The sequence below is a fragment of the Cyprinus carpio genome, unplaced genomic scaffold (assembly GCF_018340385.1).
Source record: "Cyprinus carpio isolate SPL01 unplaced genomic scaffold, ASM1834038v1 S000006585, whole genome shotgun sequence".
Taxonomy (NCBI): Eukaryota; Metazoa; Chordata; class Actinopteri; order Cypriniformes; family Cyprinidae; genus Cyprinus; species Cyprinus carpio.
In genome coordinates, this window is record NW_024879238.1 from 209383 (window position 1) to 347674 (window position 138292).

General features: G+C 37.4%; 2 protein-coding genes and 1 pseudogene across 2 annotated transcripts; all 3 read right to left on the reverse strand.

The window, feature by feature from the left end:
- Positions 1-20737: 20737 nt before the first annotated feature.
- LOC109104485 (NACHT, LRR and PYD domains-containing protein 3-like) lies at positions 20738-89794 on the reverse strand. The gene is made up of 8 exons (XM_042754728.1): positions 89675-89794; positions 66459-66584; positions 64317-66170; positions 63157-63327; positions 62794-62967; positions 35360-35521; positions 24974-25020; positions 20738-21514 (listed from the first exon to the last, which is right to left on the reverse strand). Exons 2-8 carry the CDS (start codon positions 66569-66571, stop codon positions 20952-20954), a joined length of 3084 nt encoding a protein of 1027 aa, XP_042610662.1. The 5' UTR covers positions 66572-66584; positions 89675-89794; the 3' UTR covers positions 20738-20951.
- Positions 89795-90403: 609 nt separating this feature from the next.
- Positions 90404-90841, reverse strand: LOC122144049 (arabinogalactan protein 1-like). Its single transcript, XM_042754699.1, has one exon. The coding sequence runs from the start codon at positions 90839-90841 to the stop codon at positions 90404-90406; it is 438 nt and encodes a 145-aa protein (XP_042610633.1).
- An 18591-nt stretch (positions 90842-109432) lies between these two features.
- LOC109107851 lies at positions 109433-121453 on the reverse strand (annotated as a pseudogene).
- Between the last annotated feature and the right edge of the window lie 16839 nt (positions 121454-138292).

Genomic DNA, 138292 nt, shown 5'->3' on the forward strand with positions numbered 1-138292 from the left:
ACTTTTTGATCTAACAAGTAATGCATTACAAGTGTCATACATTATGCGATCACATGACTTTTTTCAATGTCAATGAAAATTACATTCTAATAATACAAATACATTTATTTACAGTAAAAAAGTCACTGCAGATTAAGTTTTTAAGTTTTAAGTTTCAAAAACAATATTCACATTATAATTATGAATTGTAGCTGAAATATAGCAATTGATGCATGACGTCCACTACAGTGGACATGTGATTAATCAGAGTTTTCTCTCAATCTAAAATCAAAACTTTTCAAAACTTATCAAAAATTTTACTGTGATATGACTCATTAGATATTGCTTGATGCTGCAATATTTTTTTTTACCTACAAGAGTCTCCTAGGATAGAAGGAATGGGAGGATATTCCGGAGCAACTTGGCATGTCTGACTGACCCTTGGCCATCTTGGTTTGGAGTGGAAAAAAATCGAAACACAACAGCTTGCCACTTGGTTGCAATTTATAGGATGATGCACCAGGGTCCAATGGAGAGGCTGACGTGCAACTTTGCCATTAAAACCATGCAAATTCAAAGGAAATGCTTTTTTTTAATAGCTTTCCACTGTAGTGACCACTATGTGTGAAAGGGTTAAAATATGTTCATGACTTAGCAGTTCAATTTCATATTCATTGCGATAAAATTTCCACTAAGGGCACCCATCTATCTCAGTTCAATTTAGGGATTGTTCTTACGTGTGACAAAATAAGGAAAAGGCAGTGGAAAAAAAAACTATTTTATTGGTAACCCATTAACAATGACAAAATCAATGAGAGAGGAAACATGCAACATGGATGCAGAAAAACTCATGAAGACAGTCATTTAAAAATGCTGTTACCATACTTAATACTAAGAGAGAGTCAATGTGAGTGAAATGAATGCTTGAGTCAGTAAGAGTGATTGATCTTTTCTTTGGGCACTATGATGCATTGCACTTGCAAAAGATCATATTGGCCAAAAGTCTGTCAGACATTTGTGCACAATGGGGCCATAGTATGATGCCTCCATGCGGTTTATAGCCCAGAACAAGAGGGCGTTCTGTCCTTCAGATATGTCAATGTAGTGACTTAGCTGATGTGCTGGAGTGGTCCCAGTGTTTTTCCTCTGTCTCTTATGATATGCTGCAAACAGCCCCACCTCATGTTCAGGCTGTTGACCTTCTTGCTCTTCAGCTTCAAAACAAGCAGCCGGCACATTCTCAGCAGCATCTTGCAAGATCAATTCTGGTAAAGGATATGCACAGCAAAAACAAACAGGCAAATATTAATGTTGCTAATTATGCAGTTAGTTAAAGTGAAAATCTATTACCTAAAAAAAAAATTAGCTTGATAATATTTACCCTTTACTTTTTGTGCAACCACTTCCTTGACTTCAGGGCTGACCAGCACATGGTGCTCCACCCACTGCAGTGAAAAAGCTGGATCCAAGATGGCTGCCTTTAGGTAGACTGGGTCTGAAAATGGTGCAGTAGTATCTTTTGCGCTTGCCATTTTCACATTGATGAAGATTCCAAGGAATCTTTTGATCAGGGAAGCTTGCAAACTTCTGACCAGGCTGCTTAAGAAACAGACCTGAGATTTCAGCTTCTCCAAGTGGTGATTCAAAGAAAGAACAGATGGAACAACAGAGCTGATGGTGACAATCTTCTCGCCCTGTGTCAAAACTGTTGCCTCTGCAAACGGCTTCAAGATGTCCACCATCTCCTTATGATGAATCCACTCCCTTGATGTGAACAACAGCTCCTTATGTCCAGACTTTTCCAGAACACAACAGAATCTTGGATGATCGCATTCAATTACTGCTCGTACCTGTCTCAGTGTTGAGTTCCATCTTGTGTTAACAGCAGCTGGAATGCTTTTTCCTCCAAATTCAGACTGAAAGACTTCTTTGAATGTTGTGCTTGTGTGAAGCAATGAGCTGATTTTGGACAATTTTGAGAGAGCACATGAGATCATATTTGTTTCTTTCAAACCATCCCCCACCACAAGCTGAAGCGTATGGGCGAAACACTGAACATGCTGTTTTCTTCCCATAGCAGGATCCAGGGATTGCTGCTCCTCTTGGCTTAGGTCATTCCAGAGCTGTGGATCATCAAGTTGGTCCTCATCATGCATGTCTTGTTCGTGTTCAGTGGGGAAGCACACAGTGAAGGCTCGCTTCATGTTGGCTGCATTATCACTTATAATGTAGTCTAATTTTTCTTTAATGTTAAAATCATCACAAATAGCCTCAAATTAACATTGTTGGACCACAGTGCATCTTTAATCTACGGAGACTGTTTTTTTTTTATTCATCCCATCCCAAGGTCTTTTATATCCATTCACTGATTTTGTATTATTTTTGTTTAAACTGAACTGAACTTAGCTGGATGATGACATCACAGAACTGTGGTTTATAGATGAAATTAACTAATTTAATAATTGATGATCTTTACAATGGAACTGAATCAACAATGAATTGACTTCTGCTGAACAAAAACATGATTTACTTTTAGAGCTGCTGTCCAGCCTAAATTAACTCTGTTTGCATCATTTAATAATTTTCCTGTTATCACTGTAAAGCTGCTTTGACACGTAGTCAACCTAACATGTAAAACTGACGCTTCATTTATCAGCACTAATTATAGCCTACTATAAAGAAGTCAAAGCTTTCTTGACACGATTATTGGGAATTTACAGTATATTTTCAAAATATTTATGTAACTTTAATGTTACTTTAATATTTATGGTACTTTAATGATAATGTTAATTGGGAAAATAGTTACATTAAATAAAAAATAATAATACAGGCTACACACAAAAAAAATAATAATATAGGCTATACAAATGTTAAATAAAAATAAGAAACCACAAGTGAATGGATTTAAAAGTGTCACGAAACGCACACACAGACAGAGAGATCCAATAGCAGTGTTTAATTGGGAGAATCCAAAACTCGTAGTCCAAACAGGCAAGAGATCAATAATAACAAAAGCAGGGCGACATAAACCAAGGACTCCATAAAACAGATAGAACCAGACCGGGTATATATGGACAGGTGAAAATGATGAAAGTGGAAACAGCTTCGTGCAATTAACAGGTGTGCAATTAACAGTGATGAATCGGACAAAGGCTTGTGGGAAATGTAGTGCCTGCAGTGGGATGACTATGGGGAAGTGAGACCACTAGTGGACACCCAGGGAACACAGACCAGACACTGTGACAAAAAGACTGTGGGATGGAATTAATAAAAGTGATCATTTCGTTGTAGGCCTAACGTAATATTATTTTATGTTCTTATTATTCTAAATTATCATTATATTGATAAATTATTCAAACTTCATTCAAATGCTTTCACGAGACGATGTGTCTCAATGCCGCACTGTCGTTCTTAATTCAAAATAAAATGTTAATAATCTAATAATACCAGGCCATTTCTGATCATCCAAGGGTTCGAGTCATAAAATGCGAGCCATGGCCGCAACAAAAAGTAAAATCAAACATGTTTGGCACTGGTTCCACAATGGTCAATGTAGCTGGATGCATCAAGGAGGCATGCTCAATTATTAACAAAGCTGTAGTTCATGTCCATTGTCTACTGAGTCTGTGTAACTGTAGCTAGCTAACGTTAGCTAACATGATAAGTTAAATACTGAACCATCTACGACGTGTAACAGGTATGTTAAAAATGTCAACTTACCGCTGTTTGTGGGTTTTCAGGTGCCTCACAAAATTGGACGTTGTTGACACAGCATCTGTAATTTTTGAACCACAGGTTCTACATAGAGTTCTGCATAGAACGTTTATGTGTATGGCATTATAGTCCCCATCTCATATTTCCTTAATGTCTCGGTGTTAAACATTCATCATGTGAATGGGAATATGCATGGAAATGATATGCAGAAGAGGTTATGCGTAGTAAAACAAGGCGTTGTAAGCTCCATGTATGGTGATTTCGGGGAGGAGTCAGGGTGGAGATGCATGTACACACAATCTTCCCCTGACTGGGATTTACAAAGAAATTTTTGCTTAGGTTCTGGCATACGCATGGTTTAATAAATCTGAAAACTTTTGTGCATACGCAAAATCTAGCTTTTGTGCCTACGTACACTTTTAGGATGAAATCTACGGAGAGTTAATGAGACCCCAGGTCAGTTCCCAGCATAAGTTGCCACAGTGACTAAGCTTGATCTAGGCCTATGTTAATATCATTTGACAATGAGTCAGACTAACTGAAATAAGGCTTATGAAACAGGCCTTGAGGCATTAGAAGTGATTATATTTTTTCCATTGCATCGAATCGCACTGATTCGTAAAGGGTGAATCGTATCGCTTTGCATCGGTAGCTGATACATATGTATCTCTAAAGCTGCAGTCTGTAACTTTTTTATGTTCAAAATTTACAAAATGTATATATTAAGAGATTACACCATGAATCCATTTTCCAAACCATGTTTTTGGCTTGTGATGAATCACTACAGTACACCTATAATAAGTGTTTATATTCTAACTATTTAGACTGGTTCAGGTAGGTACCGCTGCGGAGGAGCCCACACTGAAAAAAAGGAAAAGCAGTTTTACTGAATTTACTAAAACAATACACTTATAGTCTACTTAATAAATTTATGTTTGAGATGCAAACATAATTTTATTGTTTAAAGTCTAAATGAAATTCAACACAGTCATCAAAACATGATATAATCACTTTGCAAGAAAATGTTCAAATTGATTCAGATTTCCAACAAATGGTGTTGATGTAAAATGATTTTTTCTGCTGTTTGATTTACTTAATTAAAATAAGCTCATGTCACACAAGTACTTTGTATTCTCGATTTAATTCCATTGTGTACAAATAATCTAATTCAGTTAAATGAAACATGATGTTACCGACTGACCAACATTCAAAACATCGTCTGCGCATGCGCTTTGAAATCCAGGACCGTTGGTATGGGAAAGGACACATGAGGGGACTGACTGACTTGTTTTCAAAGCTCGTTAAAAGGTAAGAATTTCAGTAAAAAATCGTATGATATATTATAAAAATCCATTCATTGTCAGATTAAATCCAACAATAATGTTTTAAGATAACTCCACACGCTTTTAAATCATGTCAACGGTATATTTCGTCGAGCGTCGTCGCAGAATTTTGTTTTTTTTTTAGTTAACGTTAAATATTACTGGTAGTTTATCAAACTTATACAATGCAATTAAATAATTCACAAATGGAAACCAAATTTTCATCAGGCGAATTATAATGCCTTTCAATACATAAACCAAAAAAATCAAATAAAAAAGCCAACGATATAACTCTTTGTATCCAGAAAAAATCAGTGATCATAAATATTTCACTTTTTGCGCTGAGGGTTGATAGGAAAGTATGCGTACGTATTAACAAAAAAGAAGGAACCTAACTGAAGCATAAATTAATGCTTCACAAGATCGAGGTTTAATAATACCTTATGGCAAAAAAATGAATAATTATCCAAGTCTAACTATCTAGATGGAGATTAACGTTAAACGTTTTTGCACTTTACGTGGACCGTAAAGCATTGAAATCAGTTAAAAATGTCAACATTATTGTGCTTTGTATCCAGAAAACCCGCTGTTTCCAAGTTCACTGCTATGTGTTTTAGGACCGGTGTTTCGACAATCTGTACTACATCAGAATGAGCTACCCTCCACTGACTTTAGGATTTGGGTGGGGGAGGGGTTCGTAGCTGTTGTCATATCACGGCAAAGGGCGAAAGCGCTCAGTGTTCCGTCAGTGCATGTCTTTGACTGATTTACCGATAAATAAACATCAAGTTAAACATACAGTATGATTTTAGTACAACGCAAAAATTTATCAAATAAATCAATACACGATATCACAGCCCTCACCCCAATACCAAAAACAAAACAAAATAACGCAGGTTTTAAGATTACAATATTAGGATTTCACATCTAAGTTACTGTTAATGAAATTTTGGTAACATTAGGCTACATGGTTTTCACTTTGAGATGGATAGCATAATTAATAGAAATGACTGTTACAATAAAGGTTATTTTATGGTATGCTATAAAGTGTTTTTAAAAGTCAATGTTGGTTCATTTTACTAGTATTTACCATAAATTTTGGAAAAAATTAAAAAGCCTTTTTCCAAAGAGGTACATCTTAAAAGGTCGTAATCTTATAATTAGCATTGTCTTTAATTTGGAAGAGTACAGTAAATTGTTACTTATAATAGTTAAATCATTAATTGTTGTTGTTATGACAAATTTCTGCTCTTTCTCTCTTTTCAGTGACATTTGCTGTACATGTGGAATTGCAAAGCCTGATCAGTTGTTGTACCAAGTAGGTTAAAACTTCTGCAGCATTATAGGTTAAAACACAGACATTTTGGACATAGTAGTCGTTTTCCATTGCATATAATCAGACTCCACAATTACTGCTTATCAATGTAGGCAGTATTATAAGACTAACTTTAATGTAGTTGAAAGTAGGCAGAAACAGTTTCAAAATATAATATTTAGTTGCCATATATGTAATTGTGGAGGACTTAAATTGGAGAAAGATTACTGGGCTCATATTAATGCACATCTTAAGAAAAATTAGTTGATAACTTGTATGTTTTGAGGTTGTAACTTTAAAACAAATATCTGTGGTACTTTTAAATCTCATAAGAACAGAAAGCATCATTCTTTTTCACTAAATGATTTTAAACCTGGGATAGTAACAACTACAACAGTAGCTCCACAAGAGTCAGATTTTGCAGATGATGTTGAGGTAGAGGCATATTATGAAATTGAATCGTATGTCCATTCGTTAAATGACCTTCCAAATGAAATCAAACACAATTTTGCAGCAGCATTGTTAAAGCTTGAACATCTGTACCAAGTACCAAGTGCAGCCATTGGTGAATTTTTACAAGAGCTTTACATCCTAAATAGCACTTTGTCAATTCCTCTTACTACAGATGTTTTACTGGATGCTTTTCAGAAGCACAATTTTGAAGTTGACAAATCTGTCCTGAAAGAAATAGCAACTACACTGTCCACAGATAACCCTCCGTCAGACTGCTCAACAGCTTCTTCCCCCAAGCTGTGAGAACCCTGAACTCAAATCACCCTGCCCTCCTCTGAAACCCCACACAAACCCCCCTACCTCCTGAAACATGGACTATCTCACCTCCTCCACCCCCACCCCAAACCATACCACATCACAGAAAAACTGTATGAAAAACCAAAGTTTTTTTTGTTGTTGTTTTGTGAAATTTTCCTCTATGTGCACTAGACACTTTTCACACACACTGCTGTGTACATAATGTTTACATGCTCGTGCACTACTAATCATCTTGCACTGTTCCCCAGCCAGCTGCTTGACTTACAGTGTTTCTCTTTGCACATGTACAGTATTATGTGAAGCATTCATCAGTCTATATATAATTTTTTTTCCACGTTCAGTCTATGTATAGGTAAACATTTATATATACTATATTCATATTAAAAATCTGTCAGTAGGATAGTTGTGAATAGGTACAGTGTTTATGTGTAGCATTTGTATAGTTTGTATTTAGTTTCTTTTAGTTTATGTATAGGTAGACATTTATATATAGTATTTAAAGTCAAAAAAACATTTATATATAGTATATTATAGGTATAGTATTATGTGAAGCATTCGTATAGTCTGTATTTTTTAGCTTATGTATAGGTAAACATTTATATATAGTATATTTATAGTCAAAATCTGTCAGTAGGTTAGTTGTGTATAGGTTTTACTGTTTTACCTCATTGTTGTATGTCTGTATCTATGTAGCACCGTGGTCCTTTGAGGCACGACATTTCGTTCCACTGTATGTCCCCACACGTAGCGGAATGACAACAAAGCTCAACTTGAACTTGAACTTGAAGCTCTTTCTCATTTTCATGTCCTCACTGGCTACCCTTCAGACATTGCCCATGATATTTTTGAGGGTATTGTACCTGTTGAGCTTGCAAAGTGTCTCACATTGATAATATCAAAAAAGTACATTACCTTGGATAAAATCAACAAATCAATTTTGGATTTTCCATACAAATATAGTGATAAGACTAATAAGCCTCATGTTTTGCCTCAACATTTATCAAGCAGGAAAACAATAGGAGGCAATGCTCATGAGAATTGGAGCTTGTTGCGCTTGCTTCCATTTTTAATTGGTCCTCAGATTTCTGAACACAAGCCTGCATGGCAGATTCTCTTAGACTTGAAAGAGATTGTAGAACTTGTTGTTGCCCCAGTTCACAATGACGAGTCCATTGCATACTTAGAAAGTAAGATATCAGAGCACAGACAAAGATACCAGGACTTATTTCCTGAACAGAGATTGCTGCCCAAACACCACTACGTCCTCGAAGCAAAGCACAGCTTCTTTAAACAGGCCATTAGACATACCAGATCCTGAGCAAAGCACAGCTTCTTTAAACAGGCCATTAGACACACCAGTTGCTTCAAAAATGTCCCATTCTACCTGGCTACAAAACATCAGCTAATGATTGGGTACCAGCTAACTTCAAGTCTTGAGAAGTCAGAGCTGGAAATGTCAAGTGGATCTGCAGTCCCAGTGGATATTTTGAAGGATGAGATAGCTCTAGTTGTGAGGCAGAGATATCCTAATCTCTCTGAAATTCATATCACAAAAAATGTTTGGAGCAAGGGTATCAACTACAGGACAGGAATTATCGTTGTTCATGGATCTGAAGGCGGATTACCTGAATTTGGTCAAATTGAGCAAATTTGTGTTTTGGATCAAAAGTTGTTCTTCATTGTGAAACATCTCTGTGGATGGTATAGAGATCACTATAGAGCTTACGAGCTGAGTCAGTTCCCAACAAAAGCAGTTAGCCTTGTAGAAGTCAGTGAATTAACTGATGAATACCCCTTGGCTGACTATTTGATTGGACGTGTGCAGATGGTAACGTTAAAGAGATTTGTCTGCTGCAAAGGTAAGAAATAAAAAAGTTAAAATATCTTCAAAATAAGTATTTTTGTTTGTTTGTTTGTTATCTATAATGGGAAAGCTACTTTGATGAACAGTGATATTGTATAAATTCAAAATGTGTAATTTAGGTCTTTAATTATTCCACATTTAAAAAGTGCTGTATCCAAACTTGCAAACAGGTATTTCAGGTGTGTTCACAATTTTTTTTTTCTTCAACTTATACAGACTGAGGCACTGGACAAATGACATTGGCTGTACTTCAAATAATTTTGGGGGAGAGCAGCTGCCAGAGAGTGGTTTTTCCATCTGGCTTGCCTGAATCTGTGACTGAACTAGAAGATGTGCTAAGGAGTCTACAAGTAAACTACAAGACCCCTTTTGTCTGCAGTTCATGAACACTCTTTTTGATAACCAGTTTATGAATTTGACTTTAATGAATGAAATTAAGGACAACGCCACAATAAAAATAATAAACATGACTGACTTCTCTCTCACCTCTGAATGCTACAGGTGCTGGTCATATAATTAGAACAGTTTCACTTTTTGAATGGAATTAGTGAAATAACTCAACTTTTTGATGATATTCTAATTATATGACCAGCACCTGTACAAGTTTCACTTTTTGAATGGAATTAGTGAAATAAATAAACTTTTTGATGATATTCTAATTATATGACCAGCACCTGTATACCCACACGGTGGGGCGGAGCTCACAATGCAAATCCCGCAGACCAAGGTGCTCAGCGTACCATTGGCACGTTTTGTTACCACTTGAAGGTGATTGGGCTCTCGGGCGAGACCCCATTCGTCAGTCTATTCTGACGTAACATCTCCCTTCCCTCAAATATTACAGTTGCAATTTTAGATTTGAAAAATGTGTTATTAAATATTGGAATACCTAAAATTAATGAATGTTCAGAAAAATATTTCATTGGCAGTTTGTTAACTAATGAATTAACTAATGTTAACTAATGAAGCCCTAATTTAAAGTGTGAATTAACAATAAAGAATCAAAACACTTTCAAACAATATCTAGGGCATGTTGTGGTCCAGATTAAAATGAAAAAAAAAAGTTTGAAAATAAATAGCCTATTAAGTCTAACTACTTAAGTATTTGGCTCTGATGAACATCATAGCGAATACACAAATCTGAATGGCTATTTAAAATTATTTAAATATGTTTTAGAAAGTAGTGCAGCTGCTTTATTTATGGGGTTTCCAGGGTAAGGGCTGCATTTTCTGCAGTTTGGCGCCATCTGCTGTCAGAGAGGGAATGTGCTTTCATTCAGCGCGTCTCTCACGTGTTCTTCTCATGCATGCTTGTTTACATTAGAGAGCACACTCTTTCAAGCAGCATACAGTGTTGTTGTGCACTTTGGCCAGTTGATGGGAATAGTATTCTTAAAATGCATTCGAAATTCAGAATAATTTTTAATATATATTTGTTCACGGTATTTAGAAGTGTCCACGATAACAATATCATGCATATTCATTACCGTGATATATCGCATTACCACTATATGTTACCACTCGAAGGTGATTGGGCTCTCGGGGGAGACCCCATTCGTCAGTCTACTCTGACGTAACATCTCCCTTCCCTCCTTCAGGGAACGAGGGTTACATGAGTAACCTAGATGATTCTTATCCTTATTGTTCCACCCATCTAAATTTATGTTATACAAATAGAGGATTCACAATTAAAAACAATCTCTACTTCAAAAACAGCTGCAGATTCCTTTTAACCTCTTGCCAATATGGGGTTAATTTCTGACCTCCCCCCCCCCCCCCCAAAAAAAAATAAATAAATATGACAATGGTTATCTTCCTTTTCCCCACATAATCCCCAGCAGCAAGTTCCCTTCCCTTGGTGTTTTTTCTGTGATGGTGTAATAAAGTGCCTAATAACATTCTTCCAACAAAATTCTTACCACATGGATGAGCTTGTAGATTTCCATTGTGTTTTACAAATTTTCTCCCAATCCTCATCTGAGACATTAAAATTCCCTTCCATTTTCCATTTTCCATTTGTCTCTAACATAAAATGTGTTTTCAGGTACAGTTTGGAGAAATCCATTATATAATTTTGAGATAATCTTATTACATGATTGAGCCTTACATACTGATAAGAACAATTTTATTATCCCTGTCTCACTGAATTTAAACATCTCTGGTTTGATATTACATTCAATATAGTGCCTTACTTGAAGTATCTAAAGAAGTCACTTTGATTAAGCCCATATTTTCCCTTTAGCGATTCAAAGCTTTGGATTTTGCCCTTGTTGAAAAATGTGTAATAATTTGAAATTCCTAGCTTAGTCCAAATTAGAAATTGGTCATCTACTCTCCCATCATCCCTCTTTCTGTTTCAATCCATCTTGCTGAATATACTGTACTACTTCAGCAGACCAATGGCCTTAATTGGGCTACGTAATAATATTGTTTTAAGCATGGGAGGCCTAACCCACCTTTTTCTTTACTTAATAGTAATGTTTTAAATCTTATTCTGGGTTTTTTACCCTGCCATAAAAATCTAGATATTAATTTATCAAGAATCAGAATGAGAATGAGCTTTATTGCCAGGTATGTTTACGAGAAATTTGTTTTCGTGACAGAAGCTTCCGCAGTGCAACAGAATGACAGCTACAGAACAAAAACATAGATAATAAAAGAATAAAAAATAGAACAAGTAAGGAACAACAATATACAAATTGACAATTGTATGTTCAGGTATATTACAATAGACAGTTATATATACACATGTATATTATGTGCAAATTCGAAGTGTAGACTAAGTATGTGTGTTAGATAAATAAGTGTATGTGTGTATAAATAGTGTTGTGTGTTCCACAGTTAATGTCAAGTGTTCATGAGATGGATTGCCTGGGGGAAGAAACTGTTCCTGTGTCTGGCCATTCTGGTGCTCAGTGCTCTGTAGCGTCGACCAGATGGCAACAGTTCAAACAGGGAGTGTGCTGGATGTGAGGGGTCCAGAGTGATTTTGCCAGCCCTTTTGCTCACTCTGGATGAGTACAATTCTTGGAGAGTGAGGAGGGTTGTACCGATGATTCACTCAGCAGTCCGGATGATCCTCTGTAGTCTTCTGAGCTCAGATTTGGTAGCTGAGCTGAACCAGACAGTTACTTAAGTGCAGAGGACGGATTCAGTGATGGCAGAGTAGAACTGCTTCAGCAGCTCCTGTGGCAGGTTGAATTTCCTCAGCTGGAAGGAAGTACAACATCTGCTGGGCCTTTTTCACAGTGGAGTCAATATGATTGTCCCACTTTAGGTCCTGAGAGATGGTGGTTCCCAGGAATGACTCCACTGCAGTCACAGTGCTGTTCATGATGGTTAGTGGGGGGAGTGCAGGGGGGTTTCTGCTGAAGTCCACTATCATCTCAACTGTTTTCAGAGTGTTCAGCTCCAGGTTGTTAAGACTGCACCAGACAGCCAGCTGCTCAACCTCTTGTCTGTAAACAGACTCGTCACCGTCCTGGATGAGACCGAAGAGTGTGGAGTTGTCTGCAAACTTCAGGAGCTTGACAGAGGGGTCTTTAGATGTGCAGTCATTGGTGTACAGGGAGAAGAGCAGTGGGAAGAGAACGCTGCCCTGAGGAGCTCAAGTGCTGGTTATACGGGTGCTGGATGTGTATTTTCCCAGCCTCACTAGCTGCTGCCTGTCTGTCAGGAAGCTGTTGATCCACTGACAGACGGAGGTGGGCACGGAGAGCTGAGTTAGTTTGGGCAGGAGGAGGTTTGGAATGATCGTGTTAAAGGCCGAGCTGAAGTCCACAAACAGAATTTCACATAAGTCCCTGGTCTGTCTAGATGTTGCAGAACATAATGCAGCCCCATGTTGACTGCATCATCCACAGACCTGTTTGCTCTGTAGGCAAACTGAAGAGGATCCAGTAAGGGTCCAGTAATGTCCTTCAGGTGGGCCAGAACCAGTTTTTCAAATGATTTCATGAGCCACAGGTCTGTAGTTATTTAGTCCTGTAATTTTGGATTTCTTTGGGATGGGGATGATGGTGGAGCGTTTGAAGCATGAAGGGACTTCGCACAGCTCCAGTGATCTGTTGAAGATCTGTGTGAAGATGGGGGCCAGCTGGTCAGCACAGGATTTCAGACTGGTGCAACACAATCTGAGCCTGGTGCTTTTTTCCTTTTCTGCTTCCGAAAGACCTGGCGCACCTCATCCTCGCTGATCTGAATTGCAGGTGTGGGGGAGAGGGGGGTTGCAGGAGGTGTGAATGGTTGTGTGGAGAGGTGTTCAGGGCGGGTGTTGGGTGTTTTTTCAAACCTACAGTAAAACTCGTTCAGATCGTCTGCCAGTTGTTGATTGTTATTCCATTCTGTAAATTGTTGATTTGAAATTTCTGCTGAAAGTGTCTGATACAAGTATAATAATTTTGGTAGAATGATCATACGCACTGAATCAACTTTGGAACTTAGACTATACAAAGGAATTAGGTTCCAACATAATAAATCAGATTTTATTTTTTTACTCAAGGGACCATAATTTAAATCAAATAATTTTGTATGGTCTCCAGACAAATTTACTCCTAAATAATTAATTGATTTTGTATCCCATTTAAAATTATATTTCTCTTTAATTTTTTATCTAGGTGGATCATAATTAAATGTTAATACTTGGGTTTTGGAGACGTTCAGTTTGTAACCATATATGGCCTCATACCCCTATAGGAAGTTAAATAGTATTGGAAGTGACTTTGTAGATTAACACATATATATTAATATATTGTCTGCAAAGAGGGCTAATTTATGCTCTCCGGACCTCATATCCATCCCTTTAATTGAATGGTTTTGCCTAATCCATTGGCTCAATGGTTCAATAAATATGGCAAAAAGGAGCCCTGCTCTAATTTAAATGGATCTAATAAACCACCTTTAATTTTAATCTTTGCATAAGGCTTATCATATAATGTTTTAATTATTCCAGTAAAATTCTTGTGAAATCCAAATTTTGCTAATACCTTGTACAGAACACTCCATATCAAGGAGTCAAAGGCTTTCTCTGCATCTAAACTCAATAGTGCAGCTTCCACATTATGATTTGAAATGAAACTAAGAATATGTAAAGTTCTTCTGATGTTGTCTGATACTTGCCATTGACAAATTAAGCCTGTAAGGGAGAATCTTTTCTAATCTAATCTAATACTGTATAATCTAATATAATTGCTTCTCTCCAGGAAGTAAGCCCCAATTGTAAGGCTTTAATAAAGTCGGGGCCAAATGATCGAACATGGATTTATACCATTCCACAGGGTAGCCATCCGCTCATGGTGATTTGCCTGTCTTTAGTCTCGCCATGGCTACTTTTAACTCCTCCACTGTAACTTCTGCTAATAAAGATTTATTTTGTTGTTCTGACACTGTGGGTAGCTCTAATGAGGCTACAAATTAATCTATCTGCAGATAGTTCTTAATTTTAGGTTGTGAAAATAAAACTTCATAAAAATTTTCCAAACTCTGTTGTATTTGCTCTAGTTTACAATTTATCTCCCCAGTTTGAGTATTTCTGATCTTATTGATAGCTCTATCTGCTTGTTGTTTCTTTAATCTGTAGGATAACAATTTTAGTGATTTCCCCCCTATTTCATAGTATCTTTTTTTAAGAACGTTTAAGAAGAAAGTTTATTTCGAAATTCTTTAGAATATATTTAATCTATTTTTTAACTGTTTATATATATATATATATATATATATATATATATATATAAAATATATATATATAAAACATAGACAAAACTTGTTAAAGTTCCCTCTATTCTTCCAGTTATCAATACAAATCTTCCTTCTTATCTTTTATTTCTGACATGTTCATAATAAAATTTTTGGATATAAGTATAGCCACTCCTCTTTTACATATAGATTTATATGATGCAAAGTACACCTCATTAAAACCCATTTTGTTTAGTTTTGAATGTTCTCAATCATTTAGATGGGTTTCCTGTAGAAACACATCCTCTGCTCTAGCCTTCTTTAATTTGGACAGAATCTTTCCTCTTTTCATCTTTCCTCTTTTAACTGGACTAAGTTGCCAATCCTAGCTAAACAAACAAAAATACATAAAAAAAACCAAATAATACAATACTACTAACAAAAGTGTTCTGACATATAGCATCGCATTCTAGCTGATATTCTTAGGGAGTCAGACAATAATTTAGATAAAATATTGAAGAGGAGAAGTTATGACTTTCCACACGGTCTTCAAATTTCACTCCAAAAAAGGAAAATACATCGCGTGATGTTGGACATGTGACTTTGGAACAAACCATTTCTGATTTATAGGGGGTTTTATAGGGAGTAACACAGTTGACACTGATTTCTCCTACATACACAAAATGGATGATTTAATGTAGATGCATGAGCAAAAGACTTTTTTAAAACACCTTTCTCATAATTTGATTATTTTGGACAGATATTTATAAGAAACATATACAGAAACATGTATTTTTAGAGCTAATCTGAAGAGCAAAACCTCACATTTATCAAATCGGACAGCACAAAACCAACATATTCCAGTATAGATATGCCATTTTTGGAAGATAAAAGATGGCTATCTGTTGGATTTTTGTATTGAATGAATTAGAAATGTCCCCTGATATAAAAGTGATCATCATCAAGTGAAAAGTTATTGAAAAATTAGTAAAATTGATAATAAGAGTCCATGGACATGACATGTACCCCTAATTATAGAATGAATCTTCTTCAGCCCCACATCTGGTGAAAGCAGTGCTTTTTAACACACGGTATGTGAACAACAAGGCTGTGTTGTTTTCGGATATTATCATTGAAGAAAAACTCGACTTGGTATGCTTAACAGAAACATGGCACAAACAATCTGATGGACTTTCATTCAGTGAACGTACACCCACCAGCTACGGATTATTTGATATCCTGCGAGCCACATGGAGGGGTGGTGGCATCATTGTACTGTACAACCAATATAATAAAATTACTTCTGTGGTTATTCCCAAGTTTAACTCTTTTGAATGTTTGGTTCTGAGTGTCTTTGCACTGATCTTTACAGTTATAGTTACAGTCTACAGACCTCCTAAATCAAAAGGAGATTTTTTTTAACTGAATTTGCTGATCTGGGACCAGATTCACAAAACATTCTTAAGAAGAAATTTCTTCTTAACTTCCAATTTCTAATTATTTTCTAACTTAAGAAAAAAGATAAAAACACAAAAAAATCCCAAAAAAAACAAAACTAAAAAAAAACTCAAAAAAAATTAAAAAATGTTCTTAAAACTCATCTTAAATAATTTCTTAAAGTTAAGATAACTGCCAACTAGTCGTAAATCCCCAAAAGATTTTTTATGAAAAATTCAAATTAAACCTTAAAAAAATAAAAAAAATTATATTAAATTGTAAAAAATCATTTTACTTATAAAACTTACATTTACATAAAGTTAGCATACTTGGTTAATTAGATGCCAACTAGATGGAAGTACTATGGGTCCCCAATAGGGAGAGAGAGCCAGAAAGGCCTTTTTAGATCCTCTCATCCTTCCTGATCATTTTCTGCTTAGACTTTATAGTTCAAATCAGTAAACCTTAAAAAATATTCTGAGAGATATTTTATAAAAAACAAAAAGGTTGTAACTACTTAAATATTTGGTTGCACTTATATTGCTCATCAAACATAATATACTAAATTAGTATCTTGTGTCCCGAATTGTTTTCAGCGTGTCTGTGTTTCAACAGAATGGAAAAAAACTGTGGGTTGCCAATAGAGCGAGAGAGAAATCCTTGTAAACAGAAATTCTGGCATCTTTCCAGAGGCATCGAGAGCCTGAGATCCTCTCAAACCCTTCCAAGCATCAGGCTCTGCTTAGACTTTAATCTAGGCTGTTACTTGAAAATCATTACTACGACACATTTGGTTTAAAATTTTTACTGCATTTGTTCATTAGATCATATATTGACACGTTTGGTTAATAAATACATTTTATTTGCAAGTAAATTATTACAATACAATACAATTACAATTCTGTCACAAAGTAAATATTTATGGAATTATTATAATTTTGTCATAAAAAATATTTCTTGAACTATGATACTGTCATAAATATTATTGAATTAGTACAGTTTAAGTTTCTTTATTTCTAGTGTTTCTCTCTCTATGGCATGCTTCTCTCCACCTGAAGCAACTCCTCCTGAACGTTTCATAGTGCAGTAACTTCTTTCAACAGCTGGGTCTGGATTTCAATCATTTCCTCTGTTTGGAACCTCTTTGGTTTGGGAGTTTGGTACAGGGGAGGGTTGCCATCTAATAGGATCTGTGACAAATTCATCTCAGGCTCCAGCGGGGCCTTAACAAAATAAATGCAATTTATTAAAATAATTATAGAATTCATGAGAAATTACCTATCCAACTTCTCTCTCCTCAGCAAGGTCCATTGTGGAAGGTCAAACAGCCGGCAAAAGCTCCAAAGTCACCAACAATACACATTAAATCGCCAGTATAGTAAATAAAAACTATATATATTTTTTTTTAAAAGAAAATTAAACAAAAATTCATACAAACTATGGCTGATTTAAAAGATAATTAGTAAATAAAAAGGCCTACTGATGTTTTAACGGACATTTAAACGATCATTCATATAACTTACAGCTGATTTACTAGATATGTAACTATGTTTCATTTAAAAATTACTAGTATGTGAATAATAAAAAACAGTTATCTGAATGTTCGCTCTACTAAGCGGAAGGGACAACTGCTTACCTTCTTCTGAATCCACACCCGATTTGATGCCTGTCACTGCTGCATCTCCGATTAAAGACAAAATCTTCTCTTCAAACGCATCAAGAATAATAGAGGGTGATCCACCACCTGTCATTTTTTGCTCCCTTGATCTTTCTGCTCCTTTTTTTTAACTGTCGACTTTAGGTCTGCCCATTTCTTTTTCACCCCTTCTGCATCCCTAACGGAGTTGGCAACAGCCGAAATGGCCTCCGCTACCCGTTCCCATGAACGTCGCTTATTATGCATCGAGATATTGTTATCCAGTCTCCCAAGGAGTACTTTCCTCCTTGCGCAGATTTCCTCGACAAGAACCTCTAGTTCTTGCCTAGTGAAGTTTTTATTTCTTTTCTTGTCATCAGTGTCAAATTATCTGATTATTTTACGTTTTCCTGTGAGTAAATTCACTTTTGACGGTTAATGTCGTTAAAATGCATTCAAACTGTACATTCAAAACATTCAAAATCACATGATCGGGATGTGGTTACTATAAAAAAGTATAATAAAGTGATACAATTAAAATGTGGCGGTAATACATTTGTTGTAAATCTAGGCCAATTTTATTTTATTCCTAAGAAAAAAATAAAGATGTTCTTAAGAAAATATTTGAGAACTTCTTAAAAAATTTTCAAGAATTGCACTTAGGAACATTCTTAAGAACTTAGAATTTATCTTAAGAATTTTCTTAACTTCTTTCTTAAGAAGATTTTCATGAATCCGGCCCCTGCTGTCTGTGTTGTGCTTTAAGTTTGAAAGAGCTCTTATCCTTGGGGATTTTAACATTCATATTGACAAAAATGACTCTACTATCTGACCCGGGACTTTTTTTCTATGTTGGACTGATTTGATTTAAAGCAGCTTGTGGACTGCCCCACATATATGAAGGATCATCCTTTAGATTTGGTCATTACCAATGGTGCATTTCTGTCACAGTTAACCTCTTTGGATTTTGGATTGTCTGACCATTTGGCGATCCTTTTTACAACAGACTTGTCACATTTAAACATACTTTTGTCAATAACTGTTAAGGGGATAGTTCACCCAAAAATGACAATTCTGTCATCATTTACTCAATCCTCATGTTGTTCCAAACCTGTACGAGTTGCTTTCTTATGTTGAACATAAAATAAGATATTTTGAAGATTGCTGGTAATCAAACAGTTGGTGGTTGCCATTGACTTCCATAGTATAGTAAATATCTTCTTTTCTGTTCAACATAAGAAAGCAACTCGCACAGGTTTGGAATGACATGAGGATTGAGTAAATGATGACGGGTGAATTATCCCTTTAATTGTCGCAAATGTTCCTGTGGCTCAGTGGTACAGCATTGCATTAGCAGCGTAAAAGGTTGCTGGTTCGATTCCCAGGGAACACACATATATGGCCTGAATGCTTTGAATAAAAGCATCTGGTAAATGTAAATGTAAATCTACTGATCTTCCTGATTTTTCTGCTTTTGTTGAATCCTCACTATGTTGTTTTACGCTATCTGATCCTTTGGAGGACAACAGTTCTTTGTAAAATACAGTCCTCTCTTCTGGCTTAGACTCATTTGCACCACTGAAATCCAGTACAGTGGCCTTTACAAGCTCAGCTACTTGGTATACTGAATAGCTGCGCTCGATGAAGACATTTTATTTTAAGTTGGAGCATAGGTGGTGTCTTTCTGGTCTTAGTGTACACCACCAAGCTTTGAAGGAGCATTTACATGAATATAAAGCAGAAATGGTATCTCAGTTCCCAGTATTTTTCTGAAATAATTGTCAATAATCAAAGAAGTCCTCGCAAACTGTTTCATACTATTAACAAATTGATCAGTGGCTACAGTGCCTCCAATGTGTCTGTCTCTGCCCACCTTTATAATAAATTTCTAGATTTTTTTGTTTTGTTCAGTTGCATCCGTCTTTTCCTTTTACATTTCTCACTTCTCTGGCACCCCTTTTTCAAAATGTTCCTCTCTGGGTCTGGCTTCTCTTAGTAAGGAGGTCTCTCTAATTAAAGTAGCCACTTCCATTATTGATCCTATCACTACTCAGTTGTTTAAATCATGCTTCAGAAGATGAATGAAGGTCTTATCGGTTTTGAACGACATGAGGGTGAGTAATTAAACAAATAAATATAGAATAAACCTCAACATTAATAGTGATAAGACAGAGGTAATGCTTATCGGTTTACCCCATCAAATCAGTAAAACTGGTACTTTTAACGGTTTATTTTCCGTGATCTCTCTTTTAGTGTTTTCGGTCCCCCTACTCGTTTACGCTCTACGGGTGTTTGGGCCTTTTCTTCTTGTGCACCAAAACTCTGGAATTCCCTTCCCATTGAGATCAGACAGGCTGAAACTTTTAGTGTTTTCAAATCTGCTCTTCAAACCCACTTTTTCAGAATAGTTTTTAATTGATGTTTTGTGTCATATGTATGGTGTTTATTTTACTTTATTGTTATTATTATTGCTATTATTTTTTTCCATGGAAAGTGCTTTGAAATGTACCTTTTACAGGTGCTATAGAAAATAAAGTTATTATTATTGTATTTATTATTATTTTAGTCTGGGACTAGGCTTAAGCATTGTCTGTGAAATTGGGGGGTTATTTGTTATTCTCAGGTCAGGTAAAGTAGGTAAAGTCTGCATTAACTCATAATCATTCCTTTCATACTTAGGACTAACCCCAAAGAAGTCTTCTGTACAAGTTATTTCTCAATGTCTTAGCAATAATATTGTCGGTAGGCAATAACTTGTGATTAATATAATAGTGTTTTATTAGTTACAATTTTCAGCTCAAGCAAAAAGTAAAGGGAAGTAAAACTTCAAAGTTACCTCAAAGGTTTTACCAAGTAAAACTTCAAAGGAACATAAGTACATACATGTTAGTAGGAAATATCAGATTTGTATAACTTTTCTCATTTCAGAATACCATATTTATTATATATTCAGGCAAATACATGTACTACTACTTGGACTAAATAAAGTTACTACAAAGAAAAACAAACAAACAAAAAAACCCAGTAAAATTGCATTATCTAAATTGTTATCAACATTATTCCACATCTTCCTCCAGGTTCAAAAGAAGTCTGTAGTGTGTATGTGGCACAAAATGCTTTCTCAGACTGCAGTAATAATAATGACTAATAATTAAAATGAGGAGAAAGAAAAATTAGCAGCTGTGTGAATTTAAGAAAAAGAGATAATATGAGTGTATTTCCTTCATTCAACTGTTTATCTCAGTTGTTACTCACAAGAGGTTGTTTAATCTTCCACACAGACATGGATTTATCAGAACTAACCCCAAATCCAGCATAGAGGGGTTCAGTGAAGGTGGAGATGAATGTGTGTAAGTGTGTGAGTGTGTGTGTGTCAGAGACGCTGTAGAAGGACAGAGTGCCAACCGACCAGTTCAGATACACCCCTACTCTGTTAAACTGAGAAGGGATAGTTATGTCTGTGCTTACGCTATTGTGTCTGGCAATGTATTTGTTTTTAAAACACATCAGACTCCAGGACTTCTTATTGTATCCAAACCAACAGTTAGAACCATTGTCTTTCCTGCTGATTCCTTTATATACCACTGATATATTAACGTTGTCTCTGCCGCTCCATTCAGCCTCCCAGTAACAGCGTCCAGACAGACTTTCTCTACACAGAACCTGAGGATGATACCCTTCAAATCTCTCTGGATGATCAGGATATGGGTGCTTCTTTGTTTCACATGTCACCATTCTGTTGCTCTCAGACAGAATGAGATGAGAGTGTGCTGTGTTTAAATCCAGTGTGAGATCACATGCATCTAAACACAAGAAGAGAGATTATTAGTCAAGTCAATTCAAGTCTGCTTTATTGTCAATTCTTCCACATGTACAGCACATACATACAGAAATTTAAATTTAAATTGCGTTACTCTCAGACCCATGGGGCATACAGATAACACTGACAGTAGAGCCTAAAAATCCAGATAGATACAGATTAAATATAAAATATAAAATACAACTATACAAATAAGGGTATGTAAAAAACTAAAAATAAGAATAAAGTTAAATAAAGCAGCGCAAGGCACATGACAGATAAAGTGCAAACCAGTGAAGTGAACAAACAGTGCAGATAAAAAGATTGTAGTGCAAAAAAGTTTGTTGAGTCTGATTAAAGTGACAAATGGCTCAGAGAGCAGTTCTTTTATTTAAACTGACTGAAGAGGTAGTAGAATGATGTCAGTTCTATGCTGAATGAGGTAGTGAGGAGACCAATGCTGCACAAAGTGACTGGTGCGTGTCACCATATGTTAGTGGAGAGGGGGGAGTGGAAGGACCTGGGGATGTGGGATCTGGGGGGGGCAGAAGAGAGGATTCACAGTTCAGTGGTGCCTGGGGCAGAAGAGGGAAGTGGGGGCAAGTTTGGGAGCGAGTTCAGCTTCCTGACAGCCTGATGAATGAAGCTGTCCTTCAGTCCGCTGGTCCTGGCCTGGAGACTCCGCAGTCTCCTCCCTGATGGCAGCAGACTGAAGAAGCTGTGTGACGGGTAAGTGGGATCACTTGCAATGCAGAGGGCTTTGCGAGTGAGACGGCTTCTGTAAATGTCCTGGAGGGAGGGGAGAGAGACACCAATGATCTTGTCGGCTGCTCTCACTATGCGTTGAAGGGTCTTCCGGCAGGACGGACTGCAGGCGCTATACCACACAGTGATGCAGCTAGTCAGGATGCTCTCGATGGTGCCTCTGTAGAAGGTGCACATGATGGGGTTTGTGGAGGAAGTAGAGACGCTGCTGTTTTCTTGGCCACTGCTGCTGTGTTTTCAGTCCAGGAGAGGTCCTCTGTGATGTGCACACCCAGGAACTTGGTGCTTTTCACTCTCTCCACAGTCGCACCGTTGATGGTCAGAGGAACATGCTGAGTGTGCACTCGCCTGAAGTCAACAACAATCTCCTTCATCTTTTCCATGTTCAGAGAGAAATTGTTGTCACTGCACCACCCGGCCAGGCGGCTCACCTCGCATCTGTAGTTTGTCTCGTCTCTGTTGCTAATGAGACCCACCACAGTCGTGTCATCCGCAAACTTAAACTTGTGATGGTGTGCAGTAGTGGGTCAGCAGAGTGAAGAGGAGGGGGCTCAGCACACATCCTTGAGGGGCCCCAGTGTTCAGTGTGATGGTGCTAGATGTGTTGCTGCCGACCTGTACTCCCTGAGGTCTTCCAGTCAGAAAGTCCAACAGCCAGTTGCACAGCGAAGTGTTGAGTCCCAGTTGGACCAGTTTGTGAATGAGCTGTTGAGGTATGATTATGTTGAATGCTGAACTGTAGTCTATGAACAGCATTCTGACGTATGAGTCCTTTTTGTCTATATGTGTGAGTGCTGGATAGGTTGGCCCTGGCTGTCCTCAGGCCCCCCTCATTTCCAGCTCTGAAGGCAGCGTTCCGCGTCTTCAAGAGTCTGTAGATCTCTCTGTGTCATCCAAGCTTCTGGTTGGCCCGGACATTGACTGTCTTTGTGACTGTAACATCATCAATACACTTGGTTATGTAGACAGTGACAGTCTCTGAGTACTCTTGGAGGTCTGTGGTGTTATTGTATGTGGCAGCCTGCTTAAACATATTCCAGTCAGTGGTGGTCTTGAAGAGCCTCTGACGACTGTTCCGGCCACACTTGAATTTGTTTGTGGACTGGTTTGGCGACTTTAACGAGCGGTCTGTATGCAGGCATTAGCATGACAGTGATGTGGTCTGAGCCACCAATGTGGGGGAGGGATAGGGCTTTGTAAGCTCCTCTCTGTGTGGTGTAAACCATGTCTAAAATGTTATTACCTCTTGTTGGAAAGTTAATGTGATGAGAAAAGCATCAAGGTGGACTGTATACTGCTCACTCATGTGCTGGTACAGTTCATTTAGTGCATCGTTCCCGTTGCTGGTGTTGGAATTCGGAGGAATGTATACAGCAACAACTTAATAATCATAAACTCCACCAGGGGTGAACAGTGTTTGCAGACCACAACAGCATCGTGGCACCACGCGTCATTGATGTAAACACAAAGCCCACCGCTGCGGGTTTTACCTCCCGCGGCGAGAGCTCTGTCTGCTCGATAGCGTGTCAGCTGATCGAGCGGAATGGCACAGTCTGGAACGCTGTTGCTGAGCCATGTTTCTGTGAACATAAAAACACAACAGTCTCTTACAGTCCTCTGAGTTGAGCGTAGTAGTTGGATGTAGTCTAGTTTATTGTCCAAAGAGCGTACGTTAGCCAGTATGATGGTTGGAATAGCTGGCTTGTGTGGGTTAGCCATTAGCCTAGCCCGGATACCTCCACGCTTACCCCTCTTCTGTTTCCTCTCACACCGCTTGTGGCACCTCCACTGTGGGCGAGATGCAGTAGTTGGGGTCGGTGATGGTGGAGCAGACCGATGTCCCGCACCTCTTCCGTGTGTGTGGAGTTTAACACTAAAAATGTGGTTCTGCCGACATCCAACAGAAACTCACGAAAAAACACTCCCACAAACAAAACAAAAAACAATAAAGACGTACAAAAACACTGCGACTCACAAGACAAAAAACACGAAAACACCGTTCTGAGAGAGAGAAGCCACTGCCCTGCCCTCTTGTTATATATTACATTTATAACAAAACATCAGTATGTGTGTGTACCTAATTAACCATATTTTTGGGACATCCAGTGATTTAAAAAATATATATATTCTAAAAATGAAGTTTTCTGTGAGATTAGGTTAGGGGAATGAAGGCCCAATTCATGAGCAAGCTCAGGCAAAGGTATGCTTAAAACTATCATAGGATAAGGAATCAACATATCTTGAAAGGAGGGTATGAATCCATGATTACTAATATATATACAAAAAACAGAAATGGTCTTAAACCTCCCATTCTATTAGTTAAAATTAGAGAAAGAAGAAAGACTTTACTAACTTTGACAATAAAAGAGAATTATAGAAGAAAAGTGGGACTTTAAAATTCTAAAAGTCCAGTTTAGAGAAAGATCAAATTCAGGTCAATAATCATTAGGATTAGAAAATGAGTATGGTTCAGTTCTGTAATGGGTAGGGTTAGAGAGAGAATACGGTTAAGGTGTTTAATGGTTAAGGTTAGAGTTAGGGTTAGGGAAAACCCGGAAACCAGTGAGTGTGTGTGTTCCAACTTAACCATATTTTTGGGACATCCAGTGATTTTTTTACTCTAAAAATTAAGTTTTCTGTGAGGTTAGGGTTAGGGTGTGGGTTAGGATAACTAACTAAATGTATTTGTGTAACCTACATTTCTGCGGTCCTCTTACAGTCCTGATCTCTCCTCCATGATCCACACTATAAAACAAAAGATGTCACATTTTACTTAAAGTCAAAAACTCAATACATTTCCTTTTAAATAAATGATCCCTCAAAATCAAAACAATCTCACACTGTCTATTCTGATGAAGACTCTGTCTGTCCTCCAACATTTGATGTAGTTCCCGATTCACAACCTCTATCATTGGATAAGACCCTTAAGCCTTGCGCTACAGACTTCTTTCAAATTTACTAAATGAAGTTCCTAATGTTTAGTTTGAAACTAATCATTCAGTCCTGTCAATCATTATGAGCATATTTAATCAGCAGTGCTTAATATTGTGCACAGGCTTATTTGAATCAAGAACAACTGCTCTAAATATTTATTTGTAACTTACTCTACTTTACTAATGTTCCACAAAGTCTCTTACGATACAAAAATATATGGTAATATACTGCAAAATATATTGTGATATATTACATATTTATTGAGTACATATTGCACATAGATTCTTCCATATAAATGTGAATGTATGTACACACATATATACACACATTCACGGAATAAGTTACAGCAGATTTCTTGTTCCCAGCATGCTTTGATTCTGACTGTGAAAGGATAGTAGGAATGTTAAAATTAAGTGTTATTTCATGTGTTTTGCTCAATATTAATATAGGGGGAGATCTGTTAGTTTGATGTTTTATTACATTTTCATGCCATAAAAATTGAGCCAGCCTGAAATAAGGCTTTTTCTGTTAGGTTTTTTTAACACTATTGTACAAAACACAGCATTTATGGGACAGTTGTATTATTTAAATGTGTGTATGGCAAACAATTTTTGAGATTTCAGGATTACTCCATTCAAACAGATGGGACTTTATCTTGGATGGTCGAAATAGTGGCCATATTTGCAAGCCTCTGGGGAGCTGAGTGAACAGACTTTTATTAAAGAGGTCTTTGCTCCTACTCACCACTGATTTACTTAGCCACACCCATCTCTGCTCCTCCTGATTTTTCTCCTGCCTCTTTCCCAGCTGTCTCTGGAGCGGCATATAGCACAAAGCTGCCTCCGCAAGCAGGAACCACTCTGGTTCCTCCTTTGCCTACCTCTCAACTTTTCTCCAACAACTCTACTTTCAAAAGTGCCAAACCTAGCATGAGGCTGCCTCCACACAAGGTGCCTGCCTTTTTCACTAACTATCCATTATACTGCTTGAAAAGTTTTTTTCTGGGATAAATCTGACATAGGAAATTTGAAACTTTCCCAGTAAAGTGTGCTGAATCCCATACACGAGACAAAACACAGAATATTTCTGATAACACACACTAGATGTGTTTTCCAGTACACCTAGCAAGCATTAGCTATGTTTACATGAACACTTTTTGCTTCCATCGGAATTAATTAATTCTGATTGATGAATCCGAACATAGTTTTTACATGAATGGTAAATAAAGTGATCGGGTTGATATGATCTGAAGCTTGTGACATAAAAACGCGCATATTTAATCTTTTGACATGAGCACACTGCATGAGTTTTCCGCTGTTGTCGCATACAGTTTTAAAAAGCACACTTGATATTTATCTTCTTCGGATCCTAATTAGGCAACAACCAGCACATTAACTGTTGTGCAGTGTTTAGACTGAAAAAGGACTGTTGGGATGCATCTATCAACCAAGGAAACGTGAGAAAGATTAACCCAGTAACTTTGCTTTGGTAAGCCTTTTTCTGCAAGCATCCGAAAAAATTAAAAAGTCTGATTTCGCTCCCTTGGTGATGTGGCAAAGGGATCTCATTATAATATTACCTCCCCTTAATCTGTAAGCTTCCACCCACAGTGCTGTCATTTTGATTTTGCAAGTGACAACGGTGTACCAGCTCTAATGCCATGGCGAAAGTTTGAGCAAAACATGCTAACTGTTCTGTCTTTGGCTGCACTGCTGGATGGGAGCATATGTTGTTCTAGAACTTGGATATACCTTTCAGCATTGATGGTGCCTTTCCAGATGTGTAAGCTGTCCATGCCACATGCACTCACGCAACCCCATACCATCAGAGATGCAGGCTTCTGAACTGAGCGCTGATAACAACTTGGGTTGTCCTTATCCTCTTTAGTCCGGATGACATGGCGTCCCAGTTTTCCAAAAAGAACTTCAATTTTTGATTCGTCTGACCACAGAAAAGTTTTCCACTTTGCCACAGTCCATTTGGATGTAAGAGTTTCATCACACACAGACACGGTGTGAGAGCTCAGAGAGGTTCCTGAATCTCAATCGATTTTTTTGATTGGTTAAAATTAATGGAGAATATCTTGTGTTTTTCTGTTGGTGCTCGGCCATTTTAGGCTCAAGCACCCATGTGATCTTTGCCTATGCTGGGATTAATCTAAATTCACACTACTCACTATTATGGGATTTGGTGGGCTTACTACTCACTCGGTTTGTTGTAGTTTTATAATTGAGATAATGTACACAGTAAGATCATGCATAAACATTTTAGGCCCCACATCTGGAGCGGAATCACCTGAGACTCTCACTTCTTGACACCCTTGAATCAAATTGTTTTGCAGTCGACTCCGAGCCTTACTGTTCTTACCCCTTCCCCACTGCATCAGACCAGTTTCACTGCAGTTTTTGCACAGGCTGACAGTGTCTGGTATTTCCTGAGATTTATATCAGATGAAGGTAAGTGTGAATACATAAAATGATTTTAAATTTACAATCATTTTTATTTTTCAGTATTTCAGTACTGTATTTCTAGAATGATGCTTTTATGAGCCATTAATTCCCGCTTCTGTGTTGAACTCCCCCAAACTGTGTTGAATTCCCCCATATTCCGCTTTGGTGTTCCCTCTTATATGACCGAGTCCGGACATCTGCAATGCCGCAAGTTTCGTCTCAACACTTTTCCCCCTGCAATAAACCATTTTGTAATTCTTGTTCCCATGCCTAAATATGCACAAATATTATAAATTGATATGTTATAGAAAATGAAACATGAAATGCATGGAGAAAATAAAAAACAAAATAAAAAAATCATCATCATGTATACAACAACATCAACATGTCCAGACTGAACAACATCCAGACTGAACTCTGTTAATGGGCTCCATTACAACACTTTCTTGAAAGTGAAAGTGACATAGAGCCAAGTATGGTGAACCATGCTCGGAATTCGTGCTCTGCATTTAACCCATCCAAAGTGCAGGTCAGTGGGCAAAGTGCAGGAGCAGTGGGCAGCCATTTATGCTGCGGCGCCCGGGGAGCAGTTGGGGGTACGAACCCTCTCTAAAAGCCAACCCAGTAATCACATTTAATGTGCATAGAGCACTGTCCAACACTCTATCCGTTAGGCCACGTCTTCTTGGATGAACTTGCTTTATTTGCCAAGCTTGTCAGCACAGTTTATGTGCCTGGTGCATTGCTTTGATATGGGATTACTTCTGCTTCATGGATTTTATTTTTGGACTGGAATACTCATTAACACTTCGCCAGTTATAATTTCACTACCAACTTTCTTGTGAGCCCTCACTGTCTCTCTGGACACTTTGTATACTTCATCTGACCTGCTTGATATAACAGTGAGTTATAGCTTACACTTTCTACCCAGTCTATTCATCAGTGATCAATGGAAGTAGGGGCTGGGTAGGTTTTTTTGTTTTAACCAAAGCCTGCCCTGTCCCAAACCATTGTCGACTCTATTTTGCAGTGTTTGGCCTCACAGTGTAAGCCAGGTTGTGTAGATGGGTTAATTCTAGCTACTCTAATTTAATTATTTATTGCTGTTTTAGCGGACCTTATTATTTGTCTGCTCTCCTGTGCATTGGCATTAATAGGATATACACTCACCTAAAGGATTATTAGGAACACCATACTAATACTGTGTTTGACCCCCTTTCGCCTTCAGAACTGCCTTAATTCTATGTGGCATTGATTCAACAAGGTGCTGAAAGCATTCATTAAAGTGACCCACCGATATTGATAGGATAGCATCTTGCAGTTGATGGAGATTTGTGGGATGCACATCCAGGGCACGAAGCTCCCGTTCCACCACATCCCAAAGATGCTCTATTGGGTTGAGACCTGGTGACTGTGGGGGCCATTTTAGTACAGTGAACTCATTGTCATGTTCAAGAAACCAATTTGAAATGAATGAAGCTTTGTGACATGGTGCATTATCCTGCTGGAAGTAGCCATCAAAGGATGGGTATATGGTGGTCATAAAGGGATGGACATGGTCAGAAACAATGCTCAGGTAGGCCGTGGCATTTAAACAATGCCCAGTTGAAAAACATCCCCCACACCATTACACCACCACCAGCAGCCTGCACAGTGGTAACAAGGCATGATGGATCCATGTTCTCATTCTGTTTATGCCAAATTCTGACTCTACCATATGAATCTCTCAACAGAAATCGAGACTCATCAGACCAGGCAACATTTTTCCAGTCTTCAACTGTCCAATTTTGGTGAGCTCGTACAAATTGTAGCCTCTTTTTCCTATTTGTAGTGGAGATGAGTGGTACCCGGTAGGGTCTTCTGCTGTTATAGCCCATCCGCCTCAAGTTTGTGCGTGTTGTGGCTTCACAAATGCTTTGCTGCATAACTTGGTTGTAACGAGTGGTTATTTCAGTCAAAGTTGCTCTTCTATCAGCTTGAATCAGTCGGCCCATTCTCCTCTGACCTCTAGCATCAACAAGGCAGTTTCGCCCACAGGACTGCCACATACTGGATGTTTTTCGCTTTTCACACCATTCTTTGTAAACCCTTGAAATGGTTGTGCTTGAAAATCCCAGTAACTGAGCAGATTGTGAAATACTCAGACCGGCCCGTCTGGCACCAACAACCATGCCACACTCAAAATTGCTTAAATCACCTTTCTTTCCCATTCTGACATTCAGTTTGGAGTTCAGAAGATTGTCTTGACCAGGACCACACCCCTAAATGTATTGAAGCAACTGCCATGTGATTGGTTGATTAGATAATGAGAAATTGAACAGGTGTTCCTAATAATCCTTTAGGTGAGTGTATTTTTATACTACTATGGAACAGATGCATCTAAATTCATTCTCCAGTTTACCTGCAGAAACCTATAAAGTTCTGGTCAACTACTCATCGTCACACCAATAGAGTGGCAGCCGGGGGTGGCGCTCTCAACTTTGACCATATATTACCTGCTGGAATAATCCTATATAAAATTTGTCTGCTTCATCTACAACATCAGCCTCCTCCCCAGTTAATATGGTATTGCTTAATGCCAGGTCTCTCTGTAATACATCTTTTAAATGACGTTTTTAGTTCCAGGGACTTGGACTATTTTTTCTTGACAAAGAACTGGCTAAACAATGGGGATGTTGTCCCTCTAGGAGAACTGACTCTGACCAGTTGTACCTTTTGTAATTCCCCATGGCATGTTGGCTGTGGTGGTGGTGGTCTAGCTACTGTGTATAGAAATCAGTATCACTGCAATCTTTAGCCAGTTTGTGTTTTTTTTGTTAATTGCAGCTGCAGAAGATGGATCTAATATGCCCTGTGTTCTGTGCACCTCCTAAATATAATAAGGATTTCATTGCTGAATTCTAAGAATTCTTATCTTCCCTGATGCCTTGTTGTGACAAACTGGTAACTCTGGGAGATTTCAATATTTATGTCTGCTGTACAACTCAACCTGTCGTTAAAGGGGAGATCAGATGCAAAATTCACTTTTCAATGTTGTTTGAACATAATAGTTATCTTCGCCTTTGACATTTTACTCCCAAACTCTATGTTTTTGTAATTTATCGTGATATTCGTAAATCTAATGCGGCGTAATTGATCATAACAGACTGTTATCAACAGGTCTCAATTGATGCCTCACATGTAAAGCCGCGATGTCAATGAAACAGACGTTACTCCAGTCTCTAAATCAGAACTTCATTTAGAGAATGCCATGAATAAATAATCCAAGGGTAATTGAATCTTGGATAACTAGTTTTGTTAGATAAAGACTTAGTGAATTTTGTCAATTCATAATTTCTCAGTTTGTATTGCTTAAGGGTCTTCTTCAAACATGGAGATCAAAGAAGACGATGGAAACAAGCCAGCAGTGACAAACTGGTAACTCTGGGAGATTTCAATATTTATGTCTGCTGTACAACTCAACCTGTCGTTAGAGGGGAGATCAGATGCAAAATTCACTTTTTCATGTTGTTAGAACATAATATTTATCTCCGCCTTTGACATTTTACTCCCAAACTCTATGTTTTTGTGATTTATCATGACATTCGTAAATCTAATGTGGCATAATTGATCATAACAGACTGTTATCAACAGGTCCCAATTGATGCCTCACATGTAAAGCCATGATGTCAATGAAACAGACGTTACTCCAGTCTCTAAATCAGAACTTCATTTAGAGAATGCCATGAATAAATAATCCAAGGGTAATTGAATCTTGGATAACTAGTTTTGTTAGACAAAGACTTAGTGAATTTTGTCAATTCATAATTTCTCAATTTGTATTGCTTAAGGGTCTTCTTCAAATATGGAGACCAAAGAAGACGATGGAAACAAGCCAGCAGATGAGCCAATGCATGTAACGGAACTGGTGTTCAGGAAGGCTCTACAGGTAAATTATTTATAAACTACATTAAATGCAGTAATAATATACTCTGATCTTAGAACATCAGTCATGTTAAGCATAGTAGAAAGCTTTGAATATACTATCTGAACATTTTGTTGTTTCAAGCATCTTGTCCAATAAAAGAGACCAAAGATCTGACATTCTGTGGACCTGTCAGTGGCAAAAGTAAACTCTAAAACAGTTGTGTGTATACACTGTAGATTAAGGTTGTTAAAACTCGGGTTGCACGGTTTACCGGGACTACGGTAGTATCCCGATACTAACGGTCCAAAATACTGGCGGTGCCACTGTATTTTTTAAATGGTAGTGTCGTCATTACGGTTCTATCGTATTTACTGTTGTACGTCGCTTGTGGGGCAGTTGCTAAAACGTTTGAACACTTGTGTTGCAAATAAACAATATAGCGTCTTTTTGTCTTCCTGTTGTCTTTTTGGGGTGACCTTTAAGCGCGCAAAAAACCTGTGTAGAATTCGCACCCTTATATACCATATATGGTATTGTGTTGTTGTTTTTTTTCGAAAAGCATCTGATTCAGTTGATTTCATTTTAATTTGCAGTGGTCTGTTCCTGTGAATACAATGAATTTAAATACATCGTTTGACCCCGACAATCTCTTGAAACTCACGCAGTGAAATATGGAATTACTTCCAATTGATGACGGAAAACCAATCTGCTGTGAATGCCTACAGAGAATTCAAGCTAAAGGGGGAAACACCAGCAACCTCATTAAGCATCTTCGGACACATCCCACATCTCTTGCAAAGTACATGTATACCTTAAATAATTTAACAACGAATATAACCATATTTACAATAACATTAACCCTCTGGAGTCGATTAACGCGTATACGCGTTTTGGGGTATTTTCTCCTGATAACCCCGAAAAGAACTTAAATTACACTTTCAGTTTTGATCGTACAGATAAGTGCAATACATCAATCGAATCTGTAAAGGGTCTACTTTTTTTTTTGTATACAGACATAATAACAACAAAACTTTGTGCACTTATAAAATAAAGATAACAAAACAAGGAGTGCTGTCTGCAGCCTTTGTCTGCGCTGATCTTCAGATACAAATGCGTCATTAAAATGAACTGTAACTCAGCGAATACTCAACGAAGAGACATGAGAGAGATATCTATAGAAAGCATGACATGTCTACTTTTAAACTAAACAAGTGCTGCTGAAAACAAATATTCTGTGATAAAGTAATCCATATGAAAACAACGCGATGTCCGTTTTTCACGTCTCCCTTCATTATCTTCTAATGCGACCTAATGCCGAGCGCGCTTTTGAGATTCAAATGTTTCACTGAAGCGCGCGGCTTTTGAATACACCCACACAACAGAAGACAACGCAGCGAGATTGTTCTTCAAGTTTTTTTATTTTACTGTTTGCTTCGCGATGAGAGGAATAAGACATAATTCACCCCAAAAAAGATGTGATGTGGTTGAGGATTTGAGATTTGGATTTCCTCAGAAAAAAGAATGAAGCACTTTATTCAGCAGAGTTCATAAACATGAGTAAGTCTCTTTTTATTTATTTATATACTTGTACTAGTTTTCACATAACGTGTAAACATTTTACTAGTTAGACTTTTTCCAAAGACTTTTTCCAAACTATAATTCCTGACTAAATGTATAATCAAGTGAAATATTATGAAATTTCAATAACAATATACACTACTATACCATTCAAAAGCTTGATGTAAATAATATAAATGTAACAATAAATGTAACTGTAACAAATGTAACAATCATTGCTGTTCTTTCAATTTATCCCCCCTAAAAAACCTAAAAAAAATTCTCAGCTCTTTTCAACATTAATAATAATAATAATAATAATAATAATAATAATAATAATAATGATAATAACAATAAATGTTTTTTTGTAGAAAATAAGATTGTTAAAAGGATTTCTGAAGGATTGTGTGATTGGAGTAATGATGCTAAAATTCAGTTTGAAAGTCAGCTTTGATTGTTCCTAATAAACTGTTTAACTGCACTCACAAGTGAATATTAAATTATGTTGTGGGATAATTAAATATATTCTAAATAAACTACAAACATAAAATTATATACATTTATTTTGTCCTCACATTCTTTCTTGTAACTCATCCCTCTCAGTGACACAGCTGACTGAATGGCTCATTATGCAGCTCATTATGCAGGCCTTTGTCTTCTCAGGTGTGAATTCATGATAGTTGACGCCTACTCGCATATGACTTTTACCAACAAAAAGTGTCTTAGAAAATTTTAAATCAATATATTGTTATCTGTAAGTGAGTAAACAAGATGATTTTCACATCATTTAGAAAAAAAAAATTCTAGGCTACAAGCTCCAGTTCTCAAAATTCCTGGGAACCAATTTTCTGTATGTGTTTTATTGCCTTATTCAAAGTGATTTAACATTTTTAGTTTTTCACTAACCACGCATAACATTTTTTTTCTCAAAAACACAATCATGTACATACATGCTGCTCACATATTATTATAGCCCAGTTTGTGCTGATTACAGTGAGATTAGACTTTAGCCATTTAGATATTTATATGGAAACTGAAAAAAGCACAAAATCTTAAAGTAAATCTGCCAGTTGTTTTATACTTTCATTAGACTTTCTCCGTTTGAATTTAGTTATGGTGTGGCATATTATTCACGCTATCTAGAGAGAGGGACTGAAAAGGTTTATTAAATTTGAAGTTTAAACACTTCATTTTAAAATAATAACTTTATATGTAGTATGTATATATTTTTGTTGCTCTTTTGTCCACATTCTGGATGAATGGTTTTCATTCTTTGCAACAATCTTTGTGACAAAGAATGTTATATTCATTAACATGATGACATCTGCAGTCTGTTCTTCTCAGACTTTAAGCACAGAAGTAGTATCCAGCCATTTGAATGTGACCACCTACAGTCCATATCCTATTGTCCACGTGTTGATCAAATACAGATAGATCTTGCAGAAGACACATTATGTGGGATGGTTGACCAAAAGTGGTTTGTAGAAGCAAGGAAATGCGAGTTAATTCAGCTGAAAGAAGAAGCTAAGGCCAAGGCAGTTCCTTTGGCAGTGTCTGTACAAATAGGTGACCAACAAAACAAATTACATGTGTCTGTGTGTTACAGTCAAATTACAGCAGACTTGGCAGAGTTATGGTCACATGATTTGAAGAAAAACTCCTAGTACTGCCCTTGCTCAATGCCAAGAAAATCTTGTATTCACAAAGCTGTTTCAAAGTGGCATCTCTTTTACCATCACAAAGAGTTGTTCAAGAAAGTGAAAAGTGTGGAGGAGGTCCCTCCTGATTCACATAATCTTCTCCTGATTATGTAGCATAGAGTAAAATTCAAGCACAGACTCACAGTCTTGATATTTACCATGCTGCTTGAATTTGTTCTAAATAACAAGCATGCAATAAATATTAAATTTGCTTTGTGAATGTGAGTTGTATTAAAACTAAATCTAAGTTTTTCTTAGATTATCCGCGAACTGCCACCACCAAATCTAGCAAGACAAAGTTGAAAGCAAAAAAATGTGCTTTCATACATTTGCCTGAAAACTTGTGGTAGTCTGTGGTTAAAGCCCCACTCAGCAGTCAAAAGCTCCAAATGCAATTTGCAGATCCTTCAGAAGTGGTACCCACAGCAGTAAAAAGTTAATTCTGATTAAGTACCATCTGTAAGAGTTTTAAGTGACTTTATAGCACACACATGTACAAACACATATGACAGGGTGATTGTTCGTGTTGAACATACTTGAGTTTGTCCAGTCTGTACTTTGGATCAGAGAGCAGCTTGACTCCGGATTCTCCTGGATTATTGTAGCTCAGATCCAGCTCTTTCAGGTGCGAGGGGTTTGAACTCAGAGCAGAAGCCAGATAGCCACAACCTTCCTCTGTCACAATGCAGCCAGATAATCTACAAATACACAAACAGTCAACATCACATGACCACTGGCATTAGAACTGATCAAGTAAAAGACTTGAATATTTTCATCCTGGAAAAGAAAAAGGGAGATTTTGTTATATAGTTCATTTCAGAGTATGGGTATGAAAGAAGAAAAATTTTGCTATGAAATGTGTAAGATTTACAGAATTTTAGACACTTTCATCATCTGAGATACACTCAGACACTTTGATAAACTGTAAAGCTGATGCCATTTGTCTGGACCAGAGAGGGCCACAGTCTGAAAAGACAAAGAACTCTTGCAAGAATCAACATCTGAACAGTGTCTAACAAGCCTCACATCCTCATTCAAGACAAAATACCCAACTGAGAAAGAGTTTCACACCTTATGAATGATTACACTACAGAGATCACTGAAACCACTATTCTTAATCAGAGTTTATAACAATGCAACTGTTCATGTTTTGATGTCATCTGAAAGGTCTCTGTGTGTCTGGTAAAATGTCTCATTCTCTTAACAATAGGACTGACAGCCATCAAGATTAAAACATACTGAAAACAGACTACTCCCAGTGTATTTAATGCAAATTACCTTCTGTCCCAAAAGGTGATAGCACTACTTGATAAATGCAGATTCTAATTGTTAGTCCCTGTCTCCATTTCGGGGGAAGTTTATTTTGGTCAGAGTACTTAAAAGGATACTCCACCCCAAAATGAAAATTTAGTCAGTAATCACTTACCCCCATGTCGTTCCAAACCCGTAAAAGCTCCGTTCGTCTTCGGAACACAATTTAAGATATTTTGGATGAAAACCAGGAGGCCTGTGACTGTCCCATAGACTGGCAAGTAAATAACAGTGTCAAGGTCCAGAAAAGGTATGAAAGTCGTCGTCAGAATACTCCATCTGCCATCAGAAGTGCAATCTGGGTTATATGAAGCGATGGGTACACTTTTTGTAAGCGAAGAAAACAAAAATAACGACTTTATTCAACAATTCCTTTGTCAGCAGTCTCCACTGTGTCTCTCCACATCACCGTATGCTGCTTATGCTCTTCTGTATCATCCACGCCACAAGGATGCTCTGCTTTCTTTCAAATCAAAGCTAAATACACATAGAAACAGCGCATCCTTGTGACGAACGGAGCTTTTACAAGTTTGGAACGACATGAGGGTAAGTGATTAATGACAACATTTTCATTTTGGGGTAGAGTATCCCTTTAAGGAAATTTTGCAAGAAGTTCAGGCGATTCTATAGTCAGAAGCCCATAGCGTAGAGTGTCCAAACACAATGTTATGTATCTTTCTAAAGTCAGGTATGCATCTTACTCTTAAATTCATCTTTGATAATCGGATGTCTTGTATTGATATGATATCTTTGAAATTGGCTATGTAATTGGCATTATACATATTCGCCTGACTGATAATAAATTGTTACATTAGAATTTATTCTGACTTACACTGAGATTATTGACTTTAATTCATTGTTAAGTATATAAATATGCAAATATGCGCTCAGGTTAGCAACAGACTAAAATGATGTTTTAGAGCTCTGGCTAACACATTGGCATTAGTTACTGTATGTATACTTTGACTTTAGATGCTATGGGTTTTTCCGTTTAGAAAAACAGTGTGTTGTTGACCAACCTAAATTCGGGTCAGCCACAACCTCTGGTTATTGTAATATTATTCTAACTACAAACCCGATTCCAAAAAAGTTGTGACACTGTACAAATTGTGAGTAAAAAAGGAATGGAATAATTTACAAATCTCATATTTTATTTACAATAGAATATAGATAACATATCAAATGTTGAAAGTGAGACATTTTGAAATGTCATGCCAAATATTGGCTCATTTTGGATTTCATTAGAGCTACACATTCCAAAAAAGCTGGGACAGGTAGCAATAAGGAAAAGGAAAATGTACATATAAGGAACAGCTGAAGGACCAATTTGCAACTTATTAGGTCAATTGGCAACATGATTGGGTATAAAAAGAGCCTCTCAGAGTGGCAGTGTCTCTCAGAAGTCAAGATGGGCAGAGGATCACCAAATCCCCCAATGCTGTGGTGAAAAATAGTGGAGCAATATCAGAAAGGAGTTTCTCAGAGAAAAATTGCAAAGAGTTTGAAGTTATCATCATCTACAGTGCATAATATCATCCAAAGATTCAGAGAATCTGGAACATTCTCTTTGCTTAAGGGTCAAGGCCCGAGAACCATACTGGATGCCTGTGATTTTCGGGTACTGCATCACATACAGGAATGCTACTGTAATGGAAATCACAACATGGGCTCAGGAATACTTCCAGAAAACATTGTCGGGGAACACAATCCACCGTGCCATTCGCCGTTGCTGGCTAAGACTCTATAGGTCAAAAAAGAAGCCATATCTAAACATGATACAGAAGCACAGGCGTTTTCTCTGGGCCAAGGCTCATTTAAAATAGACTGTGGCAAAGTGGGAAACTGTTCTGTGGTCAGACGAATCAAAATTTGAAGTTCTTTTTGGAAAACTGGGACGCCCATGTCCGGGGGGGATCCGGACTGAAGAGGACAAGGACAACCCAAGTTGTTATCAGCGTTCAGTTCAGGAGCCTGCATCTCTGATGGTATGGGGTTGCATGAGTGCGTGTGGCATCTGCAGCTTACACATCTGGAAAGGCATCATCAATGCTAGAACAACATATGCTCCCATCCAGACGTCGTCTCTTTCAGGGAAGACCTTGTATTTTCCAACATGACAATGCCAGACCACATACTGCATCAATTACAACATCATGTTACTGAAATGGCCAGCCTGCAGTCCAGATCTTTCACCCATAGAAAACATTTGGCGCATCATAAAGAGGAAAATGTGACAAAGAAGACCTAAGACAGTTGAGCAACGGCTAGAAGCCTGTATTAGACAAGAATGGAACATTCCTATTCCTAAACTTGAGCAACTTGTCTCCTTAGTCCCCAGACGTTTGCAGACTGTTATAAAAAGAAGAGGGGATGCCACACAGTGGTAAACATGGCCTTGTCCCAAAAAAAATTTGTTGATGCCATGAAATTTAAAATCAACTTATTTTTCCCTTAAAATTATACATTTTCTCAGTTTAAACATTTGATATGTCATCTATGTTGTATTCTGAACAAAATATTGAAATTTGAAACTTCCACATCATTGCATTGTTTTTATTCACAATTTGTACAGTGTCCCAACTTTTTTGGAATCGGGTTTGTGAGTGTACGTGAGAAATCATATCATTATTATATAAAGTTACTTAGAAAAAGTTGGACAACTTGGTTCTTTAGTAATGGCCATGATGTCTGGTTAGATATAGTATTACCTTAAAGGGGTCATATGATGCGATTTCAAATTTTCCATTCTCTTTGGAGTTTTACAAACTCTTGGTGCATAAAGAAGATATGTAAAGTTGCAATACACCGTGCAAAAGCATAGAGGTATCACACACACACACACCAGACGCATAACGTTCAGTTCAAGTGGCTGTCTAAAACAGTTTATTTAATCACCGAATGAACATAAGCTTGCTTCAAGAATGAACAATGTGGCATAAATGAGTTTGAAATTCGGTGTTTATAAAAGAGCAAGCAGAAAGAGAAAGCGCGATCTATTAAAGATCTTTATATGAAGCATACAGACTTTGTTAGAGCCACAGAAAAACATTTTGCTGAAAAATGCACAATACATAATTTATAGCCTAGGGTGAAGACATTATGTACATTCATAACGATTTGGGACAAATATAATGTGATTTAATGGAAAACTATGTGAAAGGTGCTCTGTTACGCGGCAGGATTTTCTGTTGGCTGCATTTAAATGCGTGTCTGGAGTTTCCTGCTCTATGTAGCGCATAGTGTCACGTGTCAAAATAAACAAAATGTGCTGTCAGTGATTTCCACCCCTAGGGGCCGCTCTCTTACTGTATAATGCCAGCGGACCCTTCTCAGCCACTCCAGCAATGGACGCAAACCGGAAAACTACTGGCATGGATTTTTGCCGATAACCGATAGTTCCGGCAATCAACTATCGGTGCCGATTAATCCGCAATACCGATGAATCGGTCAACCTCTATTTTAGATTACCTGTTTGAATGTTTAGATTACATTTAAAGAGCTGTAAATTGTGCCATAACACATAAAACTACAGAAAATGTGGATTGTTGTTAAACAGGAAGCTTATGAATAAATAGGCCTACTTCTACACATATTTTGGCACCATTGTCCTGTTAATGTCACAAATGCAAGATGTTAAACTTACATTTAGTAAATTGCTTATGCATTTCAGCAGGTCACGCATACTTGCTTTGACACATTTATTCCTGTATACAGAGCCCTGCTCATGATTTTAATAGATCTGATATCCACTCAAATGTCTTTTATTTTAATAACAGCAAAAGATTAATCAGGTTGCCTGTGTTCTAAAATAAACTTACAGAAGTAAAGGGAAATAAAATAACTGAATAAGCAACAACAATTAAAGGAAATGGAAAAACACTTTACTGCATATAATATAGAATAATAATTTCTGGATCCATGTTCTCATTCTCAGGTGACAGTTACCTCCCTCTTTTGTTGAACCTTATATGATTCTCTAGAGACACTTTTATCTTCCTGAGGTAAATGTCACGTAGCTGACACATTCTTCATAGGCTGTTATACCAATGATTTCTGTGGATGAAACAGCTTATAGCCACAAAATGATGCGTGATTGTAAGTTGTAATTTATTTTTTATAATTTCCTCTGATCTACATTCATGTCATAACTTGTATTAAAGTGAAGAAATGTTCATTTAACTCCATGCTCCCATTGCCTGAGGCAGATAGCATGATCTATCCCAGACTACATTAGACTTTGGAAACTTATTTGTTTCTTCAAAATTTATTCATGAAAAAAAAATGCCTTTAATTCAAGAACATATATTTTAAAAGAGGCGCAACTGAATTGTTCTATTCAAACAATAATTTTTAACAAACAATTAAAATATCACTATTTGCGATAGTGGCTATTTAAGTAATATGCTATTTACACTAAGTGCACATTTACACTAAGTGCAAATAGCAGCATTTTTTAGTAATATGCTATTTACACTAAGTGCACATAGCCTTGAGGCTACAGGCCAAAAAAGTGAAAAATTTGTTCATTAAGCCCCCATCTAGCAATTCCAATGCTACAAATAGCAATTAAACATCTGTAGAATATTTTTATTAATCAAAATACAAATTAATTAAGTATAATCAATGTGAATATAGCCGTTTATGTATCAAATTATTCTACTATTATAATCATGTATTTGCCTGTGTGTATAGAGGCCTGCATGAGAATGGAATGTGCAGACATGGTGAAGCTACACGTGCTGTTTTGATATTAGACAAAATATATGATGGGGCCTCTTTGGTCATGGAACATAAAGTGAGGCCTCCTGTCTGCTTATGGAAAGCAGCCTGGAGACACAGCCAAAAAAGGTAAACAATAACCATATGTATGAAATATATTGAACATGAACACGCCTTCAGGAAAACTGTATAAAAGAGTGTACAGACATAGATTCTATAGATTCTCTGCATTCTATAGACTCTATAGAGTCTCTCGGCCTTATTGTCTCTGATAATAAAGTCTATCCTTTTGGCGTCAAAACCCCAACACTTCGAGAGTGATTTTTCAAATAAGTGGCAGAAGCCACCACACATCTAAAATTATCTTTATTTGCACGTTTTCTGAGAGGAGTACCTTTTCACCACTCACTTCTCGTGCTTACTCTCATTCAAAGCGCCCGCATAAATGGCTCTTTCGTCTGCCCGCGATCCCAATAGATATACACAGAATTATAGTATTTAAGTATTCCCACAAACATAATCTGCTATATCTTAAGTGAACACTTGGAGAACTGTTGGGAAAAAACATCAGATGTTTAACATTATATTAGATCCGTGCAATACACAGATCTGTCTGTCTCTTTAATGTTAATTAATAAAAGAAAGCAAAAACAATAAAATAAAAGAGGGAATCACTTGCTGATCTTGACTGAACTGCTTTTGTAGTTTTAAAAGTCAATTTAAAATTTTTTGTCTATTTGTAATAAACACATAGGAAGAGTAACTAAGGAGGATGGGTTTTTACAAAGGGTCATTGTCGTGGTCCCTACACAGTGTTCACTATTCTCTACTCCCTGCACACGGGAAAGAAGTTGATTTGCACTGCACCACTGCCTGCAGCGTCTTCACACACAGACAGAACTTACTACAGAATGTGAAGGGTTATTTGACTATAATCATAAGATCTGCATAGTAGTCATGTCTCACACACTTTAATGCCCTTTGAATGGAGCATACATGCTCCTTTCAAACTGGGATCATGGCAGAATATCCTGTAATGTCCAAGTGTTTTTTCACTGAGATTTGACCAGACTTACCACAATCAACCCAAAACATACTGGTTACTACAAATTACCCATGAAAGGATTTTGGCTAGCCTTTGTTCCTCTATAAAGATTGGAGATAATCTTTAACAGGAATATTGAGATCCCTGTAACTCTGCTTTATATTAAATGAATTATGCAGTCACTGTAGCACTTTTTATACACAGATCACTGATTACAAGTGTATTTTAGCTGGAGTAACTGTGGGTTCCTGTGTTTTACTCAGTGTTTCAGTATTAATGAAGCACATGTGATCTCTGTAGAAGTTTCTGTTCATATCCACACCTCACATCTCATCCAGCGGCCACATTCCCCCAGTAGATACCCAGAAACATGATGTCAAAACCGATTATGACCAACCCACACCCATACAAAAACCTAATTACTCCACAAACAAAAACCTAATTACTTTATTAACATTACCATAAATGCAAATATCCATTAAACCACACCCTAACAACTAAAAAACCTAATAACAAAAAAAACATTACCATAAATGCAAATATCCATTAAAGCTATTAAAGCAGCTAACAATTTTTCTTTTGCTCTTTTTCATTAATATTATTTAGATAAGAAATGCACGGTTCCGTTGAACGTAAATTTGATATTTTCTTTACTGTTTACGTTCACCCAAAACAACCGACTGCGCTTACAAGGATACTCGTCAAGACAACCATTGGTATTCACCTGCTGTCTGAGAAGGCTAAGGCTATCTGTTTGTGCACCTCACATGTGTGCGGGTGCGGTGTGCATAGAAATTATGGCGTTATCATTATGCAGGTTATCATTAAAGGTTATCATTATGCACTTTTAAAAAGTAGTCTCAAGACAGATTTGTGCAGGGCCTTTCCTTTATTTTTTTATTGTTGTATTTTGAACTATCCCTTTAAAGTTATTGCAGCTTACTTTTTTTTTACCATCTCTCTCTCTTTTTTTTGTAGTTAGGTTTGTATGCCGTTTTTGCCATTTCCATGCCTCGCGCGTCCGGTTTTGTATGAGAGCAAAATCCGCCGAGATATTTGCGCTTGTGCATTGTATTAATGTGCTTTTGCGCTACAATAATGCGCCCTCGACATTTGTCAGTGAAATAACGCCATAAGAAAAGCTTTATCACAGCACGTGAGTACCGCATTGAGATGTCTTGGGCTTAAATGACTTAAAATTACTTTAGTGTTTAAACTGACAAGACTTAAAACACGTGAGAATGAAAAACTTTCTTGAGGAAGCAGCACTGGCCTGATCGTTAGGTTTTTGGGGGCTAAGGTGACAGATTGATTGTTGAAAAGGGGTTTAGAACCGCCCCTGGTATAGCGTGCGTAATTATGCTGAAACATAAATATATAACCAGTTTACCTGATTCAATGTTATGGCTGAGCTTGTTTCTGAGATAACAACATGACAATCCGTGGTTGGATTTCTGACACGGCTAACCGTAAATCATCTTACACTGTCAATAAGCGTGACTGATACTCAAGCCAACTCTGCTCTAACTGTGTCGTCTAGCAGTGGGAGTCAGATTGCCCCCTAGTGCATATCCACAGGTTGAAAACCCCTGCTCTACACAACTTGTATGATGGAAGAGAAAGCTGTTTATAACTATAAGTTAAGTTAGGTCAACGGAATACATGTAACGGCGTTTCATAAGGAATGGCGGCATTACAGCATAAGATATGCATGAAGACTCTAGCTTCTACAAAGCCTGCTCAACCAACCTGAAAATTGGTATGGAAACATGGAAATCATGTTAGCTAAATTTAATGTTTGTTAGTGATTTAAAATTCCATGGTGTGCATGAGTGCAGTTGTGTGTGAGTTTTCCAGTGGAAAATGTAGAAATAAACATAAGAGTCCACACACCCCGGATCAGTCAATCAAATAAAGAAAGATCACATCATTTCACATACATTTCAACATGTAGGCTTATTTTAAAATAGACTAATATGTATATGGCATGAAATCTTTATTGTTATGTTTAATATTTTATATTATTATTTATATATTTATTTTTTCCTTGGACGTTAAAGAAATAAAAAAAAAATAATAAAAATAAGTCTGCTAAACTGCTAAAAGAAGATAATTTGAGAAACATCAGTATTTTTTGTTCATACAATTAAAGTCATTGGTAACCAAAACACCTTTGTTACCAGCAGTCTTCAGAATACCTTCTTTTAAATTCCACAAAAGAAAGTAATGCAGGTTTGAGTTAAATGATGCCAGAATCTTTATATTTGTTGACGCTGTAATCAAAAAGATGATAGATGTTGGATGACTTTCTTTTAGCCTAATTTTTAATTTTTACAACGTTTTTTATATGTATTAATTATCATGGGCTGTAATAAAAAAAACAAGTAAATATGGTTTGAATAGCCAATTTTAAATGTTGTTACAGCTCCCCTTTGAAGCTCTTGTGTTTTTCTCCTTTTCCATCTCTGCAATCCTATTCTGCTCACAGGAGATTGGAGATGAATTTTGTTTCTACTTTTGTTGCAGTTTGCTGATATTTGTAAAATTGCTTCTGTTTTTGCTTTTCAGATAAAAAAAAGTGGTTTCATTTTAATATGTTGTAGGCTCATTTATTGGTAATAAATAATTGATAATAAATAATATTGATGATGATAAATCTTTAAAAAAATAGAGAGCTTGTTTTGGGCTTGTTTCTGAAGCTGTGGTTGCTTATTTGTCTTGCGAGAGTTGGCAAGAGTGTTCAGGAATGAAGTAAAAGGCTCTCTTAATAAGTCCCTCCAGGATTTCGCAGGACTTTTTTCTCATTTTTGTGGCCTAAAATGACTGCAAATTTTGAGAAAAGCCACAGCAAAATCAGTGATATTTATGGCATTTCTTATTGTTTTGCAGTGAAAATATACCACAGACAACATTCTTCTAACACTGTTATGACTTTTCTGACTTCGAGAACCATTGTAGGGCTCCAGACTAACGTTTGAGGACACCAGCACTAGTGCCATTAAGTTCTACAGAAGGTGGCACCAGCACCTGACAGTAAAGCACTCACCCTAATCGCAGATGTACATCTAGGAGATGTCTATTTGATGTCTGCATTTACATATACAAGATGTATTTTTAAGAGTGCTTGCTCATACGTCTCTAAGATGTTTCCTGTCAGATGTCAAATAGACATTTATAAGAATGCATGTAAAACTGCTTCTGAAACATTTATCAGAGTACACAACAGATGTTTCCCAGATCTTTAGCAGACATCTTGCAGATATACTTGTGCTGTCTGGGTAGCTGAGATGCAGATAAAAGATAACTTTTAATACTGTCATTCAAAATATCTAAATATAATAAAAAAAAAAAATATATATATATATATATATATATATATATAAATTGGGGAGTGCAGGGCTCGAAATTAACTTTTTTACTTGGTAGCAACTCATCAGTGTTCCATTAGCTTTGACAATTAAATCTGCATATTTATAATAATTACCCTATTTTTTTACCCTAATAAGGCTATTTTTTTCTCTAATCTTATTAAATGTGTGCTTCATCTATTATTTTAAATTCTTAAAAATTTGTATATGTTGTATGTATTTAATATATATATAACTGTCGGAAAGAATTATATTTTTAATGATATTTTTTATCATTAAACTAAACCACCAGTAGGTGGCGGCAAGTGACCATCTGACCGTCTTAATGAGTGAGTCATTAAGACATTCATTCAAACAATTTGTTCAAATGGATAAATCATTCATGAAAGAGGCAGCTGTTTATGAACTGGTCAATGAATCTTTGACTCAACTGATTCGTTCAAAACGCTGAATCATTCAGTAATGAAAACACGATTGTGTTCTCGTGAAATTAGGTCTGGGCGATGTATCGCATGCAATTGTCATGCGCGTTTCGTCAGTAAAGCCGGTTCCCTGATTAGCGCTAAATCGCCATCACCTGCTTTCAAATGGAGCGGCATTTAATAGACAGAGCCGTAGATCACCTGACAAGCTACGCAATATCGCGTTCATTATCGCAGATGAATCGCCTTCGATAATGAACGTGATATTGTGTAGTTTTTCAGTGATCTACGGCTCTGTATATTAAATGCCGCTCCATTTGAAAGCAGGTGATGGCGATTTAGCGATAATCAGGGAACCGGCTTTACTGACGAAATGGGCGTGACAATTGCATGCGATACATCGCCCAGCCCTACGTGAAATGCACCATAGTTCTGCTGTTATCTTTGTTTGGAACTATTTTCGCTGCTGAAACATAACAAAACAGTATAAATGTAAGTCATTTAATTTTAACTACTTTTTACAGATTACTGAATTGTTGAATGAACTCAGTGTCGCGTTTTCTTTATGTTTTCATTCAGGATATTAAGGAAAACAGTATTCTTGGATGTGTAATGTTACTTAACTGTATCATATTATAAATATAAAAACTCAAGCGTTAATGTGAGAGCCCTGTGTATACGAAAACTGGTCACACTTCAACAATTATCTGCACTCGCACAAATGCTCCCAAATATATTTTGAGATCACAGACATTAAATTTAGGGAGCATACGTGACTAAAATGGTCACAATTTCGAGCCTTGGAGTGGAAATGGCTATTAAGTCTACAAGTACTTCTCTGCAGCCATCTACCAGTGGTAATTTAATGTATTTTTTATTTTTAAATAAGTGTTTGCTTTCCTACATTATGAAACTGTTAGTTTTATAAATGGGGGCAACCTATGAAGGATGAACAAATAATGTCATCACATTAAAAATAACTTTAAAATTCGGGAATACTTAAAGCTTTGAAATGCTGGAAAAAGTTGTGTGAAGCATTTAAAAACACTTGAAAACATTAGACCATTTCTGCCACAAGTTGTTCCTGGTTTCCATATCTGCTACAGACTACAGTGACATAATATTGTGTTTAATATTTAACACAAAATATCAACTTTTTATTTACTGAACTGTTGTATAAAATCACACTTAAACTTGTGATATTTGGGTCAAACAGCTTTCCTGTGATATTGCTCTTTCTGCTGGTGTGATATCGCTTATCATATGTGACCCTGGGCCACAAAACCAGTCTCAAGCCACTGGGGTATATTTGTAGCAATAACCAAAAATACACTGTATGGGTCAAAATTATCGATTTTTCTTTTATGCCAAAAATCATTAGAATATTAAGTAAAGATCATGTTCTATGAAGATATTTTGTAAATTTCTTACCGTAAATCTATCAAAACTTAAAATACTAATAATAATATTCATTGCTAAGGACTTCATGTGGACAATTTTAAAGGAGATTTTCTCTATATTTAGATTTTGTGCACCCTCAGATTCCAGATTTTCAAATAGTTGTATCTCAGTCAAATATTGTTAGATGCTAAAAAACCATACATCAATGGAAAGCTTATTTATTCAGGTTTGGGATGATGTATAAATCTCAATTTCAAAAAAATTACACTTAAGACTGGTTTTGTGGTCCAGGGTCACATATCATGATATAAATATGAGACAGAAACATACAGGGGCATTTTTGCACCAATATCTTGAATTTTAGGGCACAACTGCATTTATGGATATGCTGCTCTGTCATATTTGTCAGTCAACTATATGAAATGTAAGATTATGTACAGGTTTGGGGGCAGGGCCAGTGCATTAACTGCATTATAGTATTTTAATTGTGTTATTTTTTATGACTAATTAATTAAGTTAATGTGTTAAACTGACAGCCCTATATATATATATATATATATATATATATATATATATATATATATATATAAAGGCTATAATATCTAGATGGTGAAACAAGACATGATTTTTAATAGTTTCAAATACTTTTACAATACTTTTTTCATTTTAATTTCAAAGTCATAATTAAATAAAATATCTTTATATAGCTTTTTCTACTTTATTATATGATTGAAGTAATACAAAAGTAATCAGATTACATTACTTTTATATTGTGGTATAATGGTAACGCAGTAATGTAAAGCTTTACATTTTAAATTTATTTTATTTGATTACAGTTACTAATGTCAATAAAATTACATTACTTAAGTTACAAATGCTGTGTTAAAAATGTGAAGAAAAAATCATATCAGAAGAGTCCTATAACATTTAGATGCAATAAAAGGTTGTATATCATATTTCAAAATGTTGCACTCGATTTCACATATTTTAGTCTGCCATTACAGTGTGGAAAAAGTTCAACAAGTAAATGTGTACAAGTTTATGTCACAGTAACACTAATACAAGTAAAAATAAATGACTCATCAGAATGAGAGCCGCTGGATTAAGCTGCGTCACATCACATTCTTCTTCTGAGGTAAATTCAAGGCTTTTTTCTCACAGCATATCTTCTTAACTTGATAAATCTTTGTTTATGGAGGTGATGTGGACGTTTACATATTCGTGGTTGGTTTCGCGTGGATGATTATCTTATAGCACGTGATCTGCCTGTGCATGACCACATTATAGGTGAGCTCAGATTGAAAAGAAAGTACCTAATGTTGATATTACAGTAGGTAGACATCCAAAACGTTGGTTCTACCGCCGCTCGTACCGCTGCCGCGGCGTCTGCAAAGTGCATTTGCAGCTTTTGACCGCTGAGTGGCACTTTAATCACAAGTTTTCAAACAAGCGAAGCAAAGCACATTTTCGCGAATAGACGTCAGCTTTGCCTCACCGTTTTGTTATATTTGACTGCAGTCGGGGAAAATGAAAGGAAAACACTTGTAATTAAAATATTTAATATTCACAGATGAAAGTTTAGTCCTTATGAAGATATGTGCGTTTCTTAGAACAAATTCAAGCAGGATAAATGTGAAGCCTATGAGCCTGTGCTTATATTTTCTCTACACCATATTTTAGATTTGACACATTTAAATAGTGTGCAGTATTATTTATATAATATGAATTGTGTATTATATTATTCAAAAGAAATTGTGGTTTACTTTGCATCAGAGCATTAAGAGTGGTAGCCTATTGTGAGCTAGGCTTGCGTGTTTTATAAATTATTTTAATTATCTTAGTAAAACATGAGGGCCTGTATAATTTCGCTTCCATTATTTAGGCCTAATTAAAACAAGAAACGAATAAATTAAACCTGCACGATTTAACTAAATCATTGAAACTCTAAAGAATGGACTGATTAATAAAACGTCCTCATGATTAAACTCAAGTCATTAATCAACAAAATACACACAATGTAAAAAAGAGCTTCATTAATTGAAAACTTCTGTGATTTTAAATGGAGTCTTCTTTACTTGCTTTCGTATAATTTAAGTAAAAAATAAATAAATAAATAAATAAATTACAGCCGCATTTAAAATGCAGGTTTGTACAATATTCTGTAAAATGTCAGAGTGCAAGATTTGCTCGGCGCGCATGATGCTGAGTGCACGTGCAGCATTTATACTTATTTGTCTACATATTTTATCTTAATTACAAATCTTGTTTGGTTTTATTTTGGATAATTGCATGTAAAAAAAAATATTTACTTTGTAATGCATATGTAAAATGTGAATTATTATTCATATTCAAGTGTTTGTGCGAAAATTAGCATGCCGCTTTACAGGGAGGCGCCCTCTCGATCACGTGATTTTTTCCCTAATAATGAAATAACTGAAAATCTGGGTGTCTCACAAACATGAGAAATATATCTACAGAAAGCTTGAAATGTCTTTTAACGAATCAATTCAAAACGAAAGCATTATGTAATCTGTGAAGGTTTCATTTCTTCTAAAAGCCAGCAGAGTCAGCACTGTGAATTTCATCGTGCAGCCGACAAGAAAACATTTGTTTATTAATAAATAATTAAAATGTCCCCTTTTTCACAATTATTAGGCTACTTCTGCCTGTGCTTTGTGGCAAACTTAATGCATGTTCTTGAGCGCGGAGTATATTAATCCTCATTATGGATTATAGATGTACATTTAATATAAACCTGCGATTAGTTGAATAATGACAAATGACCGTGCTTCTGGTTTGTGCATTTTAAATCACATAAAGTCTACAAAATATAATGTCTCCCAAAACTCTGGTGTTTTTTTGTCACCTATAAAAACATGTTCATAGACGGATACTTTACTGATGTCTGGACTCTGTTTGGGATTTAGAAAAACTTAAAGAGATGGTTTAATATAGGCCTATTGTTTATGAATAGGCTACATTCTGTGAAAATTTATATTTCACAAAAACATTGTATGGACGCAACAAAATAAAACGGCCGATGCTCCACTCAGGGCTCGTAGTTGTGATTGGGCTCAAGCCTCCCCCGTGCGTTTGAGACACTCTGCCGAGCAGAGTATGAGCGGAGCGGAGTGATTCTGACTGAAGAGGAGCGGATTCTTTAAAAGTCGGAGCGTCGTGGTTTTTCACTCGCTCCAGCACCGCTCCATCACGAGTACAATTCATGCCAACAGCCCGTAATATAACTGCATATTTAGCAAGAATTCACATGATAAACATATTTAGCTATAGCTTGATACACATAATCTCTCCAATCAGAACATTCGTTCTCAAAGAGTTTGTCTGTTCCTACAGGCTAGTTATAAAACTCAAGGAGTTTGTCTGTTCCTTTTACTGAATATTTTCAGGTTTAAAGCATGATTTAAACAGATACAGCACATTCACATGTAATCGCTGTCGCAATAATGCATTCAAACAAATGTAATCTTACAGTGCTTCATCTGTACCTATCTGATTTTGAATGAGCAGAAATCTGTAAGAAATGCATCGATCTGTAGATAAAATAACCGAAAATGTACTGTTATTTTCAATACAAACAAAATTTGCACAGCAGAAAGCAGCAATTATACCTTTTAATGCTGACAATGTTATTAGTTTGGCGTTTGGTAGGAAAAAAGTTTGCACACAATAGCCTAATCCCCTTTGAAACTGTCCTGTAATTTTATTTATTTATTTATTTATTTTTATTTATTTAATTTTTATAGGCTACATTATGAAAATAACATTTCAACTTTATCCACGGAGCGAGTGTGGAGCAGTGTTTCTGGTATCAGTTAGCGCGGAGCGGATTGATTATTAAATGCTCAGAGCGGGGAGGGGAAATTGTATGATTGCATGATGGGCTAGTATTAAAAATAAATAAATAAATAAATAAAATAAAGGTCTTTCCAGCATTAAGGTAATAACGTTACTGCTTTTTATTAATCATCTCGTCTCAGTTATAAATTTGACTGGTAAATGATAAAGAATTATATTAAAACTTGTCTTGAACAATTTTGTGGTCATTTGAATATTGATTTTAAGTAGGGAGGCAAAAAAAAAAAATGATTTAAATTGTAAAACGGATTGTTTTGTGAAAAAAAAATAAGGGATTTTTTTTTAGGTCATAAGGCCTATCGCCCAGTCCTAATGCAACAGTTTGCATATTTTTATTTTATTTCATTTTATTTATTTATTTATTATTATTATTATTATTATTTTATTTTTATTTTTTTTGGAGTTAAGGCACTTACCTCTGAAATTAAGTTATAATAACTAATAAACTTTATTGCGCTATACAGTAGTCAACATTTGAAGTGATCAAACCTTTCTTTAAAGTTGTCCTAAAACCTGTTCTGCAAGTTTGAAACCCTCATAAGACTGTCCATATGAAAGAGCAAGAGATTTACACCTTTATCTCGACTCCCACAAGCTATACAGAAACTACCCCAGCCCCCCTCCAGCTGAACTGAACTCGGTCTGTTTTTTGGCTGTGAGGAACGGTGTGTTGTTACTGGGTTGAAACATGCCTGCACGCACAGCAGCCCCTACACTTTTTATTCATTATTTTCTCGCAGCCCATATTATTATTTTCACTAGACCAAAATAATAACAAATTATCAATTGATAATTAATCAATGTTTTTGCGAAAATCATGTTATTTGTGAACGTAGGCGTTTGAGGAAGGCTTTAAGACCTTCACAGAGAGCGCGAGCTCTAACTGACCAAGCTTCACTGTCCGCGGTTCGATTTTATAAAATCAGTTTGAGGCGAATACAACTCATTGATCATGAGCCCAACATTTAGCAAAGTGGGAAAACATTCAGTCTACCTGAAGAAAGGCATATTTCATTGAGATAATGCTGTTAAATAGAGATTTAAAAAAAAAAAAAAAAAATAACCTAGTGTAGGCTATTCTTAAACTTGGATCTCATTATATTGAAGTACAAATCCAAACACCAGACGCAACCTACACTCTCTGTGTTCTTTCACTGAAAAGTATGCATTATATTTATTCACAGGCTATATGGTTGAAATAATATTTTAGTTGAAAACTTTAAGTGCCATTGTTTAAAAAACTGCATCATAGAAACGTTTCATAGACCTTCAGTTGTCATGCTTTAAAATCCCATTCCAACTGTAATTTCACCTCATAAACAACTACCCCAATTCTATAATGGTAAAATTTATTCAGGCCGATGGTGTTTTTTTATGACATTATTTATTTTTATTTTTAGAATAGGTAATTGTAGATTGTATCCTATAAATGGGTGAAATCAGAACAAAAATATCCGAACTTTGTAACTGCAGGCAGATATAGGCCTATATTATTGTACATTACAAATATTTGGATCGTCCCTAATTCTCTCCCTTATTTTATTAAAGAATAAATACTTATTTCTTCAAGAATAAACATTATAAATAAATAATAAAAGAAAGAACCTCTATTAGCCCTTATTTGTAGGTTGTAGGAGATATGTGAGCGATTAATAGATTTAAAAAAAGAAAAAAAGTGGGTGCTTGGTTTCAGAAAACGAAAAACAGATCGTAAAAAAATGCTATGATGATGAAAAAGTCATGCTAACTTATTAATTCATAGAAATAATTTAAGCAATTAAAACCTTTTTTATACTAGATTCAACTTGAATTTCAATACTATTAAACTGACTTTAAAATCGCAAGGAGTTTATAAGTTGAAACGGTAAAATGTCACAGTGCATGTTAAATAAATGAACTTGTGTCTTATATTGTATCTGAAGACCTTGATTGCATGTTAGCATAAAACTAACAATATATTTTGATTTTTTTTCTTTTTTTTTTTTTTAAATGAACAATTCCTGTATAAAATGTGACAGCAACCTTTATATCAAACATTTTGAAATCGTCCACAGCTGAACAACGCCAGAGACAGATTGAGCGCGCGGAGTGAATGTGATGCACAAAGTCATTTTCAGATGCAATGGAAAAATAAAGCTGGATAAAAACATACACGAAAACACGCTAACAAATAAATTAAGTTTGTGAGAGTTGCATTTTATTACATTCAGAAATAATAACGGCAGGCCTAATAATGCTATAGGCTAATAACAGGATATTTTTAGTTCCCTTCACTTTACAACAAATTCTTTAAATTCAACAAATTTATCAGAACAGAACAAGAATTACAAATATATAATTATATTGGATGAATATATATAATAATAGACGCTTATAAACAAAAGAAATAAAAATAAATAATAATAATTTAAAATAATTTAAAGTTTTAAAGCGATACATAAGGTTGGGCTTATCTCTCTCATTCCGGACAAATCCAAACACGTTGCCCATTTGAAGCTAAACTCTTATTAATTAGGTAAAACAGGCTTTGGATTTCACACGTGTTTCAGTATCGACGGAAAAAAAATCATAATGAGCAAAAATATGCCAAAGTGGACCTCTGCTCACGCCGCATGGCTCGGTGAACGACTGCTGTTTCCAATGAATATGTGCACGTGAGGCACCAGCGCGATCAAAGTCACAATTCACAATTTTTGGTCACACAGTAAAGGCATAATTCAAAAATGCAAAGTGTTAACAATAACAATTATTTGTAAATGCTGGACCGTTCTCATTTCGCTCTGCAAATGGAACCTGAAGATTATTATATATATATATATATATATTTAACCAAGAATGAACTGAAATGAAAACATTTAGCTTTTAATCCGTGTATATATCAAGTCAAGTCAAGTCTGCTTTATTGTCAATTCTTCCACATGTACAGTACATACATACAGCGAATCGAAATTGCGTTACTCTCAGCCCCCCGGTGCATACAGATAACACTAACAGTAGAGCCTAAAAATCTAGATCAAATATAAAAATATAAGATAAAAAACTATACAATAAGGGAACGTAAAAAAGACATAATAGAAAAAATAAAATAAAAATAAGGTTAAATAAAAGCAGCGCAAGGCACATGGCAGATAGAGTGCAAACCAGTGAACAAACAGTGCAGATAAAAAGATTTTTATTGCATAAAAAAATTGCTTATTTCAGTCTGATTAAAAGTGACAAAGTGACAAAGGGCTCAGAGCAGTTATTTTATTAAACTGACTGATGAGGAGGTAGAATGATGTCAGATCCATGGTGAATGAGGTAGTGAGCAGACCACTGCTGCACAAAGTGACTGGTGCATGACATTCGTATGTTAGAGGGAGGGGGGGTTCATAGTTCAGTGGTGCCTGAGGCAGAAGAGGGACGGGGGGGGAAAGTTCTGGGAGCGAGTTCAGCTTCCTGACAGCCTGATGGATGAAGCTGTCCTTCAGTCTGCTGGTCCTGGCCTGGAGACTTCGCAGTCTCCTCCCTGATGGCAGCAGACTGAAGAAGCTGTGTGACGGGTGAGTGGGATCACCTGCAATGCAGAGGGCTTTTCGAGTGAGACGGGTTCCATAAATGTCCTGGAGGGAGAGGAGAGAGACACACCAATGATCTTCTCAGCTGCTCTCACTATGCGTTGCAGAGTCTTTCCGGCAGGACGCGTTGCAGGCGCCATACCACACAGTGATGCAGCTGGTCAGAATGCTCTCGATGGTGCCTCTGTAGAAGGTGTACATGATGGGGGGTGGGGCTCTGGCTCTCCTCAGTTTGCGGAGGAAGTAGAGACGCTGCTGTGATTTCTTGGCCAGTGCTGCAGTGTTGTCGGTCCAGGAGAGGTCCTCTGCGATGTGCACACCCAGGAACTTGGTGCTGCTCACTCTCTCCACAGTCGCACCGTTGATGGTCAGAGGAACATGCTGAGTGTGCGCTCTCCTGAAGTCCACAACAATCTCCTTCGTCTTCTCCACGTTCAGAGAGAGATTGTTGTCACTGCACCACCCGGCCAGGCGGCTCACCTCGCTCCTGTAGTTTGTCTCATCTCTGTTGCTAATGAGACCCACCCACAGTCGTGTCATCCGCAAACTTAATGAAGAGGTTGGAGTTGTGTGACGGTGTGCAGTCGTGGGTCAGCAGAGTGAAGAGGAGGGGGCTCAGCACACATCCTTGGGGGGCCCCAGTGTTCAGTGTGATGGTGCTGGATGTGTTGCTGCCGACACGTACTGCCTGAGGTCTTCCAGTCAGAAAGTCCAACAGCCAGTTGCACAGCGAAGTGTTGAGCCCCAGCTCGACCAGTTTGTGAATGAGCTGTTGAGGGATGATTGTGTTGAATGCTGAACTGAAGTCTATGAACAGCATTCTGACGTATGAGTCTTTTTCCTCTAGATGTGTGAGTGCTGAGTGGAGGGTAGTTGAGATGGCATCATCGGTCGACCGGTTGGACCGATATGCAAACTGGAATGGGTCCAGGGAGGGGGGGAGGGCAGACTTGATGTGGTGCATGACTAGCCGTTCGAAGCACTTCATGAGGATGGGAGTAAGTGCAACAGGACGGTAGTCATTGAAGCATGATGGAGATGGCTTCTTCGGGACTGGAATGATGGTGGTAGCTTTGAAGCATGTGGGAACAACAGCTTGACTAATTGAGATGTTGAAAATGTCTGTGAAGACATCAGTGAGTTCTGCTGCACAGTCTCTCAGTACACGCCCAGGAATGTTGTCAGGACCCGGAGCTTTGCGTGCATTGATCCTGCTGAAGGATCTCCTCACGCTGTCCGGGGTCAGCATCATCACCTGGTCACTGGGAGGAGGTGGAGTCTTCTGTGCAGTGGAGCTGTTTTGTGCCTCAAAGCGAGCGAAAAAGGTGTTCAGCTCGTTCAGCAGAGAGATGTTGCTGTCACAGGTCCGCTGTGGGGGCTTGTAGTCCGTAATGGTCTGTATCCCCTGCCACAGGCTCCGAGTGTCTCTGCTGTCGCTGAATTGATGGGCTATCCTCCTGGAGTACTGTCTCTTAGCCTCTCTGATGCCGCGGGATAGGTTGGCCCTGGCTGTTCTCAGGCCCCCCCTCGTCTCCAGCTCTGAAGGCAGCGTTCCGCGTCTCCAGGAGTCTGTAGACTTCCCCTGTCATCCACGGCTTCTGGTTGGCCCGGACAGTAATGGTTTTTGTGACTGTTACATCCTCAATACACTTGGTGATGTAGGCAGTGACAGTCTCCGAGTACTCCTGGAGGTCAGTGGAGTTATTATAAGTGGCAGCCTGCTTAAACATATTCCAGTCAGTTGTATCAAAGCAGTCCTGAAGAGCCTCAGACGATCCTTCTGGCCACACTTGAAATCTGTTTCTGAACTGGTTTGGCGACTTTAACGAGCGGTCTGTATGCAGGCATTAGCATGACAGTGATGTGGTCTGAGGCACCGAGGTGGGGGAGGGGGAGGGCTTTGTAAGCTCCTCTCTGTGTGGTGTAAACAAAGTCTAAAATGTTTTTACCTCTTGTTGGAAAGTTAATGTGTTGGTGTATTTTAGGAAACACACTCTTTAAGTCAGCATGGTTGAAATCCCCAGCTATGATGAGAAAAGCATCGGGGTGTGCTGTCTGCTGCTCACTGATGTGCTGGTACAGTTCATTTAGTGCATCGTTCCTGTTGCTGTTGCTGTTGTTCGGGGGAATGTAAACCGAAACGAGCAGTATGAATGGCAGTATATTCCCTCGGTAGATAGAACGGCCGGGCACTTAATAATCATAAACTCCACCAGGGGTGAGCAGTGTTTGCAGATCACAACAGCATCGCGGCACCACGCGTCATTGATGTAAACACAAAGCCCGCCGCCGCGGGTTTTTTCCTCCCGCGACGCGAGCTCTGTCTGCTCGATAGCACGTCAGCTGGTCGAGCTGAATGGCGCAGTCCGGAACGCTGTCGCTGAGCCATGTTTCCGTGAATACAAACACACAACAGTCTCTTACAGTCCTCTGAGTTGAACGTAGTAATCGGATGTAGTCCAGTTTATTGTCCAAAGAGCGTACGTTAGCCAGTACGACGGTGGGGATGGATGGCTTGTGTGGGTTAGCCGTTAGCCTAGCCCGGATACCTCCGCGCTTACCCCTCTTCTGCTTCCTCTCACGCCGCTTGTGGCGCCTCCGCTGTGGGCGAGATGCAGTAGAGGGGGTCGGTGATGATGTAGGCCTCCGGAGCAGTTCGAGATCTCGCAGCAGTTCCGCGTGCGCGGAGTTTAACTCCAAAAATGCGGCTCTGCCGACATCCAGCAGAAACTCACGACTGTATGCGCGCTTAAAGACAGATAGACGCGATGACGACGTACAAAAACACTGCGACTCACAAGACAAAAAAAGTCACGAAAACACCGTTATCAAGATACATAAAAAAACCTCCACAAATCAACCCAACACCATAAATATTCTGAATATATATATATATATATATATATATATATATATATATATATATATATATATATATACATATATATATATGTGTGTGTGTGTGTGTGTGTGTGTGTGTATATGTATATGTATGTATGTAATGACTGTTTAATAACAATAGCATGCATAAGAGCCATTGTGTTAAGGTCTTTCTTTAATTTTTTGATGAGTAGACTGTAGCCTAAGACTATCCTATTCTTTAATGGCTTATGGATGTTATAATGTATATTATAATGTTATTGTTGTTTAACGTCTTCCTTTCATTTTACAATTACATTCAGTTCGCAATCCGTCCCTTTGCGCCACCTGGCGGAAGTAATCGCGAATGATTTTAACACGCGACTGATTTGCAGTTAACGCCGCGGCCCTGCGGCGGCGGTACGCGCGGCAGTATTACCCATTTTGGATGTATACTGTATATGGATTATTTTATCAGAGAATATTTTTTTGGCATGATTTACTTCATTTAAAAATAGACACTACAAGCTTTCTTTAGATATATTTCTCATGTCATTTGTGTTAATTTTAGTGAATCATTTCAGGAGAATATTCGCAGAGACAGAAAGTGCACCCTGTTTGTGTTCTTTATTTTACAAAACCAAAAAAAAAAAGCTTTGTTGCTATTGCGAAAGTATACAAATGGGTTTTTAGGTTTGATAATGTAGCCCTTAGTATTTAAAAAAGACAGATTTAAAAAAAAATGCCCCTTGAAATTTTTAACTGTAATGACTGTTGTCTGGGAACAATGAAAATTATTTTGACATTAACTTGCATTACTGGATTGCACGGTGTTCTGTGTAAAATTGTTCTTGCTAAACACAGGTTCACCAGCAGGGGGCATCCAAGCTTTACACTACACATCAGTAGCTGACTAAGGCTGGTCGCACACTAGATGATTTTAAGGCTGATTTTAAGCAAGATTTGCATCCTTGAACGATCGGGGGTGTGGCCCGATTTGTGACTTGTCGCAAATGATTTTTTGTCTATTGTCTGGTGTCATTAAAATTATTTATCTGCTCCCGATTGAGACGGCGCATCGCCAAACTCAAATCCTAAATATCAAACATGTTTGATATGTAGGACTCTTGATCAGGCTGCCTCTGACGTGATCCCCGTGATAGCCAATGAGAGCGAGCAAGCGTCACCTACCGGATGTTGCATGCTTCTATAGCTGAAACTTGGCAGCCACAAACGTGCCATGAAAGCAGAGAACATCACCCATATTCTTTTTTATACTTTGTTTTTCACTGTGAAACAGAACGCGACCCAGGATAGCCAGATGACAACGTTGATTGTCCTCTATTTGTTTTTCTTCTCTTGTCACATTTGATCTCGCAAGTCTCCGTGAGATCAAGTTTCACTGTAATCGTTTCTACAATCATCAAGTGTGTGGTCTCACGGTCTGGTCAAATCATCTAGTGTGTGCGTTCAGAGGATTATAAGGCTAAAAATCGGTTGAACTGTCTTCTTGTCTGTGGTCTCCCATGGTTTTAAAATCGGCTAAGATTTGAAAATCGTCTAGTGTGCAGCCATCTTAACAGAAGTAGCATTCAGTACCTGATGAGTGTCAGTGTACACACAATGGAAAGTGCTCCTTGTTTAATCATTACTGTAGTGCGACTTGGGCGCTAAACATGCTGATTGGTTGAGTTCACGCAGCATTGGGATTTCAACCACCATTTATTCAGATATTTTTCAAAATATTACTGTTATTGTGTCATGAAATGTAGTTTTTAAAGTATTTCAGGCCAGAATATAGTTGATTAAAACTCAAATCTGCGGTTTATTTATAAAGACAGTGCCTATTTAAAAATGTGTTTCGCCGATTCCAGAGACGATCAGCTCAACACCATCAGCGGGAGCTCAGTGCTCATGTTACCAACGAGAGCAGTCTCGACTCGGCTAGTCCTTTTGACATTTGCCACTGGCTCTTTAGTGGTTAAACATAAAATATTATTTTTTGGGGGTAAATCTAACTGGTAAATCTTTGGTCTTTATTAAATGTATTGTTAAAATGAAAATAAAAAGAGGCAATTGATATAATATTTCATTTCATTGTAATGTAGGCTGTATATATACACATTTCCCTTACATTTCTGCGGCTATTATTATGTTTAAATGAAAACGAAAGGAGGCAGTGGTATTTGATATCCTATTTCCTCTTATTGAAAATATACAGTGAGGAAAATTGCAGTAGGCAAGGCGAGCTGACTGATGTTATCAAGTACACTGCTGTTTGCAGAATTACCGGACTTGCGTCGTCCCGTCCGCGGAAGATCACACTCCCGAGTCGAACTCCCAAAGTCCGAACTACCAAGGATGCAAGTCCGAAATTTGCGTACTTTGTATTGAGAAACTTGCAGGCTTATGTCACCAGACTATTTGCCTAATCTTCACGGTACTTTAGACCGCGGTGGAAACGCAGAAAGCAACAGGTCTGGAGGGAAAAAATTCCTGGGGAAAAAAGTTCCTGGTACAATTATTCAGGGTAATTTTTGGTGGAAACGCAGCATAGAGTCGTAGTCCGCACCTGAGATATTAAGAAATGTTAACTTTAACCGTGATTATGATTGTCGTACATAAAATGGCAGACAAGTGTTATCAACTCCAAGTAAGACCAGTAACTTTCAGCATGAGCAAAGTGAGAAGTAAACGTCTAAAGACACATATAATTGAGATAAGAATGCAAAACGAGGAATGATGATGAATTAAATAGATGTGTACAAACATTGATTAATCATGTGTAGTGACATACAGCATAAGTCAAAAAACACACATCTGCGATAACACATTAACATGATAAAGCTTTTATTAATAATTTTGTCAGATTGTTATTTAAAAAGCACATTCAGTATGTTCTGTTAATAAGAATTCCAGTAAGATTCAGTGGTAAAATGCTTTTATTAATAATTTTGTCAGATTGTTATGGAAAACACAATAACTGGTGTTTGGTTAAAATCTAGTTCATGAAATAAAGTGAGTTGATTAGCATATTTCATAGAAGATTAAAAGCTGTGATTAAAAACAATTAAAATGGTGATTAAAAAGGGTAATAATACAGCTTCATAGTTAATGCTGGAGTAATGTGGATAAATAGTTATTTTTACAGTTATGTTTGTTTATACATTACTTTTAAAGGAGTTTGTGATACTTTAGTGGTGTTATTCATCATACCTTTCCTTCATACATTGTGAGAGTGAGCACCTAACACATTCAACCTATTTTGTTACAATGTTTGTGGATTTAGAGCGTGTATTGCTGAATAACTGAGTGTGGTATACAAAGTAATGTGTCCATGTATCTGCGTAGACATTTGCACTATCAGAAATGTTATTGTTTTTGATACCCTGTTAAAGGGGACCTATTATGCAAAATTCACTTTTGCACGGTTTAGACATAAAGGTGTGCTGGCGATGTGTGTACACAACCACCCTATAATGATAAAAATCCACCCACTCTTTTTTTTTTTAATTCCCATAAATCATAAGCAGTGTCTCCCAACGACCTATTTTCAGCATTGTTGCTAATGTGACGTCACATTAGCCACAGACCCCACCCAAGAATGTTGACAGACACTGCCGTTCTAACATAGAACCGCCCTGAGCAAGTTAACAGCGAGTTGTACATAGTCTGCCATTGAGCTGTGATAAGAATGTCAAACAAGCATATTAGGTGTTCTATAGCTTGATGTATGAATCCACATAGCTCTCTCCATTTACTCCACAAAAATGACGGTAAATAGGAATGTGGGATTAAAAATTTCATATAAGAAAATGCTCCCTTACCTCTACAGAAATTTGTTTATGTCTGCGCGAATCATTTTACGGACTGCTTTGTGAATGAGGGTCAGTATAAAGCAGGTTTTGCACAAAAGCTGCTCCTGAAGGATGGAGCAGTGCCAACTGTTCGTGATCCAGCTAACAATCAAGAATAACGTGTTTGTTTTCCAAATTGCCTTTCTGAAAGAGCTTCTTGGCACTCTGTAAGGCTAATTAAGCTAAAACTACCATAAACCTACCATTTTCTCTCCCATAAGCTGCCAGAATGATCGTGAATAGCAATGTGATAGTTAAAAATTGCATATGAAAGCAATGTGAAATCTACCGCTTGAGAGCCCATAATCATATATGGGACTTATAAAGTTTGTGTTTGCATGCGATGGCACCATGAGGCCAGCTATGTTGTTATTTTTATCGTGCTGTGCTTCTCGTCTGTGTAATTCATAAATAATCTGGCAGACTGCAGAATTTGGCATGACACCAGTTTGAAGATATATGGCTGAACACTGCAACTACCAGTTTCTGACATTTTCAGTACATGAGAGAGTGTTCTGTTATTTCTGGCCTGATGCTGGTGCACAAGCTCTAGAAACTCAGCCCTCTTCTGAAAAGGGGAGGCAGGAGCACCAGGTCGTTTTCATTTAAAGGGAAAAACACAAAAAAACAGCATGTTTTGGCTCATACCCTAAAAATGGCAATTTCAACAAGCTATAAAAAATTATCTGTAGAGTATTTTGAGCTAAAACTTAGTAATCCGATTACTTTTTATATTACATTAATCAGAAATGTAATCAAATTACAATTTTAAAGACGTAATTAGTCATTTGTAGTGGATTACTTTTTTGAGTAACTTACCCAACACTGGTGGTACTTGGATTACGTTACTTTGAATACTTTTTAATGAAGTAATTTGTAACTGTAATAGAATACATTTTAAAAGTATCCCTCCCAACCCTGGTTAATTACATGAGTAAATGACATTTTGAGCGAAATATCATTTAATATTACTCCTGCAAAGAATGGTCACTTTCATTTATTTATTTAGGGCTTTGTTTTTCAATGCTTTGTTAATGTGCATTTTTGCAAATTTTGGTCTACTGACAAAAAGTTAATTTAAGAAAAATTAGAAAATTTATTTTCATTGTTGATTGTTTGTATTAAACAAACATTGATTGTCATTTGTAAGTGTAAATGACGAAAAAGTGGTGCAAAAGTTTTTTGGTTTTTTTTGTATTTTCAAAGGGCGGTACCACTGAAAAAAAAAATAAGAACCACTGTTTTAAACTGTTTTACATGACATGATGCCTTGGAAAGCATTCCATAATCAGCATGCTTACAAGTTGCATTCGTATGCAAATGCCTGTGTGGGCAGAGAGAGAACAAAATAGCTGCCAAAACTTTTAGATGCAGCTGCATGTACACTCTAATTCAGACTGCATTATGAATATTAACAAGTGAATGAATGTAGGGAATGAAGTTGAAGTTGTTCACTCAGAATTTGGATCACTACAAAATGTCTGACTCCTGGAGAACCTCTTAGACAATCAAAGTCGAGGACCAAAACTAACTGTATTGTAACTATTCTTATTACCTCAATATGTTCAGATGACAGTGTAAACTCTTCAGTCCCTCAGACAGAAGCTTTACTCCTGAATCCTGTAGTTCATTGTGACTCAAGTCTAGTTCTCTCAGTGAGTTGTCTGTTGATTGCAGAGCTGAAGACAAACTTTCACAGCACTGAGCAGTGAGACTACAGCCTGTCAATCTAAACAAAAGTACATATATCCTCATTAATTTTTCAAAAACATGCAATTAGACTTTTTTTTTTAAAGACATCTCTAATGAGTCAAGAGCAGCAGGTCCATATTTTGAAAAGCAATGCATTATCAGTCATTGATCGGTCAAATTATTGTGTCTGGACTGAGTTACATTTGACTGAAAAAAAAAAACATACCTCAGTATGTTGAGTTGACAATGTGAACTCTTAAATACATCAGACAGAAGCTTTACACAAGAGTCCTCCAGGTCACTGTTGCTCAGGTCCAGCTCTTTTAGTGAGTTTGGTGATTGTAGCAATGAAGACAAGCTTTCAAAGCACTCAACAGTAAGTCTACAGCCAGCAAGTCTATAAAACAGGATTAAATATAGCTTACTAAAGAGGAGATGTTGAAATAAAATAATGTTTATGTTTTCTGTGTTCTTCTCATGGTATTAATCACATGACTAATATTCATTAATTTTCCAAGTTAAACACTGACTTGTATTTTGCTGCCTTATATTTGTTTTCTGGATTCACATCTTGGATTCCAATTTTGTTATTGGATTACCATTTTTATGTTAAAGAAAAAAAATATTTTAGGGCACATCAACAAATGTCGTTGAAGGCTTTCTCAATCGGAAAGGATCCTTGGAAGGCAGCCTTCGTTTTGAGTCCTTCATTCAACTGAATTTGTAAGATACATGGGATGTATCCTTTGCAAGTTTCAATCACCCACAGTTCTTTGTACACATTGCAATTCTCAAAAATGAACTGATGAAAAACAAGTCAGCACTGAGCTTGTCTGTTTTGGTTTGGAGCAAAGTACTCACTTTAAACCAAACTTACAATAATGTAATCCACTTCTTTTGGTTTGGAGCAAAGTACTCACTTTACACTAAACTGCCAATAATGTAAGCCACTGTAGATGGCTGTGATTTGTTGAATTGCATTAATAGAAAGCAAAATAATATATTTGATATATAATAGATTTGTAATACAAAATATTTTTCTAAGATTAAGTTTTATTAATATTTTCGTGCTGTGACGGTGAAGGTGGGAACATATGTGACAAAACTATATGCACTTTCTAGACTGTCTCATTCTAGCGTTTAATGCTGAGGAGGACTCTACCCCAAAAGCATCTGAAGGACTGAACCAGGAAGGGCACAGCCTCGGTAGGGTGGAGACTTCCATCTGAGAAGCACCCTTAGTTTTGTGTATAATGGAAATTTAACAACCTCAACTTTAACATGTCAAAAATAAATAAATAAATAAAAATCTTCTAATTGAAAAAAAAGGTGGAAAATTTTCCTGAAAATTAGAAATTACTCTACTGATATGTTTATCATACTCACAGAGCTTTTTTGCAGTTCATCACTGCTGGTATCAGTCTACATCTACCCTCATCTGATGTGTTGTATTTCTTCAGATCAAACTCATCCAACGTCTTCTCTGACATCTGAAGCATGTATGCTATTACTGAGCAGTAAGCAACAGAGAGTTTCTTCACTGAGTGATTCCCTGATTTCACAAATTCCTGAATCTCTTGATATAGAATCATATCATTCATTTCCAGCAGACAAAGGAACAGACTGATGCTTCTGTCAGCTGAGAGAGTTTCATCACACTTCATTTTGTCTTTAATGTACCTTGTTGTTTTTTTAACGCTATACCAGCTGTCCTCTGTGTATCTCAGAAGACCCAATAAGAGTCTCTGATTGGACAACAGTGATATTCCCAGCAGGAATCGAAGGAAAAAAATCAAGTGTCTATTTTCACTCTGTAAGGATTTATCAATTGCTGCTTTTAGTAGCTCAAAAATAAAGTTTTCTGAACAGTACCACTGATATTTTTCATCCAGAAACAACTCCAGTGATTTCATATTCTTGATAACACAGGAGTAAAACACATAGAAAGCAGCTAGAAACTCCTGAAAGCTCAGATGGATGAAGCTATAGACTTTCCTCTGATGAATCACAGATTCCTTCTTAAAGATCTCAGTGCAAATCCCAGAATACACCGAGGCATCAGTGACGTCTAGACCGCTCTCAATCAGGTCCTCCTCATAGAACATGACATTGCCCTTCATCAGCTGTTTGAAAGCCAGTTCAGCAAGTTTAACAATCACTTCTCTATTGGACTGCAGGAGTTTCTCTGGATCTCTCTCTTCATACTTCTGGTTCCTCATGTTTATCTGAGTGAGCAAGAAGTGGATGTACATTTCAGTCAGAGTTTGAGGGGCTTCTGCACTCAGATCTTCTATCAGGAGCTTCTGAAGCACAGTGTATGAGATCCAGCAGAAGACGGGGATGTGGCACATAATGTGGAGGCTTCTTGCTCTTCTGATGTGTGAGATGACTCTGCTGGCTTGATGCTCATCACTGGTCCTCTTCCTGAAATATTCCTCTTTCTGAGGCTCATTGAATCCCTGAATTGTTGTCAAACGGTCAATGTATTTGGAGGGGACCTGACTGGCTGCTGCTGGTCTGGAGGTGATCCAGATGAGAGCAGAGGGAAGCAGCTCTCCTTTCATGAGGTTTGAAATCAACATGCCCACTGATGAAACCTCAGTAACATCTGAATCTTTCTCACTGTCTGAAAACATCAATTTGATTCTGCTTTCATCTAGACCATCAAATATGAACACAACTTTACACTCCTCATAAATCTGTGGGTCCAGATCTTGAAGTTCAGGGTGAAAGTCCAGCAGAAGTCTGTGAAGACTGTACTGATGATCTTGAATCAAGTTCAGCTCTCGAAATGGAAGCACAAACATGAAATCTACATCCTGATTGGCTTTCCCCTCTGCCCAGTCCAGAATGAACTTATGCACAGAGACTGTTTTTCCGATTCCGGCGATGCCTTTAGTAAGAACGATTTTGATTTTGTCTTTCTCCTCACATTCTTGATCAGCTGAGGCTTTAAAGATGTCATTGCAGTAGATTGGAGTGTCTTGTGAGTGTTGTGTTCTGGCTGTTTTCTCCATCTGTAAAACCTCATGTTCTTCATTCACCCCTTCACTCTCTCCCTCTATGATGTAGAGTTGTGTGTAGATCCTGTTCAGGTAGGTTTTATTCCCTTCTAGTTTGATTCCCTCAAATAAGTTTTCATACTTCTTCTTCATGTTAATTTTGTGCTGGTCTCTCTCACTGATGAAGGTCTGATGGGTCAGATGGTGTGTAACTGATCCGGTCGCATCTCTTTTCATTCTGCATTTGATAAAGCATTACAATAGAAAAAAAAAACATTCAAATGTTTCAGTACACGAAACTCTTAGCTCTAACATTAAATGACTACATATACACACAGGTATGTCAATTCAGACTACTGTCTAGAAACTTCACCTTGGTACGAATCTCTCATTCTCACATGAGTTTTTAAATGAAACAACTGAATATTGTATCCTGACAATTATCCTTGTGAAAAAAAGGTCTTTGCTATTAATGTTGGTCAACATCCTAGTTTATCAACTTACATAATGTATTGTTAATACTCACTCAGGGTCAGAAGCCACTGCTCTGTCACTGATAGCTGGAGGATTAAACAAAGGTGCTGATTCAGGTGTGTGAACATCATCGTCCTTCTCCTCTTTCTTCTCATAGTGACTCATTTTAAAGGCAGTGCTGTAGAAAACCAGGAGAAAAACAGGTATAATAGTCAAGAAGAGAACAATTATGTAATGAAACTTTAGTGTGTGATCTACCAGTTTCTACAAAAATCCATTATAGGGCTTTTTTAAACAGAAAATCCAAAAAATAAAAATACAAAATGAATTAAATAGCAAAACTGGAAAAAGATAACATAAAAGTATCCAAGTATTGTTTAGGGAAAAAAAGTCATCCTCTAAAACAAGTCACAGAGTCACTTGCCTTGAAGGTAGGGTAGGCGATTTCGGAAAGGCAAGCAATAGCAAGCTAGCTTTGAAAGCAAGATCCCCACCCTCCCTGCATGATCACTTTGCAAAGCCACGCCTCTCCCAAAACACAAGACTAACCTGCAACACCATAAAACAAAAAGATATTACAACTGGAGGATTGAATGCAACGCTACCAATTTACCTCATTCATCAGTGAGAAAATATTACAGTACAAATACTATAACATAAAAATAATACACCCTATCATAACCACTGGAACATGCAGGCAGGACAGCCTATCATAATGTTTGGACCGAACATTTTGATAAGACAAACATTTTATGGTCCTACGCCTTCCACAAACAATATAAATACATATTAATACATCTATACCACTTAACTTAGTGTTTGCTGTCTGGATGTGGAGAGACTTTCAACCAGCATAACAAAGAAAATTTTTGAACCAAATCATCTACCCTGCCTTTAAACTGACATTTACGGAAAATAATTATTTTCCAAAAACACAGCTTTTCAGATAACCCTACCTTCATTAGTAGGATGAGTCTGTGTGTTTTGCTAAGATGTGCTAAAAAACACACATAGAAGAACATGCATAGAGTGACAGCAATGCCCAAGATAGTGTACTAGCTACAGATAGTACTCAACCAAAATGGTGGGTACCACCTCCATGTCTGCAAAAAGCATTTGCAGCTTTTGACCACTAAGTGGTGCTTTAACCACAGAAATGGAAACGTTATCAAATAAATGTATCAAAGCGCATTTTTGCGAGTAGCAGTAAACTTTTCTTTGCAAAGAATCTATTGCAGTTGGCAAATAATCTAAGGAAAACACATTTAACATTTATTAACTTATGTGTGTTTGTTGTTCAGAACAAATTAAAACAACATAGTAAATGTCAAGACTGAATGTGCGCTTAAATTACTGTATGCTACACAGTGCTACACAGAGACAGACTAAATCCAGAAGAACTGTGGCAACTACTCCAAGATGCTTCAAGAAACTTACCTGCAAAGCTATCTGAAATAAGCTGCTTTAAATGCAAAGGATGCTTACACCAAGTGTTGATTTAATTTAGTTAATATAAGTTAATTGATAAAAAAAAATCTATTTCTGAAATAATTTTTGACAGCATCCTAATTTTACAGTATTTTTACACCAGTGCCTAAAACTTTTAACAGCACTGTAGCTTTGCAGGTGAACTGATATTTCCGACTGACACACTACAGCAAATGCAGTGTCATTGAGTGGCCCAGCCAGATCCCAGACTTGAACCCAATTGAACATCTCTGGAGAGATCTAAAAATGGCTGTGCTCCAACGCGCCCCATCCAACCTGATGGAGATTGAGAGGTGCTGCAAAGAAGAATGGGAGAAACTGCCCAAAAAAAGGTGTGTGTAGCATCATACTCAAAAAGACTTGAGGCTGTAATTGGTGCTAAAGGTGCTTCAACAAAGTATTGAGCAAAGGCTGTGAATACGTATGTAAATGTTATGTACAGTAGGTGGACAACCAAAATGCCTAATGCCGCCGCGTGTACCGCCACGGTTAACTGCAAGTCAGTCGTGTGTTAAAGTAATCTGCGAAATTACCGCCAGGTGGTGCAAAGGGACGGGTTGCAAACGGACTGTAATTGTAAAATTTTGGTTTGTAAACGGAGATGAAATGACGAAGTAAAACAACAATTACATTATAATATAACATTGTAATATACTTAAAAACCATTAGAAAATTTACAGTGAGTTAATTTCAAAACGTGGGATAGTCTTAGACTACAGTCTACAAATCAAAAATTAAAAGAAAGACCTTTACACAAAGGCTCGTACTGCTTGCTATTGTTATTAAGCAGTCAAGCCATTTTCATTTCGGTTCGTTCTTGGCAGAGGGAAATTAGAAAGGTCCAGCATTTAGAAATAATTCTTATTAACTCTGCTATTATTCTTGATTTTTCAAACTGAATTATGCCTTTACTGTGTGCCCAAAAATGGAGTATTTTCTGTTTCAGCTGTTTGATCACGCTGGTGCCTCACATGCACATATTATTAGGCCTGCCGTTATTATTTCTGAATGTAATAAAATGCAACTTATACATGACTAATATATTTTTTTCCACTCAAAATTAAAAAAAAAAAAAACATGCAGCAAATGAAAATAGGCAATTAATCGGTTAAAATTTGTTACTGTGGGTTAATCTAGGCTATGTTGTTAACTATTTACAAGTTTTGTGTTTGTGTTTATCCCCTTTATTGCATCTAAAAATTACTTTAAGAAACAAAAAAGCCCCCCTCCCAAATAAAAATTTTCATCACCACCAACCACTTTCTCCCCTCCGCAGAAGAACCTGCCTCCCGCGTTGCTAATCTGGACAATTTAAAAATGTTTGTTAAACATCAAATGATATTGTTAGTTTCATGGTAACATGCAATCAAGGTCTTCGGTTACTATACAAGATACAAGTTCATTAAGACTATTTAACATGCACTGTGACATTTTCCCCCCATTTCAAATTATAAAGTCCTTGAGATTTTAAACTCAGTTTAATAGTATTGAGATTCAAGTTGAATCTAGTATAAAAAAAAATTGAAGGTCTATGAAACGTCAGTCAATAAAGATTTTTTTTAAACAATGGCACTTAAAGTTTTTAACTAAAATATTATTTCAAACATATAGCCTGTGAATGAATAAAAATGGCTACTTTTCAATGAAAGAACACTTAGAAAGTGTAGGTTACCTCTGGTGTTTGGATTTGTACTTTAATATAATGAGGTCCAAGTTTAAGAAAAGCCTACATTAGGCAAGTATTTTTCTCTCTCTCTATTTAACCGCATTAACTTACAATGAAATACGTCTTCCTTCAGGTAGGCTGAATGTTTTCTGACTTGCTAAATGTTGGGCTCTTGATCAATAAGTTGTATTCGCCTCAAACTGATTTCAAACTGAAAATCAAAACGAGGACAGTGAAACTGGGTGCAGTTAGCCCAAGTCGTGCTCGCTGAGAGGCAGGAGCAGCTGGCAGAGGATTCCGCTTGGTCTTAAAGCCTTCCTCAAATGCCTACGTACACAAATAACAATGATTTTCGAAAAAAGAATGATTAATTATCAATTGAGAATTTGTTATTATTATGGTCTGGCGAAAATAATAATAAGGGCTGCGAGAAAATAATAAATAAAAAGAGTAGGACTGATGTGAGTGCAGGCAGCATATTTCAACCACACTGGCCCTCGCGGCCAACAAACAGACTTGCCCAACGGGAATCCTCCCGGCGCTCCCGATTAGCAAATCCGGTCCTGATATGTATATTTATAAACACTATAATAAACACCCATGAATTATCTGCTTGATGACATTGTTGTTTTTATTATTGCAAAGTGAGATGAATGAAGAGCGTGTCTGGAAAAGGGAAGTTTAATTTATCAAGTTAGTCAGTGATTTTAGCAACACAGGTTTAAATCCTGGGTTGTGGTGTTTTGTTTTTATATATATATATATATATATATATATATATATATATATATATAGTTAATATATAATAAAATAATATATAAAATGCTTAATACAAATGTGTGTATTCTGCAGTTTGCTGGTATATGTTACACCATTTTTTTTTTTTTTTTAGATAGAGTGTGTCCATTTTACACTAAGCAACCAGTAGCGACTGAATTCAGTCCAGCTGGAGGGGGTTGGGGGTAGTTCTGTATAGCTTGTGGGGGTTGAAAAATAAAGGTGTGAAATCTCTTGCTCTTTCATATGGACAGTGTCTGATGAGGGTTTCAAACTTGCAGAGCAGGTTTAGGCAAAGTGTCTGCAACGCTATCTCAAGACCAGTTCGTGCATGTTTTGTGAGGTGGCTAATTCGTACGACCTCACTCGTACGATTTTGTATGATTTGTCTAGATCTCAGTGACTGTTAGGTGTAGGGGCAGAGTTAGGTGTAGGTCATTCACAAATTCATGCGAATTGTGCAAAAAAATCATACGATTTAGCAAAAAAAAGTATGAATTTGTACGAATGGGATCGTAAAAATTTATATGAATTGGCCACCTCGCGAAATATGTACGAATTGACGTGAGATCAGGCTTAGGACAAATGCCTTGTTTGGTTTGGCTTTTGCAATTGTTGCAACTGTATAAGCCTACAGAATATTACATACAATATAATATGGTTTTGTTTTTCTCAGGAGAGATTAGACGCTTCTGAGAGAGAGACAAAGAGACGCGCATCTGCCAAAGAGACAAAAACTTTTGTTCTTAATGTATAGCCTGCTTTGTACTATTTTCAATTTTAATTGTACGCGGCATCAGAAAAGTATCCGTCTATGAACATGTTTTATAGGCTATTTTAGATTTGGGAAATACACATGGTTTACGGATGTGACAAAAAAAGATTTAAAGAGTTTTTGGGAGACAACATATTTTGTAGACTTTCTGTGATTTACAATGCACAAACCAAAATCATCAATAACTGCAGAATGGAGTAGGGTTGACCATTCTCAAAACATAAAATATCAATTTTATTTAAATTTTCGTTTTTGTGTTTCAGAGGAAAAATCTATGTTAAGGCATCTCTCCATTACGGACCGTTGTGAAAGCAGAATTTATACAAACGCGTATAAAATGCTTTGAAAACTTTAACAGAGATGTCTGGAGTATATTCAATAGGTCTGCCCCCACATAAGATTTTTCTAGTTACTAGTAGTTGTTGATTTAAGTCATTATTCAACTAATCGCACGTTTATATTAAATTAAGTGACGTGATGTGATGTGACACAGCCAAGTATAGTGACCAATACTCAGAATTTGTGCTCTGCATTTAACCCATCCAAAGTGCACACACACACACAGCAGTAAACACACACTTGGAGCAGTGGGCAGCCATTTATGGATTAACACAGTCTAATCCATAATGAGCATTAATATATTCCACGCTCAAGCGTTTGCCACAAAGCACAGGCAAAAGTAGCCTAATAATTGTGAAAAAGGAGACATTTTAATTATTTATTAATAAACTAATGTTTTCTTGTCGGCTGCAAGATGAAATTCACAGTGCTGACTCTCATCTCCATAGGATGCGCATAATCTCTGGGAGTATTTGATTTCGGTTTGAATTGGTTTGTTTAAATGTAGACATTTCAAGCTTTCTGTAGATATATTTCTCATGTATGTAAGGCACCCCAATTTTAAGCTATTTCATTATCAGAAAAAAAAATGATCACGAGGGCACTTCCCTGCCATGCATGCATATTAATAATTTTCCGCACAAACACTTGAATATGAATAGTAATAGAGCAAAATTTATTTTAGGTTACAGTATGTGATCCGCATGAAAAATAAATCTTCACAAGTCTATAACCGAGACAGATGCCGTTATAACCTGTAAATTAAAGGCTATTTGACATTTTAAAATGATCTAACGGCTGATGCCGCTCCAATAAGTTGATTTTGATTGTTTTAATAAATCTCTTTTACATTAAATAATAAAGATACAAAGCAGGTTAAGTTAGATATTATTGTACAAATAATTATGAAATGCTATAGACTGCGAATAAGATTGCAGTTTCATATCTTGCATATGCATTACAAAGTTAATTCTTTTTACATGCAATGATACAACCCCCCCCCCCCCACCCAAAAAAAAAAAAAAATTTGTAATGAAGAAAAATTATGAAGACAAATAAAAATTTTGTGCATCACTCGGCATCATGCACGCCGCTCAAATCTTGCACTCTAATATTTTAAGGAATACACTCCTGCATTTAAATGCCACTGCAATTTTTATTTTTTATTTTTTGAGTTTTATTCAAATTGTATGAAAGCAAGTAAAGAAGGCTCCCTTTAAAATCACTGAAGTTGTCAATTAATTAAGCTCTTTTTTACATTGTGTGCACTTTGTTGATTATAATGGGTGAACTTGAGTTTAAACGTGAGGACATTTTATTATCCGTTTATATAATCCATCCATTCTTTTCAGTTTTAGTGATTTAGTTAAATCACACCCAGGTTTTTTACAGCCAAATTAATTAATTAATTTCTTGTTTTAGTTTGGCCTAAATAATGGGAGCGAAATTATTAAGTGCCTCACGATTTACTAAAATAATGGAAATAATTTATAAAACACAACAATTTCTTAATCAGTGTACAGACAGTTATCTTTCCCCAAAGTAGTTATCTGTCAAAATAAAGGACAGGTAACGAATAACAAAGTATGTGCGTGTTTTATTCTGTTTTATTCGTTCTAAGAAACGAACATAACTTCATATGTAGGCTACTAAATTTTCATCTGTGAATATTAAATATTTGAACTACAGTGTTTTTCTTTCAGTTTCCCCGACTGCAGCCGTCAAATGTAACATACCAGCGAGGCAAAGCTAACGGCTATTTGCAAAAACATGCTGTGATTGTTTGATAACTTGTGGTTAAATCGCCACTCAGCGGTCAAAAGTTGCAAATACACTTTGCATACGCGGCGGCGGAAAGCACACTCTGGTTGGCCACCTACTGTACATTTTTTTTTTTTTATATAAATTTGCAAAGATTTCAAACAAACTTCTTTGATGTTGTCATTATTGTGGGTACTGTTTGTAGAATTTTGAGAAAATAATGAATTGAATCCACTTTGGAATAAGGCTGTAACATAACAAAATGTGGGAAAAGTGATATATATATTTGATGTAGTCTCCCAATCACTGATGGTAGCCCCCATTGTTACCTTTACAGCTTTCACGCTCCGAACCATAGTTGGGAGCGAGCTGGTCTCAACATAATGACTTGGCTCATGACAGGTAACTTGCGTCTAGGGATCCGGGCTAACAGAGCCAAAGCACAAAACACTGATCCGTCGGTGGGTTGCAGCAATGAACTCGGGCTTTATTACGACACTGCACTCCCTTGGGTCCTCAGCAACACACCCGTTATGCGTGAAATAGATTGGATGAACGGTTCTCAATATAATAAAAATGCAAACAGACAGACAGACACGGAGATTCCTGCACACCATGTCTACACCGGTCGAGACACTTGTAGTGTCGCGCCACATCAGCGAAGACTGTCTACACTGGACACAACAAAGCGACTGTTGGAAATCATTTTAAATTTGTTTCAGTACTTCATAAATAGAACGCAGATGAGTTGCACAATGAGGTTATCTGTTGCAGAATCATCTGAATAAGTTTTTGTGACAATGAATCTATTACTCCAGGGGCCACCACCAGTGAGAAATGTGTCCCTTCCCTTCTGTGCTGCATCTTTTTTCACTTTAGCTTTGAGGTATTTCCAGCAGGCTTTCAGATTATTTACATTGCACCTGTCCTTAATACCCATAGAAGCATTGAAGTTAGTGGTTAGCTGGACTCAGGCATCTTCTTTCTTTTTAATTGTCATGTTATCTATCATCATCTATCTATCTATCTTGTCTTCAATTATCGTCCCATATTGCTCCATTAATTGATATAATAATTTGTTTTCATGGCCTGTAAAGTTTGAATTTTCTCAGTCTGTATGATCTAATAGTGGTTAAGAACAGCAGTTTTTTTTTTATTTAAAGGTCCATTTCTTGGACTTTTGTGGTCACTCAAATGGAAACTGTAACGAGTGAAATGCAACAAAAGAGTAACATTGTTGCAGTTTAGTAAGGCTACACTTCTTCCAGGCGTTATTCCTGCAGTGCGGGGTCCGCCGATTGGTACAACATTCGCCACTTGGTTTGGGTCATGGGCATCGTCGGGGATGATGCCGCAGGTCCGCATGTCATCCCGAATGCGCTCCATCCATTTCTTTTTGGGCCTTCCTTGCAGTCGCTTGCCGGGCGGGCTGAGGCGGGAGGCGGTCTTGGCCACCGAGTCGTCATGGCTCCACATGACATTAGCAAGGCTACACTGAATCAGACTTAACCTGTGATTAAAGATTTCACTTGCGATTAATGTTTTAATCGCAGATTTGTTAATCTGTGTTTAAAATTAAGTGGGGCCTTACAACTAGATTTAAAATAAAACCCAGATCAACCAATCCTTGATTAGCTTCAAACTTGGCTTAATTTAATCCTTGTTGGTGCAACCCACCCCTGATTTTTACTAGCTACCCATCCATGTTGTTTTTAGTTGTTTTTGCTCAAACTCACTTGCGTCAAGTCTTCTGTAACAAACAAGGTTATGTAATTGTCACCTGATTAGCTGAGACAAGTCAAGTTGCCCACCCTCTTTTCAAAACAGAGGTCTGGGCATCGAGGTTATGAGTTTCTGGAGTTTTGGTGTTGGAATTTGGTCCCATTCTTGCTTGAATATATGGTTCCAGCTGCTGAAGAGTTTGTGTTCGTCTTTGACATATTTTTCATTTAATGATGTGTCAAATGTTCTCTATAGGTGAAAGGTCTGGACTGCAGGCAGGCCAGTTCAGCACTCTTCTACTACGAAGTTATGCTGTTGTAATAGCTACAGTATGTGGTTTTGCATTGTCCTGCTGAAATATACAAGGCTTTCCCTGAAAAAGACATCATCTGGAGGGGAGCATATGTTGGTCTAACCTTTATATACCTTTTAGCATTCATAGTGCCTTCCAAAACATGCAAGCTGCCCACACCGTATGCACTTAATGCACCCCCATACCATCAGAGATGCTGGCTTTTGAACTGAACACTGATAATACGCTGGAAGGTCTCACTCCTCTTTAGCCTGGAGGACACGGCATCCGTAATTTCCAACAAGAATGTCAAATTTGGACTCGTCTGACCATAGAACACTTTTCCACTTTGAAACAGTCCATTTTAAATAAGCCTTGGCCCACAGGACACGACGGCACTTCTGGACCATATTCACATATGGCTTCCTTTTTGCATGATAGAGCTTTAGTTGGCATCTGCAGATGGCACGGCGGATTGTGTTTACCAGCAGTGGTTTCTGGAAGTATTCCTGTGCCCATTTAGTAATCTCAATGACAGAATCATGCTGATGAGTGACGTAGTGGCATCTGAGGGCCTGAAGACCAAAAAAGCTCTTCGGCCTTACAGAGATTTCTCCAGTTTGTCTGAATCCATTGGAATGCCTTCCGCATATGACAGATAATGGAAGTGAGAGAAAAGTGTTTATTACGTTTGAAATATGGATTTTTTTTGATGGATGATTCGCTACATGAGGCCTTTATTCACCTCCCAGAGCTGTGTGAGGCACATTTTTATTAAGGATGCACGTGTTTTATTTAACATCTTGTGGACTGTCCAGCAGAAACACCCGCTGACTGCAATGATAATGCTTAGAATAGCCAGGACAATTTTTAATAAAACTCTGACTGGATTCGTCTGAAAGAAGTAAGTCATATATACCTAGGATGCCTCGAGGGTGAGTAAAACACAGGCTCATTTTTTGTTTGAACCCTTTACTTACACAATATGATTAATTAATGTGATTAATTAATCGCACATCAAATTTAGCAGAGAAAATGTGAAGCCATAATTGTTTAGCCTTTATTTTAGAGTCTCTTAACTAGTTGCTTATTAGCATTAAAAATAATTATTTAGACAAATTTTTATTTTAGAGTCTCTTAACTAGTTGTTTATTAGCATGCATATTACTATATTAGCCATTTATTAGTACTAATTAAGCACAAATTAATGCCTTATTCTACATGACCTTATTCTACATCCCTAATCCTACCCAATACCAATCAGCCAACTGTTTTAGTCAGTTAACGTTTAAGCTACATATTGATCATTTAATTTCAAAACTTAAGCTCAAATTGCGGTTTTACTACAGAAATAGATCCTTATTTTCTTTTAAAGCAAGGAAATGTTTAGTATCTGCTTCTGCGTCTTACAACTTTTGGATTATGGTGATCTGCTGTATATAAATGCCCCAGGATATTATCTAAAAAAACTTGTTCCTGTTTTTCATAGTGTTTTACGTTCTATTACTGGTTGTACTTATCAAACACATCATTGTACTTTATATGAGAAGGCTGAGTTACCATCGTTGTATACCCAAAGAATTTTAATTGGTATTGTTTTATTTATAAATCTATTTGTAATCTTATTTGTCTCTGAGTTTTTCTAAATCAAAGCTACACTACAATCTTCGTTCAAACGATTTGTTATATTTTATAGTCCCTCGTGTTTGAACAGAGCTAGGAAAAAAGGGTTTTGGATACATTGCTACTTTGGCTTGGAATTATCTTCAAAGCATTCTAAAGCTGACCGTGTTTCCATCATTACATGAATTTAAGCTACTTTTAACAAGCTGTGTGTTTTATCCTTTGGTGAATTGTTGTTGTGTGTCACGAACCTGGTGTATGAACTTCCATTCATTCACCACCAGAGGTCACCCGCTCACTACATGGACTCCTGCACTACACCCACTGTTGCACTTCACCCCGGACTACAGTTCCCATCACCCATTGCACTAATTGCACACACAGCTGAAGGCACTGATCACACACACACTGCTGAATCCGCTGATTGCACACAACTGTACCCACCACACACTCACTATATATACACTCACTCAGACACCTTTAGGCGACTGAGTATTGTTCAGCACTTATCCCTCTCCAAGCGATAGCTGCAATGCCAAGCCTTTCCGTGTTTGTTTTCTCAGTCTTGTTTAAGTTCCTGTTTTTTTAGTCTTGTTTAAGGTTATAGTTTTCATAGTCTTGTTTCAGTTTTCATAGTTTAGTTCCTTTCTTGCTTTGCCCTGTTAGTCATGTTTTGACCCTTTGCTCTGGATTCTGGATTACCCCTGTTGCTTAGCCCTCTGGATATTGTCTGCTGATCGGAGAAGCTTGCTTCCCCTTGGATTATTCTTGTGTCTTGCCCATACCATACCTGTTTGCTCCTGTTTGACCCATGCCTGTTATGACAACGTCTCTGTTTAATAAAAGCTTGCACATGGACCCGCACGTCTCACGACTTGTCAGCCCCGTTACATTGCGATTTTTTTTATTTGTGTTATGATGTAAACTTGTATAAACTATGTTATTTGTGGCTGCTTTCTTGGCCAGGTCACTCTTGCAAAAGAGTTTTTTTTTCTCAATTAGTTTTTAACCTGGTTAAATAAAGAAATGAGAAACCTAAACTTAACAACTACCTAACTAACTATTAATAAGCAGCAAATTAGGAATTTATTGAGGGAAAATTTGTAGTTAATAGTAAATAAATATTATTATTAGTAGTAGTATTATTCATTATAATCAGTAATTATGTCCCCACTGGACAGGGTTGTCAGGTTTTTGCAACAAAACACACCCAATTGCTACCCAAAACTAGCCCAATAGCATTCCGGGGGGTAAAATACACGATTTTTGCTGGGGATCCTCCAGTAAAATTCGCATTCCAGGGGCTAAATATCAAGTTATTGGGGTCGCTTCGACCCACGGACATGAAAAACAACCCGTGGCAAAAGTGTTAAAGTAGCACAATTCCGTGGGAAAAGTGCGGACTTGGCAACACTGCCACTGGATGTAACAAATGCCTCATTTATAATGGGTTTAATTGTTTTTGTCTTGTCGCGCTGGGACACATGCATCACAGTATGGTAAGAGGTGTAACATTTCTGTCACACACTTGAGGTATTCGGTCAATCACAATGCACTGGATAGCTGGCCAATCAGCGTACACCTCGCTTTTTAGAACGATGAGCTTTATAAAAATCGACACATTTCAGAAAGCCAGGGCATAGAGGAGCAACAATAATGTACATTATGTACATTTAGACATTTACATATTGTTATTTTGCAGATGCTTTTATCCAAAGAGGCTTACAATTAGGGATACATAAAACGATTCTTCTTAAAGAGGCAAACAGACATAGGAAGTGCTTGTAATACCAAGTTTTAGGCTGTTCAAATAGGTACAAGTTAGAAAGAGAAGGAATAAATAACGAGAAAGATTTTTTTTATTTTTTATGATGAAGTCAAGTAGCTTTGAAAGAGATGAGTTTTCAGCTGTGCGTAAAAATTTTCAGGGATTTAGCATTCCGTATAGGGGTGGGAAGATCATTCTACCAGCCAGGAATGGGTAACGAGAATGTTCTGGAAAGTGATTTTGAGCCTCTCTGTAATGGTACCACAAGGCGTCGCTCACTAGCAGATCTCAGACTTCTGAAGGGGGTTTTGATTCTTAATAGTGAGTGGAAGTGAGCAGTGCTGAGCCTGTGTCTGTTTTATTTGCAAGCATCAATGTCTTGAACTTGATGTGAGCTGCAACCGAAGGCAGTGCAAGGAGATAAAGAGAGGTGTAACATGGGCTCTTTTGGGCTCATTGAAGACCAGTTGTGCCACTGCATTATGAATCATTTGTAAAGGTTTGAAGTCCAGCCAGAAGAGCATTGCAGTAGTCTAGAAATTACAAGGGCCTGGACAAGAAGTTGTGTAGCATGCTCCATTAGAAAGGGCCTGATCTTTCTGATGTTGTACAATGCAAACCTGCAAGATCGAGCAGTCTTTGCAATGTGGTCTTTGAATGTCAGCTGGTCATCAAAGGTTACACCAAGATTTCTGACAGAAATTGATGGGGTAATTGTAGAAGAACCTAGCTGGATGGAGAAATCATACTGAAAAGTTGGAGTGGCAGGGAAGACAAGAAGCTCAGTCTTTGTCAGGTTGAGCAAAACAAAACCGACACAAAACGAAGTAGTATACATGCCAGACCAGCATGTGGCACTGTAATTCTGCCACAGAGATACACTAAAAACAGAGAGGAAGACTTGGACTATGCACATAAACCTTACGTGCGGTATACAAACGAACATGGAACAATACATTTATTAATCTGTGTTAATGTTAGGATGTGGGCTGATGGCTTCATTGTTTCAGAAAATATACGGATTCGCTGTCCAATTTACGGAATGAACGTACTACAGAAAATTGGACGTACTGTCATTTCAACGCAAAACTTGGAATTTATCAATATGCACATGGGCGGTGGCTATGATCAAATCTCACATCTGGTCTCAGCTCATATACGTAAGTTTTTGATTTACATGAACTTGTGCGCAGCATAGTAAATATAGTGGAAAATTATAGATTGACAGCATTTTGTTAATTTCTATTTTCAAACGAAGCTCATTATTTGATCGTAAGCCAGTAAGATTAGAATATCTTTTTTTGGGGGGGTTTTATACAGGGCTTTTGCTTTAAATGTGCGAATAGCAACGTAAAGAAGACCATAAGGATTCAGTTGTCGCATCGTGCACCTGCAGCACCCCTTTCAAAAAAAAAAAAAATAAATAAATAAAATAAAAGAAATAAAATAGGATCACACAAAATATATAATAGGCTATAATATAATGTATGTAATCTACTCGCGCAAATCGCTGAACTCGCGTTTGCTATGTATGCCCAATTATTGTGTTTGAATGTACACGAGTGTATATATTTGTTGAACAAGTGGTAATCGTTTTCATATCATCTGAATAAACAGTAATCACTAATTTGATGATTTATCTTTCCTGATTGATTGCCGTCAGAGGTTGGGTAGAAGACAACAAATCGCATTATTCCACGCTCCTTCTTAGCATCATCAAACCATCCATTTCTATTGTTATTGTTTTGGTAGTGCGCCCTCTAGTGGCAGGTCCTACAACCTGTACCTTTAATAAAAGGGAAAAAAACACTGTGCAACAAGTAGCTATAGGCTATGTTCATTTTTGTGACACTTTTAATGCATTTCATTTCTTTTCTGTATATCTTTATTTGATTTAATCCACCCTTACGCACACACAAACAACATTAGTTATAGCATTGCCTGACATTTCAAACATTCATCATCAAACTAAAATGCAGTCAACCAAACATAAAAAATACACTGTTTATTTTAAAAGGTCCAATGTAAAATCAGCTTGCAGCGCCCAAATAAACAATTTTGCAAATGTGAAGGATTTTACATGGATATTAGAACATGAGTGAAGTATAAAGCAATGATTAGGCTACAAAATGAATAACAGTTATGCAAACAAATGTTACAAGTATGGCAAAAATGGAAACATTTGGATTCTTGTGGCATGAGGCTCCTGAGTCAAATGCTGTTTCAGTTTTGCTTGACATTTTTATGTACATATAAATGACAAATTAATATAGCCATAGCCCTAATACCGCCCAATTACAAGGTTAAGGTTTTTCTGCTGCAACATTTATCAGCCACGTCCAACACCCGGGCCACGTCTTCCCACACTTGGTTATGGCGCCTCCAAGAGGCCTTCTTTTGCAGGTGGTATCCATGCGCTTGAGAAATTCGCAACGCCGGGGTGGTACACGCCCTCTACCAGTTTGCAAAATTTACGGCCTAGGACATGCCGGTTACACTACAGGCGCATACCGCTCCTCTCGTCCTAAGATGTGCTCTTAGGGATACACATAGGCAGGGGTTGGGAATATGGAGCGTTGGTACACGTGCGCTCGATGCGACAGCTCGATCTGGCACTCGTTAGTATACGTTAGAGGGAACGGAGACGCTTGATATACCATAAACCCCTGGCCTTGTGGTACTCGAAAGCTGTGGGCCATCCCTGTGCTCTCCAGCATCTCCGTCACTTTCCATACACACGATTTCCCTTCTCACAGAAAATAGAGGAACTGGAGACGTTGTATGTTGGGCTGGAGTTGTACCAAACTCTCGCAAGCAGGTCTTTCCGCTGCAAGCCCCTAGATATCAACTAAAAAAATAGCGGACCCCCCACAACCACCCCAAAGCCTGGGGGGCCCAGATCATCCTACTCCTCCGACAAAGAGACTGCAATGGAATCGATAAAACTTAGCCTAACACAACTCTCTGGGCTTTTGTTCTAATTTATTGTAATTTTTTTTTTAGTTTAGTGAAACTTAATTTTGCTTTACAAAGCCTTATTTTGTAGGTTTTAGATTGTACTGGTTACAATTTTAGCTATGAAAATGGGATTGTAACCACTTGTTTTGCACATAATATAAGGTGTACATGGGTACATTAACTTTATTTGTTTTCTTTGTGATAGCCGTTAAGTTATTTTGTAAGTGGTTTGTTGGACAACATTGGGCGGTAAGTGAAATAAATAGATATTAAATGGAGATTTTTAAAATACAAATACAAAATCAAAAATACAGAGATATATATCGGATATCGCAAATCGGCCAAAAAAAACAGAGATATGATTTTTCAACAAATACAAACAAAACCTAGATAAACAAACAAACCCCCCCAGAGTCCGATCCACAGGTGAAATGCAACAAGCGCAAATGCACTGAGTTTGCTTCTTTCTTTTCTGAGCAGAATCAAGTAAGTATCAGAAAAGGCGACTAAGCGCATCCTCAAGTTTATGCACGAAGGTCAGAAACAGATTTGATTGCAATTTCAAAAAGAAGTTATCTGTCTGGCTTGAAGCAATTGATAGCAAAATTTTGGAAGAAATAGTACAGCACCTTAAATCGTCAACCTGCTACCTTGACACACTTCCCACTTTCATTCATCTTTTTTCAAAAGGGTGTTTAACTGTTTTGAAGCAGATCTTGAAGCAGAAAAAAGCAATCTTGATAACACCATATTGAGCAACTATAGACCAATATCAAATCTTCATTTTTAGGCAAGATTATCAAAAAGGTCGTTTTAATCAGCTGAACTACTACTTAAACTCAAATGGATACCTGGACAATTTGCAATCTGGTTTACAACTGCATCACAGGACAAAGACAGCGCTCAAACATTATAAATATATTTTAAAATAACATACTTCAATAAAATTTTAAATACAATAAAAACATACCAGGTTTTCTGGGATGGTACTCAAATGGTTCAGGTCATACTTAGACTTATGCTCTCCTATACTCTTTAATTGGGAGAGTTATTATTTGTGAGTATAGGAGAGCATAAGTCTAAGTGGACGTCCTTGATATGCAGAGTCACACAAGGCTCAATTCTTGCACCATTCTTGTTTAGCCTGTATATGCTCCCATTAAGTGTAATAATGAGAAAGAACCAAATTTCCTATCACAGCTTTGCAGATGATACCCAGGTTTACCTAGCCTTATCTCCAAATGACTACAGCCCCATTGACTCCCTCTGCCAATGCATTGATGAAATTAACAATTGGATGTGTCAGAACTTTCTTCAGTTAAACAAGGTGAAAACTGAAGTCTTTGCATTTGGAAACAAACAACTTCAAAGATGAAGTTCTCAAGGTGTATGCATACCTTGACTCTAGGGGTCAAACAACTAAAAATCAAGTCAGGAATCTTGGAGACATTCTGGAGACAGACCTTAGTATGCTGATTTAGTTACTGCTTTGACATGACTACTGAAACTATCATCTAAAAAACATTGCAAGAATTAGATGTTTTGTTTCCAGTCAAGACTTTGAGAAACTTGTTCATGCCTTTATCACCAGCAGGGTAGACTATTGTAATGGTCTCCTCACCGGCCTTCCCAAGAAGGACATTAGACATCTGCAGCTCACACAGAATGCTGCTGAAAGAATTCTGACAAGAACCAGAAAATCTGAGCATATCACACCAGTCCTCAGGTCCTTACACTGGCTGCCAGTTACATTTAGGATTGATTTTAAATTACTTTTACTCGTTTATAAATCACTCAATGGCATAAGGACCTAAATACATTGCAGATACGCTCACTGATTATAAACCTAACAGACCACTCAGATCATTAGGATAGAGTCAGTTAGAAATACCAAAGGTTCACTCAAAACAAGGGGTCGAGTCCTGCCCCCCTTTTGGCCTATTTATGCCACCTGCAGTTGAACCCAGCTTCCAGAAGAGATCAGATGTACTAAAACATTAGCCCCATTTAAATGTAGACTCAAAACTCATCTTTTTAGCTGTGCATATACTGCATGAGCACTGTGCTACGTCCGAACTGATTGCACTTTTATGTATAATAATTTTCTACACATAACTGTTTAAATTCATTTTAAATCAATTTTTAAATCATTAAAAAAAAAAAATCCTTGTTTTATTGTTGTGATTTTTTTTATTATTATTATTTTACTTTCTTTTATGTAAAACACTTTGAATTACCATTGTGTGTGAAATGTGCTATAAAAAAATGCCTATATTAGGGCTGTTTAACGTGTCAATTTAATTAATTAGTTATGAAAAAATAACATTCTAATTAATGCTTCCAATGCACCCACCCCGCCCCAGACTTGCATAGACTTACACTTAACTCAGTTGATTGGTGACAAACATGATGCAGGGCAACAACTCAATGCCATTCGATAGGCTACATCATGCAGTATGTCCCTAAAATTCAGGAGATTGGGGCAGAAATGTCCTTGTATGAGTTATTGTCTCGTATTTAGAACAATATGAGGTGATAAGTAAAAGTGAACAAAAAGTGAAAATGAAAGTGACGTGACATACAGCCGAGTATGGTGACCCATACTCAGAATTCGTGCTCTGCATTAAACCCATCCAAAGTGCACACACACAGCAGTGAACACACACCTGGAGCAGTGGGCAGCCATTTTTATGCTGCGGAGCCCGGGGAGCAGTTGGGGGTTCGGTGCTTGCTCAAGGCCACAACTAGTGGTTAGAGTGCTAATATCACACGAGTGCTGTTTTTATACAACAGTTCAATAAGAAATTAATGTTTTGTTATGTTTATAGACACATAATTTTACTTTCTGTTTATGGACAATTTTTCCAACTAAATGTGACCTTTCAATAAAAGTATTCTGCTAAAATAGTTTCACCTTTGACATAACCAGATCAGCCGGTTTTCAAAAAGAAGAGGGAAGCAGAAAAGTAATTTTGGTTGTTTATCTAACATGCACAGGAAAACCAGTTCTTCCTTTTTATAATTGCCACACAAACAAATGCAGAAATCTTAGTTCAGGATTGCACAAAGATTATAACTATCTGTGTCTTTATTTCTCATAAGGGCACATTTATCGCACCATTGTGATTTCACTAAAATTGCAACTGCACATCTTTTTAACTGTTCACTCAAGTAGCACAGTTTGGCCCTCATTTTGGTTTGGCTTCCTATATTTTTGGTAACATAAAAATATCTTGGTACAAACATAATGACTTATGGTTGTAGTGTTTTCATGTTATTAATTTAATAAAATGCAGTCAGTCTGCAGAAATAGTTTACTTTTTTCATAAACTATAGAACTGTAGAACACTTTTCATAGAACTAGTTTGTTTTCCTTAGAAAGAAGCAAGCAGCAAACAATTATGGTCATTTATCAAACATGCACTCAAGTGTTAAATCACATTGCTCCACTGCTATTATTTAGAATATTAAGAGCTTAAGGAGCTGCTTAATATTGCACACTCTCACACAAAACAGATATGAATACAAATCATCTTAGACATTAGGATTGTTACCTTTTTATACTACATTCCCATACAATTTCTGAGAAATAAGGTCCGTTACCCTCGTATACTTCGTTTTTTGATTTAATATTGAAATCTGAAAAATCTGCACATTTTTCGTATTTAATTTGTCCAAACAAAAAAAAAATCAAGAAATTCGGCTTCATTTTTTCGTTTTTAGTGTTTATGAATAACAACTTGAATATTCGATCTTAAATGTGGGCGGGAATGAAAACGCCCCTCTCCGCTGATTGGGTCAAACATGACAACATAATAAGAGTCCTAAATTATAATAAGAGTCCTACGCTTCTATGGATTCTTAACGTGTTTATTTTCTACTACATTTTATCTCTCTTCTCTTCATCAAACAGCCAGATTAAAGAAAATAGCTTGACCACAAAACCGTACCGAGGCAAGAGCCTTTTGGTCCTTTGGCACACCGCCTGTTTTTATTAGGCTAGTATCCACCTATCAAAATCTGACTGGCAAAGCTGTGTGACGCACTGCAGCGCGGGGAGAATGTAGCGAAGCAGACCGCTATCAATTTATGTGAACATGTAGTCATAACTTTTGTTTTAGAATATGTGGACTATGGAGGAACTTAAATAAAATGACATATATGAAAAGAAGAAATTAGCAGCATTTTCTACTTTTTGAGTTTTTCATCTATTATTTTAGAATTTCTATTTTGAATTCGACGTCATGAATTGAAGGTAAAGCTCATTTGAAGGTTTATAAAAAGAGAAAAAAACCCTCTAAAACAAACTAATTAAAATAAACTGAAGATATAAAAAATGTAATAAAAGCCTATTGTTTTTTTTTTTTTTTTTTTTTTTTTAGCCTATTGTTTTTTTTGTTTGTTTTTTTTTTTTTTACCGTTTTTTTTTTACCTTTTACCTTTTGTATGTCATCTTTAATGTTAAATTCTTACTTAAAAAAAAAATGAATAATATGACAATATGCTGTTACCAATTAAATCAGTATTCAGAGATATAGATTCTGCGACTGAAGATGCTTTTATAGATGTATTTACAGTTTAATGCTGATCAGACATGCATTTACATAGAAATTACAAATGTATAATGAAATAAGATTAATGTTTTATACAACATTTTTAATACAGAAATGATCAAAATGAAATGATTTGAAATGAAATGAAATGAAATGAAATGAAAATGAAACTTGAATTATGAAAGTAATATCACCAGTAGGTGGCGGTATTTCATTGTGTTAATAAAGAAGCCTTTTAATTCAATCTATTCGTTCAAAATGCTTTCATTCATTATTCAGGAATAAAATCAAGTGGCTGTCTATAAATAATTGCTCAGTGAATTGTTGTCTATAATAACGGGTCTTTCAAAGACTGATTCAAGGAACGATACACCACTCTATGCACCTACTGTGAGTCATTCACACAGCGGCTCTGTGGTGTGGGTTAGAGTTGGCAGAGAAAAATCAGTTAGCTGGCCAACACCCAATATTAATTAAATAAACTCAGTTTATTATCTAAAACTACCTATGTTCACATAAATTAATAGTGGTCTGCACTTGTCTAACATTCTCCCCGTGCTGCAGTGCACAAAGGTGTGCCAAAGATGTATAGGCTAGTAGGTAGTTTGTAGGTGCAGGATGCGAAGTAAATTAATATTTATGAGATAAACTAAATGTTTCACTGGTAGGTTGCAGAATTTATGCCTACACAAAAGAAAGCTCTGTCTAGGCTCTGCCTCGGTGTGTCAAGCCATTCGTCAATCTGGGCTGCGTTTCCCGATAATGATTGATCTTAGACCTTAAGAGCGTTTTCTATGAGTCATAGAGAGAGAGAGAGAGAGAGAGAGAGAGAGAGAGAGAGAGAGACGTCATTTCCAGGTCCAATACATGGATGGTATTCGTGCAGGTTAGCGAGTCATTGACAGATTTTTCCCCCCAGTCTTTGAAGCATATTTCCTACATATTTTATCCAATTTTTTTGTTCAATCATTTAATTTAGATGTATTTCTATTTTTTCTGCCCTTTTTAATTATTTAATTTATGAAAAAAAAAACGAGTAACAACGTGTACACTAAAGTACAATCAAATCATTATATTATAATCACATTGCACTTGAATAAAGTTAAAGGTGTAATCTGACGATACCCCATAAATCTACTCCAAAAATCCACCTTATCACTATAAAAAAACTTCATAAAAAAAACATAACAACAATCAAAGATATAACGCGAATTATAAGTGCTACTTAAGTTATGACGCGTTTGAGAAACAGACCGTAATATTAAGATCAGTAGTACAATCGTTTTTATGAGCTTTTGGGAAACGCATTCCTGGCTGTTTGATGAAGAGAAAGAGATAAAATGTAGTAGAAATAAACACGTTAAGAATCCGTAGAAGCGGAGGACTCTTATTATGTTTTTAGGACTCTTATTGTGTTGTTAATTCAGGCGGAGATGACCAAACAGCGGAGAGGGGCGTTTTCCATCTTCCCGTTCCACATGTAGAGATCGAATATTCAAGTTGTATAATTCGTTTTCTTGTCACTGAATGTAAAAACGAAAAAATGAAGCCGAATTCTTTATTTTTCGTTTTGTTTGAATGAATGAAAAACGAAAAAAATGGTGCCATTTTTTTTTTTCATTTTTTCAGATTTCAATATTAAATTAAAAAACGAATTATAACGAAGGTTACCATATAGTTGGTTTCCATAATGTCTCTGATTTATATTATATTCTCATTTAATTTTTGAGAAATAACTGATAACATTTCCAGAAACCAATACATTTTTACCATATAGTTGGTTTCCATAATGTCTCTGAATAATCACACTCTGACAATACAGATTATGCATAAATATGAAATAAATATTTAAACACTACTTAATAATACATGATGCATTAAACATAAACATCCAAAGTTGGCAAACACTGTCCCTTCAAACAGCTTTCCTTTCTAAATCTGTTCATGTTTCCACTAAATCTCTTCGTGTTTCCAATTTCGGGATTCCATCACCCTGCTTTTATGTGCATTTTGAAGTATCGAGTGATGGAAATGCTGAATTTCGAATAAAAATCACTCAATTCGCAAAAAAGTTTTTACGCTCACTTGAGGTGGTTTTTGACTAGTGTGAAAAAGGACTAATGCGAATAATGGGAGGTCATGGTGGATCAGGGGGCTTGGGAGGCCATGGCGGAGCAGGTAGTTTAGGAGGCCATGACAAAGCAACCTCTGAGGCCGCGGCCCCAGCCCCCACCTCGGCCTCTACTGCTGGAGCTCTACTACCCCCGTCCCCCCAAAAAAAATACTTGGAGAAATTTACGGGGCTGTACTCGGGGACTTGAGCCCTCCCTGGGCTTAACAGGGGATCTGGAGCCCTCCTTGGCTTAACTGGGGATGGAACCGACACTGGGATCACATGAATGCTTGGCGGACTTGCATATGTGGTGGTGGCACTGGAGGAGCAGGCACAGCAAAGCACTTTCGAGGAGCTGGCACTGGAGTGAGTTTTGGTGCTGGAGCAGACACTGGAGCGAGCTCTGGGGCTGGAGCAGGCACTTGAGGGTGCTCTGGAGGAGCAGGCACTTGAGGGGCACTCTGGAAGGTGCTTACGAGCGGGCACTGGGGCTGGAACCGACACTGGGATCACATGAATGCTTGGCGGACTTGCCATATTAATGCTCGGTGGGCTTGCCATATTAACTGCCGGCTGACTTGACTCAGGAACTGCCGGCTGACTTGACTCGGGAACTGCTGGCGGACGGGTTCCTGATCGGAATCTGGAAGCTCTGAGGGATGATGGAATGTCATCCCGATCCGGAACAACATTGCGAGGGTGAGCGGCACGAAAGCCCTTGTGAAGAGGATGGGGTCTGGGCTCGACTGAGCCAACGTGATAAATATTGCTCTTTCCTCCATTTGGGGACATGGAGGAACGTGTGGAAAGAACAGGGAAAGCAAAACACTTAAAACATTTTTTTTTAAAAATGGGGAGAAAAGGAGCCACTTAGTTCTGGTATTCTGTCACGAGTTGCTACAGTGCAGGAACACAGGAGTGAGGAACGAGGAGACCAGGAGTACTAAACCAAGGAATTTATTCATATTGCGGGGAATCACATGTAGCACAAGGAGTAGACATCAACAATACCAGACAAAGAAACTGGGAACTGAACACAAATAAAAAAAAAACAATATACAAAACACAATACACACACCTGGATACAATGAAAACAAACGGGGAACACCTGGACTGAAATCAATGTACGGGAGACAGAAACTGGGTCACAGAGCACATTGGGAACAAAACACAACCAAAACTAGGAACAGAGTCTGACACTATATTACTTTATCATTACATTATAAATCACCAATATTGCCCACTCATAATTTTTTTTTTATAGTTATAATCACAAACATGTTTTGTATGTATAAAAAAACACAAAAAACATAAAATATCAAAATTAAAATAGCCAATTATTGTTAAGTATGTTATAAATATCTACATATATTCGCAAACATTTACAGTATTTCACAGTAAACACTGGTCTAAGCATATACATATACACTCACCGGCCACTTTATTAGGTACAACCCGTTCAATTGCTTGGTAACACAAACATCCAAAGTTGGCAAATACTGTCCCTACAAACTACTTTCTTTTCTAAATCTGTTTGTGTTCTTCCTTTCAAAAATACAGCCTGATTACATAGTTTCACTTGTGTCAAAAAGTGGCTGAACCTGTTAATATTTTCCTAAGAAAAAAAGGAGCAGCACAAATAATTTTTTTTCTTCCTTTATGCATATAACTGCCTATAATCCAGGCTTCGGATATTATATGTTGATCTGGGATTCCATCACCCTGCTTTTATGTGCATTTTGAAGTATCGCATCAGAATCGAGTGATGGAAACACTGAATTTCGAATAAAAATGCCTCAATTCACAAAAAAGTTTTAACGCTCATTTGAGGTGGTTTTTGACTTGTGCGAAAAAGGGCTAATGCAAATAATGGGAGGTCATGGTGGATCAGGGGCTCGGGAGGCCATGGCGGAGCAGGTAGTTCAGGAGGCCATAACAGAGCAACCTTTGAGGCCGCGACCCCAGCCCCCGCCTCCGCCTCAGCCCCCCCAAAAAAATACTTGTGGAAATTTACGGGTCTGTACTCGGGGGCTTGAGCCTTCCCTGGGCTTAACGGGGGATCTGGAGCCCTCCCTTGGTTTAACTGGGGATCAGGAGCCCTCCCTGGGCTTAACTGGGGATGAGGAGCCCTTCCTGGGCTGAAATGGGGATCAGGATAGCACTTACGTGGTGCTGGCACTGGAGGGTGCTCTGGAGGAGCAGGCACAGCAAAGCACTTTCGAGGAGCTGGCACTGGAGTGAGTTTTGGGGCTGAAGCAGACACTGGAGCGAGCTCTGGGGCTGGAGCGGGCACTTGAGGGCACTCTGGAGGAGCAGGCACTTGAGAGGCGCTCTGGAAGGTGCTTACGAGCGGGCACTGGGGCTGGAACCGACACTGGGATCACATGAACGCTTGGCGGACTTGACATATTAATGCTGGGTGCGCTTGCCATATTAACTGCCGGCTGACTTGACTCAGGAACTGCCGGCTGACTTGACTTGGGAACTGCTGGCAGAGGGGTTCCTGATCGGAATTGGAGACTCTCCAGACAGCGGAAGACTGTCTCCTTCCAGTCGAGGTCGGTGGTGTCTGGGAGCTCTGTGGGATGATGGAATGTCATCCCGATCCGGAACAACATTGCGAGGGTTTCCCCCTCGAGGGAGCTGGTGAGGGTGAGCGGCATCCAAAATAAAAAATTAAAAGCACGACTTATCCAACCTAATAAACAAACCTCATAAATACATCTCTTTACACCAAGGAACGTGTGGAAAGAACAGGGAAAGCAAAACACTTAATAAAAATTTAAAAAAAAAATGGGGAGAAAAACAACCACACAATTAGGTATTCTATCACAAGTTGCTACAGTGCGGGAACACGGGAGTGAGGAACGAGGAGACCAGGAGTACTAAACCAAGGAATTTATTCATATTGCGGGGAATCACATGTAGCACAAGGAGTAGACATCAACAATACCAGACAAAGAAACAGGGAACTGAACACTCTTTAAATACAGACAATAGGGACTACCGACTAGACACACCTGGATACAATGAAAACAAACGGGGAACACCTGGACTGAAATCAATGTACAGGAGACAGAAACTGGGTCACAGAGCACATGGGGAACAAAACACAACCAAAACTAGGAACAGAGTCTGACACAATATTACTTTATCATTACATAAATCACTAATATTGCCCACTCATAACTAGTAAAAAAAGATTTTTTTTTTTATAGTCATAATCACAAGCATGTTTTGTATGTATTATACACTACAAAAAAAATTATATCTAAATTATTATTAACTAAATTATTATTTTTACGTATGTTATAAATATCTACATATATTCGCAAACATTTACAGTATTTCACAGTAAACATTGGTCTAAACATATACATATACACTCACCGGCCACTTTATTAGGTACACCCGTTCAATTGCTTGGTAACACAAACATCCAAAGTTGGCAAATACTGTCCCTACAAACTACTTTCTTTTCTAAATCTGTTTGTGTTCTTCCTTTCAAAAATACAGCCTGATTACATAGTTTCACTTGTGTAGCACAAATAAAAAATTTTCTTCCTTTAGATTAGATTAGATTAGATTCAACTTTATATAATTTTTTTCTTCCTTTATGCATATAACTGCCTATAATCCAGGCTTGTGATTTTATATGTTGATCTGGGATTCCATCACCCTGCTTTTATGTGCATTTTGAAGTATCGCATCAGAATCGAGTGATGGAAACACTGAATTTCGAATAAAAATGCCTCAATTCGCAATAAAGTTTTTACTTTTTATGCTCATTTGAGGTGGTTTTTGACTCGTGTGAAAAAGGGCTAATGCAAATAATGGGAGGTCATGGTGGATCAGGGGGCTCAGGAGGCCATGGCGGAGCAGGTAGTTCAGGAGGCCATAACAGAGCAACCTTTGAGGCCGCGGCCCCAGCCCCCACCTCGGCCTCTACTGCTGGAGCTCTGCTACCCCCCCCCCAAAAAAAATACTTGTGGAAATTTACGGGGCTATACTCGGAGGCTGGAGCCCTCCCTGGGCTTAACAGGGGATCAGGATCCCTGCCAAGGCTTAATGGGGAAACAGGAGACCTCCTTCGGCTTAACTGGGGATCAGGAGCCGACCCTGGGCTTAACTGGGGATCAGGAACCCTCCCTGGGCTTAACTGGGGATCAGGAGCACTTCCTGGGCTGAGCTGGTGATCAGGATAGCGCTTACGTGGTGCTGGCACTGGAGGGTGCTCTTGAGGAGCAGGTACAGCAAAGTGCTTTCAAGGATCTGGCACTGGAGTGAGTTTTGGTGCTGGAGCAGACACTGGAGCGAGCTCTGGGACTGGAGCCGACACTGGACCGAGCTCTGGGGCTGGAGCGGGCACTTAAGGGGCACTGGGTCAGGAATCGACACTGGGGTCACCTGAATGCTTTGCGGGATTGCCATATTAATGTTCGGTGGGCTTGCCATATTAACTGCCAGCTGACTTGACTCAGGAACTGCCTGCTGACTTGACTCGGGAACTGCCGGTGTACCGGATCCGGAATCTGATACTATAAACACAACACACCACATTACCCTCCCATTCAATGTGAGTGGTGTCTGGGAGCTTCCCCCACGAGGGAGCTGGTGAGTCCGAGCTTCAATAATCCAATCTCAAAAACAATGCGCCCTCGCAAAGAGGATGGGGTCTGGGCTCGCCTGAGCCAATGTGATAAACATTGCTCTTTCCTGCATTTGGGGACATGGAGGAACGCGTGGAACGAACAGAGAAAACAAAACCCTTAAAAAACAGAAAAAAAAGATGGGGAGAGAGGGAGCCACTTCCTGTGTTCCGGTATTCTGTCACGAGATGCTACGGTGCAGGAACACAGGAGTGAGGAACGAGGAGACCAGGAGTACTAAACCAAGGAATTTATTCATATTGCGGGGAATCACACATAGCTTAAGCTAAAGACATCACAATACCGGACAAAGAAACATGGAACTGAACACTCTTTAAATACAGACAATATGGACTACCGACTAGACACACCTGGATACAATGAAAACAAACGGGGAACACCTGGACTGAAATCAATGCACGGGAGACAGAAACTGGTTCACAGAGCACATGGGGAACAAAACAAAACCAAAACTAGGAACGAAGTCTGACACTATATTACTTTATCATTACGAACAAACAAAAAAAACTTTTTTTTGTTGGTATAATCAAGCATGTAAAAAACAAACAAAAAAAACTTTTTTTTGTTGGTATAATCAAGCATGTTTTGTATGTATTATACAATACAAAAACATGTTATATTTAAATTATTGTTAACTCAATTATTATTAAGTATGTTATAAATATCTACATATATTCACAAACATTTACAGTATTTCACAGTAAACATTGGTCTAGGCATATACATATACACTCACCGGCCACTTCATTAGGAACACCCGTTCAATTGCTTGGTAACACAAATTGCTAATCAGCCAATCACATGGCAGCAACTCAGTGCATTTAGGCATCTAGATGTGGTGAAGATGACTGAAGATGCTGAAATTCAAACCGAGCATCAGAATGGGGAAGAAAGGGGATTTAAGTGACTTTGAACATGGAATGGTTGTTGGTGCCAGACGGGCTGGTTTGAGTATTTCAAAAACTGCTGATTAGGACTGCAAGATAAATCGCATGCGATATTTCATGCGCAGAGCTGTTGTTCACTGACAAACTGCGCCAAACCACAAGCATATTTTGCGCATGTTTTGCGCAGCTCGTCAGTAAACAATGGTTCTGTGTAGTAAATGCTGCTCCAAGTGAAAACACGCACGTGTAGAGATTTACCGCTGATTACAGAACTGGCTTTACTGACAAGATGCGCATTAAATATCGCTTGCAATTATTCGTGCAGCCCTACTGCTGATCTACTGGGATTTTCACGCACAACCATCTCTATGGTTTACAGAGAATGGTCAGATAAAGAGAAAATATCCAGTGAGTGGCAGTTGTGTGGACGAAAATGCCTTGTTGATGTCAAAGGTCAGGGGAGAATGGGCAGACTAGTTAAAGATGATACAAAGGCAACAGTAACTCAAATAGCTACTCGTTTCAACCAAGGTATGCAGAATACCATCTCTGAATGCACAACACGTCGAACCCTGAATCAGATGGACTGAATATCAGTCCATTGCTTAACTCCATATTCATTTATGTGTAGCCCACACATTTGGCTTTAATGTTTCTAATCACTTATTGTGTATGCTTTTTAATAACTATTGAATAGTTTAAGTATTCATATTCATGTTTAGTATGTGTGTGTTCGAATCTTCTTGCTTAAAACGTTTCTGACCATCAGTTATTTGTCAAATGAATCATATTCTTGTTATAGGAATCATGTCCAAATTATACCCTGCAAGAGCGGGAAAATTCGGACCACGTGCTTGATAAGATAACATCTGATTTATGAATGGGTGGGACAAACATCGCAACACACCGAGAAAAGACAATATCTAATTGGTCAAGACAACATTTGAGGTGTGGCCAAAAGGCCAGTTTAAATACTCAGGACACATCAAATTTTGCTTTTAGTCTTTGCTTTTTAGCCTTTGCTTTTAGTCATGCTTTTAGTCATTACGTTTAGCGTTCTTTGAGCGCGGTTCCAGCGTGCTTCGGCCTGCACGCCTGCTGCTACTTAGCCACGATGAGAAGAAACACCACCTAATCTCTTCAAACTTTACTTGTATTCTTTTACTTTAGTTTCTTTTCTTTTCCGTTTGAGAGTTTCGTGTTCCGAGTTAAGTTTTGTAACGCCGTGTCTCCGAGTCTGACCTAGCGTCTCGTCTGAAACTTCAGCCAGCCCACAACTCCGCATCGTCAGCCAACGCCCAACCACGGGCTTCCCAAGACGTCACTTCAACGACTACTAAACTTCCAGCCAATCAGCAACCTCGGGAAACCCCCTTTTCAGCGAAAACAAGGGGAACCCCGTTACACAGGCATCACAAGTAACGTACCTCCAGACTCTGATCTGTACTGGTGTTATCTAATATAATTTTAACCTCATTGATGAACTCCCTTTAATTAAGTGACTGATGGTTGTTCATGTCTATGCAATTTCACGTATTGCTGTAAACTTGGGATTTCACATTTTCATTCTCTTAAACTCATTCTTTCCTAACGTTCTATCCTCCTGCAACTTGTGTGAATGTGTGAGTGCGTGTGCTTATGTGTTAGATTAGTTTATATGTCTTAGATTTATCTAATAAAGCCTTATTCATATTGAAAAGAGAAGTATCTTGTGTTTTGTGCTTACAAGTTAATGTCTTAAACTGCCAATCTTGTTACTGTGCTAATTAATAGTGTTTTCACTATACTTTGGATATTTATATCCAGCGCAGATTTGATGTTATACGGCTCGTTCAGTGAATCGCTGGCCGTTTCAGTGATCAGCCGTAAAACAGTGATTCTGTTCAAATTCCCTTTAAAATCTTAAATGATTCCCTTTGAGCTAAATTGACCTGTTTCCCTTACATGAACATGACAATGAGTTCACTTTACTCAAATTGCCTCCACACCAGATCTCGATCCAATAGATCAACTCCAGGATGTGGTGGAACAGGAGATTCGCATCATGGATGTGCAGCCGACAAATCTGCAGCAACTGCGTGATGCTATCATGTCAATATGGACCAAAATCTCTAAACAATGTTTTCAACACCTTGTTGAATCTATGCCACGAAGAATTAAGGCAGTTCTGAAGGCAAAAAGGGGTCCAACCCGGTACTAGAAAGGTGTACCTAATAAAGTGGCCAGTGAGTGTACATATAAATATGCAAATATGCATTCTGGTAAATATCAGTACTGGTACTACTAGATCTCAGTGCTGCATGTGATACTGTTGATCATAACATTTCTAGAAAGACTGGAAGGCTTTCTGGAATGGTACTCAAATGGTTCAGGTCATACTTAGTAGGTAGAGGTTATTATGAGAGTATAGGAGAGAATAAGTTTAAGTGGACGTGCTTGACATGCGGAATACCACAAGGCTCAATTCTTGCACTGCTCTCGTTCAGCCTGTATATGCTCCAACTAAGTCTAATAATGAGAAAGAACCAAATTGCCTATCACAGCTATGCAGATGATACCCAGGTTTACCAAGCATTATTGCCAAATGACTACAGCAACATTGACTCCCTCTGCCAATGCATTGATAGAATTAACAGTTGGATGTGCCAGAAATTTCTTTAGTTAAACAAGGAGAAAACTGAAGTCATTGCATTTGGAAACAAACAACTTCAAAGATGAAGTTCTCAAGGTGAATGCATGCCTTGATTTTTAGTTGTTTGACCCCTAGAGTCAAGTCAGGAATCTTGGTGTGATTATGGAGACAGACCTTAGTTTCATTAGTCATGTCAAAGCAGTAAACAAATCAGCATACTATTATCACAAAAACATTGCAAGAATTAATGTTTTGTTTTGTTTTCCTTTATCTGTCATGGGTTGGCAAGGGAGGAACTCAAGCAGCAGGGTGGACTAATTTGAACATCTCCTCACCGGCTTTCCCAAGAAGACCACTAGACAGCTGCAGCTCATCCAGAACACTGCAGCCAGAATTCTGACAAGAACCAGAAAATTTGAACATATCACACCTGTTCTCAGGTCCTTACAGTGGCTTCCAGTTACATTTAGGATTTATTTTAAAGGTGCCATAAAATGAATGTTGTGTGGCCGCAGTGTGTGAAAACAACCAGCCTATAATGGTAAAAATCCACCCACTCATTGTTTTATAATCCCAATAATTCACAAACATTCCAACAAAACTATCATATCCACATTTTGAAGTATCGCGATGACATGTGGTGAAAGTCCGCCCATTTTCCAATCACCATATACAAATACCATAAATACAACCCCCAATCAGAAACTACTGCCTTCCATCACTACCTTCTTGATATATAATGTCAGCGCCAAAGCGCAATTAAAAATGTTGTGTGTTGTCGTGGTTAACTTTCATTTTCGAAGGAAATGTCCCGGAAAAACCCCCCCAGAAAAGTCCTATACATTTGTGCTAACATTTTACACCAGACTGCCTCACAAACGAGGATCAGTTCAGCGCTGGAGATTGCTTTTGAAAGAGGGGTCAATACCAATGCTTTGTCTTTAGTCTGGATGTTTGCGCACAAATCATCACGCGTCATATTTTGTTTTCCAAAAGATCTTCTTGGATATCTGTAAGGCTAATGTTACTAAAGCTACCATTGCCTGTTTTCAATAATGCTGCCTTCATATGGTTTAATATAATTATAGTCTTTCAACATTACAGTATAATTGAAAGCCATTATTTTTAACACTTAATAGGCTCTGAAAAATATGACAACTTTAAATTTAAGTGAACTTGAAAGTCTTCACATAAACTGTAAATTGTATATGTATAAACTATAAAATGAATATAAATTACTCATTCAAACTACAAAAGTTAATCAGCGACTAGAGCAGTGGACTGATTTCTCCTTTTTCTTTTGTTCTTTGATTTACATCAATGACGGACTTCAAAAATTCTACAGTCATTTTGGACTCATTTAAGACCGTGTCTGATGCACATGACTTCAGATCTGACACACACATCCGCTTTTCTCCCAACATTTTACAGTCATTTAGGACTCATTTAAGACCGTGTTTACGAGGTAACTCGCCATAACTGCACATTTGCATGTAATTGTGTGTGTTTTTGTCTGCTGAAGCTGCTCAGCAGCGTATGTGGCAAATCAAACGCGCAGCCTTTCAAACTCCATTTAACAATCAACTTTGTCCAGTCTCTGTGCTATTTCTCACTAGAAGATATGACCGATAGCAAGGTCATTATACTTGTTTAAACTAGAGTTGCGGATATCTAATAATTAGGGGTGTAAATCGGATGGTTCGTCAATATACGATACTATATCGATTTTCATACCAGGCGATACGATATTTGCCAATACCTCAAAAATTTCTACGATACGATTACGATTTCGATTTGATACAGAAGTATATCGATCGATATATCGATATTTTGATATTATACAGCTACATTTTTATTAACTCACAAATGCAACCAAAATATATAACATGAACATTTATCTGAAATTTTCACATCGTGTACCTCAATTGGGACATTCACAACAACAACAACAACAAAAACAATTTTTTTTTTTTTTTTTTATAAAATAAAGAAAATAAACAATTGGACAAACAATTCGGGTTGCTACTATGGGCTCAGTGCAAAAAATATTTTCTACAGGTAACCAAATTATAAGCAATAGCAGGAAATACAATACAACAAAGACACAAGCTCAATAAACTTTAAAACAGTTAAATAAACTGCTTTTCAGGTTTTTCGGCTCAGTCTAAAATAAATTTTAAGGTATGCTGCAGAAATGTAATAATCAAATATAAATAACTGTATAGTCTTCACTGTTTAAAACTAAATATAGATTAATCATTTTTGATGTTACAAAGATTTAGTCAGAAGCAGTGAGCATTTGTATTTTTCTTTGACAGCATAGATTTATTATTAGTTTGCTTTCACTTTAAGAACCAAGCACGGATTTAATATACACATGCCTTTTCTTTCTGAACTGTTAATGTTAAGACATATGCCTAACCGACTGTGTTTATTAGGATATTCCCCAAAACGCGCATTTTGATGTAATTATGTATTTATTGATCCATGCACAAAAAAAGCAGAAGATAGCTCAATTTAATATTCGCGCATGTGGCTGTCTGTGTGCGTGCACGCGCTTCAGATGTGTGTGGAGAAAACTTCTCACACAGCGCTCGACTGTTCCACAAACAATCCTGAGCATCTTTTACGCTCACCTTGTGCCTTTGGCAGTCCTTATACCGAGTCCTGATCCCTGAGTTTGAACGAGAATGCACGCGTTGGTGGTAATGCATAGACGGACATTGTGTGAAAATGTAGACAGTGCCAAATAAGCTGCCTATTTATATTACAGATATCGATATTTTACGTGTGCCATCGATGCATCGTATTGTCAGACATCATACCGATGTATCGATTCATATCGATGAATCATTACACCCCTACTAATAATCCCCTCACATGAGCGCTTGTTGGTGAGTGTCTTCCTTTTCTTTTTCGGCTGTGAAACAACGGCCCAGGCCAGTGTTGCCACCTTGTGGACAAACTTATTAGAGCAAAAACAATTTGAGGCGTGTGTGCGACTCTTCCACTGGGTCGGATGAAGATGATTGGCGGGCCGGACTAGGCTCGCGGGCCACCAATAGAATAGGCCTGGCCTAGGACCTAAATACATTGCAGATATGCTCTCTGAATATAAACCTAACAGACCACTCAGATCATTAGGATTGAGTCAGTTAGAAATCCAAGAGTTCACCCAAAACATGGGGAGTCTGCTTTTAGCTATTATGCCACCTGCAGTTGGAACCAGCTTCCAGAAGAGATCAGATGTACTAAAACATTAGCCACATTTAAATGTAGACTCAAAACTCATCTTTTTAGCTGTGCATATACTGCATGAGCACTGTGCTACGTCCGAACTAATTGCACTTTTATGTATAATCATGTTCTACTCTTAACCGTTTTAATTCATTTTAAATCAATTTTTAAAAAATGTAAGAATGGGACAACATTCCTATTCCTAAACTTGAGCAACTTGTCTCCTCAGTCCCCAGACGTTTGCAGACTGTTATAAAAAGAAGAGGGGATGCCACACAGTGGTAAACATGGCATAGATTTTGTATTGTATTGGCGTTTCGTCCACACGGATCCGGCATTTTGAGAGGGTGAAACCGATATTTTTTGAAACCGGGTCCCAGAGTGGATAAATTTGAAAACGCGTTTTCATGTGGATAGTGAATCTGTATATTTTCTGAAACGATGACGTCGTCAGCCCACGTCTCGCCCCTAGTCAGACACCGATATGTCACATAACAGCAACAAAAACATGAACAAACACAGAACGATTGTCTTTTTACAAACTAACATTAACACCAATTAATAAATGTATTGTTCCATGTTCGTTTGTATACCACGCGCAAGGTTTATGCGCATAGTCCAAGTCTTCTTCTCCATTTTTAGTGTATCTCTGTGGCAGACCAGTGCCACATGCACGTATACTACATTGTTTTGTGGTTTCGTGTGGATGCAGATATTTCTTGAGACGAGGAAAAAAAGATTGGATAGGGAAAGCTCTGAACGTGATTTAGGCTACGTCCACACAATGCCAAATTGATTGGATTTTGACACAATATTTACACTGAAGCTGGCAGACGGCTATGGTAAGGGGCATGACATCTCACAACCAGGCGCCAAGTGCTGTCAATCACAACACATATTGGCCCAGCTAACAAATCACATTTCATATTTCAGAAGGCGGGCCTTCATTTGATACAATAGAGTTTCTAACTAACTAACACTGTGCATATAGCAGTTCTTAATCCTGGTCCTCGCAACCCCGCTCTGCACTATTTGTATATTTCTCGTACCGCTTCAAGGGTTTTTTCCATTCGAACGTAAGTGCCCTGCGAAATGGACATCACAGGATATTTCGTCATGATAGGGCATTCAAGTGAGCGAGACATGACTTCTATGCAAATCTCATGATTACAGTTAAATAATTAACCCCCTCATACTTCTGGAGTAAGTCTTGTCTCCATCCTACATTCTTGTAAGTACATTAACTTATCATCTTTTTCCCATAACATTTGTATATTATTATTTTATATAAAATTATACTATTATTATCCCTTATATTTTTATATTTGTTTACATACATTTTTTTCCCCTTCATTTCAATCTCTTAACGCTCTGAATACTTTTGCAAAGCAATACACAAATTCAAAGGGGAAATATAGCTCTAATAAAAAATATAGCTCTAATTAGTTAATGTAATAATAATAATAATAATAATACACAAATATTAAATTAAATGTTTAATGTTAATAAAAAACTGTTGTTCCCTCAACATAAGAAGTCATGGCCACGACATAATATCATGTTCCCATGAGGTAATATGATGTTCCCACATATTAATATCTTGTGGCCACAACATATTATTATGTTCCCATAAGGGAGGGACAGCTGGATTAAGAACACCTGAAATATTGCAAAGGGCATACCAGCTAACTATACTCCAAAGAATAATTGCAGTTGGGGCAGAATTAAAAGCGGAGATGTCAAGTCGGACACTTTCTGCTCACGGTAGTGATGCTCTCGCGGTGTTTTCATACTCTATCACAGATGAAGTGAATAAAATGCAATATTTGTCAAATACACAGATGTTTCGGAAACATTTTCATGAGCAACAGAAACACTTTTTATATACTGCTTAATACAATGCCAAAACATAAACATAAACATATACTATTTAAATACCAATAAAGTGGGGGTAAATATGCTTTTATCAGTGTTTTTTTGATAAATGTGATTTTACTATTCTACAAAAACTGATTTCTGAGCATTATTAGAATTAAAGATGTTATAATAAACCTGAATGACACACGTCATCATTGTTATGTGGTGAATTTGACGAATCTTGAAACAGCTGTCTTCATCAAAGCTCCTGCACCCGCTCTACAGAAACTGCACTGGCTGAGTTAGTCGGCTGCTCTCAGAGCACTATCGCGATACTTTAATGCCACACATGACAGTGACGTGGCATCGGTGCCGTCTCAAGTGGGGCAAAATTTCTAACCGGCACGCACTGCTTCAAGTCAGCCGCTGATCGGTCTACACAGCACCGCATGAAGCAGAACACACCTATTGATTAGCATGCTCATGTGTGTTTGAATAGGGTTAGAGCTAAACTCTGCAGGAAAGTGGATCTTGTGGGCCAGATTTGAGGATGCCTGTTCTATGCCAATTATCATTTTGGGGAAAATGCTTCATTTATTATTATGGTAATACTTTGATAAATGTATGAAATCATGTAAATATTTTATCCAAGTAGTTTTGGTTTCTCATCACTAGAAAAACCTTGGGTTTATCTGCAGTTGCTGTTGTGGGAATACATATGCTGTTTAATAACTAATACACAAGTAAAACGTGAACACGGAAACATGCAATAAAGACATAGAGATGCAAGACTGTTCTACCTCCTATGTTTCTGTTAAGAACTAATACACAAGTACATGGTGCTCCCAGGAACTGGGAAGTATGCCTTAGAGAGAGGGAGATATATGTAGTTATGATTTCAGTGTTCTTGGCAACTTCTTTTCTCATGGGTCACTTCCAATCTGACATTAATACAAGTCTTTTCATCACTGTTTAGAGGCAGTTTTAAATACATTCACCTTAAAGGGGTCATCGGATGCCCATTTTCCACAAGTTGATATGATTCTTTGCAGTCTTAATGAAAAGTCTATAATATACTTTGGTTAAAATTTCTCAATGGTAGTGTATAACAAAACCTTTTTTTGCCCTGTCAAAAACAGCTCTAGTTTCATTGCATTTCCCTTTAAATGCTAATGAGCTCTGCTATCCCCGCCCCTCTCCCTCCATGGGGTGACACACAGTTCTCTGAGAGACTGTAAGCTTTAGCTGCATTCATCATGAAACTTGCTAAATAGCAAATTATTAGGAAAGGCAATTTGCAAAATTCATTAAAAAAAATGTACAGTAGGTGGACAACCAAAATGGGTAATACCGCCGCAAGGCCGCGGCGTTAACTGCAAGTCAGTCGCATGTTAAAATCATTCGCGAAACTACCGCCAGATGGCGCAAAGGGACAGATTGCAAACTGAATGTAATTGAAAGGAAGACGTAAAACAACAATAACATTATAATATACATTATTGTAACAAATTACCTCAAAGTGAGATGTACATAATTAATCATAACGGGTTATTATTAACTACAATCATCTTCAGGAATTACTTGTAGCATTATATCATTAATAGTACAATAAAATGATTTGTTCGTCCGCAGGGCGGACAGTGTTAATCGTTTATTGACGTTTATTATTGTGTAATTTCTCTGGCCACGAAAAATAATTTTACTACTAATACATTGCTCTCAGAGCATGTAACAAAACCGGAACGTTAAAGTGACCTCGTCCTGTGAGCAGCAAACACAGACAACCAAGTGTGAATACATATGGATGTTTATTTAACTACTCTACAGGGGAACATACAACATCTGACTAGACACAAACATACACACATTAAACATAGACGCCAATGCAAGGAAGGCATGGATAGAGAGACAGCGCACTGCAGAGTGAGAGTGAGCGAGCGCTCATGTGCAAGTAAAAAGGGTCAAAGCGTAGTATTTACTCATGGACTAAATCACAACCTGTTAAGAACCATCAAAGAATCACATCACCTTAAATAAAAAGGGTCAAAGCCTAGAAGCACATCTAAATAGTTAACAAGCGGTTACTTGCATTGGTTCTGTAGTTGCTGAGTAAAGTGTCCCAGTGCATGTATAATGCGTAGATTCCTGTTGAATCCTGTTAGGAGTGAAACCTTCATCATTTCATCCATGGGTCGACTGCTCCGAAGAGAATCAACAAAGTTGCTGAAAACTGCCAGAAGATCGGACTCCCCGGAAGGGGAGTCGCGAGGTGTCCAAGGTGATAGGTGTCTCCAGGGAACCGCAAGTTACACCCCAACCCCATTTGCATATTTAATAAATTTAATCAGGTTTCCCAGTAACACCCCTTTTGGTTGGATTGACCAACAACAAGGCATATAGTTTCAGCGGGAAAGTGTTTCTTTGTCTCAATGACACCTGATTTGCATATTTTATGAATGGAGTGATTAACTGGTTATCTGGTAACCCAAACTATGGTACAAATAGTATGATGCATTTTAGGCTCACATAGTGTACATAATTGTTTGGGGAATAAAAAGCAGATCATTTTGATACCAAGGACAACATATGTCGAAGATCTTAAAGAAGAGATCCACTCATATACCTGAGTATAAGCATTGAGAGTGTAACTAATACAAATAAAGAATGGTAACCAAACAACCACCAAAAAAAAACATAAAAACAATAATAAATGAATAAAGTGTGTGTGTGTGTGTGTGTGTGTGTGTGTAAATGAATAAAGTGTGTGTGTGTGTGTATGTGTGTGTGTGTGTGTGTGTGTGTGTGTGTGTGTGTGTGTGTGTGTGTGTGAGTTGGCTGCTCAGCCGGGCCCATTAGGTGTATGGCATCGAGGGCTATCTAGTTATCTCGGAATGTGTTTGAAGTTGGATGGGAGACCTTAAAGAAGGTCCGCTCAGTATCTTCCAGATGATGGGGGTAAACCTTGCCATTAAGCACTCATATAAATGTATACTATGGGGCCAGATTCTGTCATTTATATGCAAATGTCAAAAGGCTAAAGAAATCCCTACAACATAAAGCCCAAACGATCATACATAATCCTAAGCAGATGCTACATTATAACATCCTTAAAAGCCATTAAAAAATAGGATAGTCTTAGGCTACAGTCTACTCATCAAAAATTTAAAGAAAGACCTTTACACAAAGGCTCTTATGCATGCTATTGTTATTAAACAGTCATTACATATATAGGCATATATATATATATACAGATTAAAAGCTAAATGTTTTAATTTCAGTTCATTCTTGGTTAAAAACAAAAAGAAATCTTCAGGTTCCATTTGCAGAGCGAAATGAGAACGGTCCAGCATTTACAAATAATTCTTATTAACTCTGTTATTAATCTTGATTTTTCAAACTGCTAACACTTTGCATTTTTGAATTCTGCCTTTACTGTGTGACCAAAAATTGTGAATTGTGACTTTGATCGCGCTGGTGCCTCACGCGCACATATTCATTGGAAACAGTCTTTCACCGAGCCATGCGGCGCGAGCAGCGGTCCACTTTGGTATATTTTTGCTAATTATGATTTTTTTTCCCGTCGATACTGAAACACGTGTGAAATCCAAAGCCTGTTTTACCTAATGAATAAGAGTTTAGCTTCAAATGGGCAACATGTTTGGATTTGTCCCGAATGAGAGCGATAAGCCCAACCTTACCTTATGTATGGCTTTAAATTATTTTTAATTACTATTATTTTTTTGTTTATAAGCCTATATTATTATATACTGCAATTATATTTATCCATTAGAATTATATATTTGTAATTCTTGTTCTGTTCTGATAAATTTGTTAAATTTAAAGGATTTGTTGTAAAGTGAAGGGAACTAAAAATATCCTGTTGGCACATTAGCCTATAGCATTATTAGGCCTGCCGTTATTATTTCTGAATGTAATAAAATGCAGCTCTCACAAACTTAATTTATTTTTTAGCGTGTTTAAAAAAATGCAAACGAAAATAGGTGATTAATCGTTTAAAATGTGTTAGGCCTATTGTGGGTTAACAAATTTACATTATATACTTAGGTACAGAGTATGGGCCTAATGTAGGCTATGTTAACTATTTACAAGTTTCGTGTATGTTTTTATCCAGCTTTATTTTTCCATTGCATCTGAAAATGACTTTGTGCATCACATTCACTTTGCGCGCTCAATCTGCCTCTCGCGTTGCTCAACTGTGGACGATTTCAAATTCAAAATGTTTGATATAAAGGTTGCTGTCATATTTTATACAGGAATTGTTCATTAAAAAAAAAGTCAAAATATATTGTTAGTTTTATGCTAGCATGCAATCAAGGACTTAAGATATACAAGATACAAGTCCATTTAGTCTATTTAACATGCACTGTGATTGCACATGGACTGTGGATTTTAAAGCATGAAAACTGAAAGTCTATGAAACATTTCTATGATGCATTCTTTTAAACAATGGGACTTAAAGTTTTCAACTAAAATATTATTTCAATTATATAGCCTGTGAATAAATAAAATGCATACTTTTCAATGAAAGAACATGTTGCTTCTGGTGTTTGGATTTGTACTTCAATATAATGAGCTCCAAGTTTAAGAATAGACTACAATAGGTTTCTCTCTCTCTCTCTTTCTCTCTCTCTCTCTCTCTATTTAACAGCATTAGCTCAATGAAATACATCTTCATTCAGGTAGACTGAATGTTTTCCTGCCTTGCTAAATGTTGGGCTCATGATCAATAAGTTGTACCCCCACGTCCAAAAACAACAACTAACTTCCAAAAAATAATGAGAAGGGAGCAGCTGCCAGAGGACTCCACTTGGTCTTAAAGCCTTCCCTCACGTTCACAAATAACAATGATTTTCGCAAAAATAATGATTAATTATCAATTGATAATTTTATATTATTTTAGTGAAAATAATAATATGGGCTGCGAGAAAATAATGAATAAAAAGAGTAGGGCTGATGTTAGTGCAGGCATGTTTCAACCCAGTAACATGACAACGGTAGGGGGTAGTTCTGTATAGCTTGTGGGGGTCGAGATAAAGGTGTGAATTTCTTGCTCTTTCATATGGACAGTGCCTTATGAGGGTATCAAACTTGCAGAACAGGTTTTAGGACAACTTTAAAGAAAGGTTTGATCCACTTCAAATGTTGACTACTGTATAACACAATAAAGATTATTAGTTATTTTAACTTAATTTCAGAGGAAGTTGTCTTAACTCAAAAAAAAGAAAAAAAAAGATGCAAACTGTTGCATTAGGGCTGGGGGATAGGCCTATGGCCTAAAAAAAATCCCCGTTTTTTTTCACAAAGAATCCGATTTACATTTAAATCATTTTTTTTGCCTCCCTAATTAAAATCAATATTCAAATGATAAAGAAATTGTTCAAAACGAGTTTTAATATAATTCTTTGTCATTTACCAGTCAAATTTATAACTGAGGTAAGATGATTAATAAAAAGCAGTAACGTTATTACCTTAATGCTGGAAAGACCTTTATTTTATTTATTTATTTATTAATACTAGCCCATCATGCATCTAACCATCCACTCCGCGATAAGAGCTGTTCAGATTAAAACTGGAGACTCTGCAGTGAGTCAGTGTCATGGACGGAGGACAGAGCAAGTGTAAATATATTTTCTAGTCTATATTTTCATCTCGTTATGCCGCTGGTTTAGGTTATGTATTTTTTTTTATTTTTTATATAAATTATTTGTGAATATAGCAGACACTGTCTAACCGTGTCTACACCGGACGGTCTTGTTCATCTCTCTCACTCGGCAGCAGAGTATGTGAGAGTGGAGCAGCAACAATTTCCCTTTCGCGCCGATTATTTAATAATCACTCCGCTCCGCGCTCACTGATACCAGAAACACTGCTCCGCACTCGCTCCGTGGATAAAGCTGAAATGTTATGTTCATAACGTAGCCTATATAAAAAAAAAATAAATAAATAAATAAAATACGCTACATTTTTCAAAGGGGATTAAGGCTATTGTGTGCAAACTTTTTTTCCTAACAAACGCCAAACTAATAACATTGTCAGCATTAAAAGGTGTAATTGCTGCTTTCTGCTGTGCAAATTTTGTTTGTGATGAAAATAACAGTACATTTCCAGTTATTTTATCTACAGATCGATGCATTTATTACAGATTTCAAAATCAGTTACAGATGAAGTAGCACTGTAAAATTACATTTGTTTGAATGCATTATTGCGAAAGCGATTGTGTGTGAATGTGCTGTATCTGTTTAAATCATGCTTTAACCCGAAAATAATCAGTAAAAGGAAGACAAACTCCTTGAGAACTAGCCTGTAAAGCTTGACTATTGCCGTCATTATAATCTTCTGATCGGAGAGATTATGTGTATCAAGCTATAGCTAAATATGTTTATCATGTGAATTCTTGCTAAATATGCAGTTATATTATGGGCTGTTGGCATGTGATTTAAAATGCACAAACCAGAAGCACAATATCTGCAGAGAAGGGTTGGCCATTTTCAAAACATTGATTTTATTTAAATTTTCGTTTTTGTGTTTCAGAGGAAAAATCAGTGTTAAGGCATCTCTCCATTACAGACCGTTCTGAAAGAAGAATTTATGCAAACATGTATAAAATGCTTTAAAAACTTTAACAGAGATGTCTAGAGGGTATTTAATAGGTCTGCCCCCACGTAAGATTTTTCTAGTTACTAGTCATTCATTTGTCATTATTCAACGAATCGCAGGTTTATATTAAATTTACATCTACTGTATAATCCATAAGGAGCCTTAATATATTCCGCGCTCAAGCACATGCATAATTTGTAATAAACAAATGTTTTCTTGACTGCTGCCAGATGAAATTCACAGTGCTGACTCTCTCCACATGGACGTGCCTTCATAGATTACATAATGCAAACTTCACAGATTACATAATGCTTTCATTCTGTATTGATTCTTTAAAAGACATTTCAAGCTTTCTGTAGATATATTTCTCATGTATGTAAGACACCCCAATTTTCAGTTATTTCATTATTAGAAAAAAAATCACGTGATCGAGAGGGCGCCTCCCTGTCATGCATGCGCATTAATAATTTTCACACAAACACTTGAATATGAATAATAATTCACATTTTGCATATGCATTACAAAGTAAATATTTTTTTACATGCGATTATCCACAATAAAACCAAACAAGATTTGTAATGAACATAAAATATGTAGACAAATAAGTATAAATGCTGCATGTGCACTCAGCATCATACGCGCAGAGCAAATCTTGCACTCTGATATTTTACGGACTATTATACAAACTTGCGTTTAAATGCGGCTTCATTTTTTTTTTTTTTACTTAAATTATATGAAGGCACGTAAAGAAGACTCCATTTAAAATCACTGAAGTTGTCAATTAATGAAGCTCTTTTTTACATCGTGTGCATTTTGTTGATTATAATGAGAGAACTTGAGTTTATATGTGAGGACGTTTTATTAATCAGTCCATTCTTTAGAGTTTCAGTGATTTAGTTAAATCGTGCAGGTTTAATTTATTTGTTTCTTGTTTTAATTAGGCCTAAATAATGGGAGCGAAATTATACAGTGCCTCATGTTTTACTAAAATAAAGAAAATAATTTATAAAACACGCAAGCCTAGCTCACAATAGGGTACCACTTATAATGCTCTGATGCAAAGTAAACCACAATTTCTTTTGAGTAATATAACACATAATTCATATTATATAAATAATACTGCACACTATTTAATTGTGTCAAATCTAAAATATGGTGTAGAGAAAATATAAGCACAGGCTCATAGGCTTGACATTTATCCTGCTTGAATTCGTTCTAAGAAACGCACATATCTTCATAAGGACTAAACTTTCATCTGTGAATATTAAATATTTTAACTATAGTGTTTTTCTTTCATTTTCCCTGACTGCAGTCAAATGTAACACATCAGTGAGGCAAAACTGATGTCTATTTGTGAAAATGTGCTTTGATGCGCTTGTTTGAAAACTTGTGATTAAAGCGCCACTCAGCGGTCAAACGCTGCAAAGCACTTTACAGACGCGGCGGCGGCAGTACATGCGGCAGTAGAACCACCATTTTGGATGGCCACCTACTGTATACTCACTTCTTTTGGAGGTGAGGCTGAAGCACAAATGATTAAATGGAGTAAATGACAACTGCTATGAAGTCATTCTTGTCTACATCTATGGAATTGAAACAATGGCGGATCGTGGGAGGGGCCTTGGTCCATGTAATGTTATACAGCCAATAATCTGAGAACGGCTTGATTTAAAAAAAAAAGGGATATTATTTATCTGGATTTTTTTTTAAAAAGCACTGGGTGGATTTTTATCATTATAGGGTGGTTGTCTAAACACACTATAGACACACATTTCAGTTCAAACAACATGTAAAAAAAGTGATTTTTGTATCCAATGAACTCTTTAAGCTTAAGGTATAGAATCAGACAGATGTTCTGAAGTCGTAAAGCTTCTCATCTCGAAGAATTGTGATTAATTGTGCTTTCACAGTGACACTTTTCTTACGCATAATTTCACAGATCTTTCTCATGCTCTCCGCACTGGTTAAATTGTCATGTGTGATTTGTGAATATTGTTCCTCATGAATTATGTCCTGCTGAAGCAGTTGATCTGCAACAATCTTAACATTTATAACCCTCTGAATGAGATCTGGAAAATTTTTATCAAAAAATGCCGCTTTATCATTATCGTTATTGAGAAGCAGATGCTGCTCATCTTTCTTCGTATTTATCTTATCAAGTTTCATCTTTCTCAATTGTTGCATTCCAGACAATGTTGCAGTCCAGACAATTATCCTCATCTCTAAAGAGAGTCATTTCAAGATCATTCTCCAGATGCATCTTGACCTTGAAGAAATTTGGGACCGTATTTCTTCTGAGTGTGATCCCTTCTTTGGGATGGACAGAGGCACCAGGAACTTTAAGAAAGTGTGGAGTTTTCATCCGAAATGCCTTGTCAGGTCTGGGATGCTTGATTGGATGGCTTGATTTTTCTTCTTTCTCCACAACTTCTTTTAAATGTTCATCAAGTGGAAAAAGGTAGACATGTAAAATGAGAGGATCTTTAGAACACATGTACAGAAGAAGATCACAGTGTTCATCCCATTGCATTATCCAACTTATAATTAACGTTTTAAGAGAGAATGATGGTTGGATAATTTTAGCATGAAATCGGGTCAGCTGCACAGGCTCTACATATATTCCCTCATCTTTTACGCTGAGGACTTTCACAGCATCCTTGAGAGAGGTGTCAGAATGTCCTAAACAGACATAATGGGGCAGATGAACCTCTTCCAGTTTCCCTGAGATCACCGTCACGTCAATCACTGGACCGATTCGGTTATACCGCAGATGCTCCAGCTTTGTGTTGAGGAACCGACCGTCTACGACATGATACTGAAAGGTGACCTCACAGTCACAGACCCATCGCATTCTGGTGCTGACACACTCGTAGCGGCCTGGGACAGTGCTGACCCTAAACTTTGATATGCCTTCCTCTATATTGGTTGACGGCTCAATCTGAACCCACTGATCAGAATCAACTATATTGATGCAAGACTGACAGGTCAGCAGTGGCTGAATATTGAGCTCAGAAGGTTTGGAGAACCTGTAGAAGAGTAAAGAATAAAAAGTGAGTAGTTTGTATAGAAACAGGGTAGAAAATGAGCACTTAAGTTTTTTACCAAGGCTAGTCTGCTCTTGTTGATGATAATTCAAATCAGTGACATACAAACAATCAAGGAAAGCTAAAATGAAAATCTGTCTAGACTCGCACAATGACATTTCCCTCTGATGGAAACATGCTAACTGAGAAATATGTGCCATTTATCTAAAATAACAAATATTCACAAAAACATAATTAATGCATACAGTTTAATGGTTGTTGAGGAGAATTTATTATCTTTATTGGCAGTTATTGTGTACCCTTTGCTCATATGCTGAGACACACACATGCACAAATTGTGTGTGTCAGAGAGAGATAAAGAGAGAAAAATGTATACATAAAACTAACCATAAAATAAATATTTATGTATGATAACTCTATTTATGTGTGATAACTTACCCGGTTATGTGTGTATCAGGAGGCTCATACAGAGACACTGAGGAGTTCAAATAATAAACCCCAAATCCAGCATAGAGAGGTTCAGTGAATGTGTTGTTAAATGTGTGTAAAAGTGTGAGTGCATGTGTGTCAGAGACACTGTAGAAGGACAGAGTACTGGCTGACATGTCCAAATACACTCCAACTCTATTAGAGTAGCATGAAGGATCAGATATGTCAGTTGAATTATTATTGTGACGGGCAGTGAACTTGGCTTCAGTGCACAAAAGGCTCCAGGAGTTTTTGTTGCGTCCAAACATACAGTCACGACTCCTTCCTTTCCTGATGATTCCTTTATAAGTAACTGATATAACAGCCTCAACTCCACTCCATTCAGCCTCCCAGTAACAGCGTCCAGACAGACTCTCTCTACACAGAATCTGATACACATCAAATCTCTCAGGATTTTCAGGATATGACTGATCTTTTTCCACATATGTCACCTTTCTGTTCTCCTCAGACAGAATGAGTTCATTGTTTGCTGTGTTTGGATCCAGTGTGAGAAAACAGGCATCTGAACACAAAAAGAAAGACGTTTATAACACAATAGCAGTCACTGAAGGTGTGTGTTTGTTTGTGTGTAGACATACATTTCTGTAGTCCTTCTGTAATCCTAAACTCTCCTCCATGAGCCACACTGTAAAAAAAAAAACTGTCACATTCCACACATCTGATATGATTAGTAAATCGATGATGTTCAATTTTAATAGCCAATATGGATTATTTGTATATTTATGTCCAATAATTGAAATGCAGAACCATTTGAATTTAATTTAAACACTGTATGCATTTTTTTTTTAAAATAACAACAGCATTATCATCTATAACATTATCAATAGGCAGAATTGTTTTGGAGAACATAAATGAGAAGGTCTGTAAACTTTGTATAAATGTGTAAAGCTCTAACTGAGACATTTAATTCATACATTTCAAAAATTTACTTGTGGGCCACAAAATATGAGGTGGAAATATGTCAGGGTTACAGTATCTCGTGGGCCACATGAAATGAGGTGGTGTACCAGTTTGGGCCTGTGGGCCTTTTGTTGTGTTTGACTGATATATTTTTATTTGTTATGATATATTTTTATTGGAATGTCATAGGACCTGATTTACAAACAATAAACACAATAGCTAGCCTACAGACTATTTTAGTTCTCCTCACTACACAACAAATCAATTAAATTTAATGGTATATTTAGAACAGAACAAGAATGAATGTTGTTAAAATATAAGTAGCGAAAAATTGAAAAAAAACGCTGTTGTTTTCACACAGCCTACCTCTCTCATTCGGCACAAATCCAAATGTTTCCATATTTGAAATGTATTTGAATGCTAAACTATAATTTATTATGTAAACCAGTCCCTGTACTTGACGCACTTTCCACAAAAAAAAGCATCCTCTTCTGATAAAAAAATCATTATCTTCACGAGCAAATATGCTTCATGGCCTGAGTTCAGGCTGAACAGCATGGGTTGTACTATGGACTGTTTTAATTAGCCAGTGTATCCAGTGCTTAATTTGTATATTGCAAGGTCCCAGAGCTAAGCGATGTGATGGATCTGGCAAGTGCTCGGAGCTTGAGTGATTACCAGCTTGCATCAGTTGCTTTCATAGTGTGCACATGTACTCCAAAAATAATGGTTATTTTATTTCAACCAAAACATTTTTTGTGTTTGTGTAGTTGTGTAACCCGGTTCCCTGATAGAACCATCGCAACAACCAGAGCAGGACAGTAACGGAGTACAGTACTTAAGTACAATTTTGAGGGATCTGTACTTTACTCGAGTATCATTTTTGGGGACTACTCATGACTTTACTCAAGTACATTTGAGAGGCAAATATTGTACTCTTTACTCCGCTACATTTCTATCCATAACCGTAAGTACCCGTTACTTCTTCGGCCCCGTCGACACGGAGAAGGAGCTTACCCTAATCCGATTTTTTTATTCCTCATCTCAAGAAATATCCGAGTCCACACGAAACCGCAAAACGATGTAGTATACATGCCAGACCAGCATGTGGCGCTGTAATTCTGCCACAGAGATACACTAAAAATGAAGAAGAAGACTTGGACTATGCTCATAAACCTTGCGCATGGTACACAAACGAACATGGAACAATACATTTATTAATCTGTGTTAATGTTAGTTAATAAAAAGACAATCGTTCAGTGTTTGCTCATGTTTTTGTTGTTATTACGTGACGTAGCAGTGTCTGATTAGGGCGAGACATGGGCTGATGACTTCATCGGAAAAAAAGAAAAATCTCGGAAATGTATTGTTTCCCTTTCAAACGTGATTGGATTGTGCAGGGGCCACTGGTTGGGACAGCCTATCAGCAATCACATTCAGCTATCCTTCATGACATTTGATTGAATTGAAGTACACTACACACACACACACACACACACAGAGTTGTCACACATAGATTGTGTGTGTGAGAATTGTGTTATTCAGCTGAAAATATTTTCTCCTGCCTTTGCCTGTATTGCCCTGTCCCAAATGGCACACTCCGGACTTGTGGACTTCCTCAGAGTCCACACTTTGGTGATGTCATGTAGTGCAGAGCTATAGGGCCCTTGGCGCGAGTCCACGAGGGCGCATTGAGAGGTATTTTTGGGACAGACTTGATCGTCATGCCAGAAATAACGGTCTGGTTGTTTTTTGACAGGAGCTGCAGGTTCGGAGAATGCTGCCTATGCTCCATTTGAACTAAGATTACAATTTTAACACATAATAAACATGTGCGTGAGTTTCAGATGAATTTACAGGTTTAAATATAAATACTAGGTTTACATATGACTCAGTATTCCTGGGTAGTTAAAGTGTGCGGAGCCTGCATTTATGCGGGCTTCGCGGAAGACCGCTTCAAGGGTACAAAGGGGGCGCTGCTGAGCACACTTCAGAGCGTTAAAATGCTGAATGGGATGGCCTACGGACTCGTAGACTCGGCGAGCACGTGCAATTTAAGTCCACGAGACCGAAAGTCCACATGAAGTGCGCCATTTGGGACAGGGCCTTTGTCTGTGAGAGGAAGGGGCTTAATACTGTCACTCAAATTAGCTGAATTTTATTTTTCCTTCTTTGTACGCTGACCTAAACACAGCTGATTAGCTGATTTTCTTTAATCGTTATTATTTTCTCTTCTATGCTGCCTGAATTCAACTGAACGTTTACGCACACTAGGGATTACCAATATGGCGGCACGACGGCTTCACTTTCATGACGTTCTCTATTATAGGTCAGTGGTTGTAACGCATATTTGCCCTGTTAAGTAAATATGACCCTATATCTCTGTTCAGGAAACCACATTTTTCAGTAAATTTCTTTAGTAAACACACACACACACATACTTGAGTTGCTTGAGTGCGCATTTTGGATCCTCCAGTTTTTCAGAGAGCAGCTTGTCTCCTGATTCTCCTGGGTTATTGTAGCTCAGATCCAGCTCTCTCAGGTGTGAGGGGTTTGAACTCAGAGCTGAAGACACATAACAACAGCCTTTCCTCTGTCACCATACAGCCAGACAACCTACAAACACACACAACAAGCCCACATGGCAATAATTTGGAAATCAGATGTCACTGTCACAAAGTCACCTTTGCAGTTTGAACTACAGAAGATAACAGCTGTAAAAGTAACAAAAACATCTCTGGAAATGTATCAGAGTACAAGTATTAATTTTCATTTAAAATATTGCAGTTAACAGAAACAACTGTCTGAGTAAAGTACAAATTGGTGCTTTGGTTTTCTTCTATTTGTACTCTGATTGTTTAAAATAAAAAATGTCTATCCAGTAAAATTTATTCAATTTTAATAGGAGGTCACCACTTGCATTAATCAAAGCATTTAAACAAAACATTTAAACACTCTTTTTATAGCAACTGGCTAATAGTTTCTGAAGGTGTTTCATGTTTCAGATAAAAAAGATGAGAACTTAATATTGGATGTAGAGGGTGAGAAAACAGCAGACCAGAAGAAGGCCACTATAGCAAAAAGAAGCAGGCAACTCCATGAGGCACATTAAGACCCCTAAAAAAGCCATGTGACTTCAAAATAAATTTAAAAGTCTCAAAAAAAGGAAGCTTACTGCCTTACGCAAATCAAAATAAATGAACTTGAAATTGCTAAAAGAGTCCTGAGTGCATTTTGAGTTTCTGATGGTTTTGAGCTCAGCTACTGTATAGTGTCCTACATTTGATGTTGACAAAATAATATAACTCAATATGCTATTCAAATAATCAGTCTCTTTTGTACTATACATGAAAATGCACTGTAATAAAAACAATGGTATGTATATCATTCACCATTTAGTTAGTATTAGTACTCCAAAACAAATCATTGAAAAACACAAACAACAGATGTTTTAAGTGAAATACTGGAACAAAAATAGGAACTGGATTCTGCTAAAACATTGCAATCACCCAAGAAAGTCAAAAACAGAAATAAAGTGTCATGTTTTATTTTAAATAGAGTAAAAGTTTTATCTGTGTTCTTAAATACCTCAGTGTATCTAGTTGACAGTGTGAACTTTTTAGTCCAGCAGAGAGTCATCTCCACTCCTAAATCCTGCAAGTCATTGTTACTCAGGTCCAGCTCTCTCAACGAGGAGTATGATGATTGTAGAGCTAAAGACAAACTTTCACAGCACTGACCAGTGAGATTACAGAAAGCCAATCTAAACAGAAAAAAACAAAAACAACACAGAAAGTAATTAGCTCTGGTCACAAGACCCATTAAACAGAGACACTGTTTTCTGACTGACATTTACAATTATCACTTCTGTGGTGGTTTTTTAGGACATTATTGGGGATGCTAAAGCACCAGCTAGCACCTCACCAATTGCAGTTTCATAGCATGTTATAGTCCTTGAACCTGAGTTCATCAGTAGTGAACAGCCTCTGACAGAATATGTTGATGGTACCATTTTTTTTAAACAATCCTGTAACCCTGCATTTGTTCAGTTAGCTTCATGGCACAGCCCCCATATATATGACTTGGATAATTTAGGGTTCCATATACTTAACCACCAGTAGGATAAAGTGTCTATTATAAACACTAGGTACCTCCTGTATTTATGATGGAGTAATGTTGAGTATTTTTTTTTTTTTTTTTTTTGGTTTGTTTGTTTAATTGTTTGGTTATTTCTTTGTCATTGTTTCCACCTGTAGTCCCTTTCAGTGCTTTCCTCTTGTTGTTTCAGTGGTTTCCTCTTTATCTATGTTTGTAATCTCAGTAGGCTGCTATATTTTAGATAACATTTTTTCTTATGTGTCTTTGAAATTTGTTCACTTACTTAATACATTGTATTGTGTAAAGTTTGTAAGTTAAGATCAGTTCCTGTCTTATATTTTAAGAAATTCATTCAATACAAAACTCTTAATCAGTATTTTTGTCATGTTTTACAATAAAAATATGTAAACATTCAACAGATAAGGATTTAGTTGGGAAACTTTCATTTCTTAAAAAAAATGACACTGTTATTCAGCCAGTGGGACACAGTTGTTAGAGAATACACATTTTAAAATCTGATAATTACGAAACACCTTTAAAACTGCATATTTAAGCGTTGTGAATTGTCATGAAAAGTCAAACCCCAGTGTCTCCAGCTGACAGTTTGGACTCTTCAGTGCATCAGAGAGTAGCTTCACTCCTGAATCCTGCAGGTCATTGTTACTCAGGTCCAGCTCTCTCAGATGGGACTTTGATGATTGTAGAGCTGATGACAAACTTTCACAGCACTGACCAGTCAATCTACAACCTGCCAATCTAAACAAGATTACATATTCAGTAATTAAAACCTGTTAGAACAACCATTACATGACAATGACTTAATCTGACTAATATTTACAATTACCACATTTGTCTTAAAATCATTTTAAAATTCTTAAAAATATATGTAAATATGTAATGCTTTGATAATTTACTGATTAACTATTAGAAAAATGATACACATATTTTTGTCAATTATTCCACTTATTGTTCCCACACCTTAAGACACTGGGTCTCATTCACTAATAATTGTGTGGATTATTTGGTATTTGTACACAGAAGAACTTCTCATGAAAAATTCACAACAATTTCATACATATATAAATTCGTTCTTAACATCGTTCTGATGTTCGTGAATTTAAAGTACCATAATGAATGGCCGCGTGCACAAGGTTAGACATTTGCATAAAACATCTCCATGTAAGGGCTTTCCGCACACACTTTTCTTACAGCATTTAAACTTGCCACTGTTTGTAAACACACTCTCATATATGGAACCCTGTTTCAGACACAGAATAAAATATTTGAAAAAATAATTGTGACTTTTTATCTCACAAATCCTTGTTTACATCTCGCAATTCCAACTTTTAAGATGTAAACTCGCAGTTGTGAGATGATATGTGGCCCTTATCTTTAAAACCATTTTATTCTGTGGCAGAAACAATCTTCCATACTCGCCCGATCCTCAAGCAATGCCAAGTGTATCATTCTCACCAGTTCTCACAATAAACAGCTGTTTCTTTTATACAGACCCAGATTACAGAGCTCTCTTTAGCAAGCTGTACATATATCTGCACTATTTAGAGAAACCTCATAGCTGAAGCTATAACATTATATTTACACTATATAAGCTATATTTCACTGTAAAAAATATAAAATAGCCATTTTTGAGTTCAGATCTTATTCCCTTGACACAGTCACTTCTTTATTGTAACCTTTAAAACATGCATTTTCTGAAAGCTGCTTTGAAACAAAGTGTATTGTGAAAAGTCCAATACAAAGAAAATGTGATTTGAATATTTAACTAATTAACGAAGGAGTCAGATGTCATACAGTGACAAATCATTAAAATAGACATAAAGAAGGGGTGCACATTCTGAAAAGTTTGGTGACTGTTGCCTTACCTCAGGGTTCCTCAAATTTAACCCTGCAGAGCACTTCCCTGCAGAGTTTAGCTACAAGACTAATCAAAGACACCTGAGAAAAACCTATTCATACACACATTTAAACATAGTGAATGTAAAAGTCAAACCTCAGTATGTTCAGTTGACAGTGTGCACTCTTCAGTCCAGCAGAAAGCAGCTCCACTCCTGAATCTTGCAGATCATTATTACACAGGTCCAACTTTATCAGATGGGAGTTTAATGATTGTAAGGCTGAAGACAAAATTTCACAGTGCTGAACAGACAGACCACATCCAGCAAGTCTATAAACAGACAATGACAAGAAAGAGTTGGATGGTTAAAATCATGTTTTCTGTATTCAGTGCATGACAAGGAATTAGTGTTTAATCGATGACAGTTAATATCCTGTGACACAAAAGTCTTAGTACAGACAAATCTGTTTCTCCTGTGATGACAATTGAACACTTACAGAGCTTTTTTGCAGTTCATCACAGCTGGCATCAGTCTCCATCTACCTTCATCTAATGTATTGTATTCCATAGGGTTAAACTCTTCCAGCACCTCCTCTGACATCTGAAGCATGTAGGCAATTGCTGAGCAGTAACCAGAAGAGAGTTTCACCTCTGAGTGTTTGTCTGATTTCACAAAGTCCTGAATCTCTCTGGACAGAGTCTTATCATTCACTTCGAGCAGACAGAGGAACAAATTGATGGATCTGTCAGCTGAGAAATCATAATGTATATTGATTCTATCTTTAATGTGTTGCATCGTTTCTCTGATGGTTTCTAAGCTGTTCTCTGTGTGTGTCAGTAAACCTTTCATAAGTCTCTGATTGGACTCCAGTGAAATACCAAACAGGAACCGCAGAAAAAGATCCAGGTGTCCATTTTTACTAAGAAGAGCTTGATCAACTGCTGATGTTAGTAGAGTATAAAGAGATCCCTTATACTTATCAAGAAACAACTGCAATGGCTCCATGTTTTTCAATAGATGGGAGTAAAACACGTAGAAAGCGGCTAAAAACTCCTGAAAGCTCAGATGGATGAAGCTGTAGACTTTCCTCTGATGAATCACAGATTCCTGCTTAAAGATCTCAGTGCAAATCCCAGAATACATCGAGGCATCAGTGATGTCTAGGCCGCTCTCAATCAGGTCCTCCTCATAGAACATCACATTGCCCTTCATCAGCTGTTTTGAAAAGCCACTTCAGCAAGTTTAACAATCACTTCTCTGTTGGACTGCAGGAGTTTCTCTGGATCTCTCTCTTTGTATTTTTGATTTCCCATGTTTATCTGAGTGAGCAAGAAGTGGATGTACATTTCAGTCAGAGTTTGAGGGACTTCTGCACTCAGATCTTCTTTTAAGAGCTGCTGTAGCACAGTGGCTGAGATCCAGCAGAAGACGGGTATGTGACACATGATGTGGAGGCTTTTTGCTTTTTCAATGTGTGAAATGATTCTGCTGGCTTGTTGCTCGTTACTGATTCTCTTCCTGAAATATTCCTCCTTCTGAGGATCATTGAATCCCTGAATCTCTGTCACACGGTTGATGTATTTTGAGGGGATCTGATTGGCTGCTGCTGGTCTTGAGGTAATCCAGATGAGAGCAGAGGGGAGCAGCTCTCTTTTCATAAGGTTTGAAATCAACATGCCCACTGATGAAACCTCAGTAACATCTGAAACTTTCTCACTGTCTGAAAACTTCAGCGTAATTCTGCTTTCATCTATACCATCAAAGATGAACACAATATTACACTCCTTATAGATCTTTGAGTTCAGATCTTGAAGTTCAGGGTGAAAGTCCAGCAGAAGTCTGTGAAGACTGTACTGATCATCTCGAATCAAGTTCAGCTCCCGAAATGGAAGCACAAACATGAAATCTATATTCTGATTGGCTTTTCCCTCAGCCCAGTCCAGAATGAACTTCTGCACTGAGACCGTTTTTCCAATTCCAGCGATGCCTTTAGTAAGAACAGTCTTGACCTGCTCTTTCTCCTCAGATCCTGCTTCAGCTGAGGCTTTAAAGATGTCATTGCAGTAGATTGGAGTGTCTTGTGAGTGTTGGTGTTCTGGGCTGTTTTCTCCATCTAAAAACCTCATGTTCTTCATTCACCCCTTCACTCTCTCCCTCTATGATGTAGAGTTGTGTGTAGATCCTGTTCAGGAGGATTTGATTCTCTCGCATTTTGATTCCTTCAAATAAACCCTCATACTTTTTCTTCATACTGTTTTTGTGTTGATCTTTGATTCTGTGTAGATCATCATCTACTGGTTGGTAAGAATCCTGCTGCAGGTCTCCAATCTGATCATCTCTGTCCACACGGCAGAAACAAGAACAGCAACATAAAGAATAAATGAGTATAAACTTTAATATTACAGGCCCAGATCATCATCCTAGATTACCTAGAACAAGCTTTATTCTTCAAATGATATTTGCTAAAAATAATTTGATTCTCTCCAAGTTTGTTTAAACTGTAATACTTGTGTTTATAACATTTTTCTCCACAAAAGAGACCTCAAATCTCTTTTAACTAACTAATGAGAATAAAATGCTATGAAATACTGAAAACAAACATGATTCAAAAAGATATTTTTAATGAACATAGCTACATTAATGAACATTCATGTTTGTACTCACATAGGATCAGAGGTCATTCCTCCATCAGTGAGATCAGGGTGATGATGTACATATCTCTCACTCTTAGTAGACACATAGCTGGATACTGAACTTGAAGCTGTCTGATCTTCCTTTGGTCTGGTGATGAAAAAACACAATAATTCACATTATTTTGCTTTATCAAAGACAAATTATATAAATAAGTTATAATTCTGTCTCTTGTTTCCAGTACTGGTTATTTTCTCACCTAGGGTTAAAGGTCCCTGTTCCATCACTTAACTGAGGGGTTGTGTTATGGAGTTAACACTCTTCACAGACACACCGCTGGGGCTCTGGAGATGTTGGTCTTTGTTTCTGATGAACAACGTTCTCCTCCTCTTTCTTTTCAAAGAGACTCATTTTAGAGGCAGTGTTCGTCTCTGTCCCCACAAAGACTGTGTTCTGCATTTTGAAATACATTGACACAGAACTCAACTGTCATCTTCATACAAACTTAAAAAGAATGCATTTTCTTCAATATAAAGTGCATGCATAATTATTAGGCACATTGATATTCTGATCGTTTTTTTGCCAAGCACATTTTACCAATTCCAAACCACATCAATTTTAATAACTACTATTTTGTATTTAATCATTTATAAGTGATATGCAATTTGTCCATGAAGGCTGGAAGTGAAAAACTCCTTGTATTCAGGTGTACAGAATTATTAGGCAGGTTTACTTTTACAGATAAAATTAGCCAAAAAAAGAGATTTAACTCAGACTAAAAGTAAAAAAAAATAAATAAATAAAAATACCCATGAGGAAGAGGCAATACTAATGGAATACTAGAATTTGCAAAGTTAAGGCATGACCATCGGACAGCAAAAGGATCACTGGGTCAGCACCAGAAAAAAAACAGGTGGAATCAGAATCAGAAAGAGCTTTATTGCCAAGTATGCTTGCAGATACAAGGAATCTGTTTTAGTGACATAAGCTTCCAGTACACAGAGACAACAACAACACAGAGACAAAAAAAAGAAAAAGAAAATACACATATGTAAATATAAATAGACAAATATTGAAAAATAAATAAAAAAATAAATAAAGTTGTGATATAGATGATAGAATGGAATAGAATAGAATGAGATGCAGGGATGTATTAGGATGGAGGAGGTAACAAATAAATATAAGTTTATTGCACATTTTTATTGCATAAAGTGGGGAACATTTAACTCATGAGGTAGACTGTCTGGGGGAAGAAACTGTTCTTGTGCCTGGTTGGCCTGGTATTTGAAAACAATTTTGCTGCTTCATATTTTGTGTGGAAATTATGGTGCACTTTATTTTTCAGGATTTTTTTGATAAATATAAATTTTAATGAACAGCATTTATTTGCATTTATCAAATATATTAATTAAATTCATTAATGCATTTATTAAATAGAAATAATTGTAAAATGTCTTCACTCATTTGTCACGTTCATGCATGATGAATAAAATTATTAATTTCTCTCTCTTTTTTAAATCTTATACAAATGTTTGAGTAATGGTATCGAGGTCGGAAAATACGGATTAAGCAGCAAAAACAATGATAATAATGAGAAATGTTTCTTGAGCAGCAAATCAGCATATTAGAATGATATCTGAAGGATTATGTGACACAGAAACTTCTTTGTAAACAACAACGGATTTATAAACGTTTCTAATGATGAATGTTGTGTTCCCAAATGAAAATTAAAGTGGCACAAAAAAAGCTAACAGTGAATCACAAATAAAAACAGTACTGTAACAGCAGACATGTAGCGCGTCACACTACAGCCTATTATATAATTACAGCACGACCGTTGTGAAGTTTATGACAGCACTAGCAATCTCAAATTCTCAGCGCCATTCATAAAAAGTCACCAGGTCGAGTAAAATGTTTCTGCGCCGATTCTGCGTTTGGTGCTTTGAATCATTTGAATGCTTTGAACTGTCAGGTTCAAACGGTCGCTTTCAGGACCATTCCGTCTGTGATTTTTCTTTTCACAGTTTATTTAGGTAAAAGCTTAAGGCCATTTGCACGATTTAAATCATCACGCAGTAACCAACACCCCCCCCCCCCCCCCCAAGATAAATCACAACCTTGTATAATGTTTTCAATACAAAAGAACCATTCCATAATCAGTCCTTCATGGGAAGTGTGAATGTCCAATAGTCTGAAAACTTTAGCATGATATGGAAAAAAATAGTGGAGTCAATTTGTTACTTTATTTTATTAAACTGGATAAATTGTTACATCTTTTAATATTTTATGTGAAGTCATGATTTACCAGGTTATCGACACCAAGCTTCATTGCAATTTCTTTCTAGGAATTACATGTGCTTCTTAATGAATTAGAATGTCGTGAAAAAGTTCATTTATTTCAGTAATTCAACTCAAATTGTGAAACTTGTGTATTAAATAAATTCAATGCACATAGACTGAAGTAGTTTAAGTCTTTGGTTCTTTTCATTGTGATGATTTTGGCTCAAATTTAACAAAAACCCACCAATTCTCAACAAATCTCAACAAATTAGAATACTTCATAAGACCAATAAAAAAACATTTTTAGTGAATGGTTGGCCTTCTTGAAAGTATGTTCACTTACTGTACATGTACTCAATACTTGGTAGGGGCTCCTTTTGCTTTAATTACTGCCTCAATTCGGCGTGGCATGGAGGTGATCAGTTTGTGGCACTGCTGAGGTGGTATGGAAGCCCAGGTTTCTTTGACAGTGGCCTTCAGATCATAATTTTTTGGTCTCTTGTTTTTGTTAAATGTGAGCCAAATCATCACAATTAAAAGAACCAAAGACTTAAACTACTTCAGTCTGTGTGCATTGATTTTATGTAATACACAAGTTTCACAATTTGAGTCGAATTACAGAAATAAATGAACTTTTTCACGACATTCTATATATAGTATGTATATATATAAATACTTTCTCTGAATCTTTAAAGTCTCTCCGCGAGTGATAGTACAGGTGCGGATATATTTGTGCAGCTCAGCTATTCGAATCTCCAGTGAATTTAGGAGATGTTGCTCACCTATAGGACCTCAGCAGAATGAGGAGCAAACCAGAAACATTGGTCAGCTTTTTTTAAATTGCTTGCTAAAGAGGTCTCAACTTAACAACACACCCACCAACTGCGTAACCGCCACAGACCAACGGAAGCTCAAAGGTGTTTAGGAGCCAAAATGAACTGGCCCAGAAAGTTCACATTGGTCAGCTGTTTCGGCCTGATTTTGTTCGAAATTACGTCATATCTGTTCGTTCTTCAATTTCGTTTGAAGTATATCGAGGCCTTTAACGGAAAGAATGTGAGGACAAAATAAGTTTATATATTTTTTTGTTTGTAGTTTTCACTTATATATTCAACTATCACACAAAATAGGTTGAGAAACACTTGCGAGTGCAGTTAAACAGTTTATTAGAAACAAATAAACAACACAAGAGTCCAGATGTCGTGGGTGCAATATCCAGTATATTTAAAACTTATTATTGGAAACTTGAACTCAGGAAAACGGGAGACAGCTGAAACTGCACAAGAAAACAAATGGATGTGATTACCACAATGATCTGAGACTGTAATATATATACAGTCTGAAATATATAAATGAATCTCACAAACCTGGCATTTCCAAAGTGTTAGATAGTGTGCTCCCAAGAAGAAAAAAAAAAATCTTACCTGCTTCCTGTCAGTCAGTACACTGTATATAACTCTGTAATCTATATAAACCTACATATAGCAATCCTACTGAATATGTTGTCTTGTATGTAAATACACTTTACATGTAACATAAGACATATACTTGAATGTACACATGAAACATTTAGTAATACAGAAGAAACATTCATGGCAAAACCGTGAAACACAGACATTCAGGGTAAAACAGTGCAAACAGGAACAGTACAGCCTATGTATAACCTACTCGCTCAAATATTGCTGAGAAAAATGTACAGGATTGAGGAAAGAGGTACACAGATGAGTTTATATACTAAAGTTGAATTTACACATGAAACGTGGTGTTACAGAAGACACAATCAGGGCAAAATTGTGCAAAAAAAAGTGTAAACAGGAAGAGTGCAAGATAAAAAAGGATATAAGGTTTGTAGAAGCCCACTCTTACGCCCTATGTATAACCTACTCTCTCACATAGTACACAAAATTGAACAGCTAAACATCTTTGTGCCACTCTAGGAAACAGTTCCTTTTCAACTAAACACACGTGAACATCACATGCCTGGCATTTTCAGGAGTGTCCTGCCTCTTACCATGCTTTGCTTTGTGAAGCACACAGGTCCGGTGACCAGTACTGGCATCTGAGGCCTCCTCAGCTCCTGGAACAGGCCCATGGTCAGGACTGGTCCCTTTTGGTGGTATTTTCTGTGACACCACAGAGCTCTTCCATAAACTCCTTGTGGCTCATGGTGCCATAAAGCTCTGTGTGTACAATAAAAGCACTGGTGGCAGCAATGTCCAAAAAATAGAAATAGAAATTTCTATTTCTAGAAATAGAAATAGAAATAGCTTTCTGTACCACTTCATTGTTTGGCGCTGTGTACTGTAGTACTGTAACAGCTGATCAGACAGGTCAACGCCCCCATGTGCTGGTTGTAGGCAGTCACAGGTGCAGGACATGGAAAACTCTTTGTCCTCCATCCATTTTTTGTTTTCACTCTCCTCTGCACAGTGTCTCCTGTATAAGCAGCATGGATGGTGGAACAGACAAGACACCTCTTATGTGTCCATCCATTTCACAAACACCAGATGTTTGTCTCGAATCCACCTGATGGACTCCTCACAGATTTTTTGGTGAGTGAGTTAGCTGCATTCCGAGGCCAGTCTTTCTTGTTGTCTCTGTAAGTCCCACATGCACCAAACTTCAAAGCAAACAAGTCTGTTAGCAGCTTGGGACTAGTGTATAAAGTATACATGGTACCCATAGCCCAAAACTGTAGGTCTAACAGAGATGTCACAGCGTCATATGACAGTCCGTGGCCTGTGGGAAAGTTGTTCTTTCCTGTGTACACAGCAAAATATATAGTATATCCATTTGATGAGTCTGCAAGAACAAACAAATTGAAGCTCCACTTGGTTGGCTTGGCTTTCATGTACGGAGTCATTCCTGTGTTTGCTTTGCATGCCACCATTCTTTCATCTGGGTGACTCATGTGCAGATTCCATGAAATGGTGTGTTATCTGTCCCTTGACATGATTGTGGCAAGAAAAGGAACAGAGAAAAGATTGTCCTGCCTCCAGTAGTCTCTGATGGAACTCAACTTCACCATGGCCATGTAGAAGAGTAGCCCAATGTAGCAGTACAGCTCACTGATGCTGACATCTGTCCATATATATTTATGTCCCTTTGCACATGCCCTGGCACCCTGAGCATTGGTGTTTCAGAGTGACACAGAGTTGACACAGCAGTTTCAGAAAAAAAAACACATTTTGAATAGACTCATGGGAGTGTGTGCATCACATGGTCTTATCTGTGGTGCAGGTTCCTGCGCGGACAGGAATCTCAGAGCCTGTGGAGCCATGTCAACATCAGCCTCTGTTTTCCATGACCTTTCTTGTGCAAGATGCCGGTGATGCAGCAACAGTCCTGAACAAAAATTGAAACTGTTGTTAGCAGTTAACAGAAGATTCATAACTGATAATAAATTTCATCACTGAGAATGTCTGAGCGTATACAGGTGCTTCTTAATAAATTAGAATGTCGTGAAAAAGTTCATTTATTTCAGTAATTCAACTCAAATTGTGAAACTTGTGTATTAAATAAATTCAGTGCACACAGACTGAAGTAGTTTAAGTCTTTGGTTCTTTTAATTGTGATGATTTGGCTCACATTTAACAAAACCCCACCAATTCACTATCTCAACGAATTAGAATATGGTGACATGCCAATCAACTAATCAACTCAAAACACCTGCAAAAGTTTCCTGAGTCTTCAAAATGGTCTCTCAGCTTGATTCACTAGGCTACACAATCATGGAGAAGACTGCTGATCTGACAGTTGTCCAGAAGACAATCATTGACACCCTTCATAAGGAGGGTAAGCCACAAACATTCATTGCAAAAGAAGCTGACTGTTCACAGAGTGCTGTATCCAAGCATGTTAACAAAGTTGAGTGGAAGGAAAAAGTGTGGAAGAAAAGATACACAACCAACTGAGAGAACCGCAGCCTTATGAGGATTGTCAAGCAAAATCGATTCAAGAATTTGAGTGAACTTCACAAGGAATGGACTGAGGCTGGGGTCAAGGCATCAAGAACCACCACACACAGACGTGTCAAGGAATTTGGATACAGTTGTCGTATTCTTCTTGTTAAGCCACTCCTGAGGCATCTTACCTGGGCTAAGGAGAAGAAGAACTGGACTGTTGCCCAGTGGTCCAAAGTCCTCTTTTCAGAGGAGAGCAAATTTTGTATTTCATTTGGAAACCAGGGTCCTAGAGTCTGGAGGAAGGGTGGAAAAGCTCATAGCCAAAGTTGCTTGAAGTCCAGTGTTAAGTTTCCACAGTCTATGATGATTTGGTGTGCAATGTCATCTGCTGGTGTTGGTCCATTGTGTTTTTTGAAAACCAAAGTCACTGCACCCGTTTACCAAGAAATTTTGGAACACTTCATGCTTCCATCTACTGACCAGCTTTTTGAAGATGCTGATTTAATTTTCCAGCAGGATTTGGCACCTGCCCACACTGCCAAAAGCACCAAAACCAAACAAAACAAACATGGTGTTGGTGTGCTTGACTGGCCAGCAAACTCACCAGACCTGAACCCCATAGAGAATCTATGGGGTATCGTCAAGAGGAAAATGAGAAACAAGAGACCAAACAATGCAGATGAGCTGAAGGCCACTGTCAAAGAAACCTGGGCTTCCATACCACCTCAGCAGTGCCACAAACTGATCACCTCCATGCAGTAATTAAAGAAAAAGGAGCCCCTACCAAGTATTGAGTACATGTACAGTAAATGAACATACTTTCCAGAAGGCCGACAATTCACTAAAAATGTGTTTTTTTCTTGGTCTTATGAAGTATTCTAATTTGTTGAAATAGTGAATTGGTGGGTTTTTGTTAAATGTGAGCCAAAATCATCACAATTAAAAGAACCAAAGACTTAAACTACTTCAGTCTGTGTGCACTGAATTTATTTAATACACAAGTTTCACAATTTGAGTTGAATTACTGAAATAAGCTAACGTTTTCACCACATTCTAATTTATTGAGAAGCACCTGTATGTCTGTCAGTGACATTTACAACTTTCTGATACATTTACTCCTAGGACAATCGCGAACACCACTGGCCGGGTATAACACATTCCAAACATTTACCACATCATATTTTCACAATCAAAAGCTTGTTGGTGAACAATTTCACCATTTGGAAAAATATAGTCTAAACAATCCACAATGTAAAAAAATAAAAATAAATAAATACATACATAAAACCATGGTTAATTTTTGTAAGAGATATAATATTGTATGTCTGTTTATATCGGCCTATAGCATTATATAGGCTATATATCATCATTATATATAGTTATATACGCACTCTGTACAACATTCAAAACTGAAATATGAAATACCTCCTTACTGGCCAATTATAATCAATTTTACTCTGAAAAGCTGATTTTAGTCTGACAATAGTTTAGATATATCCAAATTCAGATATAAAATAGGCTATAGCTGAGCAACATTTTAAATCATGAAGGTAATAATAAAAGGCTTACCCGTCAGGAATTATATCCTCCGCTGGGTCCAGAAATTCTTCAAAATGCAAACATTCATCATCTGAGTCGTGTTCTTCCTCTGAGGAGAAAGTAAACTGTTTGTCGCTGCCCAGAACCATCCGAAGTGCTTCTTCACCCGTGTAGCATGCCATCATGCAAACACGCAGAAAAAGTAAGTAATTCTATAATGAAGCTAGACATTTTATGCCATTTCTCGGGGGCGTGTACGTGATTACCTGGCTCACCTCAGTTCATTTCCATATGAACAGCGCGCTCTGAGCGAGGCGGGAACACATTAGCTATAATGAGGCGATACAGTAGAAGCCGGACCACTCCTTACTTGCATACAGATTACATAAAAAGAGATTATTTGTTTTATCTTGTCTTTGAGACAAGTATTCGCTGAGATTCAGGTTGTTTAATTTATGTGTATGTGAAAAGAGGTGACAGCGACACAGATGACAGAGAACGCACCCTGTTTATTTTCTTTATATTCTCCAAAAGCACAGTGTTTTGTTCTTATTATGATTGTATACAAATAAAAGTAGACCCTTTACAGATTTGATTGATATATTGCTCTTATCTGTATGATCAAAACTGAAAGTTTAATTTAAGTTTTTTTCAGCGCTATTTGGAGATGATGCCACAAAGCGCGTATCCATGTTTGTCAACCCCAGAGGGTTAAGACTGCACCAGACAGCCAGCTGCTCAACCTCTTATCTGTAAGCAGACTTGTCACCGTACTGGATGAGATCAATGACTGTAGTGTCGTCTACGAACTTCAGGAGCTTGACAGAGGGGTCTTTGAAGGTGCAGTTGTTGGTGTACAGGGAGAAGAGCAGTGGGGAGAGCACACATCCCTGAGGGGCATCAGTGTTGGTGGAGCTGCTGATAGACATAAATTTCCCCAGTCTCACTAGCTTTTGCCTATCTGTCAGAAAGCTGGTGATCCACCGACAGATAGAGCTAGGGACAGAGTGCTGGGTTAGTTTGATCTGGAGGGCTGTTGGAATGATGGTGTTGAAGGCCGAACTAAAGTCCACAAACAGGATCCTCACATAAGTCCCTGTTTTGTCCAGATGTTGCACAATGAAGTGCAGTCCCATGTTGACTGCATCATCCACAGACCTGTTTGCTCGGTAAGCAAACTGCAGGGGGTCCAGTGATGTCCTTCAGATAAACCAGAACCAGTTTAGCAAATGACTTCATGACAACAGATGTTAGAGCCACAGGTCTATAGTTGTTAAGTCCTGTTATCTTGGATTTCTATCTTGGACCTTTCCACACTGAATCTGAGTTGTTGGAAGTGATCTTCCAACTTTGTAGCGTAGCTCCTTTTAGCCACTCTAATCTCATTATTCAGTGTGTTCCTGGCCTGATTGTACAAGACTCTGTCCCCTTTCTGTAGGCATCCTTTTTGGCCTGACAAAGATGTCTGAGTTTTGCTGTAAACCATGGCTTATCATTGTTGAATATTAAATAAGTCCTGAAAGGAATGAATATATCTTCACAGAAACTAATATGGGATGTTACAGTCTCTGTGAGTTTGTCCAGATCGGTGGTAGCAGCTTCAAAAACACGTCAATCAGTGAGGTCGAACCAGGCTTTCAAAGCCCACTCTGTTTTGTTGGTCCATCTCTTTACAATCTTTACTACAGGTTTAGCAGATTTAAGTTTTTTTTAGGTTGGTATAATATGAACCAGGCAGTGATAAGAGAGCCCCAAAACTGCCAGTGGAACAGAGTGATATGCATCTTTTATTGCTGTGTAACAGTGATCTACTATATTACTATCTCTGGTGGGACATGTAACATGCTGTCTGTATTTTGGCAGTTCATGGGAAAGATGTACTTTATTAAAGTCCCTGAGAATGATTAAAACAGAGGCTGGGTGTTGTTTCTCTGTCTCTGTGATCTGATCAGCATTTTTTTGCAAAGTCAGACTCACGTACACTTGCGGAGGAATGTAAAAACTCACAAGAATGAAAAATCAAAAAATAGAAAATATAAAAGCTAACAAATAACGAATAACGATCCTGAAACCACACATCACTTAACACAGTACACACAACTTAAAACCACACACCACCTATCAATCATTTAATCATCTGACCATCGCCGATGCTCTGCCAATTACAACGTTCAGCAAAACATCCAAATAATCAAAAACCGGTAGGAGACTTTGTTGTGTGTTCTGCCGAATGTTCAGCCATTTATCCCTAGTGAAACTGATTATGTAAAACAAAAAACAGGAAAAACTAACAAAAACACTAAAACAACTGGAGAGCGAAGCACCGTGGCTGCCATGTGTGGCGCCATCTTGGAGAAGAAAAGATGCATGTTCACTGCAAAATAATTAAGAATTAATGTGAAGATTAGGTATGAAACCATCAGGAACCATCTAGTCTCCAGCGCCACCATTTCCCAGACCTGCAACCTAAAAAAATGACCAGGGTGAGGGCTCAATTAATAAGAATAACATGCCAAAGTGTGAAATACATGAAGACTGATTTTTTTTTTCATAGGCTTTATAGACAGATAAGTTGAGAGTGACTCTTGAAGGACCAGCACCACGTCGTCTTGTACCACTGTTTGAAGAATTTATCTTCCAGCACCAGTAGGTTTTAGGAGCTCATTTTTAGTACATCTCCTATCCTGAAAAGTCTGTCTTGCAGAGATTGAAGATAAATTCTTGAAAGAGTGCTACAAGACAAATTCTTGAAGATAAAAAATTCAAAAAGTATTACAAAACAATTCAACGCTCAACTTATATGTCCATAAAGCCTATAAAAGTCTTAATGTATTTCATAACACTTCAACATGTGATTTTCATTAAGTGAAAGTAATTTTTAAGGATTTTTTACCCAAGCAAAGTCTATAAGAACCTGACACATTGCACTTCTGAATACTCTAAGTTAGGATGCAGTTCTGGGAAATGGTGGTGCTGGAGACTAAATGGTTACTGATGCTTTCACCATAATTAGGGCCCGAGCACTGCAGTGCGAGGACCCTCTTGGAATTGCTCCGTTTATTCTTCTTCTTCTTCTTCTTCTCCGCAATGAGTCGCATTTTTGAGGGCCTAAACTTGCTCCAAAACTCACGAAACTTTGCACACGCATCAGAATTGGCGAAAATTTACATCTGATATAGGTTTCAGAAGTGGGTGTGGCAAAATGGCTCGATAGCGCCAAATATTATATTTCAACGGAGTGCGCCTCGAGCTACGTTTCACGTACATGCATGAAAATTGGTACACACGTGTAGCACACCATTATCTACAAAAAAGTCTCTTGGTACAAAATCCAAAAAAAAAAAGTAAGTTATTTTGAATTTCCTGTAGGATTTTTGTGCAGTTTTTGCCATATCCATGCCTCGTACTTTTTTGACGAACTCCTCCTACAGTTTTAATCGGATTGTCTTCAAATTTGGTGAGGGTCATCATAAGACCTTTGTGACGTTAAATTGCGAAGATCTTGAGTTTTCGTCAAGGGGTGTGTCCCTGGCAGCCTGACAAAATTTGATGTTTCGCCGTGAAACAGGAAGTTGCTGTAACTCAGGCAAGCAATGTCCGATCTGCCCCAAACTTCACATGTGTGATAGGTTTTCTGTCCTGAACAAACACTCATGACCAAATTCAGTTATAGTCATAGCGCCACCTGCTGGCAACAGGAAGTGACATGGTTAAAACTGTTATGGACTCCTAGGAACATATTAAAAAGTGTCAACAAGTGTTAAATAAGCTGGAAACATGCTAGAAACATACTAAAACATGCTAGCAACACTTAGCTCAGTGTTAAAGCATGCTATTAATGCAGTAAAATAGAACATTACTGTAACTCAAGCATACAATGTCCAATCTGCCTCAAACTTCACAAGTTTGATTACAGTCCAGGCCTGAAGACATCTACATGTTCATATTTGGTTATAGCTATAGCGCCACCTACTGGAAACAGGAAGTGACATGTTTTTCACTGATATGCACTATTAGCAAACAAAAAAATATGCCATTCACTGATATGCACTATTAGCAAACAAAAAAATATGCCATTGTGTGCTAAACATGCGAGAAATATTCCCAAACATGCTAACATCATTAACTAAGTGCTAAAGCATTCTATTAATACTATGAAACAGGAAGTTGTTGTAACTCAGGCAAGCAATATCCGATCTGCCCCAAACTTCCTACATTTGATAGGTGTTATGCCCTGAACAAACACCCATTCCCAAATTCAGTTATAGACATAGCGCCACCTGCTTGTAACAGAAAGTGACATGGTTAACACTGTAATGGACTCCTAGGATCATATTAAAAAGTGTCAACAAGTGTTAAATAGGCTGGCAACATGCTAGAAACATACTTATACACGCTAGTAGCACTTAGTTAAGTGCTAAAGCATGCTACTAATGCCGTAAAAAAGGAAATTGCTGTAACTCAGGCAAGCAATGATCAATCTGCCCCAAAACTTCAAACGTTTGACAAGAGTCCTGTCCGGAACACATCAACATGCCCTTATTCGGGTTATAGTCATAGTGCCACCTACTGGCAAACAGGAAGTGTCATGTTTCACACTGTTATGGACTCCTGGCAACATATTAAAAAAAGTGTCAGGAAGTGCTAAATACACTGGCAACATGTTAAAAACATACTAAAACATGCTAGTAGCACTTAGCTAAGTGCTAAAGCATGCTACTAATGCAGTTAAAAAGGAAGTTGCTGTAACTCTGGCTAGCAATATCCGATCTGCCCCAAACTTCACACGTTTCACAAGAGTCCTGTCCTGAACACCATCAACATGCCTGTATTTGATTATAGTCATAGCGCCACCTGCTGGCAACAGGAAGTGACATGTTTAACACCTGTTATGGACTCCTTGCAAAATAATAAAAAGCATCAACATGTGTTTAAATAGGCTGGCAAAAATTCTAGAAGCATGCTTAAAACATGCTATCAACTCTTAGCTCAGTGTTAAAGCATGCTATTAATGCAGTGAAGTAGAACATTGACTGTAATTCAGCATACAATGTCCAATCTGCCTCAAGCTTCACAAGTTTGATTAGAGTCCTGGCCTGAAGATATCTACATTCTCATATTTGGTTATAGTTATAGTGCCACCTACTGACAGGAAGTGACATGTTTTAATACTTTTATGCACTATTAGCAACACTGTAAAATATGCCATTGTGTGCTCATCATGCTAGAAATATTCTCAAACATGCTAGCAACACTTACTATGTGCTAAAGGATTCTATTAATACTATGAAAGAGGAAGTTGTTGTAACTCTTGCATACAATGCCCAATCTGCCCCAAATTCCACACGTTTTATAAGAGTCCTGGCCTGAACACATCTAAAGGCCAATATTCAATTATAATTATAGAACCACCTGCTGGCAACAGGAAATGACTTATTTTAAACTAACTTAAACATGAAATGTCTGATCTGCCCTAAACTTCACGTTTGATAAGATTCCTAGTCTCAACAGATTTTAAGGCCAATATTTCAGTTATAATCATACCGCAACCTGCTGGCGACAGGAAATTTCTTGTTTTAAACTAACTTAAACATGCAATATCCGGTCTGCCCAAAGTTCTTGTGTTTGATATGGGTCCTGGCCTGAACTCATCTTTAGGCCAATATTTGTTTATAGTCTTAGCGCCACCTGCTGGCAACAGGAAATTACTTCTTTTACACTAACTTAAACATGCAATGTCTGATCTGCCCGAAATTTTGCATGTTTGGTAAGAGTCCTGGCGCTGAAGACATTTACATGCCGATATTCAGTTATAATCATAGCGCCACCAGTTGGCAGCAAGAAATCGCTACCAACCTACGCCCACCTCCTATTGCCATCCACCAACGTTCGCTGTTCTCCTATGGCCACCGGTTGGTGGTGAGCCCAGGTGCGAGGGCCCTTTCATCGCTGCTTGCAGCTTTAATTCTTTATTCTTTTCTTCTCCACCTGTTTTTCTGACTTCGCTGATCCAGTGAGCATTTCGCTGTTCAAAGGTCATGTCTTAACATTGCAAATTCTTGTATTGCATAAGTATTGCACCCTTCTCATAGGAAATTAATAATTTTTGACTTTCAGTCTGAGCTAAACCTCTTTTTTGGCTCATTTCATCTGTAAAAGAAAACCTGCTTAATAATTATGCACACCTGAATATAAGAAGTTTTTCACTTCCAGCCTTCATGGACAATTGCATATCAATTATAAATTATTAAATACAAAATTAATAGTAGTCATTAAGAAAAAATTTGGTGTTTGAATGTTCAGCTGCAACAGCAATACAACGTTTTGTACTGCTGTTTACAGTGCTATTGTAAATTGTGTAAAAGATTGGAAACACTTCCAGTTTTGAATGTAACCTTATGACATTCACTACAGATGAAATGGTTTTACTGCTCATATGATCTTTTAAATCTGTATAATCTCTAAATAACTTAACTAGGGCTGCAACTCATGTTTTTTAAAAAAAAAGAATAAATTTTTCTTTGTAATCATTTAACTTAGTCAACTCAATATAAGTTTTATTTCTGTATTTCTGTATTCATTTATTTTTTAAATTCCACATCCTGCCCGATGTTGTCCTCCAAAACTGTGCAAACGGAGAAGGTTATGAAATACATATAGTTAATATATCTACATTATGTACACTATACAATACACTGTGTGCAAAATAAGGGTTAAAAATTAGACAAAATACAAACATTCAAAATATACATTCTAAACCACCAACATCTGTTTTTTATATAGGCCTGGGCGATAAAACCATGTTTATGTTTATTGACAGTATACCTTTATCAATGGCAATAAAAAAATTTTTATAGCGCTCAGTAGTTTCATTTAAGTTTTTGTATTTTGTGTAAAGCATTTATTGTTACCATGTATATTGTTACCATTTATACCATATATAGTGACTTATATATATATATATATATATATATATAGTGTACTGTTCCTTTTCTTTCTTTCCAGCAGGAAAGGACAAAAGAGTTGAAAGAGCACATTGGGTGTGTGTAAGAAAGTGGTGGGCAGTTGTTTTACTTATTCATCAAAAAGAGGGATCTAGAAGCAGTTCAGGCAAAGATCAATCTCCACAAACATCAGCTTGTCAGAGTCACCCACCAGATGGGGCTCACACCAGAAGATGTTTGCAAGAGTGCTGGAACAACAAAAGGCCATTGCTGAAGTCCAGGCTTCAGACAGAAACACCCAACACATGGTGCCAACAAAGAAGGACATTAATGTCTTAGAACAGGGGTGTTAAATTCAGGACCTGTCCAAATACTTGTCCACTTGAGAGCATGAAACAGGAAGTGCAAGACTGTCCCAGGTCTTAAAAAACGTACAGTGCCCTTAACGCAGACTAAATCCACACTAAGCGTATCCCATCATGTATCATATGCTCAAATTGAATCATGAGGCTTTTTGCTGAGATCTCGCGAGATGTCACGGAAACCTTTCTAGTGTGAGTTAAATATAAAAATTAGATATTACATATAATTGATAGTCTCAAAAATAAAGTGATCTACATTTATTGGTGCAAAGATGATAATGTGAATTTTGTACATTTGCAACTTCTTTTTATCAGTTACATTAGAAACAACATCAGCTTAAGGGCTACTGACACAGATGCTTAAACCTTGTTCAGACTGTCAGTCCAATACCAATTTTTGTGCCTATTCTATTGGAAATCTGATTTAAACTTTTGACTGTCCACACTGGAAATACAAGCCAAAGCTATGAATTTTCTCACTATGTAAATAATACTCTCTTTGTTGTCTTGAGTCATAGTGTAAATGTTAAGTATCAAATGATAAAACCTGCAAAAACTCCAGTAACATTCTAAGAAGTTCATGAACGTTACCATGAGGATTTCAGTTTGAGGTTTCTTCTGCTTGAGATTCATTACACTTTTCGGTTTGTTCTGCTTGAAGCGGAAATCAGTGCAGGTTCTGAAACTGATGAACTCATTTACTCATTTCCTGAGTAACTCATCTGTCCCCCGCAGGGGCGTTGCCAATCCCTGAATATTGGAGCACACCTATCTTTCTCTCTCTCTACAGTAGGGTTGACCAAAACGTCCGGTTTTCCCAGTACATGTCCTGTTTTCCGTCCTGTCCGGGCCGTCTTGTTGTTTTTGTATAAAGTGATGAAAATGTCATGACTTTGCATTGTTTTTCATTTGGGCCATTAAATTGGACCGGCACTAGGGCCACTCTGCACCTGTGGTTGCTGCATGTGACGTAATTCCTGAGAGGGCTGCAATGTGGGCGGCTCTGTTTTACACACAATAAGCGAGCAGACATCCATCCAAAGCTACTGCGGCATGGAACATGCCGAAAGAACAAAGCACATTACCAATGAGTTACAGAAAGAATTCCCCACTTACTCCTCCCTGGCGGGTAACAAGTAGGGTAGCTGGTGTGCACCGTGTGGCAATACAGACTTCAAAGCCACTTCTTTATAAGACTTCCTTGCTTATTTGTTAAGCAACAAAAAACTGCTGGGAAAGATCAGCTCTACAGCAAAATATAGATGGTCAAACAAGGGGGATCAGGAAGAAAAACAAAACCAGGATGAAGCGGAAACACCGGATGAGGAAGAAAAACTAAAGATATAGTTATTTTTTTGTGAGTTTTTGTTAAGTTTGTAGGCTTTTATTATTATTGGATTGCATATGCAGAGGTATTTTTAGTTCTTATTTATTTGTTTTTCTAATACAGAAGAGACATTATTTATATCATTTAATCGATATTTTTTGAAACTTGTTTGAGTTCCCTTTTTGAGTAACCTCGAGAAGCCTATCTGAATTTGTGTCATTGGTTATAGATAATATTCTGTAATAAACAATGTCTATCCATACACAGAGGAGATACTTAAATGTATGAACTTATACGGCATCTTTGAGTAAACTATTCGAAGAGTAGTGCTATAGTCTATGTATTACACTTCACTGTTTGGGCGTGGTGGCCGAGATACTTCCGTGGTCACATGTCTGGTAGCTAAGCCTTAGAACGATGGTCAGATACGACTACGTCTATTAGGATATTATACATTCAAAGTATTTGATTGTACAGGTAGTATAATGTTGTGCATAATGCGCTTTGTGAGTTGACTTAGAGAGTTTGTTACATAGTTGTTATAAAAGCAGCGATTTTAGACGAATTTGTTTCTCATTTTATTCTTTAAACTATTTGACTACGAATCCGGTTTATCTTTAAACCAGAGAATAGTTATAAAAGTGTCTCTACTCTTATAACCAGTTTGCTAGCTGTTGATTGAGCGTCGCGTTATTTTTCGAACCATAAACGTGTGATCTGTGTGTTCTCCGCCCCACCCTTGTGTAAATTAGTCACCGCTCTGTAGACCTAACAA

Excerpts from the sequence above, each read along its gene's own strand:
- LOC109104485 (XM_042754728.1), bottom strand. The coding sequence starts at position 66,571 with ATGAGTCACTATGAGAAGAAAGAGGAGAAGGACGATGATGTTCACACA. Across the intron at positions 62,968-63,156 it reads TGTCAACTCAACATACTGAG|ATTGACAGGCTGTAGTCTCA; the intron begins GTATGTTTTTTT and ends ACTTTTGTTTAG. Across the intron at positions 21,515-24,973 it reads TGTAAGAGGACCGCAGAAAT|ATGCATGTGATCTCACACTG; the intron begins GTAGGTTACACA and ends TCTTGTGTTTAG.
- LOC122144049 (XM_042754699.1), bottom strand. The coding sequence starts at position 90,841 with ATGACATTCCATCATCCCACAGAGCTCCCAGACACCACCGACCTCGAC.